We start from the raw sequence: 144,179 nt of genomic DNA on the forward strand, positions 1-144,179 counted from the left end.
TGTGTATGTTAATCCTAGCTCCTAATTTATCCCTTCTCCCCACATATCTCTCTCCTAATGTCCTGTAAGTTTTATAATCTTGGACATTGGTTGTCAGTCCTTTTTCTCCTCTGCCTGGTTGCTATTGCTCTGGTCTTGGTGTCCAAGACTCACACAGCAAAGAGGTTGATCTCAGCTCCCATGCATTCAGGGTGGGGAAGTACAGAAGTGGGTAGGGAAAGAATGAGAAGGTTGTTCTTCTCCAAGAAATGGATGGTTCTCTCCAGGAGTATCTAAATTCAAACACACCACATGACTGCAAAGTTTAATTTCCTTCCTGGATTCTCAAGTCTGGACAACATGAAAAAAAACCAAAACAAAACCCAAAAAACCAACCAAACAAAAAACCCACAACTGTTCCTCATATTAACTTTGACTTTCTTTCTTATGAACTAATAGCTTGGCCTTATAATTCCTAAGAAACCATTTACCACTTTTCCTGAGTTCTATTGAAAAGCATCCCAAATTACCATGACAATGAGACTTTCTAAACCCAAATCACAAATCCCTAAGCCCTGGAAGATGCTCAGTCAACACCACAGAACGTTAGTCATCTAGAGTTTCTTACTAAAGGAAGGAATTACATGCTTCAGATTATTTGGAAATTGTGAGATACTGAGACACAAACACATCAGACATAAACAGATAACATTGTCAGTTTGGCTTAAAAATGAAACCTCTATTCCAAAACAATAACTGAGGAACTCTGTGTATGTATGTCTGTGCATGTTAAACATTGATACTCAGAAGCTATTTGTATCAGCCATAAAACATTTAAAAAATATCAGTAATGGCCTATATCTTTCCTATCTACAATAGAGTTGGGATAAAATCTCAAAATGTAACTATTTTATTTTGAAATTTAGCAGTTCTTTTTAGGTTGGTAATATGATTTTGTCCATTAATCCAGGCTTTTGAGACTATATTTCAACTTCTAATTCTAATATTTTGACATAGAACCACACTCCCAGAGTAGGAGAGAAAGAATTTGGCTTCAATTCTTTTCCTAAAAACATGACTCCTGGTTTCCTATTTCTATAATGGGATTTGGAGGGGAAAGTTTGAAAGTTACCATTATTTTCTTCTAGTGATCATATTTTATGTCACAGATATTTGTCAAGCCTCCATTACACCATGGCTCCCTTTTTATTCTGTACATAATGAAAAAAAAATCAAGGGAGAATTGACACTTTCCATGAGTTTATCCTGAGGCTGGAATTCATGTACATCATATCAATATTTTAGTAGTACACTGGGTACAGTAAATTCCACAGCTGAGAGCAATGAAAATTGATAATGTTTCTGTTCAAAAGAAAGCTAAATGGGAAAAAATTGCTGTCTCTTTCTTTCTACAAGAAATCCTTTGATTTAATTTACATTCTTTGAGTATGACAATTTGTTTTAAAGGCACATAAGCATTTCCTGAATGACAACATAGATCCATTCAGCCACATTTTTGCTTCCTTCTTCTGGAAACAGGGGGCAAGAAATGTGGAGGCCAGCCTCCAATGAAATAGCACAGGAGTTGGTTCACCCTCCTCACTCCTGGCTGACTCCTTGCTTTCCTCTCCTTCCCTTTTCAGACTCAGTCTAATCCCCACCTTCTTCAAGGAGCCATCACCAGCTCTTCCTTCCCAGTTACTGTCTCTTCAGATAGACTGTAGTCTCCTGACGTTTAGGGACCTTGTTTCATAATTCTCATACTCTTACAGTGTGTTAGGTACATGGCAAATTCAGTTGACTTCTGTATTCATTGAATCAATAACTCATTCAACACATGTTTGTGGAGAGTCCTCTGAATGTGAGGCATTCCTCTAAGTACAGTGAAGGCAACAGGGGACAGCACACTCACTACACCTTATTTAGTAGAATGGTTGAAACTTCAGGAAGAAGTATCCCTTAGGGAGCTGTAGCAACCAGTAACAGAAGATGTACCATCTCCACTTCTGTCCTCTAAGAACTCTTTACACTCAAGCTTCACTGGGGGTATAAGTTCAGGCTCACAGAGCAGGAAGGTGTCAGGATGCTGAGACACAGACTGGCATGTAGGTGTGGTCCTATCAGATCACAGTGGGGCAAAACACCCTAGAAATGTTGAGATAATTCTCATAGATGGAACCTGACTTTTCATTCTTGTGTCCTTTACATTATGGGTCACGTCGAGGAGGAATCAATCATGCAGGCACCTTGATTTCTCTCCAGTTGTGGTGATCACTCCTCTCCTTTGGCCCCAGTATTCAAATGTCAGCTCTGGGTAATGACAGATAGAGGATGAGCACCTCTATGTCTTAGAGAAGGGCAACTTTATTAAAGGGGTTTCTAAGAGGCTGAGAGCAATTCTAGGGTTTATTTTTCTCAAAAACTATGACATTATTTACCATTTATCACTTGCAGTGTGCTAGGTATTTGTTTTCATTGTCTCCTCTTTATCACATTGTGGGGAGAAATTCCTACCTTGTAGGGATGGCCAAACAGAAGACATCCAACAATGGGCAGATCAGGTTGACATATATTTATTAGTCATATGTACTCACAGCCCAGGGAGGAGAACACTGCATGTGTGAAAAGTTAAATAGGGGCTGCGCTGAAGAACAGAGTAAACAGACAAGGGCTGTGGAGGCAGGCTTTGTAGTACCAGTGAGACCCGCTGGGACCTGGGACCTGGGCCCCTTGGCTGCAGTGCTTGCACCTGGGTAAACTTCTCCTCCAGCAAGAAAATACAAAGAAACTATGAGGGACTAAAAATAGATTCGTGCACGCACAGTTGGGGCAAATTATGGACAACAAGACACAAAAAGACCAAAAAGACCAACTGCCACTTCTGAAGAGCCGGAAGCAAAAGCAGGGCACTGTGCATGCCCCCTGCACACGACACCACCAAAGGGGGTGGGCAAACCACCTAAGCTACCCCTCCGACCTGACACCTGGACCCGCCCCTACTCTCACCCCATATAAGGAATCAGCTCACTCCCTTTGGGGAATGAGCAAGAGAACCTGTTACTTGTTCTCACTCCCTCCTGCTGAAGCAGGGACCCCAGTAAAGCCTGCCTGAATTTCTTGGCTGGCCTCCTCAATTTCTATTGATTAAGGAGTCCAAGAACCCTGGTCATTATCACCAAGAAGGTGGGGAACCCCTGCTTCCCACAGGAAGAAGTGATTGGCTTGTTGGAATAATTCTGTGGGTTGGCAGGAAACTGAAGCCTGCTATTCAGGGGTAAGCAAGGACCGTGACAGGCTCCATGATAAGGAGAGTTGTTTGGCCTGGGGAACTCATCCATGGGAGCAGAGTGGTGGGGAGGGGAATTAGTAGTTAAGCCATTCATGCCCCTCCCAATTTCACCAGGTGTCAAAGCAGCACATAATATTGAAACTTACTTATTCTTAGGTCTTATATCTCAGTATAATAGCTTATGAGATATTATAGTAATATCTCATTTAACCTATATAGTAACTCCTGTAGTTACTCTTATTTCTTACTTTACAGTAAAGAACTGAAGTTCATAGAATTTAAGTCACCTCAGGTGACTTCTCAGGAAATGGAAAATCCAAGATTCAAAGCTGGATATTAAACTATGGCTCTGATATATGCAGTGATACAGCTTTGAGGGATTCTTTGCTAATAAAGAATACCAGGCCATACTTCCAGCCAAGAACACATTTTGACACCATGATGTGAATGAGAAAGTGAAGGGGAGATTCTTGATGCTTCTGCCATGTACATAATGTCTTCTCATTGAGCTGAAACCCCAATGATGGGAAGCCTTTGGATACAGTGAATACCTTGGTCCTTAGCAAAGTGCTAATTATCTTATAAAACCTCCATTCCATTCCCCATGGGTTCAGTGTCCTCTGAGTTTTATGAAGTTTTCAGGCCAATCTCAGGGAGACACTTTAAAATGTAGACATGTGACTTGGAATGATTCTAATCAACTTTATCTGTGGTGAATTTTGGAAATGAGCTAAACATTTACTGATATTCATACCTACAGTTATTTGTTTTTTATATGAGAATCAGATTGAACACAGTAGAGTGGCATTTTGATATTGATGAAAGGTTTACCCAAAGAATTTTACAAAGTAAGGGCATGGCTTTTTTCTATGCACAACACATGCATAGTTTATTTCCCCTTGAAATAAAATGTGTCCTCCAGTCTTAGAATACAGTAGAACTGACCTATTTCTCCCCACTGATCTTGGGGACCATTCACTTATAGCAGTAGGCAGATTCCTTGAAGGCACCATTTTACTCATCCCTATTGGTGTACTTTTAGGGTTATTTCTTAGGGTTTGTAGTAGTCAGCTATAGTGACATAATACCACATAACAAACAACCAAAAAATCTGTGCCTTAAAGGAGAGTTATGGACTGAATTGTGTCCCCTTAAAATCCATATGTAGAAAACCTAACCCCCAATGTGATGGTATCAAGAGGTAGGGCCTTTGGGACATAGGATCAGATGAGATCACGAGGGCCAAGCCCTCATGAATGGGGTTAGTGCCGTTATAAGAATCCTGAAAGATCCTGGTTCTCTCTGCTTTCTGCTATGTGAGGATACCATGAGAGGATGGCCATCTGTGAACCATGAAGTGGGTTCCCACCCAACACCGACTCTGTCAGCACCTTGATCTTGGACTTCCTGGAGTCCAGAACTGTGAGGAATAACGAACTGTGTTTGTTTTTTAAGGCAACCTGTCCATGGTGCTCTGTTACAGCAGCCTGAACAGATTAAGACAAGGAGGAAACATTTATTTCTCTTGCTTTTAGTTCTGACCGTCAGCAGGGGTGACTCTGCTTTAAGCTACTGGATGATCTGCTTCAGGAAGTTGAGGGAGTCTGCTTCACGGGTCTTTCATCTTCTTTGGGCCAGTGGCTACCTGATGCATGTTTTTCTCATGATGAGTAGCCAGAGCACAGGAGGGTGAGTGCAAGTATTTGATGTCTTTTAAGGCCTAGACTCTAAATCAGCACACTGTTCATTCTTTCCAGAAAGAGGTAGTGCTGGGCACATGGTCGCAGATAAGATATGACGGTAGCATGGTCCGATGTACCACAGGAGTATTTGTTTTCTTCCTGTTGCTTTTTTAAATTATGCCTTCCGAATAATATATTATGTATATGAAAGGCCACTTCAAAGTGTCATTTAGTTGAGGCGGAGCTAAAACTCCAGGAAAAGGAAGACTAAAATCATACAGGGACTGCTTCATCCCCAAACTGCTTATTTTTCTTACTTTTGATTTTTTTTAGATGGATCACTAAGTTGTGTTTTGACGATATCTCTCCTGTTTAGGAAAAATGAGAAACTAAATTTACTGCATACTTTCCCAAGGAAAAGAGTGTGTGTTATGGCTAACAGCACCCAATCTGTCATGGAGAAGAGCAATTGGAACGTTAATAAATTGGGATTCAGCTGTACCCACAATGTAATACACTGTAATTGATTATCTTAAAACCTTTTACCTTAACTCCAGCTGTCAACTCTCAAAATGGTTGGCACTTTCTCAGTACTGACAAGTACTGTAATATAGGTGAAAATAAAATATTCCTGTAGTTATTAAATTGTATAGTCTGTTCCTTATGATGGACAAGAGTTATGAAATCCCGGCAGCTTGGTTAAGACATACAAATTGTTAACTTGGATAAAGTCCAATGTCGCTTAATTCACAAAATGTCCAGATAGGCCTCCCCATGACAGGCGGTAGCTAATTTCAAGAGTGACAACACAGGCTTGGAATGACGTCTACTGATACAAGAAGAGGCAGCCTAGCCTCTTCTAGTATGAGAAGACTGTGGTTATGGTCCCTATTCTGCCTAAATCGTGGGACCTGGTGAGTCTCTAAAGGGTGTTGGGTATAAATCCTTATGTAGAGAATGAGGATAATAATTATGTATAAGGTTCTCAGGCTTAAATGAATTAACCCACGTGTTAATTATCATGAGGATGACAAACATGGAGACACGTGTTCGCCTGGCATGGAGCAGTACTGTGAGGCTACCGCTGGAGTCCGATCGTGGTAGTGAAATCCCTGCTGTACCTTGGAGAAGTCGTGGCCTCAGTGTGTTAATTGCTCTCTCCATTGTGCTGTTGTGAACTATTATATGAACCATAATAGTTTCTACTTCAGGGACTTCCCTTGTGGCACAGTGGTTAAGAATCCACCTGCCAATGCAGGGGACATGGGTTTGAGCCCTGGTCCTGGAATATCCCACATGCCTTGGAACAACTAAGCCCCTGTGTCACAACTACTGAGCCCATGTGACACAACTACTGAGGCTGCATCTACAGCCCCTGCTCTGAAACAAGGGAAGCCACTGCAATGAGAAACCCATGCACCTCAAAGGTGCCCCCACTCACCGCAACTAAAGAAAGCCCACGCGCAACAACACAACAATGAAGACCCAATGCAGCCATAAATAAATAAATAAATAAATAAATAAATAAATAAATATTTTAAAAAAAAAATAGTATTTACTTCAGAAGGTTGCTCTGAAGAGTAACCAAGGAAGGCCAGGAAGTGTTCAGCATGATACCTAGCACATAGTAATTGTTTAATAAATGTTATTAGCTGACAGTGATAAATTTTCATTACTTTATGGTAGATGTTAAATTTCTGCAACACAAAAGGGTCCCAGGGAGAATTTTCGTATATTGAGTCTCAAAAACATTGCACTTAATCTTATTTTTTGGCAACTAGGATTACCTTTATAATAGAGCATTTTTTATTGGCCTTGTAGACTCCATGAGATGCCATTTGAGTGGCATGGGTGAGGTGAAGGTATAGGCATCTCATCCTCTACTCTCCTGAATGAAATATAGAGGGTGCCCAGGTCTCCCAAGAAGCAGGTCCCCACGTGTGTGGGAGGAGCTAAAAGGACAGAGATTCCAACTGGTGGCAGCTCTCAGGTCAAGGGTTTGTTAGACAAGGAATTTAATAAACTGCATTAGTCAGAGCTCAGTCAGCTCCCTGCAAGGTGGCAAGCAGTTACAGCTCTTGATTTAAAGCCTTCATTAAGAGAGGTCTTCAAAGGAAATGAACTTCATCCTTTTATGACAACCAGAAGGAAAAATGTGAGACCATTTACTCTGCGATGCAGTTGAAATCAAACCTATTTTTGGCTACATCAGGTTGAACATGACAGTGAAATCATGTGGCCCGGCTAGGATCATTAGGCTGGTTTTCTGAGGCCTCTTCATTGATTCCATTATTTTCATGTATAATCATTTGACTTTAGGGTTGGAGCAGGACCCCAGCAGTAACAACTATGATGACGATAGTGACCATGATGACGGTGACCACGATCATCTCCCTAACGTTTCTCCAAGTCACTGAAACTCCACCTCCACTGCCACATCTCTGCCCAATTCATCAGTGTGTTCTACCTGGATCTGGTGCAATAGATACCTGGGCTTCTCATCCGCAATCATCCCACCCACCACTCCTGACCATTCATTCTGACCACTTCTGCCAGGTATCTTCCAGAAATGCAAAAATTGACTACCCTCTCATCTGGCCTTGAATTCTCCAAAGGATCCTACGAGACGCAGTGGGAGTTTCCAGGACCTTCAAGATGGGAAAAGCAGAAGCCTAGTGGGTTTGGGGGATAGAGGCGAGAGATCATTCTGGAAAACCGGACAGAGGCGGCCAGGAAGCGCCATGTTAGCATTAAGGGGCCTGGTCTTGCCATTGTTGAGGGGAAACAGGAAGCCATTACACGCATCTGCACAGCAAGCATAGTCTGTCCCTTTTCTGCATATGTGTACAGACAGAGAGGTCCAGAGCGAAGCTGAAAATATCAACAGGAGTTCTGAGTGGTGGGATTTGGACTACTTTATACTTTTTGCTTCATGTTCTTCAATATTGCTCTCATTTTCTACATGATTGTCTTCTCAGATATTTAAACACAAGTTATTTTTATTTTGTAAGTGAAATAAACCCTGTGCCCTTTTGGCCATACCACAAGGCAAATTAAAACACTGGCTTAATTGGGCCTCTCTGCTCTTTATGCCTTCACAGCATCTGAATCTGGGGCACAATTCACTGTTTTCTAATGGGCTTCCTGGTGTCTAAGTTTCTTGCCTGTAGAAAAGTCTTTTGAGTCTCTAGCTAACTGGTGCCAGCTGTGTGCACCACTCACCAAAGGTAAGCCAACTCCTGTGACAGTGTCTGTATTGCTCTGTGAAAGGTAAGGGTCTTCATGTACGATACTGGTTGGAGTTTTCAAAGCCCCTCATCAAGATGTGATCATTGAAGTTGTAAACTGAGCCAGTTTACCCTGAAAATGGCTGGAAAGGAATTGATAAAAAAACTTTCCATTTTTTAATGTTTTTTTACTATAATCAATATTTTTAATTGAACTATAATTGATTTACAATGTTGTGTTAATTGTTGCTGCAAAGTGATTCAGTTACACACACACACACACACACATTCTTTTTTTTATAGTCTTTTCCATTATGGTTTATCATAGGATATTGAATATAGTTCTCTGTGCTATACACTAGGACCTTGTGGTTTATCCAAAAGATTTTCCACTTTTCAGCCCCTGCTCTTAAGGACAACTAGTTTAATGGAGTGGCTGGGATTTTTAACTCTGGGGAAATTTTCTAATGAAGCTTGGACAGGAGGTGGAATTCAGATGTGATTAAACAGGGGACACACAGATGATTATATCATTCTTCCAATTAAGTTGTTTTATCACCTATGGCCATTTTCCCCTTTAAAACTAGTCTTTGTTTTCTGGAAGTGAAGCCAGCACAACCTGGTCACATATTCACTCTGTCTCTTGTTCCTGTACATCCACACGAAAGTCCTCATTTCTTAGAGCTGTTATACTTACTTTCCAGCCCTGCGGCATGTCCAAAGGACAGAGGTAGATCCATTTCAAAAACCAAATTCTCCCTGAAAACTAAGGACAACACAGGAAGATCCAGACAGGCAATGGCATACATTGATTGATTGCATTTCTTCAAATTTCTCATAGTGCCTCTCAAGAAAACCTTCAAATTCTCCCTGGGAATCAAGAGTTAATGTGATGTCTTAGCTTGTTAGGGCTGCCATAACCAAGTACCGCAGACTGGGTGGCTTAAACAACAGAAGTGTATTTTCTCACAGTGCTGCAAGTCCAAGATCAAGGTGCCAGCATGTTGGTTTCTCCTGAGACTTGTCTCCTTGACTTCAGACGGCACCTTCTCTCTGCATCTTCATGTGGTCTTTCTCTGCACATGCATCCCTGCTCTCTGTGTGTCCTGATCTCCTCTTCTTACAAGGACAACAGTCAGATTGATGAGGGCCCATCCTAAAGACCTCATTTTAACTTAATTATCTATCTCTTTAAAGGCCTCTCTCCAAATGCAGTCGCATTCAGGAAATTCCCTGGTGGTCCAGTGGTTAGGACTCGGTGCTTTCACTGCTGGGCCCGGGTTCAGTCCCTGGTCAGGGAACTAAGATCCTGCAAAGCGCATGGCATTGGCAAAAAAAAAAAAAAAAAAAAAAAAAAAAAAACCAGTCTCGTTCTGAGATACTGGGGGTTAGGACTTCAACATATAACTTTGGAGGGGACACCACTCAGCTGATAACATATGGCATCAGTTGGAAAGCACAAAGGGAGGAAAAAAACAGTAAAAAAACAATAAAGCACTAAAATATTACTTATTGTCTTAAAATAACAGTAACAATGACAATATGATCTACCAACTTTGAGTAGAGATGAATATGGACTTTTTTCAAAACCCCCCAAAAGTCAAGTGTTCTCTTGAACCAGATCATTACTCCTCTCCTTGCAAAGGTGCTCATAGTTCATAAATGAGAAGTAGATAGAGCTTCCTGCAAGTCCCAGCTCTCACCTCTTACCTGGAGACACCTTGGCAGGTCACTTAGCATCTCGAGGTCTCAGTTTCCTCATTCGGAAAGTGATGCTCTCATACCCTGTACCTCCTTCTTTCCAAGGAGGGTGAGGGAATTATATGAACAAAATACATCTGGGGGCTGTGAGTTTGTGAGGCTTGAACTTATGTTTGATTCTGAATCTTGTTGATTCGGGCAGATGTAGTTTCACAGCAAAGGATGATTGGATATCACACATTTGGGGGACATGAAAGCAAAGGGAAAGAAATGATAAAAAAAATTAGAATTTAAGCAATACACAATAAGAAATGAGTCTAATAGAGAATAGACCGCTGGTTGCCAAGGGGGAGGGGATTGGGGGAGGGATGGAGGGGGAGGTTGAGGTTAGCAGATGTCAGCTTTTATACATAGAATGGATAGACAAGGTCCTACTGTAGAGCACAGGGAACTATATTCAATATCATATAATAGAGCAAAATGGAAAAGAATATTAAAAAAGAATATATATATATGTACAACTGAATCGATTTGCTGTACAGCAGTAACTAACACAACATTATAAATCAACTATACTTCAATTAAAAAAGAGAAAGAAATGAGTCTAAAACAATCTACACATTTGAGAGAAATGTAAAAGGTGGGAACTAAACATAAATGTTTTCCCTGTTTAATTACATCAAGGGTTTGAGGGGTCTTAAGGAGATACTTAAAATAAAAACATGCAAATAATAAATTAAAACCACTCAGAATAACTGACAACTTACATGTAACAGCAGGTCAAAATAAAGGAAATTAAACTGCAGCTAGATGGATGATGAGATCCTCTATAGTTACTAAATTAGCACGGATTTTCTTTTTTTTTTTCTCTTAATTTCCTGGCACGTGAGGCAGAAAGGAGAACTTTATTATGGGCTCATATGACACTCACTCTGCATGAGAGGAGAGAAGTTGACTTTTTGTGGCAACAACGTTTTGAGAAGCACAAACTCTGATGACCCAGAGTGGGTCGCATGTTCTGGTGAGGGAGGGGCTGGGTGTTTACCCACCAAGTCCCCAGGAGTTGTTGCTTGTGGGCCACTCCTAGAAAGTGGCAGCTCACTGGTGCCTCCAACCTTCTGTGTAGTGCAAAGTGTCCTGTGGAAGCCAAAGAAAACCCTCTGGTGAATGCCTGCCAGAGCTTCCAGGGCAATTTGCCTGGTGCAGATGAATATGGTAGGACCAAGGGAGACGTGGCTCCACAAAGCAGGGCCTTGAGCACCACCCTGAACACCGTCCCAGCAGCAACCCGGTAACTGAGGGTCATCGTTCCCAGGACTGAGAGCTACACATGCATCTGTCCCACCAAGAATGTGGTTTCCTTTACGCGTCCCTGCGATTTCAGGGCTGGGCGCAGAAGGATGGGTGTGAAGAGGGAATGAACCGATGCGGTTCCTAAGCACAGGCTCTGCTAGCCAGCTGAATGAAAAAGCTTGTTCCTTTCTTTTGAACCTCTTTTCTCCCTTGTGCCAATTAAGAAAAATCTCTTGCTGTATTCTCCTCCATTTATCCTCATGAAATTTGAAGTGAGACTTCATAAAGTGAAAGGATGCAGCATAACTAAACACTGTGGCTAGATGACTAGACCTGGGCTCTGCTATTGCACATCAGCTGAGTGATCCTGGGTCACTCTAAGCCTCAGTCTCCTCATCTGTGTCATGGGAGCAATGATAGTATCTACTTGGCAGGGCTGTCGTGAGGGAAGGTACAAACAGAACTTAGTACTATGCCAAGTAAATGATACCTGTAGTGAGGGAAAGGTAAAACTATTTGATGAAGGGTTCTCCTATTTTATAGAAGGTTCTTTATCTGTAACTTACATACAGGGATTCCTCAGCCCATGTTTTAATATGAAGATGAAATGTCTTGTCAATGTCAGTTAAGGTCCATCTTGTTTGTCCCCCCAGAGCCTTGCTTCCAGGTAGCACTTTCCTGAGTTTTCTTCACTTCTCATTCTCCTCTTGTCACTGCAGCTTGTTTCTCAGAGAGCTAGGGAATCAGCATGATTGTCGGTGAGAATGAAAGACTTTGAGAGCAGACCAGCCTCTTTCCTAGATCTTTCTTCCAGAAGAAATGTGGACAACCCTAAAGAAGCTGGATTTGTGTAAATTAGCACCATCCTACTCCCTATGAGCCACTTTATCTTATTTTTTAAATTTTATGGAGTATAGTTGATGTACAAAGTTGTGTTATTTTCAGGTGTACAGATACAGATATATGTATATAAATGTATACATATACATATATCCATTCTTTTTCAGATTCTTTTCTCATGTAGGTTATCACAGGATATTAAGTAGAGTTCCCTGTGCTATATAGTAGAACCTTGTTGGTTATCTATGAGCCACTTCATTTTAAAATCTATTCAAGAAGCAATGCCATTAGCTCAACAGCTGGCTTGTTCATCTTTAGCCCAACAGCCAGATTTTAGATCACCTTCCATTTTGCAAATGCTCCTCTGAGGAAAAAACATAAATAAAATATAAAAGAAAAAGAGAGGATTTTGGTCCCAACCCCAGAGAAACCCACAATGTATTCATTTCAGGCTTAGCTTTCAAGGTCAGATCCAGAAAACTTTTTTCAGTTGGAAGCTCATACGGCCAGCGGCAAAGAAAGTAAATGCATCGATTCTTTTTTGAAAATAGTGAGCAAAATGCAGGGGATCCATCAGCTAAAGAAAGAGTACGGTTCACAAACTTGATCGACTCAGTTGCCATTAGTGGCAAGTGTAAATGTATTCACTGAACTTGGGGACAGTCTTGAAAATACATCTAATAATTTCCCCGGAAAACCCAAACCTGGGCTATCTCTAGATCAAATGACTGACAGATAGATTTTGTTTTCATTGCTCCCACTGTCTCTTTTCCTGATGCTTTTGGGACCCAGTTCCCCATATTACCCCAATGTGCAAGTGGACACACGGACGCATGCACGCACATGTGAGAGCACAGACTTCTTAAGGGATTTACACCAGCTTCTGGTTCTTTTAATGTTGAGGATGTTAGAACCATAAAGAGAAATGGATTTCCTTTTACTGTCACTCACCCATGAAACATAGGGCTCTATGTGGCCCTATGAGGGCTCTATGTGGTCTTGTGGCCTCAAGATCATAAATTCCCTGGGTTGGACGGAAAAGGAGTGCCTCCTGCTGTGTCTATGTGACCCACTAATTCATTTGGTGTATTTGGGACCATCCATATAATGAGTTTGGGCAAATGTGGGGTGAGGAATTCAGGTCTTCCTTTTCCCTAAATCCTACTTCACCTATCTGGATTTGGAAAGGGTTGAGGAGGGCATTTGCAAATGTGTGGTAAATGAATTAGCCTCGGGTTCACTTTGTCTGGGTCAGACCCAGCCAACTTGATGAATCTGTGGTACCACTTTGGGAAGCCAGGCTGACAATAGCTCTGGAAACAGAGTAGAACGTCACATAGGGGCAATCACTCCCCTTTTGCCGGCAGGGCTGTACTTGACCACCCTGGGTTTATGCTGTTATTCAAAGAAGCAAATGTTAATCATCTCTCCCTACCCAAGAAGGTGCATCAAGATCATCTTCTCCATCTCTCCATGGGGAAGAAAGATCATGCACAGCACAGAGCACATTATCCAGGGCCTATTTGTGAAAGGGAAAGTAATCCTCTCATCATATCTTAACATTCATAGATATTCTTTATTATAACTCTGTGGCAATGTAGGAAACTTAAGTGCCTTCCAAATCCTCAGAGAAACTTGCTGATAGCCAATGATGTTTTCACAGTGTGTAATATTATGTTGTTCTGTCTCTTTGAAGACTGGGGAGCAGTTTATCAGGAGAGGCAGCCAGTGTCCTATTAGGGACACTGCACAGGTGTTTGGCGATGTGAGCGCTAATCCCCAAGCCTGTAGGGATTTCAATGTCAACACCTGAGAAATCAGTGGATGAGATCATCTCTAGGACTCTTCCATTCCTGACATTCTAGGAGTTCACCTATCTCTAGTAACGTGAACATTTAATTAAGCAGAATTTTCTACCCTCCAACTGTGCCAGACAAATGAGAGAACTCACTGTATAAGCCAATAAGAAAAACCTACCCACACCCCAGGCTGCCTTATGCTGGTGGATGTCAGAACAAGAATTATTGTGGGTAGTCAAAGAAGGACATGAAAAAGAACAACACATACATGGCAGACTTTATATATCAGTGCCTTACAATTTGCCAATGCGTTCCTGAAAGTTAAAGCTTCCATTACATAACTTTTTATCACTTTCTGAAAAATGTTTGAGTCAGGTTGGCACATTTTATGATTTGCCTTGCTTCAGAGATAAGCACTTTGTCAACAATTAGGTTACAATTCCCAGGTATTTTTTTCATTTAAAAGGTTGAGGTTAGGACTTCCGGGTAAGATGGCGGAAGAGTAAGACGCGGAGATCACCTTCCTCCCCACGGATACACCAGAAATACAGCTACACGTGGAACAACTCCTACAGAACACCTACTGAACGCTGGCAGAAGACCCCAGACCTCCCAAAAGGCAAGAAACTCCCCACATACCTGGGTAGGGCAAAGTGGAGAGATTCCCTTACAGAGGATCGGTGCCGAGCGGCACTCACCAGCCCGAGAGGCTTGTCTGCTCGCCCGCCGGGGCGCGCAGCGCTGGAAGCTGAGGCTCGAGCTTCGGTCAGAGCGCAGAGAGAGGACTGGGGCTGGCAGCGAGAACTCAGCGTGAAGGGGGCTAATGTGCCACAGCTAGCCGGCAGGGAGTCCGGGAAAACTCTGGAGCTGCCGAAGAGGCAAGAGACTTTTTCTTCCCTCTTGGTTTCCTGGTGCGCGAGGAGAGGGGATTAAGAGCGCTGCTTAAAGGGGCTCCACAGACGGGCGCGAGTCGCGACTGAAAGCGCGGAGCCCAGTGACGGGCGTGGGACGCTGGGGCTGCTGCTGCCGCCGCCAAGAAGCCTGTGTGCGAGCGCAGGTCACTGTCCACACCGCCCTTCCGGGAGCCTGTGCAGCCCGCCACTGCTGGCGTCCCGGGATCCAGGGGCGGCTTCCCTGGGAGAACGCACGGCGCGCCTCGGGCTGGTGCAACGTCACGCTGACCTCTGCCGCTGCAGGCTCGCCCCGCACTCTGTGCCCCTCCCTCCCGCCCGGCCTGAGTGAGCCAGAGGCCCCGAAGCGGCTGCTCCTTTAACCCTGTCCTGTCTGAGCGAAGAACAGACGCCCTCCGGCGACCTACATGCAGAGGCGGGGCCAAATCCAAAGCTGAGACCCAGGAGCTGTGAGAACAAAGAAGAGAAAGGGAAACCTCTCCCAGCAGCCTCAGAAGCAGCGGATTAAAGCTCCACAATCAACTTGATGTACCCTGCATCTGTGGAATACATGAATAGACAACACATCATCCCAAATTGAGGAGCCCGGAGTCAGTGCTGTGCCTCTGAGGTGGGAGAGCCAACTTCAGGACACTGGTCCACAAGAGACCTCCCAGCTCCACATAATATCAAACGACAAAAATCTTCCAGAGACCTCCATCTCAACACCAGCACCCAGCTTCACTCAACGACCAGCAAGCTACAGTGCTGGACACCCTATGCCAAACAACTAGCAAGACAGGAACACAACGCCACCCATTAGCAGAGAGGTGGCCTAAAATCATAAAAAGTCCGCAGACACCCCAAAACACACCACCAGACGTGGACCTGCCCACCAGAAAGACAAGATCCAGCCTCATCCACCAGAACACAGGCACTAGTCCCCTCCACCAGGAAGCCTACACAACCCACTAAACCAACCTTAGCCACTGGGGACAGACACCAAAAACAACGGGAACTACGAACCGGCAGCCTGCAAAGAGGAAACCCCAAACACAGTAACATAAGCAAAATGAGAAGACAGAAAAACACACAGCAGGAGAAGGAGCAAGATAAAAACCCACCAGATCTAACAAATGAAGAGGTAATAGGCAGTCTACCTGAAAAAGAATTCAGAATAATGATGGTAAAGATGATCCAAGATTCTGTTTCCCAGATCCAAAATCTTGGAAATAGAATAGACAAAATGCAAGAAACAGTTAACAAGGACCTAGAAGAACTAAAGATGAATCAAGCATCGATTAAAAACACAATAAATGAAATGAAAGATACTCTAGATGGGATCAATAGCAGAATAACTGAGGCAGAAGAACGGATAAGTGAGGTGGAAGATAAAATAGTGGAAATAACTGCTGCAGAGCAAAATAAAGAAAAAAGAATGAAAAGAACAGAGGACAGTCTCAGAGACCTCTGGGACAACATTAAACGCACCAACATTCGAATTATAGGGGTTCCAGAAGAAGAAGAGAAAAAGAAAGGGACTGAGAAAATATTTGAAGAGATTATAGTTGAAAACTTCCCTAATATGGGAAAGGAAATAGTTAATCAAGTCCAGGAGGCACAGAGAGTCCCATACAGAATAAATCCAAGGAGAAATACGCCAAGACACATATTAATCAAACTGTCAAAAATTAAACACAAAGAAATCATATTAAAAGCAGCAAGGGAAAAACAACAAATAACACACAAGGGAATCCCCATCAGGATAACAGCTGATCTCTCAGCAGAAACTCTACAAGCCAGAAGGGAGTGGCAGGACATAATTAAAGTGATGAAGGAGAAAAACCTGCAACCAAGATTACTCTACCCAGCAAGGATCTCATTCAGATTTGATGGAGAAATTAAAACGTTTATAGACAAGCAAAAGCTGAGAGAGTTCAGCACCACCAAACCAGCTTTACAACAAATGCTAAAGGAACTTCTCTAGGCAAGAAACACAACAGAAGTAAAAGACCTACAATAACGAACCCAAAACAATTAAGAAAATGGGAATAGGAACATACATATCAATAATTACCTTAAATGTAAATGGACTAAATGCTCCCACCAAAAGATACAGATTGGCTGAATGGATACAAAAACAAGACCCATATATATGCTGTCTACAAGAGACCCACTTCAGACCTAGAGACACATACAGACTGAAAGTAAGGGGATGGAAAAAGATATTCCATGCAAATGGAAACCAAAAGAAAGCTGGAGTAGCAATTCTCATATCAGACAAAATAGACTTTAAAATAAAGACTACTAGAAGAGACAAAGAAGGACACTACCTAATGATCAAGGGATCGATCCAAGAAGAAGATATAACAATTGTAAATATTTATGCACCAAACATAGGAGCACCTCAATACATAAGGCAAATACTAACAGCCATAAAAGGAGAAATCGACAGTAACACAATCATAGTAGGGGACTTTAACACCCCACTTTCACCAATGGACAGATCATCCAAAATGAAAATAAATAAGGAAACACAAGCTTTAAATGATACATTAAACAAGATGGACTTAATTGATATTTATAGGACATTCCATCCAAAAACAACAGAATACACATTTTTCTCAAGTGCTCATGGAACATTCTCCAGGATAGATCATATCTTGGGTCACCAATCAAGCCTTGGTAAATTTAAGAAAATTGAAATAGTATCAAGTATCTTTTCCGACCACAATGCTATGAGACTAGATATCAATTACAGGAAAAGAGCTGTAAAAAATACAAACACATGGAGGCTAAACAATACACTACTTAATAACGAAGTGATCACTGAAGAAATCAAAGAGGAAATTAAAAAATACCTAGAAACAAATGACAATGGAGACACGACGACCCAAAACCTATGGGATGCAGCAAAAGCAGTTCTAAGAGGGAAGTTTATAGCAATACAATCCCACCTTAAGAAACAGGAAACATCTCGAATAAACAACCTAACCTTGCACCTAAAGCAATTAGAGAAAGAAGAACAAAAACATCCCAAAGTTAGCAGAAGGAAAGAAATCATAAAAATCAGATCAGAAATAAATGAAAAAGAAACGAAGAAAACGATAGCAAAGATCAATAAAACTAAAAGCTGGTTCTTTGAGAAGATAAACAAAATTGATAAACCATTAGCCAGACTCATCAAGAAAAAAAGGGAGAAGACTCAAATCAATAGAATTAGAAATGAAAAAGGAGAAGTAACAACTGACACTACAGAAATACAAAAGATCATGAGAGATTACTATAAGCAACTCTATGCCAATAAAATGGACAACCTGGAAGAAATGGACAAATTCTTAGAAATGCACAACCTGCCAAGACTGAATCAGGAAGAAATAGAAAATATGAACAGACCAATCACAAGCACTGAAATTGAAACTGTGATAAAAAATCTTCCAACAAACAAAAGCCCAGGACCAGATGGCTTCACAGGCGAATTCTATCAAGCATTTAGAGAAGAGCTAACACCTATCCTTCTGAAACTCTTCCAAAATATAGCAGAGGGAGGAACACTCCCAAACTCATTCTACGAGGCCACCATCACCTTGATACCAAAACCAGGCAAGGATGTCACAAAGAAAGAAAACTACAGGCCAATATCACTGATGAACATAGATGCAAAAATCCTCAACAAAATACTAGCAAACAGAATCCAACAGCACATTAAAATGATCATACACCATGATCAAGTGGGGTTTATTCCAGGAATGCAAGGATTCTTCAATATATGCAAATCAATCAACGTGATACACCATATTAACAAATTGAAGGAGAAAAACCATATGATCATCTCAATAGATGCAGAGAAAGCTTTCGACAAAATTCAACACCCATTTATGATAAAAACCCTGCAGAAAGTAGGCATAGAGGGAACTTTCCTCAACATAATAAAGGCCATATATGACAAACCCACAGCCAGCATCGTCCTCAATGGTGAAAAACTGAAACCATTTCCACTAAGATCAGGAACAAGACAAGGTTGCCCACTCTCACCACTCTTATTCAACCTAGTTTTGGAAGTTTTAGCCACAGAAATCAGAGAAGAAAAGGAAATAAAAGGAATCCAAATCGGAAAAGAAGAAGTAAAGCTGTCACTGTTTGCAGATGACATGATCCTATACATAGAGAATCCTAAAGATGCTACCAGAAAACTACTAGAGCTAATCAATGAATTTGGTAAAGTAGCAGGATACAAAATTAATGCACAGAAATCTCTGGCATTCCTATATACTAATGATGAAAAATCTGAAAGTGAAATCAAGGAAACACTCCCATTTACCATTGCAACAAAAAGAATAAAATATCTAGGAATAAACCTACCTAAGGAGACAAAAGACCTGTATGCAGAAAATTATAAGACACTGATGAAAGAAATTAAAGATGATACAAATAGATGGAGAGATGTACCATGTTCTTGGTTTGGAAGAATCAACATTGTGAAAATGACTCTACTACCCAAAGCAATCTACAGATTCAATGCAATCCCTTTCAAACTACCACTGGCATTTTTCACAGAACTAGAACAAAAAATTTCACAATTTGTATGGAAACACAAAAGACCCCGAATAGCCAAAGCAATCTTGAGAACGAAAAATGGAGCTGGAGGAATCAGGCTCCCTGACTTCAGACTATACTACAAAGCTACAGTAATCAAGACAGTATGGTACTGGCACAAAAACAGAAAGATAGATCAATGGAGCAGGATAGAAAGCCCAGACATAAACCGACACACATATGGTCACCCTATGTTTGATAAAGGAGGCAGGAATGTACAGTGGAGAAAGGACAGTCTCTTCAATAAGTGGTGCTGGGAAAACTGGATAGGGACATGTAAAAGTATGAGATTAGATCACTCCCTAACACCATACACAAAAATAAGCTCAAAATGGATTAAAGACCTAAATGTAAGGCCAGACACTATCAAACTCTTAGAGGAAAACATAGGCAGAACACTCTATGACATAAATCACAGCAAGGTCCTTTTGGACCCACCTCCTAGAGAAATGGAAATAAAGACAAAAATAAACACATGGGACCTAATGAAACTTAAAAGCTTTTGCACAGCAAAGGAAACCATAAACAAGACCAAAAGACAACCCTCAGAATGGGAGAAAATATTTGCAGATGAAGCAACTGACAAAGGATTAATCTCCAAAATTTATAAGCAGCTCATGCAGCTCAATAAGGAAGAAATAAACAACCCAATCCAAAAATGGGCAGAAGACCTAAATAGACATTTCTCCACAGAAGATATACAGACTGCCAACAAACACATGAAAGGATGCTCAACATCTTTACTCATTAGAGAAATGCAAATCAAAACTACAATGAGATATCATCTCACACCAGTCAGAATGGTGTGAAAAAAATCAAAAAATTTAGAAACAATAAATGCTGGAGAGGGTGTGAAAAAAAGGGAACACTCTTGCACTGCTGGTGGGAATGTGAATCGGTACAGCCGCTATGGAGAACGGTATGGAGGTTCCTTAAAAAACTACAAATAGAACTACCATATGACCCAGCAATCCCACTACTGGGCATATACCCTGAGAAAACCATAATTCAAAAAGAGACGTACCAAAATGTTCATAGCAGCCCTATTTACAATAGCCCGGAGATGGAAACAACCTAAGTGTCCATCATCGGATGAATGGATAAAGAAGATGTGGCACATATATACAATGGAATATTACTCAGCCATAAAAAGAAATGAAATTGAGCTATTTGTAATGAGGTGGATAGACCTAGAGTCTGTCATACAGAGTGAAGTAAGTCAGAAAGAGAAAGACAAATACTGTATGCTAACACATATATATGGAATTTAAGAAAAAAAATGTCATGAAGAACATAGGGGTAAGACAGGAATAAAGACACAGACCTACTAGAGAATGGACTTGAGGATATGGGGAGGGGGAAGGGTAAGCTGTGACAAAGTGAAAGAGAGGCATGGACATATATACACTACCAAGCGTAAGGTAGATAGCTAGTGGGAAGCAGCCGCATAGCACAGGGAGATCAGCTCGGTGCTTTGTGACTGCCTGGAGGGGTGGGATAGGGAGGGTGGGAGGGAGACGCAAAAGGGAGGGGATATGGAAACGTATGTATATGTATAACTGATTAAATTTGTTATAAAGCAAAACAAAAACAAAAACAAAAACAAAAACAGCCCCGAAATGTAGCAGCTTGAAACAACCAAAAAACAAACAAACAAACAAAAAAAACTGTTATTAATACTCTCATAATATCTTGAAAGGTAAAGAAAACATATTCTGCTGATGTATTTCTTTCTGATACTTTTCCTCTGATTCAATGTAATCATGTTGATAATAAAAAATAAAAAATAAAAAAAAAAAGGTTGAGGTTAGGGAGGGGTAAATTGGGGGTCTGAGATTGGCAGATACACACGACTATATATAAAACACATAACCAACAAGGACCTACTATATGCACAGGGAACTCTATTCAATATTCTGTAATAACCCAAAAGGGAAAAGAATCTGAAAAAGAATAGATACATGTATATGTATAACTGAACCACTTTGCTGTACAACTGAAACTAACACAGCATTGTAAATAAACTATATTCCAATAAAAATTAAAAAAAAATACATGAGGGTAACTTTCTCAAGTTTCCCACTGGACATTGAGAACTATTGAGTTATTTATCTCTGTGTTATATATTGATACTTTGTGACAACAACTGCTGAGATAACCATTATTATTCAACAGCTGCAGAGGTTTCAACCCATGTTAAATCCTGAGAGGAGGTTCCGAGACCACTGGGCTCCAGTCTAGGACTGTCTGAGACTGGGACTGAGTCCCTGCCCTGTCGCCTCTGCTGGCTGCATTGATGCTGTGATACCCTTTAAGTGGCCACCTCTGACTGACCAAGATCATACAGAAGGGAGTCTCTAAGCCTGGGTAAGATGAGCTTTGACAGATCTATGAAGGCCTGTGAATAGTCAATCCATTCCTCTGGCAGATGCAAGAGAGAAATAAAAGTATTTCCTGCATATATATGTGGAACCTAGAAAAATGGTACAGATAAACCTGTTTGCAGGGTAGAAATTGAGACATAGATGTAGAGAACAAACGTATGGACACCAAGGGGGGAAAGCAGTGAAGGGTGGTGGTGGTGTTGTGATGAATTGGGAGATTGGGATTGACATATATACACTAACGTGTATAAAATAGATAACTAATAAGAACCTGCTGTATAAAAAAAAAAAAAGTATTTCCTGCATACCAAACAAGCTTCCAAGACACTAAGCAAGCTCCTCAGGAAAAGCTTCACATTGTAATTCCCTTAGCTTAAGTTGAATTCTGGGAAGAAATTTGGTTTGGAAAGAGTGTTTGTTCATTCAACAAACTCCAGATATTTAATGATAGAAAGTAAATTTTCTGACTTGATCTGAGTTACTCCCAACCCTGTACATTGTAAAACTGTGTAACTCAAACCTCTCCTTTTTTTCCTCAATGCATTTTGTTGAGTATAAAGAATAGATACTTATATATGTATAACTGGATCACTTTGCTGTACACCTGAAACTAACACAACATTGTTAATCAACTACACTCCAATATAAAATAAAAATTAAAAAATAAATAAATAAAGGTTGAAGTTAAAAGAGTGATGCCAAAGGAGAGAGCTGAGCAAAGAAGCTGTTATGTGGAATATTTAGAAGGGAAGATGCCATGTGCCTCAGATAATAGTTCGTTTCAAAAACCTTACAGCTCTAAAATAAGTTGCGCTCCATGTAACAATGTAAACATGTGCAAGGGCTTGGAAATTAAAGAGCATGTTGGAATCAAAACCAGAGTGTGCACATTGGGCCTTTGTCTATATAGCCAGCCATGAGCTTGAGGAAGCTCTTTCCACTCCCTGGCATCATTCCTATAGGCTGATGGGAAGAGTATTTCCTTTCAGTTTTGGCCCTGAAGTGGTCCTGTAGCCTGTTATTTGTTTTTTTAAAAAAAATAATTAATTTTCTCTTCCAATGGTTTATATATTCCAATTCATGGCAATTTAAAACACTAGGTTTTTTAAAATACTTGCACTTATGGCACTGTTAACTGGAACTATACAGGCAGGGAAAGGGATTAACCTAGGATGTGCTTTTAACTCTATGTACGTGGAGAATTACAAACTAAAATGTGGGAATTGAACTTGGCCACATCTGGACAAGACCAGCACTATATGTCAACACATTTCAGAGGTTTTTTCCCTTGACAGGTACTTTCACTCGACTAATGTAATTGAGCAATAGGAAAATAAGCTCTTATTCCTAAGAATATACAGATTATTTTGGAAGAAGCAACCTGAAATGGATTTTGTGATTTATGAAAGATTTTCTAAAATGAATGTGATTCACACACTCAGATAAACACAATTAATTTATTGACTATTTTAAAAGGTTATCTTAGCAAAGCCTTGATTTTTCTACTCTTTAGGGAGGAAAAAAAAGCATATTCTGTTAGTCATCTTTCTATGGTAATACTCACAGAGATATATTATAAGGTTGTCCTCCAGGGGGTGTTAAATCTTCAGCAAAGCTCCAGTGTTGCTGAAAGGCGTTCAAATCCAGTTAGCACAGGCAGACAATGTGGCTTCCTTCTCACAGGGATGCAGGAGTTCTAGGGCCCACATCCTGAATTTCACATCTCAGGCTTCTACACGAGACCTCATACTTTTTAGTAAGGCTAACGCAGGCATGAAAAGCTGGTGGCCGTGAGGTGCGTGCCGTGAGCCCAGCCATACTGCTCTGAATGTCAGGTGGCAAATCTTGGGCTGGCTGATCCTCAGGATTCACACTGCTAAACTTTTCAAGACACTATTGTTATGGATAGAAACCATGGTGCTTTCCAAGGGCAGAAATGTGATTCCTGAAGGCCCAAAGATAACCTCATATGAGCTGGAGAAGGCTATGTCCGTCAAAATGGCAAAGGATCCTTCCTTCCTACTTAATCCCCTCAAAGGGCTACTTTTGCTGTTATTTCTTAATGAAACCATCACTTGGGAGTCTGCAAACCTCTAGGTCTGGCGAACCAGCAACTTGAAGTAGTAAAAGTCTACGACTGCAAAGCATACAGTATAGCAGCTAAGAGGTCCGTTGGTTCTGCAGTTGACTGACTGGGTTTCAATATCTGCAATACTTCTTACAAGCTTATAATACTTCTCTATAACAATTCTCATCCTGAATTAACTACTTAAACTCCTGCGTCTCTGACTCATCATTCACAGAAGACTATCTCATAAGGTAATGGTAGGATTAACCAAGACAACCCAAAGAAAGTGCTTGGTGTATAGTAAGTGTTCCATAAACAGTATTAGTTACTTTTATTCCTGAGTCTGGGGTCGAGTCCCCATGATGTGACTCCAGCCCTGTCTCTCGCTCCCTGTTACATAGACCCCTACGTCCCCCACACCTCCCTACTTTTATCCCTGTGCTCTGCTTCCTTTACCTTCCTCACCTACAGCATCTGATGAGATGCCACCCAAGTCTCAAGAATGACCTTTAACTGCAGCTTAAACCTGAAGAAACACAATTCCCTCCTCCAAGCACCAAATGAGCTTTATCCTATCTCTGAACAATATCAGGGACAGACTATCTTGATACACAGGTGTTGGCATTTGTCAAATATATGGAACTGTACACTTAACATGGGTGCATTTTTTAATATGTAAGTTATACCTCAATCAGCCAACCCAGTCAGAACATAATGAGAAGACCTCAGTCTTTGGAGTCAGGGAGATTTGGTTCAAGTTCGAGTTCTGATACTTTCTACTTGGCAGGTCACTGGAATTCTTTCGTGCACTGCTTCCTCCTCTGCAGATGAGGTGGTTGTCACTTTCTCCTCTGGGAGTCAGGGTTTGGAGTCATAGTATACAAATGCCTTGCACCATGCTTGCACACAGTTGATGCTACATGATTATTAAGACCTTCCTTTTTGGCATGGCTATTTCTATGTTGGTCACACACCTCTGTCCACCAGAAGGTAATCTTGAGGACAGAATACGTGCTCCTTTTTTTTCCCCATGTGTCTAGCATAGAGTAGACATAGTGTGTTTTGCTAAACACACCAACTTTTAGGTAGCAAACACCTAGAGACATCCCAACTTATGCCTCTGCAGGTTGCCACGCTATGTATTATCACTTAAGTTTGCTAAGGCTTAGTATTTTGAAGTCTGACAGATATTTTATTTGGCTGATAACTCAGCTATGGTGCCCCAGTGTACAATAGAACTTAATAACATCTCTCATTGTGATCATTCTTTAGGTTCACAAGAGTTGTTTGTTTCTCTTTAAAGCAATGGAATGACTGTACTGTTTTCTGGACCAATAAGTCACTCTGTTTTTCATGGTTCAAAGTTAGGCTTTTATTTGGTTTCAAATTAAAAAAATAAATTTCATTATTAAATACTGAGATGGATAGAACTAAGGTTCAGAGAAGTAGCTGACTCAGGAATATACCACCAGGAGTACAACTGAGGGGTGGATCACCTAAACAAAAATGATTTATGCTGTTATGTTTGTTAAAAGTTCAACAGTGGCATGATTCAAAAGAAACTGAGATACAAAGTTTCAAATGTTTACAACGGATGAGAGAAGTAAACCACTTATTCTACTGCAATCCCAAACGGATTTCTTTTTCCATGCCAGTCAGTTCGGACACTACACCACTGTACTAATGTCGTCGGGTTCGTCGGCTTTCTTTTGCCTGCTCGGCAGGGATTTCAAGTATTCAAGGTGTCTTCGCGCATCTTCCTGGTTTTGCCTCACATAATACACCACGTACGAGATCACCATGGTGAACCAGCCAAACATGGTGACCAGCATGGCATAATCAGTCGTTTTTTTAGGGAGGTTACAAAGGTCAGCGTCATTGGCAGCGTTGAGGAACGGTCTCCCGGCGTGTTCATCCAGCACGGAGGTCTTGCAGATCACATTGTGCGCTGTCTCGTGATTAGACACCATGCCCCTCAGAACTTGCTGGAGTGTACAGTCGCAGTGCCAAGGGTTGTTGGCAATCCTGGCCCTGGCCTTCAAGTTATTGAAAGCGTTTTTGTGCACGCTCTGAATCCGGTTGTCAGACAAGTCCAGAGTCTGCAGAGTTTCAGCGACTCCTTTGAAGGCATGCTCATCGATAAACTCAATGCCATTTTTGGACAGGTTGAGAACTCTTAGTTGATGGAGGTCCTTAAAAATCTCATTGGGGATGGATGTGATCTGATTGGAGTCCAGATACAGTAAGACTGTTTCAGGAGGAAGATCTCTAGGTATTTCCTTGAGATTTGCATTGCTACAGGTGACATTTAAACCCCCAGAGGAAGAACAAAGACAGCCCTTGGGACACATACTGGCAGAATGAAAGCACAGTATCATAAGAACAAAACTTTGTAGGAGGAGACACATGGAGAGGGAACGAGTTAACCACAGGTCCACCAGATTCATGCTGGGATGTCAGCATAATCACAAGCCCATTCTTCATTTATTCCAACAAGCAACTGTGGTAACGTTTCCAGCCCTGTCCACACTGTTGATTTCCTTCTTGTGTGGTTCAAAGGGCTGCAGCTAATACATGTATCTCTTCATTATTCCGGTCCATGCTTGGGTACCTAAAGGAAAGGAAAGCAGATGCAATTAGCTCTTTTGCAAAGGGAGGTACATTGCAATTAAAAGTGCTCTCAGGCATCTGGCATTTTATGTGGGCAGGAGAGTTGGTTATGCAGGTAATTTCCATCAACACCACTGGGAGTTATCTGTGTAATGGGAGTCTCCTGCTCAAATCCCAGGTCCTGGGGGAGAGGACTGTCAATAAATTACATTTCCAAAGGATGTTGACTTGTTGTTCGTTGTGCAGAATTAGAGCAAACAGTCCAGATTTCTCTCATTTCTACTGGCCTTCACCACATCCTGAACCCTTTGTAAATTTTACAGCAATAAGATTTAATTACCCCTTTGCTTCTTCCTACAATCAAGAGGCAATCAAGAGGCATCAAGGCAACTGAGCTCTTCACTTGGGCAGCAGTGAGAAATCATACTGATATTTTACAGTTAATGACCATAGATAACAATATTTTTCATGGCTTTTGAATGGATGCCCAATTTGGAATATTTTCTGTAAAGAAATCTCTTACTTAAACTACGGAACGTATGAGTGCATTCCATCCTTCACAACAAAATGTTGCTAAGGACCTACAGCATGGAATCTCCAAAAGGGTTGCCTCCTTTGTGACCTCTTAAGATTACATTATACCTGGAAGGATGTCTTTAACTGGATTTCCAAAGGATTCTCTCTTTGTTTTCTAAACAATGTATCCCCTCTCCAATAGATCTTTAAATATGACACACACCTCCAAGCCTTTTTTTTTTAGTATAAAAAGAGAATCAAGAAATACTAGCCTCTTATATGTAAGTCAAATCATTATGCTGTGCACCATAAACTTATACAGTGCTGTATGCAAACTATATGTCAATGAAACTGGAAAAAAATGATGTAATTAGTAGCCAAAGAAATGCAACTATAAAATGAGATATGAATGTTTTTCTTCTATCGATATAATTTTTTAAAATGCCATCCATATGCTTATAAAAATAGTATAATATAGCATCCTCATTAACACATCTTTTGAGAATATGTTTTGGAAAGAAATTTGGCAATATCTATTGAGAACATTAAATTTTATGTACATGTAATCTCTCTCTCTATATATATATCTTTTGACACTGTAATTTTCTTTCAAGTAATCTATTCTAGGGAAATGTTCTAAAATTAAACAAAAATTTAAACCCCCCCCAAAAAGAACTACTAGGCTCTAAGATTTCCTCAATAGCCTATTTTTCCTTCTAATCATATATACACACACACACACACACACACACACACACACACACACACACGTATTAGTGTTGGAAAAAGGCCAAAAGTAATTGCAAAACTTTAGTGATATGAGCAAGGTTATGAACTTACCCCAAAATGGAGATAAGAACATAAATGAACATTCAAAACTACTCTCTCATGTAAGTAGGACAGGCATCCTCACAGGTTAGGCAAGTGGATCTTGGACAGATTATGTGACTTGTCCAAGGTCAAATAGCTTGCAGGTGGTAGAGACAGGAATCAAACCAAAGACTTTGTTCTGACTCATTAATCTCACAATTCTTTCCACTACCCCTCTTTCCCAATTCCATCTGCTCCATGAGGGCAAACAGAATCCAGGGATTGCTGTAACTTCTGATGCTGTTACGTTGCTGCTCCATCCCACATTGAGGACCCCATTGGATCCCAGGAAGAGGGCCCTCTGCCTTGTGGAGGGGATCCATGTCTGACTTCTGAGGATTGTCTCTCAGGATCTGAGAAACAAGGAGAACATTCATTCCTCTTACAGCAGTGAGCAACAAATGACTCTCTGCAAACTTGTCTTTTCTAAAGATCCCAGATGGATAAATACAGAGAGAAATGACTCCAAATGTTACCAAACTCACAGAAAGGAAGATTAATGTGAGCTGAAAACATAATGAACTGGGTTGTTCATCATGGAAAAAATAAGATTAGCAACAGCAGAATGCAATGAATGTGCTTTTGGAATCCTGAGTCCCTCCAATGCCAGAGATGCTAGAGATGAACCCCTAGGCATACTAAACCGTGTGTCAACAGCTCATTTCATCTGAAGTGAAAGTTTACCTCCCTTCCATGTTTTCCTTCATTCAAAACTTCATCACATGGCATTTAGGGACTGTAGTAATTGTCTAGATGGGTGAGAAAAAGCATGAACAGGTGTGGAGGGGAGGACACTCAGAGAAGAAAGAGTGTGGCAGTAGGACAAGGCAAATGTGGCTGTGAGGAGGACATGAGAAGGACACAGGAGATGGGAGAAATGGGTGTGATTAGAGAAAACAAAGGGAGTCCCTGTCATCAAGCGACTTCCATCACCTGAGTAGGTGCGACCTGAGTATGTGCTGAAAGAAGGAAAGCCTTCTCTGGAGGACACTCCACATCTCTCCAGAGACTGATTCCAAGTCTATCTGGAGGAAAGTGTTCTCTAATTTAGACTCTAAGTTCTGGGAGGGCAGGGACTTGTTTCTACCTTGTGTAGAGACAATAGTAAACAATTAAGAAGGAAAAAGTACACTGGGTTTGTATTTCAGCTCTAATCCTGATGAACATTATGCTATCTAAACCTCACTCCCCTTCTCTTCATAGAGAGATTATAAAACATCTAATAACAATGTTGACTTGAGCATTATATGAGATAATCCATGTAAAGCATTTAGCACAATGCCTGATAGGCAGTAAGTGCACAATACTTGTCAGCTAGAGTTATTATTATTATTCCAGATACATTCTGAACTCCTAGCATTGTGCCTGGCCTGTATGAAGGGCTAAATAAATATCTATTGTATGAATGAACCAATGAAGTATTGAGCAATCTAGCTGTGGTTTTTCTTCCCTATGGTAATTATTTTTATTACTTCAAACATAAGCACTGGGTCATCAAATGTCTGTTGGTTTTACATGTCAAAATGGTGGCCTCTGGAAAAATCACAAATGCACACTCTTATTTGAAGAATAGAACTTTTCCCCAGTACACATCTCTAGACTTAATCTATTGTTTCTCCAGAATGATCAGTCCAATGGTCATGGTCACAGACAAGAAATGGTGCAAAGTTTCTTGAGATGAAATCCTTCATGCCCCAAATGGTCCACCCGAACACCAGATGGAATGCCTATTGGGTGTACAAATACTGAATATTCCTTGCATTCAAAGAGGTTGGACTCAAAGTGTTTCATTTTCTCTCTCTGATTCATAAAAAGGGAATAAAATCTTCTGGGACTGGCTGGATCACTGGGTTGCCATGACAGCCTCTAGAGCCTCCACTCTCATCCAGTATAAAGTGACAAAAGTTGCAGGATGTACAGAGCTGAGCTCTTAGATGTCCAAATACATCGAATCAAGGTTATCTTCAGCAGGAAGGACAGAAGAGCTGCCTCTCTACTCTATTGTGCTGAATTACTATTTTCCAAAGGGATTATCAGCTTGGCATTGCCTTAAAGTACTGGAAAGGTAAACAGTGATTCCTAGGAAAGGAAGCCATGGGGAGATGTGCCTCAGAGTAAAACACTGGGCATTCTGCAGAAATCAGTGATCATCCAGCAGAGGACAGAGCTAAACAGAAGCCTGGAAACCTAAAGCTCCCTCCTGCTCTGTTCATCATCAGGTCTACCCGCAAACCCAGAGTAGCAAACAAGTCATACTGCTGGTGGAAAAACTGCCTCATTGCTAACTTCAGAATGAGTGGGGGGAACACAGTGAAGGCTTGGGGTCACACTGGTGATGCAACAGTGGTGGCAGCAATTCCCGCCTGCCCTCCTGAAAAGGAAGAAGACCCACCAAGAGGACAGCCCAAATTAAACAGCATCTTTTCTACCTCTTGACTCCCCCTTCAAATTTCTCCACTCATTATACTACCCTATCTTCACACCCTCATGCCTTTCAAATATGTCTGGGGCAACCAAGAAGCTACAGGATTTCTGAATGTGTTGTTCAGGTCTGAGCTGAGCCCCCAAAGAGGGCCATTTTACCCCTATATCCATTTCTTGCTCCCATTTCCCTGTCACACGAGTTTCAGAGCTACAGCATTAATGCTGGGATTGGGTGTCTGTCAACCATCAAATACTGTTTCCAGAAGAAAAAAAAATGCACTTGGCAGCCTGCCTGAGAAGACTGTTCTTTCAATGGCTGATTAAAAACTCTGTCTTGTTTCCTGTTTCTTTCTTCTCATCATTAGGGGATACCCAGGGACACTCAGGGCTTCATGAACTCTTTGGAGATAGCTATATGCCTTGATTCAGAGGGAAATACCAGACACACCAATTTCTTCCAATTACCTTCCATGCAACTCTGCTACCAAACAGAAGGATTTGATTAAAAGGCCAAAAATAGAAAAACAGGAAGGTATTTCAATTTAGGACATAAAATTCAAACCCATAAAAACCCATAAAAGTAAGTACTTAAAATTAAAACTTCAGTATGGCAAATATACAAAGTGAAATGACCAATGTTAAAATAAAAGGCTGATTTCTCTAATATACAAGAACATCTTCCCAGAGGAATAAGAAATGGATCCAATAGAAGAATGGACAGAAAAACAATATATACAAATGGACAATAAATTATATGAAAAGCTTCTTGATCTCACTGACAGTAAAATGAATTCAAGTCAAAGTACCTCTCATTTTGGTTAAAATTAGGAAGACTATCTAGCTTCAATGAAAGGGTGAAGAACAAAGCACTCTCAGACACTTGATGAGGGAATAAATGGGGCACTCTTTCTGTAGGAGCAATTTAGGAATATCTATTTCAAATTTAAGAACAAGTTAGATTGACTTGTACTGATGTAAATATCTCCAAAGATGACCTCCAAAAATAGCTTGAAAAAGGGTTAATAGAAAAGGGATTATAGTATAATTGCACTTGTGTAAAATTTTTATAAAGAGGAGGTAAATATGCAACCACAGGTATATAATTTATACATTTACATATGCATAAATCATTTCTGAAAGGATGTATAAGAAACTATTAATAGTGGTTAACTCTGAATAGTGGAACTCAGGGGCTGGTAGGGGAGAAGAGGAATTGTCTTTTTGTTTTATACCCTTCTGTATGGTTTTAACTTCTTAGGGTATAAAGGTGTTTTGTTTGCTTTTGGTTTTGTTTTACAATAAAGATTTAACTGATTTAATACAAAAGGACCAGGGGTTAGATGAAAAAAGCAATCCAAATGTAATGCCTCTGAAAGCAAGTTTTGAGCACATGAGTTAAAACAGTGGTGGCCCAGAGGGACAGGCAAATGAGAAGATGATAAATTTTGAAAAGCTGAACATTTTTCAACAAGAAAGACTGAATATACAAAGGGAAAGTGGTGAGATCCTATATAAAAAGAGAACCCTAACCCACAACCTGCAGCAACCAGCCGGGAAAGTTAAACTATGACCTGTAGTTTGTACCAAAATCATCAGGATTTGATCAATAATTCCAGCTTCCCTGAACTTTGTCCCTGCTTCCAGCATAGGACCAAACCAGGGAAAACCAAATCCACTCCCATAACCAATCACATAGGATGCTCTGGTTCTATTTTGCCCACCTCTAGCTTGCCCACACCAAGAGCCTCTAATCACGGCATATTTGAAGGTTTTCTTTTTTTCCACTATAAAGCTTTTACACACCCCTGCCTGCATTTGAAGCTCTGCCAAATGCAGAAGATGGTGGTTGACACCCTTGCTGTAGAAAGTGCTGAATAAATAGCCTTTGCTTGTTCTCAGTTGGTCAGTTTTCATTAGTTTCCAAAAGACTAACATTTGAGTACATGATATTTTCAATGCCACATTTCCAAAATTAGCTTTCCAACCTATTAGAGAAATTATATACCAATTTCTATATTCTCTATCAGCTAAGCATCTGTTGCATATGCCATTAATCTGCATAATTCCTGACCAAAAATTAGGGGAAGTGAGTTGGGACCTGAATAATTCAGGTGAATGAACTGCAGAGGTAGTTTTCGCCACTGCTCTTGGAGGCCACGTTTGTATGTACAACGCCTTATTCCACATCTTTAACACAGAGCCCTGCCTTGAACTTTAGTTCTACATTTCCATCCACAGCCACCTACTGTAACAGGGAAGAACAAAATCTGGCCCCATGTTGGATCTGTTTCTTTTACTTTGACCTTTGCTTTCCATTGTTTCCGTTCTGTCTATAGCTATAGGCGTACATAATGGCCTGCCTCAGGGAACCCTGCCCCTCTGCCTGTATGTTAAACCGAAGTGTCTTTGTTCAGCTCACAGGGAAACCTCCGGACCCCACTCACCTGTGGATGGCTGCAAAAAAGAAGAAATTAACACATCCCCTCCCTGAGGCTGGCCCAAACCAGGAGATATTTTGCAAGATTCATGGCCTTTTTACTTTACTTCCTCACCTCCTCCCGCTCTCTGTTCTATAAAAGAAACTGGCATCCAGACCCCGATAAGATGGTACTCTACGACGCTAGTCTGCCATCTTCTCGGATGCCCGGCTTTCCGAATACAGTCGCTATTCCCTGCCTCAACACCTCGTCTCCTGATTCATTGGCCTGTTGTGCGGCGAGCAGAGCGAGCTCAGACTCAGTAACATCTATCAGCAAAAGATTCCACCGGGGCTTCAAACTGGGCATCCCTAAAAGCAAAATCATGTTCACCCTTCCACCCCACCCAACGACCTCACTTCTACCACAAACCATATCCCATATGTAGAAAAGCACTAAAAATCCTTAACTTAAGATTTCTGGTTTTTGTTTGTTTGTTTGTTTGTGACTACAGTAATCTTTTGATTGACTACCTGGGGTTTTTTTGGTTTTTTTTTTTTTGTTCTTTTTCAGCAAAAACTCCTATGTATCTGGGCTCCTCCCTTACCTCTTCTGAGCAGTCCCTCAGAGCTACCTGAGAGGCTGTCTCTCCTGGGCTATAGTCCTCAATAAGGTCCCTGAATAAAACTTAACTGGAAACTTTTAGGTTGTGGGGTTTTTTTCCAGTTGACGCTAATAAATAAACAGCACCTTTTTTTTGAACCCAGCATCTATCCCTCTTTGGGTACTAACAAAGATTAAAGATAAGATTATATCTTGGCTAACATCTGTATTTATTATTCAACATGCTGCAAGTTTTGTTTTTTTTTTTTTTTTTCGCGGTACGTGGGCCTCTCACTGCTGTGGCCTCTCCCATTGTGGAGCACAGGCTCTGGACGCGCCGGCTCAGCAGCCATGGCTCACGGGCCCAGCCGCTCCGTGGCATGTGGGATCTTCCCGGACCGGGGCACGAACCCGCGTCCCCTGCATCGGCAGGCGGACTCGCAACCCCTGCGCCACCAGGGAAGCCCCATGCTGCAAGTTTATAGGAAGGCTGAGTGGGAACCCATCTGTCTCAGTTTCCTTCTGCTTCTCTGTTATTATTTCTCAGTAAGTGCCTAAGGCATTTACAACCATGAGAGCTTTGCAAACTCTTAACACATAATCTACATAAATGTAGGGTCCCAAAGATGCTCCAGGGTCCAGAGGCAACTTGAAAGCTGCTTTTAGATAGCACTAACTTATGCTGTATTCAGTTGTACTTCTGAGTGGGGTGAATGATTGTTACCATTTTTAAAAAACTTATCCTACTTAACCCTAGCCAATGACTTGGTGGCAAAAGTATAGGATTCAGATCCAAACCCAAGGTCCAGAAATTGGATTTAAAGTCCAGCTTCCTTGAATTCTAGGAATTTACTGACTCAGTTACACACCCATGCCTTAGTTGCCTTAGGACTATGACCAATAATATCCACCTCACTGGTCTCATAATTATAAGGATAAAATAAAATAAATATATGTGAAATGTGCTTCAGAAACTGTCAATGACTGTTCAAAGATTATGCTCTATTATGAGTTTTAGTATTTAGTTGTTTTTCTCAAATATCAATCATCAGTTTTTTCCTGAGCCTCACATTTATTTTTCTTAAGCATAATCAACTATGAAATAGTTCTCACATCACTTATACAGTTGTCAATGAAAAAATGTTGCTGCCATATCAGTAAACAAAGGATGCTGCAGCTATCACATTACAGCCACCAGATGAGCCCTGAGGAAACTCAGGATAGAAACTGGACGCCTTCCATCAGGCCACCAGCTGCTGCAGCCACCCTCTTCCCCCGACACACACACACTGTGCACCCTGACAAGACTCAGAACGTGAACACACAGGATACTGGTCCCAGAAAGCTGAGGTGCATATCAAAGGAATGATTTCAACAAGCCCAGAGTCTTGCATCTTCCCATACATAGAAAAGCACTAAATTCCTTAACTTGAGATGTCTGGTCTTCTTTAATGAACAGTAATCTTTTGGTGTTCCAACTACCTGGTGTTTGTTGCAAAAACTCCTATATATCCTGGCTTCCCCCTGACCTCTTCACAGCAGTCACTCAGAACGATCTGAAAGGCTGTTTCCCAGGCTTAAGACCTTGGTGTTGTCTGCAAATAAAACATAAATCTCAACTTTTAGGTTGTGCTTTTTTTTTTTCAGTAGATACAGTATGTCAAAATATATTTAACCTGAATCTAATCAAGAGGAAACGACCTGACCAATCCAGAACTTGAGACATTTTACAGGGTGACTGATCAGGATTCTTCAAAGAGTCACTGAAGGGAAAAAACAAAAAAACAAACAACAAACACAACCAAAATCATATAAGAACAGGCTGAGGAACTGTTCTAGATTAAAGAAAAAAGAGACGTGGCAACTAAAAATGTTACCGAATTAGTTGCATGAACCCACACTGAGACCCTTTGTCTCGGCCAGGGAGGTTCTTTTTCTGATCAGATTTGCACAGCCAATAACAAAACCAATGCTGAGACTGGAACAGTGCAAGCTTTATTCAATGGCCAAGAATGGAGGAGCAGGAACTTAGTTCGCAAGTCAACATCTCCTGTATATTTGGAGACAGCAAATATATAGGAGATTCACAGTAAAGGGAGAGGTTTGGAAAGAGTGGGAAGAATATTTGTGAGTTATCTGAGAACGGGAGTGTGGTTAGGACCTGAGGCAACACTCCTTTTCAGTCCTTATATGGGCTTTTCTGGCTGTTGTCATGGCAACTGTCAACTGTCATGGTGCTGGTGGGAGTGTCATTTAGCTAATATAATGAGCATATAATGAGGCTCAAGACCCACTGGAAGTCAAATTCTCTGCCATCTTGGGTCCAGTAGGTTCCAACCAGTTCTTGTTTTTTCCTCTTTGCAGCTTCCTCCTTAAACTTAAGTAAGAGTAATTGGTTTCCATTCGAGGGAGGGGCAGGGGTATGATTCTGGGGCAACAGCCTTGGTAACAAAGGTGTTGTGAGAGACTGACTTCTGGATTTAAAAAAAAATGCTAGAAAAGGCATTATTGGAACGACTGGGAGAAATTTTGCATAAAAACAATGTTAGCTATTATTGTATCAAATTTAAATTTATTTGGTTTTATCATGATATAAGTAGAAAGGAGAGAGTCCTTGTTCTTAGAAGGTACAAGATTTGGGGGTCAAGAGTCAAGACGACTGCAACTTTCACATAGTCCAGCAAAAACAAAACTATATTTATATGTAGAAAGAAAAAGACAAAAGTGGCAAAAGATTAACAATTGGTAAATGGAAAGTGATGGGATGAACCTGTTCATTGTACCAATTTTTCAATTTATCTGAAAGTTTTGAATTTTTTCAAATGAAAATTTGGAGGGGAGATTCTATGTTTTTAAAATAAACAACAACAAAAAGGAACTTCAAGAGGAGAAGAAACCCCTTCCTGGTAAGCAGGAGAATCTTAGGAATGCTAATCAGAGTTTGACTTATCTCCTCAGAGATACACAAAATGGAAACCCAAGGTGAAAGGAGCAGCGATTCTTTAAAACTGCATTTCATGAATATCAAGACTAGAAAAAGGAGGGTACACTGACATAAGACTCATGTGTCAGGTGGACCTAGTTTTAATTGGGCAGCATGAAGATCATGGCTTGGCTCCTTACTAATTATGTAACCTCTCTATCCCACAGTTTTCTCAAATGAACATGGGGGTAATAATAGTTCATACCACAAAGGGGTTTCATGAGGATTAATTTAGATAACATGTATTACTCAGCCATAAAAAGGAACAAAATATTGTCATTTGCAGAGACCTGGATGGACCTAGAGATTGTCATACAAAGTGACGTAAGTCAGAAAGAGAAAAACAAATACCATATGGTATCGCTTCTATGTGGAACCTAGAAAAATGGTGCAGATTAACTTACTTGCAAAGCAGAAATACAGACACAGTTGTAGAGAACAAACTTACAGATACCAAGGGGGGAAGGGTGTGTGGGATGAACTGGGAGATTGGGATTGACATATATACACTATTGATTCCATGTATAAAAGAGATAACTAATGAGAACCTACTGTATAGCACAGGGAACTCTATTCTAACCTAAATGGGAAGGAAATCCAAAAAGGAGGGGATGTATGTATATGTATAACTGATTCACTTTGCTGTACAGCAGGAACTAGAACAACATTGTAAAGCAGCTATACTCCAATAAAAATTAAAAACAAAAAACTTAAAGCTTCAGTTGCATGAAAAACTCTCAGCAAGAATTACTGTTACCACCACTTCTGCTACTACTACTGTTATTGTTATCATCATTTTATATCTTGTCTTCCCTCTGCTAGGGCAATGTGGAGGCTACAAGTGTTACCCGCCCCTTAATGCAATGAAGGGAATAATTCTGATGGTAGCTAACATTTCTACTACATGCAAGGCACTGAACCAAAGGCTTTACTTTAAAAATAAAGAGTAATTTTGCCCCAGGGTGGATCATACCTGGAGTCTCCCCATATCTACTTTGAATAATTTAGATGATGAGATTTGGGACTTTAAAGCTGATGCTATTTAGATGAGATTTTGGATTCTGAATTGATGCTATAATGGGTTGAGACTTTGGGGAAAGTTGGAGTAGAATAAATGTATTTTGCATGGGGTTGAATATAAATCTTTAGGGGCCATAAGGTAGGTTGTAGTTGGCTAAAAGATGCCCGCCCCCAAATATCTAGGTCCTAATTCCTAGAACCCATGAATGTTACTTTTAGGAAAAAGAGACTTTGCAGATGGGACTGAGTTAGGGATCTTGAGATGGAGAGATTATCCTGAATAATATTTGTGACCCTCTAAGTAGGAGGCAGAGGGACAGTTGACACAGAAGAGGAGAAGGCATGATGTCTACTGAGTTACAGCTTGGAGTGATGTAGCTACAAGTCAAGGAATGCTGGCCACCACCAGAAGCTAGAAGCATCAGGGAATGGATTCTTCCCTAGAGCCTTTGGAGGAGATATGGTCCTGCCAACAGACTGATTTAGGTCCAGAAAGACTGACTCAAAATTATGGCCTCCAGAATTATAATAGACACGTGCTTTTTTTAAACCACAGAGTTGTTGGTAATTTGTTCAGAAACCAATACAGTAGAGTAAGTGGAAAACAGAACTCGAAGTCCATTCTATCTGACTCCCCATTACACTGGGTTAAGGACTTTTGCTGCAGCTAAGCACCTGGCTTAGTTCTGAGTTTCCAGGTAGCCAGAGGAAGATAAATAATGTTGTTACAAAATGGTAATTATCTAATACAGTGAAGGATGACTGAATATTGGCAGAGATAAACTTTTTCAAATTCTAGGGTTTTTAGAAGGTCCTGTGAAAGGGTTACCATACAGCATAAGGGATAATATTTTTTAAATTTCACCTTATGCTTGAAGCTAAAGAGGCCCCAGTGAATGGGGTTATATGTTAAATCTAACAGCTAATTATAATTTTGTTAGATATTTTGGGGTTTTGTCCCCATTTTTGTTCTCATAAACAATGTGGAATTGGAAAGAATGTTTTGCATCAACGCATTTATCTCTTTTGGATAAATTCCTAGAGGTGAAATTAATAGGGTTAAAGGATTCTCAACTTGTCATCTGAATTCAGTTCATGGTCTACATAATTGAAAGGGCCATTGCATAACATAATGAGCAATGTCTTTAAAATGACAAAAAAAAGTTGGTTACAGCTGTCCAATGCGTGTTGCATCTGTGTCTACAGCATCAAAAACAAACCATGCAGAGCTGTCCAGTGGGGAAGGTAGCAGCTCCAGGAGGCTAAGTTGCCTTCTCCTCATTTAGCCATCATTGATCTTGGTCATAAAGGCACCTAATGGGACCAGTGGCACAGTCATTTTGCTCCCTGGTAAGAGCCCAGCCCACCACATAAACAGGATACTATTTCTTGGTCAAAAAATGTGTATTTAAAAAAAACCTGTTTATTTACAGCTCCTATAATATTTTCTTGGCAATAGTACACTATTTTTCTATGATATGGTACCCTGCATTGGTTTGTTTTCCATTAAACACATAACTGTGCAAAGATATATGTATAATATTGTTTCTTCATTGAGGCACTGTTTGTTACAGCAAAAATATATAAATATACATAAATAAATGAATAAATAAAAAACCTACAAGGAACCTAAAAATCCATCACACAAAGGCTGATTAAATAAATATGATACATCAATACAAAACAAAGAAACAATCTACAAATCCTGATAAAAATGATGCCAAATAAGGTACAAACTTCCAGTTATAAAAAATAAATCCTGGAGTGTATAACATGGTGATTATAGTTAATAACACTGCATTATACATTTAAAAGTTGCTAAGAGAATAGATCTTAAAAGTTCTCTTCCCAAGAAAAAATATTGTGTCACTATTTGCAGATGACATGATACTATATATAGAAAACCCTAAAGTCTCCACCAAAGAACTGTTGCAGGATACAAGGTTAACATAGAGAAATCTGTTGTATTTCTATACACTAAAAATGAACTAGCAGAAAGAGAAAGCAAGAAAACAAACCAGTTTAAAATCGCATCAAAAAGAATAAAACACCCAGGAATAAACTTAACCAAGGAGGTTATAGACCTTTACTCTGATGAAGGAAATTGAAGATGACACAAAGAAATGGAAAGATATCCTGTGTTAATGGATTTCAAGAATTAATATTGTTAAAATATCCATGTTAACCAAATCAATCTACATATTTAATGAAATCCCTATCAAAATACCCATGACACTTTTCACTGAACTAGAACAAATGGTCTTAAAATTCCTATAGAGCCACAAAAGACCCTGAATAGCCAAAGCAATCTTGAGAAAAAAGAACAAAGCTGGAGGTATCATGCTGCCTGACTTCAGCCTATACTATAAAGCTACAGCAATCAAAACACTATGGTACTGGCACAAAAATGGACACGTAGCTCAGTAGAACAGAGTAGAGAGCCCAGAAATAAACCCATGTGCCTATGGTCAACTAATCTACATCAAAGGAGGCAAGAAGATACAATGAAGAAAAGACAGTCTCTTCAATAAGTGGTGCTGGGAAACTGGACAGCTACATGTAAAAAATGAGATTAGAACATTTTCTCACAGGATAAACAAACAAACAAAAAACCCCAAATGGATTAAAGACCTAAATGTAAGACCAGAAACCATAAAAATCCTAGAAGAAAACATAGAAAGAACACTCTTTGACATAAACTGTAGCCATATCTATCTATCTATCTATCTATCTATCTATCTATCTATCTATATATATATATATATATAAATATTTTGGATCTGTCTCCTAAGGCAAAAGGAATAAAAACAAAAGTAAACAAATGAGACCTAATCAAACTTAAAAGCATTTGCACAGTGAAGGAAACCATTAACAAAATGAGAAGAAAACCTACTGAATTGGAGAAGATATTTGCAAATGATATAACCATTAAGGGGTAAATATTCAACACATAAAAACAGCTCATACAACTCAACATCAAAAAAACAAACAACTCAATTAAAACAGGGAAGACTTGAATAGACATTTTGCCAAAGAAGATACATAGATGGCCAACAGACACATGAAAAGATGCTCAACACCAGGGAAATGCAAATCAAAACCACAGTGAGATATCAAATCACACCTGTCAGAATAGCTGTTGTTAAAAAATAAATAATAAATGTTGGCAAGGATTTAGAGAAGAGAAATCTTAGTACATTGTTGGTGGGAATGTAAATTGGTGCAGTCACTATGGAAAACAGTATGGAGGTTCCTCATATAACTAAAAATAGAACTACCATATGGTAGTGGAATCTTCCAGCAATTCCACTCCTGGGCATATATCCGAAGAAAAGGAAAACACTAATTTGAAAGGCTACATGCACCCCAGTGTTCACAGCAGCATTATTTAAATAGCCAAGATATGGAAACAACCTACGTGTCCATCAAAACTTGCATAAAGGATGGATAAATAAAATGTGGTATATATATAGACAGTGGAATATTATTCAGCCACAAAAAAAGAATGAAATCTTGCCCTTTCCAACAACATAGATGGACCTGGAGGGTATTATGCATAGTGAAGCAAGTCAGAGAGAGACAAATACTGTGTGTTCTCACTTGTATGTGAAATCTAAAAACTTAAAACAAACAAATGAGTATAATAAAACAGAAACAGTGTCACAGATACAGAAAACAAACTGTTAACAGTGGGGAGAGGGGTGGGGGAAGAGGCAAAATAGGGAAAGGGGATTAAGAGGTAACAAACTACTAGGTATTAAACAAAATAAGATACAATGATGTAATGGACAGCACAGGGAATATAGCCAATATTTTATAATAACTTTGCATGGAGTATAATCTATTAAAATATAGAATCACTACATTATATACCTGAAACTAGTATAATGCTGTAAATCAACTACTTGTAACTATATGTGATGATGGATGTTAACTAGACTTGTAACAATTTTTTGCAATATATACAACTATCAAATCAATGTTGTATACCTGAAATAATGTTACACATCACTTACATATTTTTTTTAATTAATTAATTTAATTTATTTATTTTTGGCTGCGTTGGGTCTTCGTTGCTGTGTGCAGGCTTTCTCTAGTTGCAGTGAGCCGGGGCTACTCTTCTTTGTGGTGCATGGGCTTCTCATTGTGGTGGCTTCTCTTGTTGAGGAGCTCGGGCTCTAGGCACGCAGGCTTCAGCAGTTGTAGCACTTGGGCTCAGTAGTTGTGGCTCACAGGCTCTAGAGCGCAGGCTCAGTAGTCGTGGTGCAGGGGCTTTTAGTTGCTCCGCGGCATGTGGGATCTCCCTGAACCAGGGATCAAACCTGTGTCCCCTCCATTGGCAGGTGGATTCTTAACCACTGTGCCACCAGGGAAGCCCCCATCAATTATATTTTAATAAAAGTTTTCAAAGATATATTAAGTGAAAAATGTACATATATGATCTCATCTGTGTAAAACAAAACAGAAGGATACACACACACACACACACACACACTTGTATAGTTAAAATGTTATGGAAGAACATATACAAAATGGATAATATTCTTATCTTTAGAGTATGGTTCTGGAGCAGATGGTATGGAGAATTTTTACTTTTTATCTTATTCTCTTCTCTACTATTGCAATTTTTGCCATGAGCATGAGGATAATAATAACTAGGTAATAAAAAAAGGGATTGGCCTGTAGGTACTGACTGATAAGCTATTTTCTCTTAGGAGCTACAGGGACTACAAAAGTATGTAAGACATGGTGTCTCTTCTGACCAGCTGAGTCATCCTAAAAAGTCACTTAAACTTTCTGAATCTCAGCAAAGGCTACAGGACACACCGTAGGCCTGAAGTTAGATAAAACCAGGGTCAACTTTCAGTTTTGGTACCAGCTGGGGGATCTTGAGCAAACAGAGTAACTGCTCGGAGTCTCAGTTTCCCCAACTATCAATAAGAATAATACCTATTTCACGGGTTTCTGATGTGGTTCTAATAGTGCCTCTCTCACAGCAGATGCTTGACAAAATACTATTGACTCCAAACATACCTTCAAAGGGATCAGAATCAAGGTCAGATTTCCCAAGGGTTCTATGGAATACTAGGCATCTGTGAGTGGCACCAAATAAATGAATATTCTGCAGTTATGGAAGTCTGAGAAATGGACTCATTGAGAATTACAATGGTCATCAGCCTACGTAAGATTCTGAGAAATTACAGCAAAGTAACCTGTTAACTCAGAATTTCCCAAACATACCTGGTCACCCTACCAAAGGTCTCCCATGTCCCGTAGTTTTTATAGTATAACCACCCACAGAATATGATAATTGGTAAATTCAGGTCTAATTAAAGAACATTTAACACTACCTCTACTGCTGCTATTACTCTTACTTTCCCCAAATATTCTGAAGGAATATAGGTGACAAGTTTTGCAAATGAGAATTCTATTTGCATTTGATCCTTCTCAAGCCAAATAATATTACCATACAGAAACACCCACCACCACCAAATACTTATTGCAGGAAGAGATGAAAAAATTAATAATCCATAGCAATCACAAAGGATCATTTTGTTTAATGAACGAAATGCCCCTTGATTAAAACATTCATGCCTAGAAATAGACTGCAACAAATGGGCTATTATTATGTTTGAATTTTCTCCTCTCCTATTTCCTCATCCTCAGGCACCACTTTCATTTTTGAAAAAATCACTAATAACATGACCCTTAAAGGCCTTGAAAACCTTACAGAGTGGTAATTCAAAGAAAGGGCTTTGGAGTTAGACATACCTAAGCTTGTCAAACTTTGACATTCAACAACTTATTAGATACTAATTAATGCTAGTAACTTACTACTTATTAGTTTTACGATTTTTAGGGTATGTTACTTAGCTCTGAACCTCAGCTTCTCCATCTATAAAGTGGGCATAATACTACTCATTTTTCATGGAAAATGTTCTTTAATTAATCTGAATTTAGCAAATATCATATTCTGTGGGTGGTTATGCTATAAAAACTACAGGGCAAGGGAGACCTTTGGCAGGGGGACCAGGTATGTTTGGGAAATTCTGAGTTAACGGGTTACTTTGCTGTGGATTGTTTTCAAAAATGGCTCCCACGATCCCCTGCCTTGTATTGTTCCTGCTTTTTCGCCGGGTAACCTGCAAACTCCTCCCACCAAGAGGTGGGGTCTGTTTCCCCACCCCTCGGATCTAGGCTGGCCTTGGGCTTTGCTTTGACCATAGATGAGGGAGAAGTTACGTTATGCCAGTTCTAAGCCTAGGCCTTTTCAGGAGTCAGTACACGCTCTGGCCTTTGCTCGTGGGCTCTCCCCAGCCACCGTAGGGGCAGTCCCTGGCTAGCCTACTGGCTAATGAGTGATCCTGTGAAGGAGAGGCCCGCTGTCCCAGCCTAGAGCCAAGACACACTCCCAGCATGTGAGAAAGCCCAGCCAGACCGTCAGAGCCACCTCCCTGACCTGCGGCTGACCACAGACCCATGGGCAAACCCAGCTAAGACCAGAGGGCCACCCAGGTGCTCATGAACTTGTAAGCAATAAATGCCATCGAGTCCGGGGACACCGTTATGTCGCAAAAGCTAGCTGATACACATGACCATTTTAACCGTTTAAAAAGCTAACCTATTTATGTTAATCATCACAAGGCCTGATTGATGTTTAACAGATTTATACCAACAACTGTTAGAAGAGTAAACTTCTTAAAGTCTCATAGAAACCTCATTCAAGAATGCTGTGATGGCTCAGTGCTGAAGGACATTAGTGGTTACATTATCAGTAGAAACCAAATTATTTAATTCTATGTGCTGACCGTGATCATCAATAACGTTCCAAATTGTTATGGGATCCTCCCAGTAGCCCAGGAGAACCGATACCTAGATGAAAGATATCCATCCAATGCCAGGGTCAGATCTGAATAACACATCTAAATACTGTTTGCTCCCATATCCCTGGTGCCTATGGCTCAGTGGCCAGCATGAAGTCAGTGCTCTGTGTGCAGCCCGACGGAGACAAGCAGGGGATCAGGAGTCAGACTGTCTGAGACGGAACCCCAGCTCTGACCAGGACGTCGCCTGACTCAGTCTCCTCATTTGTAAATGAGGATAAAAGCAATAGTTACTTCTATTTGTAGAGAGGATCGAGATTATTTAGGCAAAGCAATTAAAATAGTACCTGGCACAAAGTCAGTGCACAATAGATGTTCGTTATTTCTCTTTGTTGAGTGATTTCTGCTTGAAACCTACTCTTGGAGAAGGAGCCTGTGTGGTAGTTCTGGGCATTTGTGTTATAGCCATCCCAGCGCTTGCCGGTTCTGCCAGGCTTCAGAAACTAGCATGCAGACACAGAGACAGATATCAAAGAGATAGCTACAGGGAAACCCAAGTTTCTAGAGATTCAGTGAAGAATTTAAATATCATGTTTTAACAGTCGTGATGAAACAGAACTGAAATAAATAATGTTTTATTAATTCAGGAGCTACTGCCAGCGTATAGTTACTCTGAGATTCTCATCTATTGTTTGTCTGTAAAAGGTTCCCATCAAATGAAACCTGCTCTCCATCACAGACACCTGAAGGGAGAACCCCGAGGGACTGTTTCTTCAATTTCAGGTTGGCCATTCACCCATCAGCAAGCCTGCCCAGACCTGTGACTTCACATAAATTGTCACCGAATAATCCAGGCTGATAAACTGGGTCTGACACCTGAACCCTGATTTCAATTTAAGGTGAACAGAGAACTCGTTTGTATTCAGATTATCCTTCCTTCTAGAACCTCATAATTTTTCCTTTCCAGAATGACTGTCTGTCAAACCAAGTAGAATTGCTACCCCTCCTATCTGTTAGCAAAAACCAAGTGTATAAATCATCCTCAATCTTCATGTGATTTGCCTTTGATTTCAGACTTAGAGTCTTCATTCTGTTAAGTACCCTACTTTCAAATTTCATCTTCTCAGTGATCACATGGGGGATCATGCAATATGTAACTTTTCCTCATTAGTTTTATCCTGTGATACATGTTTTTCAAAAAACTTAAGTCCTCTGCTGTGTAGCACAGGGAACTCTACTCAGTACTCTGTAATAACCTACGTGGGAAAAGAACCTGAAAAAGAATAAATATATGAATATGTATAATTAAATTACTTTGCTGTACACCTGAAACTAACACAACATTGTGAATCAACTATACTCCAATATAAAATTAAAATTTTTTTAAATAAATAAATATGCTAATCTGCATTAAAAAAAAACTTAAGTCTTCCTTAAAGAAGAAGATAGAATGGAAAAAACAACCAATATCAGTAAAGTCATACAAAGAACTTGCTTGGATATTACTGATGACAATTTAATTCTAACAGAAAGATCATCAGACAGGCCGCCTCCTGCTTATGAAATTACACCAATGGATTAATGAAGCAGTGCTTTTTAGATCAGTGGGTTGGATCTAGTCTAGAATTGTTCTTACCTCTTCCTGTTCTCCACCTGAGTCCTTTATCTTCTCAGTTAAACATAGGTTTCTTCCCCAAAACTTCCTTTTACGTAAGGAAACTCAACAAAACAAAAAATGGAAATCAGAACTGAGATCTCCATACTACGTAGTTCACCAAAGTTCCATAGGGAAATGTAGGGCCCTGTGTTTGCTTGGTTTTCCTCTGGGAATCACCCAGAAAAATTAACAGCCATCCAGGGACTTAGTTTTTGTCAACAACAAACCAAATGAAAACTTTCCAAACTCATTTAATTGTCTGCAGGATGCAGTAAGACTTCCCCATCTCCTCGCTCAGACATAAGATGCCAATGTAAATGAAATGGAATTTGTGTTCTCCATCCTAGCATTCACTCTATCTTGGGGAGCCAACCAGCCAGGTAACGTAAGTAAAAAAGGTAAGAATCAGTCCAGGCGAAGATAAGAAAGTCAAGCAGAGAAGAGAAAGGCACTCCCAGAAAAAGATAACAAATTACCATTTTGTCTCCTCTAAATGCTTTCACAATTAAAAAAATGTAAACTGTCACAATATTAAGCTGCAGTCACAAACTTCATTGCCTATAGGACGGTTTCAGGAATTGTGACCAAACCGCTATTGCATTAAACCAAGTTTTATACATATTCAGCTGAAATAATGATTGGTCAGGTGACAGTGTGTTCTTTTTACCCCACCTGAGGCTTTTTGCTTTGCATAGGGTCTCCGGATGTGAGAATGGGAGGGACGTGAGTCTGGGCTGGTCTCCCAACTCCCTGACGTAGAAACAGTTGATCTAAGCATGAGGGGGACACCTCTCCCCCACCTCCACATACCAAGCACTTCTTTCCTTTTTACCCTTTCCACCTCAGCAATTCCTAAAGTAACAGGTGGGAGGGTGGACAAGGTAGAGCAAATGCCCAGGAGAGAGTGGGTGTGTGCATCCCCAGGGCTGTCTTGGGGCCAATGACACAGCAGGTGCTCAGGACCTCTTTGCTCAGTGAAGGGCTGAATGGCTGAAAACAAAGCGGAAGTTTCTCCAGAACCTAAGAGCCTGATGGAGTGCAGACCTCCCCTGCTTTCATCTAGATGGCAACCCATGTGGAAACGCAGGAAGAGAGAGAGCACCATTAAGTGTGAGCTGCTTCTCTTGCAGTCGGGCTCAAAAGGAAAACAGGTAGCTTTTCACACTGAGGAAAGGGAGAAGACAGCAACCAATTCAAGAAAACCAGCCTCTAACACATATATATGGAATCTAAAAAAAAAAAAAAAAAAGGTGCTGAGGAACTTAGAGGCAGGACAGGAATAAAGACGCAGACATAGAGAAGGAGCTTGAGGACATGGGGAGGGGGAAGGGCAAGCTGGGACCAAGTGAGAGAGCGGCATGGACATATATACACTACCAAATGTAAAATAGGTAGCTAGTGGGAAGCAGCCGCATAGCACAGGGAGATCAGCTCAGTGCTTTGTGACCACCTAGAGGGGTGGGATAGGGAGGGTGGGAGGGAGGGAGATGCAAGAGGGAAGAGATATTGGGATATATGTATATGTATAACTGATTCACTTTGTTATAAAGCAGAAACTAACACACCATTGTAAAGCAATTATACTCCAATAAAGATGTTAAAAAAAAAAAAGAAAATCAGCATCTAGCAAGATCAGGAGGATGACAACCAGGCATGGCCACAGTCGCAGGAGGTCGGGTCCTGGGAGGGCTCACTGTGTTTAACACATCGAGGTGGGGCCCAGTCTCCCAGACACACTGTCATCAAGCCTGTGACATTGGCCTGGCCTATGAGTTTCAGAAACACAGAGTCAAAACACAAAGGTAAAATATTTATGGAGAAGCAGTGGCAGACAGAGACTGAATCTGTACCAACAGTACTTTTCACTTTAAATTTGCAGCATTTCCCTCTTTGCCTGTGCTGTGTCTCATCTAATCAGTGACCCTGAGGGAGATGAAGGGTCTATGAGTCTACGAGGCCTCCTTGTGCTCAGCAGCAGGGAATTCCCCAGAATCAAGGCAACCTTGGCAGGACTGAGACACCGAGTTCTCTCCAGCTGCAGAAACAGATGGCACTCATCCCGTGATGGGGAGACCGAGGCTGTGACCACAGGAAGAGCTGACTCTTCTAGTATCCACGTAGTAGATTCTTATCTCTTTGGGGATCCAGGTAGGTCTGTTCCAGCAGATCAGCAATTATATATGGCAGGGGCTGTGCTTGCCTTTCTGTAGGCAGAGTAGGAGAGAGTGATTGAAAAGTCTACTCTAAGCAGTGATGATTGGGGTGGTTTGGAAAAGGTCATTATTCTCTTCTGATGCTGGCAGATATTCCCTGATGAGACTTGACTTTTTCCCCAGCACAATAAAGCAGCAAGCACCCTTCCTTCTGTGATCCTTTACTTAAAATGTATGTCTGTGGAAACAACCTAAATGTCCATCAACAGATGAATGGATAAAGAAGATGTGGTGCATATATACAATGGAATATTACTCAGCCATAAAAAAGAATGAAATAATGCCATTTGCAGCAACATGGATGGACCTAGAGATGATCATACTAACTGAAGTAAGTCAGACCAAGACAAATACCATATGATATCACTTATATGTGGAATCTAAAATATGACACAAATGAACCTATCTACAAAACAGAAATAGAATAATGGACATAGAGAACAGACTGGTGGTTGCCAAGGGGAAGGGGGGTGGGGGAGGGATGGAGTGGGAGGTTGGGATTAGCAGATGCAAACTATTATATACAGAATGGATAAACAACAATGTCCTACTGTATAGCACAGAGAACTATATTCAATACCCTGTGATGAATTGTAACGGAAAACAATATATATATAAAAGAATGTATATATGTGTATATATATATATATATATATATATATATATATATATGTATAACTGGATCACTTTGCTATACATCAGTAATTAACACAACATTGTAAATCAACGATACTTCAATAAAAAATAAAATAAAATAAATAAAACATATGTCTGTTATCCTCTGCAGGGGAGAATTACTCTTATCTGCTGACTTGAGAAGAGCAGATGCCTGGGTGTCTGTATGTGGACATATTTTTAAAGACCTCTTTCCTCTTAATCTATCACAAAACTTCCATGTTATGTCTTCCCAGGTGACCTGGGGTACCTGAGCCTCTTTCTGCGATGACCAGGATGGAGGCTTCAATGAGGTGTCTCTATAGTGTTAACACCCTGACAGGCATCCTTCCCGAGGCGGCTTTGGGAATGTCTCGTTGTTTGGAGGCTCTGCTCCGTGGCCACAAGGTGATACCCCTGCGGGAGGGTATAGGAGCCAAGGGCTAATGTTTGATTAGTCAGACTCTGGATTCTCTCAACCCCCGTTCTCTCTTTCATCTACCTCCTGGGTCCCAGGTCATTTTTCACCCCTTATTATCACCAGCACCAGAAGGAAGGCAGAGGAAATGAAAGAAGATGAAATTCAAATGAATCAATTCCACTGCTTGTTAGCAGCTCAGCTCACAAGTATACAAGGGGGAGGAGGCTGCAGCTCTTCTGTGGGTTCCCATCCCATTCTCGTGCTATTCCCGTCCCCCTTGCTGCCAGGCAATATTGAGTGGGAAGGATGGTGATGATCTGTGGGATGACAGAAGAAAGGCAGGGGGAACGCCCACTCCAAAAGCAACTTCTTCAAAGAAAAGGGAAAGGGTGTCACACAGAGTAGGCCGAATTTTATTAAACAAGCTCATGTTTGGACTCATCTTATCCCCTCAGAGCTAGAGGAAAAGGGATGCTGAGACCATATTGAGAGTAATTATAATACAGAAGATGCATGGATTGTCATAGCGACAAAAAGAAAGTATACTGAAAAGATTATGGCAAGGACCGCAAAAGCAGAAACAAGTAAGGACTGTATGAAAACCTTAAAGGATAATGAAAGGAAAGCAAAACACAGTAAGACCTTTAATCCTGCTATCACCCACACAGTTAGGATGGTCGGAGAGGGCTGGGAACGTCCTCTTCTCTCTGAGCTTATGTAAGAGGAAGGGATTGGACTCTGGTTCCCAATGTCCTGTCCTGCTCTGCTGTGGACCCTGTGATGTGCCACCCACATAGCCCTGCAATGGAAGGCTTGTCTCAGCTACTGGGATGCCAATGGACAGGTTCCCCTTTGGGAACTCTATCCATGGCAGAGTGACTTTGCCTTCCAGAAAGAGCCTACATCCAATGACTGACCAATGTAGGAGAGAAAGTCCTGGCCGCGGTGGCCCAATCTGGGACAGCTCTGAGCAGCTACGGGGCTGGCTGAGGCTGCTGCAGGGCCTGCATCACAGTTAAACTTCTTCCTCCCTCCAGCCCATCCCATCTCACCCACAAATGTTGAGCCCAAAGGTACTTCTTAATAAACCTCTTGGGTTTAGAGGCCCATTTCCAGAGTCTTCTCCCCTGAAAGCTCAACAAGTGATCATCCTGCCTGGGATGTACAGCTGATCATTTTTTTCTGAGCTAAAAGATTTACTTTTGGTTATGATATTGGTGTATACAGGAGAAGCTATAAAGCACATAAAACAAGAAATATAAGTTGGGGAGATGGGGGATGCAGGAGAGAAAAAGGCTATACATGAGTGAAATGGAAACAGGATAATGAGATTGGCCTTCAAATTGAAAATTAAAAGAAGCATGTGAAGTGACCCTAAGGAACAGGAAGCAGTAAGAAGTCACAGCTATGTCATTCAGCAAATGTTATGGCACCCAGATCAGGTCCAAGCTTTGCAGGGAACAGCGAAGGGGTCAAGCGCGGCGTTCACCTGGTGAGGGCAAGGGGTAGAGTCTGTGTGGCTCCTACACCACAGCTGAGTCCATTAATGGGAAAGTGACCATTTGGGGCCAAACCTAAGAACATGGTACTTTCTATTTGGGGGAAGTTTTGGCAATACAACCATAAGAGAATGTTTGCCACCAGATAAAGATGTCATAATAGAGAGACTGGACTAAATTATCAGTAAATCTGGACACACTTCCCCACCAAATGGCATTAGACACAGTCTTTAGACCCTACATCTGAGGGGGGGTAAGGCAGGAAACAGGTCAATGAATGGAGACACATGAAACCATGGTCTTCTTGAATTGCACTACAGGAAGTTTTAATCAATTGAACAGCAATTAAGATATGGCCAAAAACCAGAATAGTATGTAGCTATTTTTAAAGACAAGATGAATACACACACATATATGCACAAACATACACACAGAAATATATATATGTATATATATATATAAAGTCTACCACATCTTAATATTAAAAGAAAAAAGCCAGTTGTATTCCATTTAATAAGTAAATACATATATGGCATCAGGTACTCCATCTGATAATTTCACAATCACTAACATTTAACATGCATAATCACCTCTGGAGGAATTTACAATTGCTGTCCCCATTTTCCAGGTGAAGAAATTGACACCCAGAGATGTTAATTTGCCCAAGATCACAGAGTTAGTAACTGGTTAAGGTAGTATTTGGACTGGTGTAGAATTCACGCTAGCTACTTCTTTGTCTCTTTGTGTGTGTGTGTGTATGTGTGTGTGTGTGTGTGTGCTCTGTCTCTCTCTTATCTCCAGATTGACACTGGCCCTTGCAAAGAGGAAGTATAGTGACTCCGCCTGACAGCTGTATGATATTCTAGGCTTTACCATGTGCCTTGATGGAGGTGTGTTGTCATCACAGTGCTTCAGAAAATCGTCAGCACTCCTTGAGGGAGGGCGAGGGCTACACGTCCCCACCCTCTTTGCAGTTAGTTGTGGCCCTGTGATCACTTTGGTGAATGAATTCTGAGCAGAACTTCGGTGAGAATTAAGGACGCTTTTAATCCCCTCCTCTATCTTCCTGGGTCAATAAGTAACTGAGAAAAGCAGGTCCTGTCACTGATACATACTGGACACATAGCATGAATGAGAAATAAACTTTTGTCCTTCTTATTTATTTATTTATTTTTTTGCTGCACCACGTGGCTTGTGGGATCTTAGTTCCCTGACCAGGGATTGAACCTGCGCCCCCGGCAGTGAAAGCTCAGAGTTCTAACCACTGGACTGCCAGGGAATTCCCCAACTTTTGTCCTTTTAAGCCTCTGAGATCTGGGGATTATTTATTAATACAGCGTTACCAAGCCCATCCTCACCATTGTAAATTGCTTAGCCTCCTTCTACAGATAAAGAAACTAAGGTTCAGAGAAGCTTAATGATTTGTCCATGGACACAGGCTAGTAAGTTGAGAAGCCCTTTGACAAGCAGAGACTCAGGAGAGGAATCATTTTAGGAAGCGCGCGCACACACACACACACACACTCCAGCAAAGTCAAGAAGGCAAAAGAGTACATTTGAGCCACTGTAAATATTCAAGTGTGGGGAATGGAGAGGTACTGACAGGGAAAATCAGAGTTCTGAATTCCACATGAATATCAAGTTCATTCTGAACTAAATATGTTTATAGTAAGTCAGTAAGAAAGCTGTAGCAAAGGACTGGAAATTGTCAGAAAAGAGATAGAAAACTGTCAACACGGATGCAGCATACATCATGCTCAAGGCCAGGACACCATCAAGATTTTCCTACCAACTCACACAATTCCTGACACTGCCTGGTCTTTTTTTTTTAATTTATTTATTATTTATTTTTGGCTGTGTTGGGTCTTCATTTCTGTGCGAGGGTTTTCTCTAGTTGTGGTGAATGGGGGCCTCTCACTATCGCGGCCTCTCCTGTTGTGGAGCACAGGCTCCGGACGCGCAGGCTCAGCGGCCATGGCTCATGGGCCTAGTTGCTCTGCGGCATGTGGGATCCTCCCAGTCCAGGGCTCGAACCCGTGTCCCCTGCATTGGCAGGTGGATTCTCAACCACTGTGCCACCAGGGAAGCCCACTGCCTGGTCTTTTAAAAGGCACGTAGAATGATTCTCTGACTTGATGCCATGGGAACCAGCTCCACTGACCAGTTCCAAGCAATCTGCTTTCACCTTTGGTTCCTTGGCCACTATCAGAAAATGCAAAGCCTTCACAGAGAGGGCTGGAACTTTCCCAACTTTATTTTTTAAAAGGTTGGCGGGAGCTCCCAAGGAAATTGTTCATCCAGCCATGATCTCTCCGAATAACTTAGGCAAACTGTCTATATTGGCTGATTCACCAGCAGAAATGGGACAAGGCCTCGGCAGGAGCTTCAGCTAGAAGGATCCTGAGAAAATACTGAGAGGAAAAAGCCATGTGGGCAGAGGATCAGCCTCTGTCAGACTTCACCATGCCTGACACTCAGAAAACAGCCCAAAGAGCTGGCACCAAGATTCGTAGGGCAAAGTGTCATAAGGTAAGAACAGAGGTTTATTCCTCAGAAATTCTGTTGCAGGTATTTTAGGAAAAGTGAGCATCCCAACTCTGTAAAATAAGCAGTAGGATACAAAATGGAAGCCTGAGTGCCTTCTCTCTTGGCCCAGAAGAACTGATGACCACTGGGCTGGACAGGGTGATAGAAGCAACCGGCTTGGAGTAGGCAGGATTTTATGAATGTAGTCTGGGATGCATTCACTGCTTCAACAGGCAGAAACCTCTGGCACCGATGAGTCCACATAGCCACAGCCCGTCCACTTTGGACCAGACCTTTGAAAATGGCTGTGCTTTCATTCCTGATCTGCATTCTACAAACCCTGGGGGGAGCCCCACCAGGAACCTCCCTGCTCCTTGGGGATCCAACCCCCGGAATACTCTTTGTCACTCCCCTTCTTCATGTTTCTAGATCTTGCTAGAGCTTCTGCTGGGTCCCCAGGAACTGAGGTGTTGCAAGTGCTCAAATCTGGCTTTGCCAGTGGTTAGAGAGTCCAGCTGCTGCCTATGCTGCAACTTACCCAACAGACGAGATGGCTATGATGCTAATGTCACCCTGTGTCAAGCCAGTGTCTGCCATGCCGCTATTATAGGTGTGGCCTGAACTGCTGTCCCCTTCCTGGATGGGCCAAGAGAAGCCTCAGAGCCTCCTGAGTTTCCCTTTCCCAGATCTTGATCTTTCCGAACCTCCCCCCATTTTCCAAAGGTGCAGCTGACCCCTCAGCATGCCTAGGAACTAAACATGACGAGAATATAAAAGATCTCCCGAACTGAGTTGCCCAGGTTGAACTGGTATAAACAAAAAATGCAGCCAGAATTGTTGTAGTGTGCTGCTCTTCGTACATGCTGCAGAAAGCCTGTGTAGAGAAACACAGGGTGTCAATTAGGAAGTCTCAGATTTTGCACTGTTTGGGGTAAACACAATGGAAAAGGGAAATAGGAAATAATTGATGTAGAAGGAGGAAAAACAGCAAGCTTTTGATGCTGACATGCTGTGGGTGGATACCACGTGCAACTGCAATGGAAGGGGAGACCCACCCCACTGGGGTAACGATGCCCCCGGTGTGAGTGTCCTGAGTGGGGGCAGTGCACGGGCCCAGGGGTGCTTTAGAGTGAACGATGCCACCACCAAAGGGGGTGTCTGCTTTTTCTCCAGGCTGGGGACTCTCTTTCCAGAGGTACTTGGCCAGGAAGCGTATTTTCCCATCTCAAGGACAGGACTTCCTGGGGGAAAATAAATAGCTCTTCCTCACCCCCAGGAAAAAAAGCAAAAGGACATTTAGTCATGCAGAAAACCAGGTGACGAGAGAGCAACCAAAGAAGTTCTCTTCTGCAGGTGACATGTGGGTAGGCACTGCGAGGGGAGCAAAGGAGAAAGAGAATGTATTTAGAGTCCGTAAGGGAAAGGTGGTGATACCCGGATACAGGGAACGTCCAGAGGGATCTAAATTCTAGGTAGCATGTGAGAAAAACAAAATGAACACAAAATAAATGGCTTGAACAAAGAGGGAGGAGTGGTTACAAAACTTTTGCCAAGTCCCGAGTGAGAAGGGATTCGGTATTAACTGTATAACTTGGCTATGCTGTAAAATGGGTGTGGTTAACTGCTAAATCTGGTAAACACACTGCACAGACTGGTTTATTAAATGAATCATTTTGTTTACATTTTCAAGAGCCTTTGCCCATTTCAGAAATACTTTTGTTTATACCAGGTTGGTCAGCCATCTGGTTTCTACTCTAGTATCAGACAGTGATTGACATTAATGATAATATAGTGATGACAATGATGATTATAATTGTGGTGGCTGACAGTTATTTAGCCGTTACTTTGGGCCAGATGCTCTATACACATTGCATCATCCTATCCCACCCTCAGAGCTACCCAGAGAGGTGGGAACCACTGTCTTCCCTTTCATAGATGAAGGAATGAAAGCTCAGAAAAGCTTGCTTGAGTCAGTGGCACAGCCTCGATTTTGACCCATATCTGCCAATTCATAAACTTGGGTTCATCAACATTATGGAATATCATCTCTTGCTGAGTGGAATTGATGCAGTTTACATCTATTCTTGCCTATTAGATTGTGAGGAAGAGAGATTTCACGTGCTACCATATTCTCATAAGTGCATTTAATTCAGCCTTCGTTTTCAAATTTCTTTCCCTGTTATAACTACATATTCAATATTACATGTTTTTAACCATAAAATCAACACCTATAATTATGTTTGTTAACAAAATTTACTGTGATCTCAGATTACCTGTCGAAAAGAACTTCCATAAACACAAAAGAACAATAAAAAGAACAAGTAAATGCCAATGAGAACAGAAACTATATATTAATATCTCACCTTCCAATCTTTCCCTGCTTCTTTCTCACTCCCTTAAAAGCTGTTTTTTTAAAAGCCTGATCTAGACCACAGTATTTAAATTGTCTTGTGTAGCACGTAAGTGACAAAAACACATTTTTGAGAGAACAAAAGAACAGATTTTCTCTTATCTGGCCAATGTTACCTCTGGGTTTTAGCTTCCAAAAGAAAACTCGATGATTAATAATGAAGTAGGAAAGGTAAAGTCATCTTTCTAGATTAGGGTACTTGTCTGAAATTGTTGGAAATCTGTGTTTTGAGATATGCAAAAATAGGTTATCTCTCTGGGCTGGAACATACTTTGATTCTTTTGATCACAGTGAAATAAAAGTTCTTGGAGACCAAGAGGGAGAAGCCGGCTATAGTTTCCTCTACCAAATGCAAAGCCCAAAGAATATTTGCATATTACCCATAGGCTTTTGGCAGGCATTCGCTTTGAAGGTGTAAAAGGTCAATTGTTTGAACAGCTCTGAGCTGTGGAGTAGAAACTGCACTTTTGAGTTGGGGTGAGAGAGGCTTAAGGAAACTACAGAAGTACCTTATGTGAGTGTGACATTTCTGGGATAACTTTCCAGCAAACGGATAAAATGCAAAATCCTACGTCCCAGACCCATTGGGAAATTTACAATCTCTGCCCATGGCATTAGACCTCGTCCAGGAGAAATTCCCATCAGAATTTCTTTTTATTTATTTGAGAAATAAAGACATAGTCAATCCCTATACTAAGAAGACATACATTTCAAAATGCAACTTAGCAGGATTCCTAAACATAGAAACTTCAAAAAGAGCATTTATGCATGTCATTTTTTTCTCCATGAATATTTTTACCGGGAAAGTTCTTGAAACTTTAGGACAGTAGCCACAATTTATTGATACCTTTGGACTCATATAAGAAGAAAAAAAAATTGAAATAGCAAGAACCAGGAGATTCAGATTCCTATGGAAACAACCTAAGGCTCCCCCATCAATTTCAGTTAATACTAAAGCTCTGTGCATCCCCTTCTCAATTTAAAAAAATGGACAATTTAAGTATATTTGACATTTCTTCCATAAAATAATAAAGCAGAATAAAAGGAATGTTCTGGGGTGCTATTTCAGATAGAAGAGTTGGTCGAAGCCTCTCCAAGGAGGTAACTTTTGGGCAGAGAAATGATTTATGAAGCTGGTGGGGGGAACAGTGTTCCAGGCAGAAGGAACAGCATGTGCTAAGACCCTGAGACACCCTCAGCTTCTTTGAGAAGAGTGAGAAGCCCAGTGTGGCTGAAGCCAGGTGGGCAGGGGCAGGGTAGTAGTGAGAGGTTTAGGGAGGTCAGGAGGGGCCAGACCACGGATGTCCTCACAGAACATGGAGGGGGCTGGGGTTTATCTTAAGCATGATAAAAAGCCATTGGAGGATTTTACACAGAGAAGCAAGATGGTCTGATTTATTCATTAGAAAAGTCACGCTGGCTGTTGTGATTGCACAAAGGCCACCACCTGCCATCATCTCTCCTACAAAAACCTACAATACCACAGAATGTCCATCCTCGAGGACTTTGTGCCTTCCTGTTCAGATGTTTGATGACTGAATGCATATGCCAATGAATGGTTCTAGTGGTCCAGATTCTGGCTACCCAAGGCCAAGAATCCAATGTTATCCCATATTCATTAAAATCTTTTCTCATCAAATCTATTTGGACTTATAGGCCAGCAGACATGTTGTCAACAGAAAGTCCACCCAAATATTTATGGAAGAGGAATTCTAGTTTTCACTTTGTTTCTAATGGGGAGATAAGAAAAATATACATTTTTCTCATGACCAATCAGTGATGGAGTGAGAATGAGAATCCATGCTCCCTGACCCCTAGACTAGTGTCATTCCTAGTCTACTCTGACACCTTACCCAGCTCCTACTTTATACCGTGATTCTGAGTGGCAAACATTTCTGTTCTACACGTGAATCCAGGGCAGCGCCTACAATGAAGCCTAGACCGCCACCTTCCAAAACCACGCTTCTAGCCCACTGTTCACAGCAGTGTACAATTTGGAAATGAAGCAGACCAAGGACTGACATAGGGTTGCTACATTTTGCCTAGCCAGTCACCACCATTATTTCCTAAAAGTGACATGTTCACCATGAAAATGAGAAGGGGAACACTTAAGAGTAAGAGCTTAGCCTTTCCTAAGAAACAACCATGAAAGCATTTTATATCACTCTATTTTTTAAAATATAAATTATATTTTTGAATTTAAATGCAGAAAAATTAAAATAACTTTCCTGTATGCTTTGTATATAATTATTAATTGTCAATCTCAGTACCTGTAGATATGTACATATAATATATATACATATATATTCAACAAGGTAAGGAAAAATATTCCATTTAACTTTATTTTTATCCTTACCATTATCAAACCTCCAGTTTCATTTCTGTTTGGCAAAAATGGAAACAACCCTCACTGGGGCTTCTTCACACAGCTTGGACTATTCTGGGCAAACAAAGAAGTTGAGGATTAACTGTCTCCATGCCACTAGCTGCTTTTCTGACCATCTCTCTCTCTGGAGCGCCAGGAAGGCAGTGGGTAGTTGGCAGATTGTGTATCTGGCTGAAGATGGCAAATGCTGAAAGAAGCATTTGCAAATGCTGAAATGTGGTACCCAGAGCCACTGCAAAGACCCAAGGCTGAGGGCCCCAAACAGACTCACAGCCCCACCAGTCTGTCAGCTGCAAGTTATTGATCATGGTATCACATTGCAGACCTGACTGTGAGAATCTCTGGCTTTGTTTCCAGGTTATACCTGAAAGTCTCCATTTATTTTAAGAAAATGACACAAGTTTCTACCTGAATGGTATCTACCAACCTATTACTTATATGCAATAGAAATCAGGGAAGAGCTCTGTACATAAGACATTCTCCTACAGTACACAAAAAACATACACAAAACACCATTAAAGAGAAGGATTCTTGTCTTTTCTGCTTGTGGTACCTCAGGGTGTTTCCAGTTATTTCAAGTCAAGTCATGAAACATCAACACAGTAGCCAACATAAAACTACTCTGAACCCATTTAAATTCTATTTAAGCACATGCTATTTGAGATATATTCAGGAGGGCCAATGAATAGGAATCAGTCCATGTTGACACTCAGGTCAAACCTGGTGACTCTTCACTGAGAAAGAAAATATGGAAGGAGCAGATAAGAAAGGAGCAAATTTGAGTTCATTTTTTAAAATTGCTCAGTTAGAAGTACTTGTGGGACTTCCAGGTTGTGAGGTCTGGTACGCATTTATAAATCCACCTAGTTATCTAAAAATGTTTATTATATATATTTACTGAATGTCAAACTCTGTGCAAAGTATTTGGGTAAGAAAGAACATGGGCGCTGCTTCCACAATGAACCTGGATTTTAACAGCAATAATTTCTGAGGTAACTGATAGCATGTTTTTATTCTTTGAGAAAACTTGTTTTCAAATATACCATTCATTTGGAAATTTTAAAGAGCATCCTTCTTTCTTTTTTTATGAGAAAACAGAAATAGAAGCCAAGTGCTGTAATTTGCATAATCCCATATTTTACTTTTCTTCTTTTGATCTAGCTACATTAGTCAAGAGCTTACATTTTATTTTGGTCCATTTAATTCCATCTTAATATTTTTCATTCATCAGTACGTGTGTTTGCTTTTGTCCTATGACAGCATGACAACATATATTGACTAAATGTGCATAATTAACCTATTGAATTGGAGATATTTAAAATCCCACAGACTTCAGAAAAATCTCCATCAATTAACTTTGGGATATGGTAAACGTCCTAGCCACATTTCTGATGGTGCTGCACCATTAATTCAAAAACTAACTCAACGTAACCTCTCCTGTAAAATGCAGAGTATGCTTGCTCTAAAAATTCAAGTGGTTTATGTGACTTCTCTCAAATCATGGAGTTGACTTAGTTCAGAACCCCCTCATCAGCAGATCTATTTGTTTCTTTGTTATTTATTATTACTTGTTATGTACCATCTACAGAAGGCCAGGGGATGAGACTGGGTCTCCTGCAGTCTGTTTAGCTTTCTGATGTGGTGCACAACCCAGGAACAAGGAATTCAGAAGAGTAAAGTGGAGAAGGGTGAGTGTCACTCACCAAGTCAGGTGGCTGTGTTTAGAAAACGCCTTTGGCACTAGCAGAGTTCATCCACCTTTATATCTGAAATCAGGTGGGAAACACTCCATAGGGAAGGCATTGTACTACAGGACACAGAAAACATACATCCAAGCTAGAAAATGATGAGAGGAGGATTCTTGTCCTTTCTGCTTGGGAAATCCCAGGATGTTTCCAATTATTTCAAGTCAAGTCATGGGACATCAACACAAGAGCCTATATAAACTACTCTGAATCCATTTTAAATTGTATTTGAGCACATGGTCTCCTATAAATAGTCAGGAGGGACGATGGGTAGAACTTGGTCTAGACTGACACCCAGGTGTCAGACCTGGTGACTCTTCACTAAGAAGGTTGAGAAGTATGCTATCCAAGGACTGAAACAGGGATGGGAACGTTCTCAGGGAGATGGTGGCCAAGACCTCACAGGGCCTATGACACCATAGAAGGAAAAGCAGCCAGAGAGATGAAAACCAGGAAGAAAGACTGAGGGCGCTGCTCCCACCCACCCCACACTGGAGGACCAGGACCACTGGGTTCTTCTCTCTGCTGTGTTACGGCCTGGAATCAGGTATGGAACAGGCAAGCACCCATTAGTAGGTCTGAGTATCCACCCCACGCCATGGAGCTGCCCCATTTCCTAAGACTGCCCCCTTTTTTTTTTTTTTTTGGAAATAGGAACACACTGTCCTTTATTTGTGTTTCTCAGAATACTGTACAAAGGGAGTAAAAATCCTATTCACACTTTGCTTAGAAAGATTTTGAGGTCAAAGTTCCTTATGATACGTGGGGCAGGGTTTGGGGGGACCAGGACGCAGAAAACAGGGCCAGTGACGCCACCACCGCTGCTGCCACCGCTCCCTCAGTGCCCTGGCACCCACACCTTCTCAGAAGTAACACGGACACCAGTCAGGCTGGGGAGGGGAGAAGGCAGCTCCTTCCCGCCCCTGCAGGTCACTCCCTGCGCCTGCCGCTGTTCCGCTTGAGAGGGACCATGCGGGAATCTGCAGCCCACCAAACCCATTTGGAAGTGGCCTGATGGCCCCAAAGGTGCATGCCACACAAGAGGCCCCGCCCCGGCGCAGTCTGCACAAGGAGCTTACCAGGTGGTTACCGGGTGGTTTTAGGTGGTTTCCTAAAACCACCCCAGGTAGCTGAGAAAAACCTTAACAGAAGGAGACTTTCATTGTACTTTGGCTGAAATCTGGTGTCAAGTTTTCCTCCCCATCTACAAATTCCACAAGTCCCCTTCCATGTAGATGGGCTTTCATCTCACACAGGTACATCTAAAGACACAGCACTGCTGTTACTGCTTGAAATGGAAACCTTAGCCTAAGAGAAATAAAAGACAGTGTAAGCTCAGTTTTAGACAATTCACATTCTTTTTTTGTTTTTTTTTAAAGTTATGACTTCTAGGAAAAAAATGAAAGCAACCTATGAACACTGATTTTTTTTTTTTTTGATTTGATATATGTGCAGAAATGATGGCTCACCACCACAACACACCTTTGTTTGGACAATTCAGGAGTGATCGCTAAGGTTTTTTTCACATGGCAACATTAACAGATGCTGAGGCTAGAATTGGAATCTCAAGTGCTATGAGGCTGGGTGAGTGGACCTTTTGGACAGTGAGTAACTAGCCCACCTCCCACCCAGCATCCTTACCTCACCTCACCTCAAGTGCAGCTAGCTATTCTCCCAATACCACACTGAATGCTTTATGTGGATTGTTGCTTTCCACTCTCCTAACCTAATGAGGTAGTTACTATGATTATCTCTATTTTATGCTCAGGGAAACTGAGACACAAAGAGGTCAAATAACTTGCCCAAGGTCATATAGTTAGCTACTATGGCTGGGAATCCATACCCGGACTTATGATCTCCTTCTACAATGAAGAAACTAATTTAAAAAAACCTAAAAATAGAGCTACTGTATAATCCAGAAATCCGACTCTTGGGCATATATCTGGAGAAAACCATGGTTTGAAAGAATACATGCACCCCAATGTTCATTGCAGCACTATTCACAATAGCCAAGACATGTAAACAACCTCAGTGTCCAACAACAGAGGAGTGGGTAAATAAAGCATGGTATGTATATACAATGGAATATTACTTAGCCATAAAAAAGGACAAAATAATGCCACTTCAGCAACATGGATGGACCTAGAGATTATCACACTAAGTGAAGTGAGTCAGAGAAAGACAAATACCATATGATATCTCTTATATGTAGAAACTAAAGGAAAAAAAAAGATACAAATGATCTTATTTACAAAACAGAAACAGACTCACTTATGGTTACCAGGGGGAAAGGGGGAGGGGGAGAGATAAATTGGGAGTTTGGAATTAACAAATACACACTACTACATATAAAATAGATAAACAACAAGGACATACTGTATAGCACAAGGAACACTGCTCAATATTCTGTAATAAACTAAATGGGAAAAGAATTTGAAAAAGAATAGATATATGTATATGTATAACAGAATCACTTCACTGTACACCTGTGGCTAGCACAACATTGTAAATCAACTACAGTCCAATATAAAATAAAAATTAAAAAAAAAACACTCAGTAGGGCTTCCCTGGTGGCACAGTGGTTGAGGGTCCGCCTGCCGATGCAGGGGATGCGGGTTCGTGCCCCGGTCCAGGAGGATCCCGCATGCCACGGAGCGGCTGGGCCCGTGGGCAATGGCCACTGGGCCTGCGCGTCCAGAGCCTGTGCTCCGTGACGGGAGAGTCCACAACAGTGAGAGGCCCGTGTACCGCAAAAAAAAAAAAAAACACTCAATAAAATAAAATAAATGGCTTTTGCCTTTAGCTTTCTCAAAAAATCTTTGATGCAGTAATAATTCCTGATATTTTTATAGCACATGTGATATTTCATGACCCAAACAACCTGGGAATAATATTAGCTCCATTTTATAGGTTAAAAAGCTCAAAGCTCAGGAACTTCCCTGGCGGTCCAGTGGCTAAGACTCCATATTTCCTATGCAGGGGGCATCCCAGGTTTGATCCCTGGTCAAGGAACTAAGATCCCACATATACCACGGGGCCAAAAAAAAAAAAAAAAAGCTCAGAAAGAAGAAACAAAACTTCAAGACTTCAGAATAATAACAGAATGAAAATTCCCTGTATCATCCACTGTGCCCTTCTAGCAAGTAGGAAGGAGGGGATGGGCCTCAAAAGCAAATCCCTTGAGTTATTTTGAGTAACACACTGTGTCTCCACATTCTAGGAGACTGCTTCCCATCTCTAAATGCTGAAAGTAAAAGGGATGAAATGATTTCTCCTTGGAGCTGAGCATACTCCAGGAAATGTCCATCATTCTCTAAACCACCCTCACTTCTCCTGTGATGAAAGCAATGAACAGCACATGCAGGATAAAAATGAATGGGACAAAGGAGAGAAATGATACGGATGAGGCTCTAAACTGATAGAAAACTCAGGCACAGAGAGGATCAGGGACATTAACTCAAGTAATTTACAAAGAGAAAGCTAAGCAGGGTGTAGAGGGGGTAAAGAGCATTTTATAAGCTTTAAAAAATGTGCTTAGGGATGTTCAAGATGGTAGAGGAGTAAGACGTGGAGATCACCTTCCTCCCCACAAATATATCAGAAATACATCTACACGTGGAACAACTCCTACAGAACACCTACTGAACGCTGGCAGAAGACCTCAGGCTTCCCAAAAGGCAAGAAACTCCCCACGTATCTGGCCATGTGGCTGACAGGGTCTTGGTGCTCTGACCAGGGGTCAGGCCTCAGCTCTCCAGTTCAGGACATTGGACCACCCAAGGCCTCCCAGCCATACATAATATCAATCAGCAAGAGCTCTCGCAGAGATCTCCATCTCAATGCTAAGATCCAGCTCCACACAATGACCAGTAAGCTACAGTGCTGGACACCCCATGCCAAACAATTAGCAAGACAGGAACACAACCCCACCCATTAGCAGAGAGGCTGCCTAAAATCACACTAAGTTCACAGACACACCAAAACACACCACCGGACATGGTCCTGCCCACCAGAAAGACAACATCCAGCCTCATCCACCAGAACACAGGCACCAGTCCCCTCCACCTGGAAGCCTACACAACCCACTGAACCAAGCTTACCCACTGGGGGCAGACACCAAAAACAATGGGAACTACAAACCTGCAGCCTGCAAAAAGGACATCCCATACACAGTAAGTTAAGCAAAACGAAAAGACAGAGAAATATGCAACAGATGAAGGAGCCAGGTAAAAACCCACCAGACCAAACAGAAGAAGAGGAAATAGGCAGTCTACTTGAAAAAGAATTCAGAGTAATGATAGTAAACATGGTTCAAAATCTTGGAAATAAAATGGAGAAAACACAAGAAACGTTTAACAAGGAGCTAGGAGAACTAAAGAGAAAACAAACAATGATGAACAACAGAATAAGTGAAATTTAAAATTCTCTAGAAGGAATCAATAGCAGAATAACAGGGGCAGAAGAACGGATAAGTGACCTAGAAGATAAAATAGTGGAAACAACTACCACAGAGCAGAATAAAGAAAAAAGAATGAAAAGAATTAAGGACAGTCTCAGTGAACTCTGGGACAACATTAAACACACCAACAGTCAAATTATAGGGGTCCCATAAGAAGAAGAGAAAAACAAAGAGACTGAGAAAATATTTGAAGAGATTATAGTTGAAAACTTCCCTAATATGGGAAAAGAAATAGTCAATCAAGTCCAGGAAGCACAAAGAGTCTCATACAGGATAAATCCAAGGAGAAACATACCAAGACACATATTAATTAAACTATTCAAAAATTAAATATGAAGAAAAAATGTTAAAAGCAGCAAGGGGAAAGCAACAAATGACATACAAGGGAATCCCCATAGGGTTAACAGCTATTCTTTCAGCAGAAACTCTGCAAGCCAGAAGGGAGTGGCAGGATATATTTAAAGTGATGAAAGGGAAGAACCTACAACCAAGATTATTCTACCCAGCAAGGATCTCACTCAGATTCGATGGAGATATTAAAACCTTTTTAGACAGGCAAAAGCTAAGAGAATTCAGCACCAACAAACCAGCTTTACAACAAATGCTAAAGGAACTTCTCTAGGTAGGAAACACAAGAGAAGGGAAAGACCTACAATAACAAACCTAAGACAATTAAGAAAATGGTAATAGGAACATATATATCAATAATTACCTTAAATGTAAATGGATTAAATGCTGCAAACGAAAAGACATAGACTGGCTGAATGGATACAAAAATAAGACCTGTATATAGCCTGTTTGCAAGAGACCCACTTCAGACCTAGGGACACATAGAGACCGAAAGTGAGGGGATAGAAAAAGATATTCCATGTAAATGGAAATCAAAAGAAAGCTGGAGTAGCAATTCTCATATGAGACAAAATAGATTTGAAAATAAAGACTATTACAAGAGACAAACAATGACACTACATAATGATTAAGGGATCAATCCAAGAAGAAGATATAACAATTGTAAATATTTATGCACCCAACATAGGAGCACCTCAATACAAAAGGCAAATGCTAACAGCCATAAAAGGGGAAATCAACAGTAACCCAATAACAGTAGGGGACTTTAACACCCCACTTCCACCAATGGACACATCAACCAAAATGAAAATAAATAAGGAAACACAAGCTTTAAATGGTACATTAAACAATGTGGACTTAAGTGATATTTATATGACATTCCATCCAAAAACAACAGAATACACTTTCTTCTCAAGTGCTCATGGAACATTCTCCAGGATAGATCATATCTTGGGTCACAAATTAAGCATTGTTAAATTTAAGAAAATTGAAATCATATCAAGTATCTTTTCTGACCACAATGCTATGAGACTAGATATCAATTACAGGAAAAAATGTAAAAAATACGAGTACATGAGGGCTAAACAACAAACTACTAAATAACCAAGAGCTCACTGAAGAAATCAAACAGGAAATCAAAAATACATAGAAACAAATGACAATGAAAAGAGGATGACCCAAAACCTGTGGGATGCACTTTAAGAGGGAAGTTTAAAGCAATATGATCCTACCTCAAGAAACAAGAAACAGCTCAAATATACAACTTAACCTTACACCTAAAACAATCAGAGAAAGAAGAACAAAAAATCTCCAAAGTTAGGGCTTCTCTGGTGGCACAGTGGTTGAGAGTCCACCTGCTGATGCAGGCGACATGGGTTCCTGCCACAGTCCGGGAAGATCCCACATGCTGTGGAGCGGCTGGGCCTGTGAGCCATGGCCACTGAGCCTGCACGTCCAGAGCCTGTGCTCCACAACGGGAGAGACCACAGCAGTGAGAAGCCCGCGTACAGAAAAAAAAAAAAATCTCCAAAGTTAACAGAAGGAAAGAAATCATAAAGATCAGTTCAGAAATAAATGAAAAAGAAATGAAGGAAATGATAGCAAAGATCAATAAAACTAAAAGCTCATTCTTTGAAAAGATAAAATTGATAAACCATTAGCCAGACTCATCAAGAAAAAAAGGGTGAAGACTCAAATCAACAGAATTAGAAATGAAAAAAAAAGTAACAACTGACACTGCAGAAATACAAAGAATCATGAGAGATTACTACAAACAACTCTATGCCAATAAAATGGACAACCTGGAAGAAATTGACAAATTCTTAGAAAAGCCCAACCTTCTGAGACTGAACCAGGAAGAAGCAGAAAATATAAACAGGCGAATCACAAGCACTGAAATTGAAACTGTGATTTAAAATCTTCCAACAAACAAAAGCCCAGGACCAGATGGCTTCACAGGTGAATTCTATCAAACATTTAGAGAAGAGCTAACACCTTTCCTTCTCAAACTCTTCCAAAATATAGCAGAGGGAGGAACACTCCCCAACTCATTCTATGAGGCCACCATCAACCTGATACGAAAACCAGACAAAGATGTCACGAAAAAAGAAAACTACAGGCCAATATCACTGATGAATATGGATGCAAAAATCCTCAACAAAATACTAGCAAACGGCTTCCCTGGTGGCGCAGTGGTTGAGAGTCCGCCTGCCGATGCAGGGGACACGGGTTCATGCCCCGGTCTGGGAAGATCCCACATGCCGCGGAGCGGCTGGGCCCGTGAGCCATGGCCGCTGAGCCTGCGCATCTGGAGCCTGTGCTCTGCATCGGGAGAGGCCACAACAGTGAGAGGCCCGCGTACCACACACACACACACACAAAAAAAAATACTAGCAAACAGAAGCCAAAAGCACATTAAAAGGATCATACACTATGATCAAGTGGGGTTTATCCCAGGAATGCAAGGATTCTTCAATATATGCAAAACGATCAATGTGATACACAATATTAACAAATTGAAGGAGAAAAATCATATGATAATCTCAATAGATGCAGATAAAGCTTTCAACAAAATTCAACACGAATTTATGATAAAAACTCTCCAGAAAGTGGGCACAGAGGGAACTTACCTCAATATAATAAAGGCCATATATGACAAACCCACAGCCAACATCATTCGCAACGGTGAAAAACTGAAAGCATTTCCTCTAAGATCAGGAACAAGACAAGGTTGTCCACTCTCACCACTATTATTCGACATACTTTTGGAAGTTTTAGCAACAGAAATCAGTGAAGAAAAAGAAATAAAAGGATTCCAACTAGGAAAAGAAGTAAAACTGCCACTGTTTACAGATGACATGATATTCTACATAGAGAATCCTAAAAAAGATGCTACTAGAAAACTACCAGAGCTAATCCATGAATTTGGTAAAGTAGCAGGATGCAAAATTAATTCACAGAAATCTCTTGCATTCCTATACACTAATGATGAAAAATATGAAAGAGAAATTAAGGAAACACTCCCATTTATCACTGCAACAAAAAGAATAAAAATACGTAGGAATAAGCATAGCTAAGGAAACAAAAGAGCTGTATGGAGAAAAGTATAAGACACTGATGAAGGAAATTAAAGATGACAGAAAGAGATGGAGAGATATACCATGCTCTTGGATTGGCAGAATCAATATTGTGAAATTGACTATATTACCCAAAGCAATCTACAGATTCAATGCAAACTACCTATCAAACTACCAATGGCATTTTTCACAGAAGTGGAACAAAAAATTTCACAATTTGTATGGAAACACAAATGACCCCAAATAGTTAAAGCAATCTTGAGAAAGAAAAATGGAGCTGGAGGAATCAGACTCCCTGAACTCAGACTATACTACAAAGCTACAGTAATCAAGACAGTATGGTACTGGCACAAAAACAGAAATATAGATCAATGGAACAGGATAGAAATCCCAGAGATAAACCCACACACATGTGGTCACCTTATCTTTGATAAAGGAGGCAAAAATAGACAATGTAGAAAAGACTGCCTCTTCAATAAGTGGTGCTGGGAAAACTGAACAGCTACATGTAAAAGAATGAAATTAGAACACTCCCTAACACCTTACACAAAAATAAACTCAAAATGGATTAAAGACCTAAATGTAAGGCCAGACACTATAAAACTCTTAGAGGAAAAAAGAGGCAGAACACTCTATGACGTAAATCACAATAAGATCATTTTTGACCCACCTCCTAGAGAAATGGAAATAAAAACAAAAATAAATAAATGGGACCTAATGAAACTTATAAGCTTTTGCACACAAAGGAAACCATAAACAAGATGAACAGACAACCCTCAGAATGGGAGAAAATATTTGCAAACAAAACAACTGATAAGAGATTAATCTCCAAAATATACAAGCAGCTCATGCAGCTCAATATCAAAAAAACAAACAACCCAATCCAAAAATGGGCAGAATATCTAAATAGACATTTCTCCAAGCAAGATATACAGATTGCCAACCAACACATGAAAGGATGCTCAACATCACTAATCATTAGGGAAATATAAATCAAAACTACAATGAAACTAAAAATAGAACTACCATACGACCCAGCAATCCCACTACTGGGCATATACCCTGAGAAAACCATAATTCAAAAAGAGTCATGTACCACAATGTTCATTGCAGCACTATTTACAATAGCCAGGACATGGAAGCAACCTAGGTGTCTATCGACAGATGAATGGATAAAGAAGATGTGACACATATATACAATGGAATATTACTCAGCCATAAAAAGAAATGAAATTGAGTTATTTGTAGTGACATGGATGGACCTAGAGTCTGTCATACAGAGTGAAGTAAGTCAGAAAGAGAAAAACAAATACCATATGCTAACACATATATATGGAATCTTATAAAAAAAGAAAGGTTCTGAAGAACCTAGAAGAAGGACAGGAATAAAGACGCAGACGTAGAGAATGGACTTGAGGACATGGGGAGAGGGAAGGGCAAGCTGGGACGAAGTAGGAGCGTGGCATGGACATATATACACTACCAAATGAAAAACAGATAGCTGGTGGGAAGCAGCCGCATAGCACAGGGAGATCAGCTCGGTGCTTTGTGACCACCTAGAGGGGTGGGATGTGGAGGGTGGGAGTGAGACGCAAGAGGGAAGAGATATGGAGATCTATGTATATGTATAGCTGATTCACTTTGTTGTACAGCAGAAACTAACACACCCTTGTAAAGCAATTATACTCCAATAAAGATGTTTTTAAAAAACGTGCTTAAAGTTGGAATTTACTGGAGTGGATGAGGAGAGCTTTATCTTTCACCTGGGGGCCAGTTTCCACTCCTAAGTAACAGAACTGAACCAAACCAAACTAAAATGAACTAAACTAAAATAATTGGCTGGGAAGGGGTATCTTTTAACACAGCCTGCTTATGAAAAATTCAGTAAATCATCTTTCACCATCAACTGTATGATTTAAAGTAAGAGTCAACTTTGGAGAAAGAAAAGTAATGAAGTGTGAGATAGTTTTTTCTTTAGAATGGCAAATAGGAAACCCCTTTCATTTTCCAAGTTATTGGTTTGCTCTCTTCAAATAGGACAGATTGTACTAAGAGAGTAAATCTTGAGACTACATTTCAAGTAAGTAGCAAAGGTTGAGGTTCAGCCATAGTATCCTTGGGGTCACCGTGGGGCAAAAAGGTAAAAATCATCATCTCCGTATTTTAAAAGTAATGGTATATTTATATGACATTTTTGCTTTGATAATCAAATCTTTCATTTTCTGGATTTAGCTAAGCCAGTTAAAGTTAATCCAACTGTGGAAGAAGGATCACCCAACAATGTGAGCAATTTGCTCCCTCTTAATGAAAGGATCTAAATGGGAAAATCAAAGGCAAACGAGGTGTCCTGGGCACATGTGACCAGCGTGGGCTGAAGTATGACATGGTGGAAAGAGCAATGACTCTGCACTCCTTCCCTCATCGCATTTTTGTTTTCACCTTTATAAGCACAAGAACCCCTTTGGAACATCAGCACATCTGTGGCCCATAAAACCGTTGAAGTTATTTAATATTCATTGACTGAAAGAAATAACTAATGGCAACAAGCTACTCTAAATTCAGTGGGGCTTGTGAATGCATTTGCATGTATTAATCTCAATGAATAGCATATTTGTATGTTTACCCAATGGTTGAACATGTGTGCAACATACTAAGTTGTTCAATCTACAGACAATGTTTGATAAGCATGTGGATTTGAAGACCCTTATAAAATAATCAATGGCTCCCCAGGATTTTCAGCTGCCAGACGAGAACTACTGAAACCTTCTCTGCTACTAAAGACTCCATGGTCTAAAAATAGACTTTGGAAGGTATTCCAGCATGTTATCCTGCAAAAATTTGCAGCCTATATGCATTAATAAAGAACCGGAATATCACACGCCGAAATGAACAACATTCACTGCTGACTAGAATAGTTTAGGGAGGTTTATTTGCTTTGCTGTGTTTTCCAAATTCTCAGGAATAATTATTCATCCCTTTTGTAGTAAAAACAAACAACAAAAAAGCAAAACAAAGAAACAACAAAAGGGCTCCATGCCACTTGATCAGAAAGGCCCCAGCAGTAGTCTGTAAACTTAACAAAAGAGAGATAAGAGTCACAGATGTAGGAAAGAAACTTATGGTTACTGGGGGCGGGGGAGAGATAAACTTGGAGGTTGTGATTAACATATACATACTACTATATATAAAATATCAATAGATAACTAATAAGGACCTACTCTATAGCACAGGGAACTCTGCTCAATATTATGTAACAACCTAAATGGGAAAAGAATTTGAAAAAGAATAGATACATGTATATGCATAACTGAATCACTTTGCTGTACACCTGAAACTAACACATGTTTTAATCAACTATACTCCAATACAAATTTTAAAAAAAACAAAAACTCAGATTCTTGGAAAATGTCCCTAATATCTGCTCCCAGTCGTCCAGGGGACCCATTTCTACAAAGTGACATAGGAAATTATGGAAACTGTAATGTTCCTTCTACCATCACGACATATTCCACAAAAACTAAGTTTCTGGAAAGCACAACTACCTTGTCGTTGCACAAGTAATCCTGTCACGCTTCTGCTTAAGTCCTTCACCCCATTAACTTTTAAGGTAACACCATGGTCCCCCAAACTGCCTGATTCTGTCCTACTAACCGCTCTAGCCTCATACCTAACCACTCTGTTGAGTAACCAACCCTGGATCTATCAGAACCGCCTAACTTGCTACTTCTTGGAAGAGGATGTGCTCTGGAGCAAGGCTCCCCAGTTCTCCTACCAGAGCTCCTTTTTGCAGGGCGAAAGAAAGCCATCTCGCATTCTGAGGACACACTACAAAGACAGCAAATACATTTTCTTTAGGATTTAACTGCAACCCAGATATGTTCCCATCATCTAGTTATTGGAAAACTACAGGTCCAAAACACTGTTTATGCAAAAATTGAGAGGTCCAAAACAATGTGGAGTCCAAAGACCCAACATGGATGGCGCACTGAGAACTGTTAGTAAACCAATCATCTGCGTCTATATGTGCATGAGGGGTTGAACAGCGTTGCCAAGTGTGGTAGCGACAATTTATCTCCCAGTTTCCAGTCTCATCTTCATCTTTGGTGACAGATATTCCTTTTTGCCAGGCACAAGACCCCCACCATGAAAATCATACACCCCAGCCTCCTTTGTGCTGGGGAGTGCCCATGTTACTAGGTTTTGGTTAAGGGGCTACAAAGAGGCAGCAACATGCTGTACTTCCAGAAAGTCTTCTTATAAGACAGAAGACCCGCCCTCTTCTTGCTCCAAAACCTATTACATGGAATGTGGAGGTGATGACCAGAGTTTTATCTGCCCCTCTGGATCCTGAGGATGTGGCCACACTCTGAGGATGAAAGAACAGTGAGCCAGAAGGAGCTGAAGTCCCTAAATAAGTAATTTCTGTAGCTTCTATTCCAGGTCTGGATTGCCTACTATGCATTGTTCCTAGGTGAGAAAAGAATAAACATTTTCCTTCTTCAAGTCTCTGTATTTGCAGGCCAATTTTTTTCAGGTCTTTTTACTTGCAGCCAAACCTAATCGTATAGAATATATGGAGCTTTGCTTGACACCAGGCATTTTAGCAGAATATAGAATTAAAACCCTTAATTAACTTAATAATGCACTACATTAAGTTAGTGGATACAAGTGTTAGTGATCCTTAAGAAATCACTTAGAAGGTTAGCATCCTCAGCAAATCTCCCAGGGGCTGAAAGGCCATGGGACTGGGTATACCTGTCTAAACCAAGGCTTTTTTCTTTTTGTTGGAAGGGAGCCTTTAGTAGCAGTGAAAAAAATCACAGAGGGAGAATTCCCAGAATTCAAGGAGCCCAGGCATTGTTACAAAACAGTTCATTCTTAGTTTTAAATGTTGTTGCTGGCAAAAGTTATTAGTGATACCTCTTTTCTTTTCCATTTTTACAATTTTTTAATTGAAGTGTAATTAACATATAACATTATATTAGCTTCAGGGATAAAACATAATGACTCAATATTTGTATATTGCTGCACTATTTTTTATTTTATTTATTTAACTATCTATCTATCTATCTATCTATCTATCTATTTATTTAGTGGCCACACCATGCAGCATCTTAGTTTCCCTGACCAGGAATCAAACCTGCACCTCCTGCTGGAAGCACAGGGTCTTAACCATTGGACCACCAGGGAAGTCCCAGCTGCATGCACTGTTTTTAAAGGTCAGATGTAGACTATTATATCCATAGCAAAGTTCTGTAAGGTTATATGAGAAAAAGTTAGTGGATGTTAACTCTGGTTAACTCCTCTGTTTGGGACTAGGGACTTTCAATTTCCTTTCTACGGTAGTGAAACCTCTTTTCAGCTGAAATTCCTATCTTTGATGAAAACGTTGCAGTCGATATATTTCTATTAGTATAGCAATTTCCACCCTATGAAATAGCTCATCAGTGATCCTCAAAGCTGTCAAGGTCATGAAACACAAGGGAGGCCTGAGATATCATCACAGACCAGAAGAGAGGGTGGCAGGGAAGCGGAAGATAATCTGGATCCTGGATTGGACTCTGGAAAAGAAAAGCACATCAGTGGAAAATAGGCGGCCTCCGAAAAATGTCTGGAGTGTGGTTGAGAGCAATGCACCAATATCTGTTACTGGGACAAACAAACCAAACTAACATAAGATGTGAACAACAGGGGAAACGGGTGATGGCACACAGAACTCTCTGTTCTATCTTTATAACTTTGTGTATGTCTAAAATCATTCTAATTTTTACATTTTTATTTTAAAAATTAGCAATATTTACTGCTAAATAGTCAGGAGGATTGGTTGAGATAATAGTTATAAGGGCTTGTAGAAGGAATACAATAAGTGTTCATGTACTTCCTCTCAAGTAAACCCTTAAAATCACACCAACCCTTCTGTTATTAGATAAATTCTTTTTTTGTTGTTTTTTTTTTTTAAATTGGGTCTGTTTTAGTAGAAGAGCATATGATCCCAAGACAGAGTCTCACGCTCCCTCAAAGCGAACTCTTTGCCCTAAAATAGTTTTGAGATGATATTTTCATAAACTAAATATTTATCATTATCCTGTATCATTCAAAAATATGGTTTACTATGAACTATGGGGTTCAGTCCATATCTGTCCAGTAGTACGTGAAATTATGCATACATGCATACCTACTTGAACATTTTTCTTAGCTCAATTCCTGTCTCATGGTAAGACTCAGAATTGGTTAACTTCCTCTCAGACTCAGCAGACAATCACCCAATAACTACTCTGATAGAATGCCAGTTGGTACTCACTCCCCCCTCCCTCCTACCTGATATAAGGAACTTCATTTGTTTTCGCCCATGGATAAAATATTGGATCAGTTGTAAGATCATCTAATTGGGACAAGATAAACCACTTATTTCATCATTTAACTGAACTTATCAGATACATTCTTTGACATGTACTTCTGTCTTGGCTGAACAACTTACCCTCTTGTCATAAACTTTCACGAATTTGAAGATGGATTGTATGTTTTCCAGCCCTTTCCTTCTCCACCATGACTAAGCTATTTGTTCTCAGCTTTTCCTCATACACTTCCCTGAGGGCTTCTCTCTGTAGTCTTTCAAATTTCCACACAGAGACTAGATTTAGGATCCACATCATGTGTCTTTTTTTTTTAATCGTTTGTTTATTTATTTATTTATTTTTGGCTGCGTTAGGTCTTCGTTGCTGTGCGCAGGCTTTCTCTAGTTGCAGCAAGCGGGGGCTACTCTTCATTGCGGTGCATGGGCTTCTCATTGTGGTGGCTTCTCTTGTTGCAGAGCACAGGCTCTAGGCATGCAGGCTCAGTAGTTGTGGCTCACAGGCTCTAGAGCACAGGATCAGCAGTTGTGGAGCATGGGCTTAGTTGCTCTGTGGCATGTGGGATCTTCCCAGACGAGGGCTCAAACCTGTGGTCCCCTGAATTGGCAGGCAGATTCTTAACCACTGCACCACCAAGGAAGTCCCATAAGAAGTGTCCTAAGGACAAAGTTCCTTTTTTCCATGGGTATCCCCTCTCCCTTCCCTCCCTTCTGGTCCATGAAGATGTGGCCACACTCTAGGCATGACAGAATAAGCTTTACACTGAGTAGGTTCTCAGTATGTGTCTGTGAACTTGATTTAAATTACTGAACACCAAGCATAATGAAAGGACCATTTCATGATTTTTGAATGATTTATTATCTTTGCAAGCATTCCAGCATGATGTCAGATTTAATTATGACACGAAACACTTAGCTCTTTCATATTTATATCAAAGCACCAAGTTAAACAGGTTTTCCAGTACATGAGCTCCTCTTATGAACATTAGGTGACTCTGGGAGCTCCATGAACTCTTTCAATCAACCAGGAGGAAAAGGCAATGGAAACTCTCTTAGTAAAATAAAAACATACCTTAAGGTTTGACCATAATTCCCACAACTGCCAAAAAATTCCTCCCTATTTCCAAAGAATGTCTGGCAAATCAACAACTTTCTTTTACTCTAGGTTCTTTCTTGCTCATTTAGCAATTTTGGTATCTGGTTATTTATTTCTTTCACTGTACATATTTTTATGATTTATTGTCTCAACTCTCTTTTCTGTACTTATCAGGACTGAACTCTACCTTTCTCTAATAACAACATTTTGAAATTTTGGTCAATTATAATAAAAGAACACACAAAGTTTCAGCTGGGAAGAAAAACATGTCAATAAGACAAAGCAAAGGTGCCTCCAGGAAATATTTTTAGCAGAACTGAATGAGGAAGGATAAAAGATGACCAAAGGTGGTAAAAAGAAATAGTTTAGTAAGTGTGATTTTTAATCATGGCAAAGTGAAGTTTGGTTTGAACTTGGATACTCAGCTGAGTCAGTCCTGCAAATTGGGACCTGAGTTACTTGGATTATAAATGGGGGCAGCATCTCTCTGCTCTCGAGAGCTCAAATCCTCTTGGACATTAGTCAGACCCCACCCCCAGAAGCAGGTGCTGGTGATGCTCTACCCTTGTCTCTGTGGATCCCTTGATGACCGCTTCTGGTGTGTTTCACTCCCAAGAGCCAGAACGCATACACTTATTGTAGGATGACCCTTGGGTTGCTGTAAACTTAAATTAGTGCTCCTCAAAGTGTGATCCACAGACAAGCAGTAGCGACATCACAGGGGAACTCGTTAGAAATGCAAACGTGGATCCCACCCAAACCTGCTGAATCAGAAACACTAGGAGTGGGGTTGCTAAATGTAAGGCCAGACACTATAAAACTCTTGGAGGAAAACATAGGCAGAACACTCTCTGACATAAATTGCAGCAATATCTTTTTGGACACACCTCCTAGATTACTGAAAATAAAAACAAAAATAAACAAATGGGACTTAATGAAATTTAAAACCTTTTACACAGCAAAGGAAACCATAAACAAGACAAAAAGACAACATTCAGAATGAGAGAAAATATTTGCAAATGAAGCAACTGACAAGGGATTAATCTCCAAAATACACAAACAGCTCATGCAGCTCAATATTAAAAAGAACAAACAACCCGGGCTTCCCTGGTGGCGCAGTGGTTGAGAGTCCGCCTAATGATGCAGGGGACACGGGTTTGTGCCCCGGTCCGGGAAGATCCCACATGCCGCAGAGTGGCTGGGCCCGTGAGCCATGGCCGCTGAGCCTGCGCATCCGTAGCCTGTGCTCCGCAACAGGAGAGGCCACAACAGTGAGAGGCCCACGTACCACAAAAAAAAAAAAGAACAAACAACCCAATCACAAAATGGGCAGAAGACCTAAATAGATATTTCTCCAAAGAAGACATACAGGTGGCCAAGAATCACATGAAAAGCTGCTCAACATCACTAATTATTAGAGAAATGCAAATCAAAACTACAATGAGGTATCACCTCACACTGGTTAGAATGGGCATCATCAGAAAATCTACAAACGACAAATGCTGGAGAGGGTGTGGAGAAAAGGGAACTCTCTTGCACTGTTGGTGGGAATGTACATTGATACAGCCACTATGTAGAACAGTATGGAGGTTCCTTAAAAACCTAAATATAGAATTATCATATGACCCAGCAATCCCACTACTGGGCATATAGCCAGAGAAAACCATAATTTTAAAAGACACATGCACCCCAGTGTTCATTGCAGCACTATTTACAATAGCCAGGTCATGGAAGCAACCTAAATGTCCATCAACAGACAAATGAATAAAGATGTGGTACATATATACAATGGAATATTACTCAGCCATAAAAAGGAACAAAATTGGGTCATTTGTAGAGACGTGGATGCATCTAGAGACTGTCATACGGAGTGAAGTAAGTCAGGAAGAGAAAAACAAATATCGTATATTAATGCATGTATGTGGAATCTAGAAAAATGGTACAGATGGACCGGTTTACAGGGCAGAAATTGAGACACAGATGTAGAGAACAAATGTATGGACACCAAGGGGGGAAAGTGGTGGTGGGGGGGGTGGGATGAACTGGGAGATTGGGATTGACATGTATACACTAATATGTATAAAATAGAGAACTAACAAGAATATGCTGTATAAAAAATAAATAAATAAAATTAAATTTTAAAAAAAGTATTCATTAGGAAGTGACCATTGGGCTGGAAAACAAGGACCAGGCACGCAAAAAAAAAAAAAAAAAAAAAGAAGAAGAGATATTGACTGGAGGATGGAGTGGAGGTGGGAGATGGTAGAGGTGAAGATCATCAGCAAGCAGTAGGAGACAGAGGGGAAGCTGCAATTTCACTCACACCTGATGTTGATGGCACAGGTTCTGGGCTTGAAATAAAGAGACTGTACTACTGTACTCTTTACAGCACTGTACAGTAAAGTACACAAAAGCACAACCACTTGTAGAGGATGCACACATGTGACAGTGTACACCAGACATGTGAACTAACTTACGTGATTGGACATGCGAACTCACGTTCACATCTTTGAAAGTTCACAACTTGAAGGTTCGTATTAGGGGATCTACTGTATAGCATCACTGAGGAGCTGGATGGCAGAGAAATTTCAGAGGGGGGCTGGCCTTGCCAGGGCATAGTGGGAGTGGGAGGAAGTTCAGGGGTGAATGGGGGTCCTTTAAGGGGACATAGTGGCAGAAACTATTAATCTGTACTAATGCATTTCAATATTTCAGCAATTGGTATGTTGGTACCATGTCTATCAGATGACAATCAGTCTTAGCAAACAAGAAGGTTTTCCTTGTATTAAACTCCATAAGTCCCAGAATGTGGGGCATGATTAGGGCATGGTAGAGAGTCTAAGAACAGTAATGAATTAAATTGACTACAGTGACGTATAAAAAAAAGATAGGACAGGCTAACTTTAATAGCTAGAAGAAAGGACTTAATTATCTAATTCAAGAGATGGATAAAGGAAGACTTTCAAGAAAAGACCTGAAATGTTTATTTCTTTCAAGGTGAGGGGAGTATGACTGTTTGCTGCGACAGACAAGGGATTGCTGGGGAGATATGTTAAGGACAATAGCATTTCTCAGAAGAGCCACAGGATCCTCAGATAATTACTAGAAGTTTCTGAGGGGGTCACAAAGACAGCACCTGTAACCCCATGAACATAGCGATCAGCACAATTTATCTGAGCAGGACAATTACCCTCTCACCATTCTGAACCTTTCTGCACTTTCCTGACCTTCCAGGCTTTCAAAAGAACTGAAATGTCTGAGACCCACTGTGGACTTTGATCTTGAGGCTGAGGAATCTAAGAATATCAAGAAATGAAGTGTAAGAAATTGATGGTGGCTGCATCAACCAGGTGAAACCGAGTAGGACCCTGTGGGGCTCCTGGGCACAAAAGCCTTTCTGTGTCCCTCATTTCTTGTTTGCAGGAAATAGGCTTCATTCAGCCTCCATGACCTTCCCTGAGTTCCAAAGGGCAGGTTCAAACAGTTGCTGATCAGGGAAGGCAGAGGATGCAGAGACAAGGGAGGAGCAGTCAAGACACACAATAGTGCAGACTTGGGGCAGGGTCCTGGTTCCCCCTCAAGGGATACACATAACAATATCTTTGAGCTGTTTTGCAGATACTGAAACACTCATCAGGTGGGAAAAGTTAAAGGTATGCTGCACACAGGCATGTAGACCCCAGACCTGTTGGAACAAGGTTGATGATGCCGACTCCTGATGACCTCCCCACCAACCAATCAGAAGAGTGTCCACTAGCTGATTACACCCTTTTTGAACCATTACTATAAAACTCCTCACTACCCCCTCCAAGTTGGGACACACAGTTTTGAGGGCACTCTCAAAGGGGGCACACCTGTGGCCCCCTTTTCCTGGCAAAGCAATAAAGCTCTTCTTTTCTACTTCACCCAAACCTCTGTCTCTGAGATTCAATTCATCAGGGTATAAGGGCCAGATTTGGCTTCACAAGTTCCAACTCTAATGACTGTCACAGGTTTGGCACATGCAGGGCTCGGGTGACCACTGCCATAAATGCCACAGCATCAGTATTTACAGAGACATTCATGGCAGCAGTGTGTATGACAGCAATCACCAGGGGAAGCATAAATGTTTACAAAGTTGGCTAGATAATCAACAACACATCGTTCAGGGTGATGTTACACAACCATTAAAATTGTTATAAAAACTTTGCAATAATGTATTTATATATATAAATAAAAGGAAAGATATAAAATTGCCTGTACAGTATGATCACAAATAAAAACAAAAAACCACCTGAAGTCATAAAAATCACCAAAATATTAACAGTATTTAGGGGTGAGGATTGAGATTTTGAGTGTCATTTCTTCATCCTCCTATTTATTAGTATTTTCCCAATTTACTTTAAATAACCATGTAATAACAAAATGAATTCAAAACAGTAGTGTGCTTTGGATGAAGTGTAGGCATTTATACTAGTTCTGTGGGTAGTAAGTGTAGTCTTCAGAAAGGAATTACCCTTTTGGCTCCATAGTAGAAGCTATAACATTTCACATGCTGTTCGCACAAGACCGTCCCCTAAACAAGGGCCAATATATAGGTGGGTATGTGTGTGTGTGTGTGTGTGTGTGTGTGTGTATAGTGAGGGGATTTCAATGAAAGATGCACATAGCTCTGGGGTCAGCATTTCTATGGGTTTGTTTGAAAGACACTCATAATCCATTCAGGTTGTTTTTGAAATTGTTCAAAGGTCTAAGAAGATTTATTGGAGCTGTTAGGATCCCACATGCATTAATGGTAGGTCAAAGCTAAATTAATATCAAAATTAACTTTTTTGTTTGGAGAGAAGAATAAGCTCCCAGGAGTAAGAAGCATTTTAAAATTTTTCTTGGAGTATAGTTGGTTTACAATGTTGTGTTAGTTTCAGGTGTACAGCAAAGTGACTCAGTTATACACAGTTATACACATACATATATTCACTCATTCATTCATTCATTCATTCTTTTTCAGATTCTTTTCCAAAATTAACCCATCTTAACAATTTTGTTTTTTAAGAAATATATGATATGTCACACACCACAAAGCCCTGAGGTCAGTACTACTATCATTGCCCTTGTATGGATGAGGAAACAGACACTTAGGCAAGATAAGTGACTCACTCAGGGTCACACAGCTAAGAAATGGAGCTGCATACTCTCTGACCTCAAGGTCTGCCTCTTTGACCACACTCTATATTGTCTGCATATTTTGATACCAGAAATACACACCTAGATATCCTGGAAGTCACTGGTCCTCACAGACCATCCTTCTCTATCAATGTTTGCTCTAGAACAATACTGGAGAAGACAAGCAACGCTCTGGAAGACACACACATATTAACTACTGGAGTTGCTTATACCAGCCACTCCAGAAACCTAAATGAACCCTATCTTAGGAGCCACAGTTAAAAGAAAATGATGATGCAACTGTCTGACATTTCTCCTTTTATTAAATCAGCTTTAAAATGTTACCTATTTGCATGCATAAAACTCACTGCATCTTTGTTCTGGTTTGAATTTGCTAATTTATTTAAGAGAGCTAATTGTATCCAGCTCTAATATTTACTCTGAAAGACTTATCATGATCTGTTGCCTAAAAGGAAACAGATTCTGACTGGCTAAAATGAATGAAATAGAATCAAGTTCTGGTTTAAACTTTACTTGCTTTCGTGGGGGAAAGATAAATTGGAAGTTTGGGATTGACATATACATACTACTATATTTAAAACAGATAACCAACAAGGACCTACTGTATAGCACAGGGAACTCTACTCAATATTCTGTAAGAACCTAAATGGGAAAAATTTTGAAAAAGAATAGATATATGTATATGTATAACTGAATCACTTTGCTGTACACCTGAAACTAACACAACAATGTTAATCAACTATACTCCAACATAAAATAAAAATTTTAAAAATAAAATAAAATAATTTACTCCCATGGATTTCTGACAAAAAGAAAAGGAAATTCATCTCTAATTATAATTTTCATAATTTAATAATTAGGAGGCACTTCCATGACCTGCATCCAGGAGCCAGAGACATAGAAATCCTGGCCCCAGCAACACAAGCAAATCCCCATCATCCTTCCTTCTCACAGTTCCATATTTTCATAAGTCCCCTGAATTCTTGGGCTGAGGAGGATGTAATAATACAATGATGAGGGAAACCCTATATTAATTTCTAATAATATTCAGAGGGAGAAAAATGTGTGCATCTGGAACATTAAAACTACAAGAAAAGTGAGGGTTTTTGAAGAATGATAACTATGCTGGGATGAGACAAGGTAACCAAAAAATCATGATCCACATCCAAGTGCAAAGTTCTAGGGTGAAATTGATTTCATCACAAAACACCTTTCCAAATAAAGAAGTAAATGCAAGAGGCGTTGGAAAATCATTTCAATCCAGATGGGTTAACACTTCGGAGAAGTACCTCCAGGGAATAATATGACAAAATAGGAATGAATGAAATCAGCTGATAGGCCATCAACTGGTTTTAAGCCTCTACAGAATAGTCTATTTTCAGAAAACCTAAGAAAACAAATCCAAAATATTTTTGTTGTTGTTGTTTTTCGTTTAAGGGTCCCGGCAAAATTAGTTCTTCCAAGGAAGCAGCAGAAATATAAAAATAGAGACTAAAGAAACATAAGTTGGCTATTTACACAATACTATTCAAAATATAACAATAGTAATCAAATGCATCCATCTAATCTTTGAATCTGTCTGTACAGTTGTTTATAATTTATAACATTTCATGTGCATTGTCTTATTTCAACTTCCCAACAGTCCTGAGAGGTTCCCAGGGCATCATGAGGACAGAGAGACTAGAGAGCTTATTCAAGGGCAAGTACAAATGGCAGAGTCTGAACTTGAACTCACATGTCCTCACGGTATGTGAGTCCAGGAAAAGCATGATAAGAGTCAGCCTACCCAGATTCAAAACCTGAACACTGGTGATTTGGAGAATGTACTTAACCTTTCTGTGGCTCAACTTCTTTATCTATAGAGTCAATAACAGAACCTACTTCATAAGGTTGCTGTCAGAATGAAATGAGTTGATATTTGCAAAGTGCTCGGCACCCAGGAAGCACCATACATGTGGCTGTTATTAATAAAGTACAGGTATCTGGTTCCACCTCCTCTTTTAAACATACAAATATATTTGTAAAGTCATGTTCCCAACATTTATTTTTGGATATCCCCAAACTCCCAATGTCTGTGCAAAATCATTAGCAAGTTAGCATCTGAGCCCAACCCAGATCCTCAATTTCCTGTGATCCTGATACATCCCTGCTTTTATAGTTAAGGATATCTTCTGCCGGGTAATTAGTAGTAGTGACGCCCATACCATCACTCAGATGGAATGGGATGTTACCTTCCTGTTCACTGTCAGTGTAAATGCAATCTTAGAATTGGAGCTGCCTAACTTATGCAAATTCACAATGACCCAGAGGAGGAACTCTGTAAAATATTGTAGATTGAAAAGACATAAAAGATCCCACTTTCCTCCTGATTGCAATTTCTTATCTGTTTCTACAAGTGCAGCCTGGATATTACTCCTTATTACAGAAACTACATCATCTGAAAATATGTATGAAGAACGAGGCCTTGGTACGAATGGGCCCTTCCTCAACAACTCTTCCGCCTCCTCAGAGTGTGGTAGCTGGACCAGCAGCATCCCTGGGGAGCTTGTTGGAAAAGCCAAACCCCTGGTCCCACTTCAGGTCGAATGTATCAGGATCTTCATGGTAAGAAAATCCCAGGTGATTCCTGTGCACATGAAAGTTTGAGAAGCACAGAGTTCCCTCTCTGCAAGTGCTTTATTTGCAATTTCTCTTTTCTTGGAGGGGTCATTTACAGAATGACATGCTGCTAGTTGTTCCGTGGGTGGATAAAGTCAAGATTAGCCTAAGTTGGATCATCAGTGCTACACTTCGGCAACCATTCTAGAACTAAAGGCAGCCAGTCCCTTCCCGATTTTCTCTACTGTCTCTTGTTACTTATTAAAGCTTGAAAAAAGCAGATGCAGCCTCACCTGCAACAACCCAGAAAAATGGAAGAGTGAATCATCCCACGCTACGATTAGCAGAGCAAGCTCTGCCTGTCGGTTCATAGCTGACTGAGCCCAGAAGTGAATGAGAAGGCAGGCCAGACGATCATCTCTCTGCACGACTCGGCTCAGAAGGCAACCTGGAAGGAAATCAGCGCCTTGGCTGGAATTAAGAAGTTTCAAGAGACTCCAACAAGAGAAATAAAAGAGGGAAAGGAAGAAAACAATGAATCACTCTAATTCTGGAACCACTCAATGCAGAAAGAAAGTATGAGTCTGTTTAAGTGACTATTATCATATTCAGAGAAGTGACTTAGCAGATAAGAAAGTTGGAATGTGATCAGTCAGGATAAACCCTCCCTTCAAAGACAGAATGGCAGCAGGGAGAGCTTCACATTACTGCCAGTGCCACTAACTATTACTGTGCTGGCCCCTTGGTCACTTTGTCTTTGGCCAGATAGTCTATTTGAAACTTCAGGGGCTTCCCTGGTGGCACAATGGTTAAGAATATGCCTGCCAATGCAGGGGACACGGGTTCGAGCCCTGGTCCGGGAAGAGCCCACATGCCACGGAGCAACTAAGCCTGCATGCCACAACTACTAAGCCTGTGTTCTAGATCCCGTGAGCCACAACTACTGAGCCTGCATGCCACAACTACTGAAGCCCACGCACCTAGAGCCCATGCTCCACAACAAGAGAAGCCACCGTAATGAGAACACTGTGCGCCGCAATGAAGAGTAGCCCCCGCTCGCTGCAACTAAAGTCCACACACAGCAATGAAGACCCAACACAGCCATAAATAAATAAATAAATAAATAAATAAGAAACTTGAATGTATCAGTCCCAAACTCCCAATTTATCCCCCTACACACCACATTCCCCCTTTGGTAACCATAAGTTTGTTTTCTAAGTCTGTGAGTCTGTTTCTGTTTTATAAATAAGTTCATTTGTATCATTTTTTAATTTTTTAACTTAGATTCCCACTACTATATTCAAAATAGATAACCAACAAGGATCTACTGTACAGCACAGGGAACTCTACTCAATATTCTGTAATCACCTAAATGGGAAAAGAATTTGAAAAAGAATAGATACATGTATATGTAAAACTGAATCTCTTTGCTGTACACCTGAAACTAACACAACATTGTTAATCAACTGTACTCCAATATATAAAAAAAAACAAAAAAGACACACTATTTACTTTTGACTTGTTTATAAAAAGAAAAAAAGAAAGAAACTTGGATGTAATTCAGTGAGTATCAATTGGGCAGGGACTATACACACCTTGCATGATGGTAATTTCAAACATGGAGGTGATTCAGGCTGTTCCCTCAGAAGTTTATTGTCACTCATGGTGTGTGCTGAGACATCTATTTCGATTTTTTGAAAAAAATATTATTTTGTGCATAAATATCCTACTTCATTCAGTCAGGAGGAGAGGATAAAGCAGGGAGTTTGGGTTCAGAAAGCACTCTCCAAGTAAAATAGTCCCCAGTGATATCAAAAACAAAAATTTGACATTTAATGACTTTCAAACACTTTTGCACAGGCTGCTGATTTGTATATGCTCTGGATCCCTATAAAGAAGGTAAGGTGAGTGCTTTTCCTTCTAACTTAACAGAAAAGGCTTCCCAGCTCAGAGACCTCAAATGAGTGAGTCATGCTTGCATGGCCACGGAGTAGTGGAAAAAGGAATATCAACTTGGATTCCATGTCCCAGTCTAGAACTCTGTCTACTCTCCCATGCTAAGTCTTAAGTTGCTTATAAAGCATGCCCACATATCTTATTTAATTCTAATTTCGATCTTAAATTATCCTATGGAGTAGAAAGCAGCAGGGGACGGTGATTCTGATTTTTAGATGAAAAACTTATCAAGTGGCTCTACAATGGGTCATCAGGACTGAAACCTCAATCTTTGGATTCCTGACTGGGGAGATTTCTTCTTCTTCCCTGGTATGAACACTCTCTAAAATCTATTTCCTCTTCTTCTTGCATACCTGGCTTGACTATATTTCACAGCCTTCTTTGCAATTAGCGATAGCCATGCAACTGAATTCTAGCCAGTGAAATGGGAGTGCAAGGCATGTATGCCTCTTCCAAAGCTTGGTCGGTAGAAGTCTCCCAGGTACACACCTCTAAGCCTGCTCTGTTCCTGGCTGAGTGCATTGGAGACAACAGTGACAAACTTGGAAGCTATGTATTGATGATAACAGTGCCATAGTCCCTCTCGGTCCCTGAATGCGTGGAGCAAAGTCCCCTTCCCAGCTCACCACCAGCCTCAAATTGCCCTCAAATTGGACAGTCACGTGATTAAGAAATAAACTTTCACTGTGTTGAGTCATGACATGTTTTGGTGGATCAGTTATGGATTTTCTTGGCTGTGATACACAAGCTGTAGTGAATGCCAGCTCAGTGGGGCGGCAGCTCCATGCCTTCTGCTCTACTTCAGAGACTATCAAATCCATCCCTGCTGTGATTCTTCAGGGCATTCAGGGATCCGAGCAAGCAGGCAGAGCCATTTGGAGGCAGTGTAGAGAAGCAGAAGAGACCAGGCTTTGTGAACACACCTCAGTTTGAAGTCCTGCTCTATCATTTATGAGCGACACAAATCCTGGCTGCTCCCGTAGCCTCTCTGAGTCTTGGTTTCCTCATCTGTCACAGAGCGATACTAAACAGCAATAATGTTATGGTGAATTTTAAGCTATGTCATGACTTAAGTGACATGCTCGGCACAGACCCTGGTACATAAAGGATATTTGGTCACCAGTAGGCATTATTCATCTTCAGCTTGTGCACTGCTGAGCTTTTCTGTCCCCACAACACCAGTAGAATTGTAGCTGAGGGTAATATACGTGGTTAATAGTGGAGAAGTAGAGACTGCAGCTCTTCATTTGTTATTCTAAAGAGGACGCAGCTACCAAAGACAGTTAAGACTATTAAAAAGGTAAAAGTGGGCTTCCCTGGTGGCGCAGTGGTTGAGAGTCCACCTGCCGATGCAGGGGACACGGGTTCGTGCCCCGGTCCGGGAAGATCCCACATGCCGCAGAGCGGCTGGGCCCGTGAGCCATCGCCGCTGGGCCTGCGCGTCCGGAGCCTGTGCTCCGCAACGGGAGAGGCCACAACAGTGAGAGGCCCGCGTACCACAAAAAAAAAAAAAAAAAAAAAGGTAAAAGTGGGCTTCCCTGGTGGCGCAGTGGTTGAGAGTCCGCCTGCCGATTCAGGGGACACGGGTTCGTGCCCCGGTCCAGGAAGATCCCACATGCCGCGGAGCGGCTGGGCCCGGGAGCCATGGCCGCTGAGCCTGCGCGTCCGGAGCCTGTGCTCCGCAACGGGAGAGGACACAACAGTGAGAGGCCTGCGTACCGCAAAAAAAAAAAAAAAAAAAAATGTAAAGGTAAGTGCTGTTGATGCCACTGGGACAGATGAGTTAGTGAAACGAGCAGAAGCGTATTTGTCTCCAGTACTACCGGCTTCCACTAATAATTCTAGGTCACCCTGCCAAGTAAGATGTACAATCAGCAAAATGGCTTAGTCACGTCATCGTGGTGGGCTGTGGATTGGATTTTACTAATAGTCTACGTAATCAAAGCAGCATGTAAGCCAAATACAGACATGATTACACCTCTCAGAGTCCTTAAGAGAACTCCAGAGGGTTAGAGAGAATTACATCTCCTTATCTCTTGGCCACTGACTTTAAAGATAGGGTCATAATATTTGTTCTATGACTGCAGGCTTATTTCTTTCATTACTTTCTTTGGCTAGTCATTTCAAAACTTTACTCTGGAAAATTCCCATTTACCCCAGTGCTTCGTGACCATCTCTCACGCACATACGGGCACAACAATCTTCCCATTGCTTCAAACCTAATCCAACCATCACCAAAATAAAATGTGCCCATATAAAACAAGAGCCATGCAGTACACGGTTTTCAAATTCCATGACATTTCAAATTCTTATGTTACTCCATATTGCATTTTAAAAATGACACTCTCTAAATCCAAGTATGTTGCGTTAAATTACATGTTACCAGTTCAGTTCATTCACAGTGAGAACAAGTACATTCTTCCTGGGATTATCCAACCATTGGGAGCTGCCCTTTCTGCAGGCAGAATAAAAGGGGATGATTAGATCTGAAAGCACTTTCAGAGATTTGCTGTTGTGATTTTTACCATGTTTCTCAGCCAACCCCTTGTAGGTATCTCAGCATTCAAGCTGACACACTGCAGACTCTGCATGCTCTGGGGCAACACTGACGATATGCCCATCGCCCCGGGCAGAGTCAACAAGGGTCACTGGCCAAATCCTGGGTGTGTCTGTCCCTGAGCTGTCTCGCTCCCAGCCCCTCCCCTCCATCCTCACTGTCACCACCCCACTCCATTCTATTCCATCTTTAAGACCACTTGCAAATCTCCTCTTGCGAAGAGTTAAAGGTGTTAAAGACAGAATCATTGGCAAGTGATGGTATCTAACATGAAACAACTTAATTTTTATGGTACTGGTTCCTAAGGTTAAACTTCTATGTATGAATAGTGATACCAGTTTTCCACTAAGATGGTATCAGCCTGGCATCCAAGCCCCTTTCCAGCATATTCTGATGCTCCCTGACATTCTCCCCTGCTCTTCCTTGACACTTCCATGCTCTAGCCAACAGGAACTTCACACCGGCCCACTACCTGCTTTCTTATTTCTGTTTTTGCCCAGGTTGTAACTTCCACCTAGCATCTCCTCCTTACTCCCTGCCAAAGAAGCCTTTGCTATTTCTCTTTGAAGTACTCCTTGAGCTATCTGAATTTCTCATAAGCATTATTACACCTTACCTTATTTTAGAGCCATGTATCAGAACCGCCTGGGAGATATTTTAAACTACTGGTGCCTTAGCTCCAGCCTTAGAAATCCTGGTTTCTTGAGTAGAGCTCAGGCCTTGGAGGACTGTAGAACCTCCGCAGGAGACTCCAGTCTGCAGCAAAGTTTGAGAACCATTGCTATAGACACTGGTGACCTTCTCCAGGCCCCTGCAACCAGATGGTCAGTCTCATATTTGCTCACCTTGGCATGGATGGAATGGCCGAGAAAGGCTTGAGCATTCATTTCAGTGTCCTGAACCCATCTGGGCCTGGGCTTGCTAAGTCCACCCTGGTCTTGTTCCAGGACACCCAAATCTCTGATGGCTTTTCAATCATGACTCTATTACATTATTGTACACGTTATTAAAAACAGACCACCAGGAACAGGAAGGCAGCACAATTCAGCCAAGAATTGGACTGCTTCCACATCTAGGAAAAGTATCATGCAGGCTATTTTAGGTTGTTAATTAAACATGGAAAAAACAATAGCCATCTGGTGCCACCAAGTATGGACACTAAAATTTTTTTTCTCTGATTTCCACATGATATAATTCACCTCTATAAACTAAAAGCTACCGATTAGAGAAAGCATTGTTTTTAATATTGTGTCTCTCAGTATGGCTGTGCCTAACTCCCTCATGGCATACAGGTGGGGATAGTCTGTTCTCCAGAAGAAACAGTTCAGAATGAGTTTAAATGGGTGCCATTATAAGTCATGGTAAAATCTAACACCTGGCCATGAGTTGTAACCAGAGAAATGATTTAAGAGCCTAAAATACCCAACATGATCAAGAGCTCTCACAATCTCTGCCAGACTTCAGGTTATCTTACTGTTGTTTAAAAGACACTGTCAGCATTTTTTCTGTGAGTTCTTCTGACAGTTTACAGGGTTTGTTTTATACTCCATCTCCCTCAGCCCCCCAGGTTCTGAAATCAGTGAGAAATGGCATGTCTGTTTCTCCTAAAACATTATTAATGACAGACCAAGGTCTGCAACATCTGAACTCATATGTATATCCAAGTGCATCTTTGAGAATATGTTAAATCATTCTTTGCCATTTTCGTTACTCTGCCTGTAGAAAAATGACAGACATTCCAGATTTCAAGGAGAAACTGTCCAGATAGAGATTGTGGCTAGTACAAGTCAGCCGAGCTAAATGTCAGGGAGATGCAAGTCATTTTCCTTTCATTAATTCCCACGAATATCTTCTCCTCCCCTCATTCTTCTCTGTCCCCACCTACGTTCCATGTTTTGTATTCAGTCTTTTAGGCCCTTTTGTTCTCTCTTCCTTAGAATCTTCTCTGATACCTCCTTCATTCTTTAATCTCACAAGCTCAGCCTCTGGTTTGGGGGAGACCTCTCCCTAAGTGTGAATCTACCAGGGACACTCTTACCCCTTCAGTTCATCCTTGGCCCTGGTGATGCCTTGCTTGTACTGGTAGCCGTGGAAACAACTCCGTCTGGAAACAGATCCTAGCACATTAAAGATAGAAGCATATGCCATAATAAAAGCAGGAGTGCATATGGACAATGACTGGAAAGGAAAAGACCCAGAAAAAATGGAAAATCTTTTGTAGTGCTGTGTGTAGATGCTTTGTTTACTTTCCCAGATGTTGTTATCACTTTGTTAGTAGAATTTTCAACTCTGGAATTAAAAACAGCATGCACTTTTTAAAAAAGTGACTTCTCTTTAAAACATTTATGGAGTGTTAAAAAAAAATAGCAGGGCTCTAGGGTGAGGAATTCAAAGAGTGAGACAGAAAATAATGAGAACTTTTGCAGAGGCAGACTTCACTTAGTACATGGATGTTTGAAAATGGCCCGTCTTCCTTGCGCACAATGACTCTCTGGAATAAAGGCTTCCTTACACATCCTTCCCCAGAGGACCGTCTTCTGTATTCTTGCAGGATTGGAGCCGACACCGCTCTCCCACCTCTCTGAAGCCTTGCATTACGCTCCCCGGCTCTGCTGTGCTCTTCCTTTTGCTTCTCTCTTCTGCCCCACTTCCCAGCTGTGCGGTGATGCGGTGACACCTAACACTTCGCGGTAGCATATGCTAGCGGGAGCCGGTGCCAGAGCAGCAGAGGCTGAGAGATGGAGAGGATCCCGCGAACGGCCGGGCTCTGCTTCGCGGGCCCCAGCTGCTCTTCCTTCCCGGTCCCTGGTTCTGGGGACGTGGGGACGGGGCAGGCCCAGATGACCACGTTGGTGGTGTCATTTTCTCATCTATACAATGGCTTTTTGAGAATTCATTGAGATAAGACATTTTAAAGGGCCTAATTATAGTGCACTGTCAATATGTGGTCATTTGTACTATACCGCCACCTTCCGAGTTAAACCTAACAGGTTAAACAGATGCGGAGGGAAGCTGAGGCAATTTTCCACCTACCTCAAGAACACCACTTCTTTAAGATTGGCAAAAGGTACTTCTGGAACCCGTCTGAAGGTCTGTTCATTCTCCCCACTTCAGATGGGCTCCGGAGAGAAGAAACTCAATGAAAGGCCTCTGTGGGTTTATTCTGACACTTGGCTCATTCGTTCATTTATTCATTCACTCAGCAAATATGGATTGCGCATCGACCACACGCCAGACCATCTGACAGGCGCCTGGGATACTGCATCGATAAAACAAATTTCCTGACCCTATGGAACCTGAGACTAGCAGAGGAGACAATACTAACAAGCGAACACACACACACACACACACACACTCATGTATAATATATCAGGAGGTGATAAGTGCTATGGAGAAAAACTCACTGGGGTAAGAATGCTAGAGATCGGGCAGGAGAGGGTCGAGGAGTGAGCACATCTTGCAGATGCTGGATAGAAAAAGCCTCTCTGACATTTGTGTAGAGCCTCATTTGTGGAGACCTCTTTGGAAACTGTTCTCAGTAAAAGGAGCACAACTGATACACAGAAATTCTTACTCTATAGTACTCTCAGAGTAATCCGTTTTTAACATACCCCTCCTCTAACTGAAAAAGTGATTTTCAGTGATAATCATGAAATGTGCCCTCACCAAACGAAATCACATACATGAAGTATCCAAACGATCAACACAAATAAAAATGAAAAATAGCCTCAGAGAATGACAGAATGCATGTAACTCAAGGTTTATTCATTTTTATAATCATTGTGTTCTTGTGGTTTATTCCAAAGCTACTATTTAAATGCAAGAATATCAAAGGTTCTGGAGACCTGAGCTGTGCCTGAAGCAGGAGAAAGGTCCCAGAATGGGTGTGTCCTGGGACACACGGGATGATTGCGAGCGGTCTGCATAGCCGGGACTTCTCCCCTGGAATTAACTTCCATGTAGACTACAGCGTTTATTAAATAATAATAACAATGTGCTAATGTGGAGCTTATGTATATTATTAAAATTTAACAGTAACCACACAACACATATTTTGGGGAAGAAAGAGTATTTTATCACTGACGTTATTTAGATACGCTAGTGTTTGGTGATGATAAGAAACAAAACAACTGAGTCCATTTCACATTAGTTTTAAATTCTCTATGTGCCTGCTATTATTACCTGCCCCCAGGATGTGCCACTCCCACTGCCCCCCTAGAGATGCCACCGATGGGCTGAGATGGGTGACCCCTCTCTCCTCGTTTCCAGATCGAGCAGGATCCCTTCTTCCAAATATGATTCACACTTTCCTTCATGGACCTTTCAGAACCTGGAATACAGCAGCCGGCATCCTGCAAGTAAAGTGATCTGACATGGCTGCTGAAGCTCAACAGAAAAGCTCATTGGACTCCTTCAAAATGGAAGCCACCCAGCCTTCCTGTTTATTAGAAAGAGCATTACCTCACTTTTGAGAACAAATAACAGATATTACTGAATACTTATAATGTGTAAGTTGGTGAGATAGGCAGTGAACGGGGGTACCTAAAGTTATGAGACGTGGTCTGGGACCCTAAGACATATAGTCTTGGACACAGCTTATGAAAGGCAAAAAACATAGAGCAAATAAAGTCAAGAGATAGAAGTTTATTTAAAAGGAAGGATGACTTTAATCAGGGGTGGGGAAGGAAAACTTCTGCATTAGTGTTTGACCCAGGTCTCAAAAGGATGCAATGGCTTTGGATAAGTAAAGAGGAAGAGGAGAGAGAAGATGCAGAGTGTGTTACGGAGTTAAACGACAGTTTGGATGACGGTCCAACGTGAGATGCACCATGAATATATCAGGAGGGTAAAATAGGGCCACGGGGGCCTCGCATGCCGGGTTTAGGGATCTGACGTTATAGACAACTGAGTCACCAAATGCTTTAAGCAAAGAGGTAACCCACTCAAAGTGGTATTTAAAAAAAAAAATGAATCTGGTGGAAATATAAAGTAAGAACTGAGCTGAGGAAGGGGGTAAAGAAGGAGCAAATTTGGATACATAAAGGCAAAAAGTGACAAAGCCCCAAACTGAGGAAATTCTCCTTCAAATAGAATGGAAACATATGACATTAGACAAGGGATCAAACACCACAAATTCAAACTCGGAGTCTGAAGTTATTTTTAATTTGGAGACCATGAAGATAAGGGTATGGGGAAAATGGTCCCACAACTGGCATCTAGGAAAGTTCCTTTCGACTTGTTGGTGCAGTATTCTGAATTAAAGATGAAATGTTCTGACCTAAAGGTTCCCGAAGAAGCAATACAGAGAAGTCTGAGGAACAAAGAATTTTCTTTGAGCGTTAGAGCTCAAATGTTAGTTTCTCCACAAAAGCCAGTAAAAAGCTTTCCATCCTCCAAAACAAGCAAACAAGCAAAAGAATCACTTGCATAGTGTTCAGGAACATTCTGTCTGGTGGTTGGCCTCCCCCAATCAACTTGGCCTTGAGTCAGATGATGTGAAACCCTTAGTCCCTTAGGAATTTAGGATCTACCTCTGTTTCTAATTCTTTCCTTGAAAACATACGTAACTTCAGTTGAAAAAAGAGGTGTGTTTTAATTCTCTGAATGAGCCGTATTTCAGAGCTGTTTTAATTTGTGATGGCTTCTGTGCTAATTAATTCAACTCTTCCCTTTAAAGCTCCATATAAGAACCCTTAAGTTCTCTATAAGAGAAAAGTGCCCCATTCTTACTTATGAGTTGACTTAAGGGAGGAATGTAAATTTAAGAGTTGATAAAGTCACCAGATTTATCTTTATTACAGATAATTTGCTGATTTTAAGGCATAGTCCGTGTTAGAAATTTGGTGTTGCCATGGCCATGACCTTCAATGCCCCTGGATTCTCTTAGCTTCTCATGAACACTAGCAGTCTACCTGCCTAATGGTATAATGTTTGTAAGACAAAATCTGTAAACTGTAATAGTCTTAGCCTCTGCTTAGTAGGAGATGAAATTGTGGTTCTTGTCAAGCAAGTTTAAAGGTTCAAGTATTTATTTCTAGATACTGATAAAAAATTTAGTCACTTCTCCTATGCTCAGTTATTTATTACAGATAAGTTAGGCTCAGGATGTTGTTAAAACGAAGTTCAATTCTAAGAACAGATATTGTCCATTCTTCAAGTTTACTCATTGTATAGGGAAAATCGATGAAAGTGTTCAAAGGGTACAAACTTCCAGTTATAAGATGAAAACATTCTGGGGATGTAACGTACAGCTGCTGACTATAGTTAACAATACTGTACTGTATATTTAAAAGTTGCTAAGACAGTAGATCTTAAAAGTTCTCAAAAAAAATGTTTATAACTATATGAAGTGATGAATGTGTTAAAGAAACTTGCTGTGGTAATCGTTTCACAATGTGTACATATATTGAATCATTATAATGTACACCTTAAACTTACACAATGTTATATGTCAGTTATATCTCAATAAAGCTAGGGAAATTTTTGCTTAAAAAAGAAATTTCGTGTTGCATTGTTCATTCTAATTAAAAATTAAAAAGAAAATAATTAAAATATTTTTGCATCAAGCCTCAATATCCTTGTGCTATATACTTTTTTTTTTTCCCAGTAGATATGGACATTTATGTGAGGAGCTTGACAAAGCTGGGGGTTTGACAAAGAAACTGCATGTCCCAGGAGGTGGACAAGATCTGGTCCTCTGGGGAGGGGAGAGGAACAGAGTGGATGTGCAATTTCCTTTTCTGACCCAGTTTACCAAAATCTTTACACTTCAATAAAGAGGGAGACTATCCATCTTGAGAGCCACAGATAAAGTAAATTTTTTCCCAAATTCAAGGTTTGTTTTCATTTTCTTAAACTAGGGATTCCAATTTCCACTGAAACTTGAATCCCTTTTCATTTCCTGGAAAACCTGAGAGGGAGTGGAGAGAGGAAAAGGCACAGGACCCTTGCATACTGTGTCTACAACGAGGTGGCCAAGAGGGCTTTGGCCATCCAAAATCAGTGCTGTCCACTGCCTGACCCAGTCTCTCTCAGGATGATTGTCACACTTCCAGAAAAACACATCTTTCTAAACATGAATCATGGATTGAGATTTCTGAAACCCCCTTCTTTTCGTTCCACAATTTAAATGAAGCTCTTTCAAAGCCAAAATACTACATCTTTTTTTTTTAAACATCTTTATTGGGGTATAATTGCTTTACAGTGGTGCGTTAGCTTCTGCTGTATAAAAAAGTGAATCAGCTATTCGTATACATATATCCCCATATCTCCTCTCTCTTGCGTCTCCCTGACACCCTCCCTATCCCACCCCTCCAGGTGGTCACAAAGCACTGAGCTGATCTCCCTGTGTTACGAGGCTGCTTTGCACTAGCTTTCTATTTTACATTTGGTAGTGTATAGATGTCCATGCCACTCTCTCACTTTGTCTCAAGGTGGATGGACCTAGAGTCTGTCATACAGAGTGAAGTAAGTCAGAAAGAGAAAAACAAATACCGTATGCTAACACATATATATGGAATCTAAATACTACATCTTGATTGAAGCCTGAAAAGGTTATAAATGGTAAAGGTTGAAAATTTTCCACAAAGGTAGGTAGATGGGGAAAAAAAGTCCTTACACTGCACCCAGGCAGGATGTGCTTAGAGGCTCATGATCAGCGCTGCCCTCCTGGATCACAGCACTGCTGTCTTGAAGGAACACAAGGAAAAAGGGCTGTGCTCACCTCTGAGCTGAAATCTGTGCATTTGTCTCCTCCTCCCCAAACCAGGCACAGGATGCCGTGATCTTGAAGCCAAACTTGGCACAGGGAAGCTGTGTGGAGCTTGAATGCTGGGCATCACTGCAATGCTGCAGGCTCTGCGTGCTCTCCGGCACCGAAGCTGCACCTGGGAATGGTTTGCTGATGACCAATTTCCAAGCCGGAGAATTTTTCCTCTTGCTTCAAATTCCTCCGAGTTTCATTTGAAACTCCTGCTAATGAGATGTATCAGGAGTTAAGGCATGTGTCAGAAATGCCAGATCTTTACAGAAAATGCTGCAAGAATATGAAGAGTATGCCTTAGTTTGGGGCAATGGGAAAGGGGTGCTTCCATGGGAGGGAAGATTGAACGATGTGTTATTTGCACAGAGTTTTATAACTTCTAAAGTCCTCTCAGAAACCTCGTACCATCTGACCTTCAGACCGGCTCCACAAGGCTCCTCCACCTCGCAAGGATTCCCCCGTAACTCCCTTGCAACTAATATTTAGTGAGCAACTTGTATATGCCAGGGGCTGGTGCGCCCACAGTAGTCAAGGCCACTGCTCCCACAGAGCTCGGGGTGGAAAGATCATCAAAACCAGCAAAGGAAGCCTCAAGATAACTTAGGAGAGGGAGAGAAGCCATAAAGAAAACCCATCAGGGTAATGTGTCGGTGCGATCGAGGATGGGAGCTGCTCTGGTGACGTCTGAGCTGAGAGCCAAGTATGAGAAGCAGCCACGGGTGAGCTGAAGGGGGGACCCAGGGAGCAGCATCAAGTGACAACTCAGCAGGTTTGGAGCAGGAACATGCTCAGCATCTCCTACAAACAGAACGAAGACCAGCAGACTGGCCAGGGCTGAGCGGGTGGATGGTGAAAGGTGGGTGGGAGTGTGAGCCACCAGGCATAAAGAAACAAGACGGGAGGAAGGAGGCAAGCAGGTTCATGTCTGCTGAGTGTTTACTCTGGGCCAGGCCTCGAGCCAAGCTCACAGTTGTAAGTGGAGGGGCTGGACCTCGGATGAGGCTCTCGGACTCTAGATCCTTTATGTGTTGTGCTATGGCCCACACCCTGCCATCCGGAAGGCCAGCTCTGGTTCACCTAGGTGGAAACCGGAACTAAAGGAACACAGATATCTTGAATCCTACGTAGGATCTTTTTTACCTGCCAGCCTATCTCCTGAGTGATTTTATATGAGGGACATAATTTTGGCCTGAATTTTGAAAATTGGAATTGATCTAATGCTTAGGAATACTGTCTTCACTTCCTGTCCTTGGCGGCCTCCGGGCTAGAGAATCAGCTGACTGGTTCTATGCTCCGGGATAAATTCAAGCACTGCAGATAGAATATAATTATCAGATGAAACTGAAACGGTGGCTGAAAAGGAAAAAATCAAACATATTTAATGCTTCCAGGAAATGAATCTCAATGGATCTTGCTTGGTGCTACGAGGAGAATGTCATAGAGCTCTTTCCTCCACCCTCCCTTAAGCAAGTTTGAATAATCTCTCTGTCACTGCTTTTACATGAACTTGAATTGCTTTAGAAACCTGTCATAGTGAATTAGCAAAAGCAGGTAGTAATTCAGAGGGGTGCCAGTGCGGCGTTCCTGAAAACTGCTGGTTGGAAGACTTCCTGCAGCATTATTCGGGGACAATAACTCACTTTCATCACCACGTGTCAGTGTGAGCAAATGATGGGCTTTCTGTGGTTTTTAGATTTAACTTTCTTAAAAGTCCATCATAAAGATGAAAAGTGCACGGAGAACATCCGCCTTCATCAAACAAGAGAACGAGGAAACGAGCACACCCTGCAGTCACTTGGCATGGATAAACCAGACGCACAGACCCCATGGCAGCCCTGCAGGCACTCAGGTTTCAGAAGATCCTTGACTTTGACATCAAGGGCAAACTTGAAGGCTGGCGGAATGAGGAGTCAATAACAGAGACATGTAAAGTAAAACATTCTTCCTCGTGAGCTTGATGATGGGTCACCTCCTCGGAGAAGCCTTCACGTCATGACTATGCTGTCGCACCTGCCTCATCACTCTCTGTCCTGTTACCTTCATGATTTTCTTTTTCTTTACAAGACTTAGCAATTTTTGAAATCACCCAGTCCATCTCATTCCTTGCTTAGCTACTTCTATCCCTCCCACCCAGAGAACAATTTCCATGAGAAGCAGGATCTCAAAGGTCTTCCATGAGTCCCGAGGAACAATGCCTGGAGCATGGAAGTCCTTGATGAGTATTTAGTGAAGGACTTCTGAATTCACAAAATTCTTATTATACCAGAGGCTATTCTGTACATAATAGTGTTGTTTGATCAGCGGTCATAGTAAAGGCTGTGCAAACTAGAATCTAGGCAGTCACCATGAACCACCCTTGGCTCTGCTGATCAGAGACCGACTATGTCTAACGGTTACCTGGAGGAGGGAATCTTAGCTGTGGAGCAGCTGTAGGTCTATGCACTGTGGAAGCACGTTCCTTAGTGAAACCGTGCACAAGCCCCTGTTTCCTTGTCTTTTGAAGTAAAAGGCTGAATCGAGAGTTAATGATGGGAAACGTGGAGATGGAGAAACAAAGAATAGCTGTTGGGCTGGGGAACTGGTAACGCTTTAGACTATAAATCCGCCACATAACAGAGTCACCCAACTCCCAGTTCCCTGAAAGCTACAGATAAAGGCCTGACACACCTTCCTAAGTTGTTTGTACAGGAAGCAGAACCCACCAGATGAAAACTGCTGACTGCAAGAACAGAGACCCCAGACTGGTTGAAACCAGAAGGTCAATGATTCTTGAAACTTCACCTTGATGCAAACCAGTCTGAGAACTGGGCACAAGCTAATCATGCACCTACAGCCCCCTCCCTCCCACTGCCTTTAAAACCCCTTCCGTGAAAGCCACTGGGGAGCTCAGGTCTTTTGAACAAGAGCTGCCTGTTCTCCTTGCTTGGTGCCTGCAATAAATGCTGTACTTTCTTCACCACAGCCTGGTGTCAGTAGGTTGGATTTACTGTGTGCGGGTGAGTGGACCCAAGTTTGGCTTGGTAACAGTAGTAAGCTCGAGAAACTGTTATCCACATTCTCAACACTTACGTCTTGATCTACTTGATGAAAGTCTTTGATTATTGCTGAGATTTCTCTACTTCACAAAGTCTAATAGTTTCTGCAGCTTTTTATTTTGAAAAAAATTTAAGTCTGAATCTATGAAAAGGGTACAAGAATTGCACAATGGGCACTTTGGATGAACCAACTGTTAATTTTCTGTCACACTTGCTTTCCCTCTCCTTGCACATATGTGAGTGTGTATGTGTGAAGGTATGCATGCATGTGTGTCTATGTATATGGGCAGGTATGTCTATGTTTATGTTTGTGCATAAGTGTGGCTTTGTGTGTTTGTATCTGTGTGTATTTGGGCATGCATGTCTACATGTCTATGTCTACGTATGTGCATAAGTGTGTCTTTGTGTGTATGTATCTGTGTGTATATGGGCATGTATGTCTGCATGTCTATGTCTGTACGTACACATGTGTGTTTTTTGTGTGTATGTATCTGTGTGTGTATATGGGCATTATGTATGCATGTGGGTATATGTGAATGTATGTATATTTTGGCTTGAACTACTTGAGAGTTAGTTGTAGACATTAGTGTACTTCATCCCTCAGTACTTCACCATGAGTCCCCTAAGACCAAGAATAGTCCCCTATATGACAATGATCACACTTGGGAAATTTAAAATCGATAACTCTATTCTTGTCTAATAAGCAGTTGATTTTCAAATTTCCCTAAGCATCCCAACATGTCCTTTATAACTTCTTATTTTTTGATCCAGGGTCCAATAAAGGATCACACATTATATTTAGTTGTCAAACCTCTAGTTTCCTTTAGTCTAGAATGGTCCCCAAGCCATGGCTTTCTTTTTGTTTGTTTTGGAGAGGGGTGGTGTTTCTGACATTGCCATTTTTGTAGAGTACAGGGTCAGTCGTTTTACAGAATTTCCCTTCATTTTAATTTTCCTGATTCTTTCCCTTAGTTAAATCCAGGTTAAAATCTAACATTTTAAGTACCTAACATGACCAATATAAAGTAGATATTAAAAGCTCAGGTCCCCAGAAGGAATTTTTAGGCTGAAATACCAAACCCATGAAAAATAAAAACACTTCTGACACAGGTATCAGGATCAGGGATTACCTGATAAGACCGTCTCCTTTTCTGAATTTGTTAAAAGCCTCATTAATATGATTAAGTTAATGTTACTCACATGTTAGTCACTCACATCTTACCTTCAAGAATTTTGCTACAGGGTTTCCCTGGTGGCACAGTGGTTAAGAATCCGCCTGTCAATGCAGGGGACACAGGTTCGAGCCCTGGTCTGGGAAGATCCCACATGCTGTGGAGCAACTAAGCCCATGCACCACAACTACTGAGCCTGCACTCTAGAGCCTGTGAGCCACAACTACTGAGCCCGCGTGCCACAACTACTGAAGCCTGGGTGCCTAGAGCCTGTGCTCTGCAACAAGAGAAGCCACTGCAATGAGAAGCCCACATACCGCAACGAAGAGCAGCCCCTGCTCACCACAACTAGAGGAGGCCCGTGCGCAGCAACGAAGACCCAACGCAGCCAAAAATAAATAAATAAATTAATTAAAAATTTTTAAAAAAAGAATTTTGTTACATCCAAGTTTTTCCTGCATTAGCATTTATGCAATCTTTTTAAAATTCAATTTACTTATTTAAGCTCTTTCTTAGCCTATGAAATAATACCAATATAAATGGTTTTGCTATACTTGCTCAATTTTTCTATACTATCAAAGTATACATAAATACCATCTGTGCACATCTAAACCCACCTCCCATTGCACACTTGGGGAATCACTGAGCAGAGTAGGATCAAACTGCTCTGTGTGCACATGCGTGTGGACAGAATTAGCCCAAAAGGCTTTCTCAAGGACTAAGGAAACAAGAGGGGGCCAGGTTGCCAGGCCAAGCCAGGGACCACATTCAAACCAATGACAAGACCTGCAGCTCCTGAGAGACACAGCTGCTGTCCCTTGACACCAAATGGATTGCTTCTCTGTTCATTTCCCAACCCCTCAGCAGGTGAGATTGAAAACGGGGCCAGGAAAACATTACGTGAGCAAATGCTGACACTGATGGAATCGCTGTGTCCTCCAGAATATTACTCTTTGTGGCCTGTAAAATACCTGGATTGCATCACATGATTCCTACGTTTCACACCCTCTACGTTTCCCAGACAAGGAGCTCAAGACCCTGAGATGACTAGTGGGTTGTCCAGGGTCACACTGGGAGTTGGTGGTAAACCAGGACCTTCATCCACAGCTTCAGATGCCCAGGCCAGTTCATTCCATCCCCCGGAATTCCCCATGCAGCTCCCTGAGCCTATATAGCTATTTATATATAAAACCATACACGCCATATACATATATAAAACCGTATTTATACACATATATATAGAACACACATATACACATACACATGCGCACACACACTTACACTGTGTAAAACCACATTCTGGCTTCCTGAGTGCCTGGTGAACGCTCTTTCACCACAACTGCGTCCAGTCCCAAAGAGAAGGGCGTTCCCCAAACCTCAATCCTTGTCATCTTTGCTACTCACCAAAGAGCCTTCTCTCCCTGTGTCCCTGCATACATGAACCACGTGGCCTGGAAGGCTTTCGGGAACTCTGCCTATCCTAAAAGATACATTCCTGCCAATGTATAATCATACCATAGAAGGCAGCTTTAGACCTGCAGACAATTACTCTAGGGCTGGACCTGACACCTCCCTTCCCCCTCAGCTGTGATCCTGAGGAACAGAGGCCTGGCCAGCTCAGGGCTGGATACCAGCAGCTGGTGGATCTCCACTGACCCAGGACATCCTCAGGGCCTCTCCCCTCTTTCATCCCCACATCCACTTGGTTGGTTCTGTGGCATCTGCCTCCTTAGCATCTCTCCCTCACCCTCCCTTCTCATCCCCGCTGATACACCTTGATGCAGGCCCTCCCTCACCTCCCCCCGACACTGTTACGAGGTCTCCTCCCTGTATCCTGGTCACATTGCCTGCTCACCAAGACACCCTCCTCGCCAATGGCTCTCAAAACATGGTCCAGGGACTCCTGGGGGGTTCCTGAGGCCCTTCCCAGGGATCGATGAGGATAAGACTCTTTCCATAATTCTGTAGATATGACTTGACTCCAGTTATGATATAGATTGTTTCCATAATACCACAGACACGACACTAAAGACATGGCTTGTCTTTTCTACTCCACCTATCACAAGTGGACTGGGGTTTTGCCAAGGCTTTCTGCCATGGGCTATCACAACAGAAGGAACACAGAAGCAGGTGTGGGAATTAGGTATAAATGTGATGTGCAGAAACGTACCATGATGCCACTCTCCTCACTGAATGTTTGTTTTGGAAAATAAATTATTTTTCACAAAAAATTGCTTTTATGTTAACACAAAATGTGCTTACTATTGTTATTTTAAATAAATTAGTAAACTTTTTTTAAATTTCTCAGTATTAACTTCTAATTTAGCATATTTGGTAAATATGGATAATATAATCCATGTAAACAAAAACTCTTTGGGATCCTCCATCATGGTTGAGACTCTAAAATGTTTCTAATGCCAGAAATTTGAGAACCACTGCCTGAGTTATTCTCATAAAGAAAATTCATTTATCAGGTCACACCTCCAATGTATAAGCCATTGCTATCAAGAGGTAAAGTCCTTATGGATTTAGCAGGGCCCTCAAGGCTGGACATCCCACCCATCACCCCACTCCCTCTTGCATGGAGCCAGCACAGGTGTCCCAAGGAGCTGCAGTGGCTTTGTATTGGGTTGACTTTGCTTTGTTTGGCCTTGTTCTCCAGAGTTCCTTTGCCTGTGGGTTTCAAGTGAAGGTCAACCACAGCAGAAATCTGTGTGAACCATGGCAGCAGAAGTGAAGCCACAGCATCAGACTGGACAGCTCTGTGGCATGTGCAGTTGGGGCATATTATGGACAACAAGATACAAAAAGACCAAAAAAAACCCCCCAAAAAGCCAACTGCCACTTCTGAAGAGCTGGAAGAAAAGCAGGGCACTGTGCATGCCCCCTGCACATGACACCACCAAAGGGGTGGGCAGACCACCTAAGGTACCCCTCCGACCTGACCCCTGGCCAAACCCCTACCCTCACCCCCATGTAATGAACAAGCTCACCGCCCCCACCCCCATCCCGGGTAAGCGAGCAAGGGAACACGTTGCTTGTTCTTACTCCTTCTGGCAGCCACAGGGGCCCCAATAAAGCCTTGCCTGGATTTCTTGTCTGGCCTCTGATCAATTTCTACTGATTAAGGAGGCCAAGAACCCTGGTTGGTAGCAGGTCTCTGAAGCCCTTTTGAAGCCATTCTCATCAACTCCCGACCCAGGTGCATATATGACTCTTGTCTTCTTCGTGTCCCCAAGGTGCCCAGCACATATATGTGGCGCTCCACCTGTAGTGCTTTATGACCTCAGTTTTCCATAAATCTGCCTCTCCCTCCTATGTCTACAAGTTCTCTGCAGTCAGAGACAGGATCTCACGATCTATATTTTTCTTTCCCCAGTCCCTGGAACAAATGCATATTCGTTAAATAACCCTAACACAGGGGAGGTAGAATAAATATGGCCAGTGGGTTTCTAAAGGTCAGACATCGGGGAAGGGTGAATGAGAAAGGATGGAATTGAAGAATTCCAAATTTCTAAGCGGGAAGGTCTGCATAAGGTTTGTTTGTTTGTTCGTTTACATCTTTATCAGAGTATAATTGCTTTACACTGTTGTGTTAGTTGCTGCTGTATAACAAAGTGAATCAGCTTTGTGTATACATATATCCCCATATCCCCTCCCTCTTGTATCTCCCTCCCACCCTCCCTATCCCACCCCTCTAGGTGGTCATAATGCATAAGGTTTAAAGTCTTTAAATGTTAGTAGGCATAAGAATGACTTGGGGAGCTTGTTTAAAATGTCAATTCCTAGTGTCACACCTTCAGATATTCTGATTTAGCTGGTTTGGGGCAGGGCCTACAACTCTTCAGTTTAAGGAGACACAGGGTCTTCTGCTGAAGAGGGTCCTCAGAACACACCTTATGAACCACTAGCAAAAAGAATACGTGGGAGGAGGGATGCTTAGGTCAGCAGTTCTTAAATTAAGCTGTTCTGAGTCACTTGGTGGGGGAAGGTAGGGAGAGCAAGGAAGACTTGATAAAAATGCAGTTTCCTGGGCTCCACCCCAATTTTTCAGAATCAGAATCAGAGGTACTGGACATCCGGTGGGGTTCAGAGTTAGAAAACTGTACTCTCAGTCTTGAGAACCTGGGGCAGAGGCATGAGCTTCCTGTCTCCAGCTAATCGCCTACCCTGATCCCTGAACCTTCCTTCTAGGAGGCAGAAGCCATAGGATGCCCCTGGATGGAGGGATCAATAGCCCTAAGAAAAGGCCCTTTGGGGAGGGGATCATATGAAAGATTCTAAAGAAAAGATCAGGAGCTTCTGGAAAAATACTGGATTAACAAAAAGACTAATAGGACTGATTCACAGAAAGGACAGACAACTGCAAAGACAAGCCTCTCTCCATAATTTTGCCAATGAGTTTTGACTGTCGGCTTGGTGCCTATGGATTTCTCTCCAGTGGTATCCCATACAGTTGTTTTTTTTTTTATTTTTATTGGAGTATAGTTAATTTACAATGTTGTATTAGTTTCCAGTGTACAGCAAAGTGACTCAGTTATACATGTACATATATCCACTTTTTTTAGATTCTTTTCCCATATAGGCCATTACAGAGTATTGAGTAGAGTTCCCTGTGCTCTACAGTAGGTCCTACTGTATATATAGCCCCATACAGTCTTGACCTGCACCATCCAGTACGGTAACCAGCAGTCACGTGTGGCCACTCAGCTCTGGAAATGGGGCCTGCAAGACTGAGAAGCTAAAGGTTGAATTTTAATGATTTATTTAAAGTTTAAAAACTAATTATCGGGGCTTCCCTGGTGGTGCAGTGGTTGAGAATCTGCCTGCCAATGCAGGGGACACGGGTTCGAGCCCTGGTCTGGGAAGATCCCACATGCCACGGAACAACGGGGCCCATGAGCCACAATTACTGAGCCTGCACATCTGGAGCCTGTGCTCCGCAATAAGAGAGGCCGCGATAGTGAGAGGCCTGCACACCGCGATGAAGAGTGGCCCCCACTTGCTACAAGTGAAAGAGAAAGCCCTCGCACAGAAACAAAGATCCAGCACAGCCATAAATAAATAAATAAATAAATAGAATAAAAACTAATACTCATTCAGTTATTGGAAAACGTTTAAGTATATTTGCTACAAGTTGGATACATAAATCTGATTTTTCAACAGTACATTTTATGAAATCTAAACATAGGTCAAGTGTTTCTGATGAAAATTCAGTGTCCAAAGTGCAATGTGCTGTGGGTATAAAATACACACGAGATTTCAAAGACTCGGTGTGGAAAACATTTAATAAATTTTAATTTTGTTTTAAGTTTAAATGATACTTTTGGAGATACTGGGTTAAGTAAAATATATTATTCAAACTAATTTCACCTTTTTCTTTTTATATGTGTAGTGTAGCTACTTGAAAGCTGAAATTGCATAGGTAGCTAGCATTATGCTTCTGCTGGACAGTGAAGTTCTAGTCACAACTGTATAAACTGTGACACTGAATATTGTCACTAAATATTTTGAAACCGTCTTGGAACGTTACTCTATAGAGTGAAGTGCGTGTATAAAGTTGTCACCCCAGAGGACCAAAGGCTGACTCCAAAGATGTTATTATTTTAGAAACACAGCCTTTTCTGGATCTCATCCTTACCCCACCTCCATCTGTGATGGAGCAGCCTTCAGGGTAGCTGGCGAGTCCCCTCTGAAAAGAAGCCTTGGGATTTTCAAGTCCCAATCTGGTGTCTACACATCTTGATCACCCTCTGCATTCAACAGCCTTACTTCAAACAACTTTGGCTTATTTCAAACCACCCCAAAACGGTTTAAGAATTAACACTGATGAAAATATTCAAAATATTATACTCCCCGCTCTCAAAGAAGACCCAACACTATTTTAGATCAAATCAATGGCCTGTCTCTCTGAAGGGACCAGTTATGAGGCCAGCCACGCTCCTTAGCCATGTTTGTTAAATAAACTACCAAACAGAAAATGACACTCTTTTATAATCCCTTCTAATGGGTCTCATCCATCTGAAAACTGCTTTGTTTGTTATCAGGTGTTTACTCACACCTTGAGACAGAGGTTTTTAACTCAGGTCCATGCCCTACCCCTCCCTATATTGTGGCCCTACCTAGAATACAAGGAATCCACAACCATGGAAGGTCTTTTCTGATTTTTTTTCTCCACTGATCTCCAACTGGAATTTAGCACTTCCTTCAAATTTCAAGGCAAGCAACAAACTACATTAGTATTATCGGTACCTGTGACATGAGCAGTAAAAAAATCACACCTTTCTTCCACATGACAACACAGTTGTTCCAGAAATCCTGAAACATCGTTTATGTGCATGATAACTTCATGGTAGTTAATTCTTCCTGACTATAGCCCCTCATACTATACAGAGGTAACTCTTAGTCAATTTCTAATCTGGTCATCGTTCAGCTACAAAACAGGGAAGGTGCATTCTCCACCTAGCGACCAGACAACTAGGATGCTTTATAGTCTTACGTATCTACACTTGCTTGTCCTTCATGAATACGTGGGAAGAAATCAGCCATTTAAATTATTTGTTAGAGTTTCGCAAAACGGGACCGTTCAAATGAGAATTTTTAATCCTTCATAAGTTAACACTGTCTTTTGAAATGTGAGAGGCATGTGGGCTGCAAGTCTATAACAGGCAAGTTCAGACACATCTGATGGTTAAGCTAACTATTAAAGTGTGTTATTTAAAGTAATTTTTAAAATATTGTTGACAGATTGGGCAGTGATATAGGTCATGCATACATTTGTAAGCTCTGTGAAAATCAGTGTGTTTGTGTATTTTTTTTTTTGTTCTTTGGAATCCTACATACTTTTTACATTTAAAAATGTTTTTTACATTTTATTTAAACAAATTAAAAATATTAATTTTATTATTAATATTTATTAATATTTTACATTTTATTTAAACAAATATTAATTTGTTAAATAAAATTTTTTAAAAATAAGAAGAGATACATAGGTTTCACTAGACTGCCAAAAGGATACATAGCAGGAAAAATGGTTAAAACCCCCGGACCTAAGCATTACATTATTAATCCAGGACTCTGAATATCCATGTGTTTTTTAACTAGAGGCACCTGTATCTAGTAGAATCCACAAAGTTACCTAGCACCCGTCAGGTAACACTCACACTGCCTACTCCACCCACAAGTGAGTAGCAGAGAGTCTCTCTGTATTTCTGTCTCTATTCTTGTCAGCACACAGATAAGGTGGAGAAAGGAACATTGCTTCTTAAAGAAGTAATGGTGCACAGCTTCACCTGAGAAAGGCCTGGAAGCTGATGATGATTTAGAGTTTTTGGAGCTTGGGAGGCAAACAGTAACTACCTAGTAACTCAATAAAATGCCATAAATTTTCCTGAGAAACCAGTTGGCTCTTCCACCTTCAATATGAAAAGTGAATTAAAATTTTACCTGTTATTTCCAAAGCTATTTCCCTCCATCCATCGAGTACAACACAAATGTATATTTAGAAACGGCACAGCCCTTGCCAATTAAAAAGAAAGTTCTGCAGGGTAGTAGTAAAACCAGGCTAGGCAGAAGACAGTGACACGTATGGGAGACCCACGTGTCTCAGCACTGTTGTCCCAACATTTAGAAAACACCCCTGGCATGAAAACAACGCTGTCGCTTTTAGAAATTTTATTCTGTTTTTTTTTTTTTTTAAACACCAAAACCAAAATTCAGCCACAATTTAACACTGTCAATACTTATTCTTCATTATACAACTGGCACACCAACTGTTACCTAAGCACGTCAGACTCTTCAAATCCCACACCCACACATTCTTAACTCATCTGCACCCAGATATGAAGAAAGATGAATCGCATCTTGAGGAAACAGTATCTCCATTCTCAAATTGCAAAACCCATGGAGCAAAGTCCTCCTCGTGTCTGAAGGATCTCTCAGAGGAACAAGAAAGACCCCGAAAGCCATGATTTTGTCAGAAAAAAATCACTTCCTTCTATGGCAACCTGCCCATTGGGTATTTAAAATGAAAAAGGACGTCACAAGTCCTTTCCAATGTTGAGGATGTTGAATCATAATTCATTTATAAAGAAATGACTTTTGTTATTTTACTAAAATTAAGTTAATTATGGTTTTTTGGTAGGCCAGCAGCTCAACTCAGCATCTCTTTATGGAGAATTGCTCCAGGACACCCTATGTGGGGTGAACTAGTAAAAAGTTCAGGGTGTTAACAGCTTCTTCTCTAGAAGAATTTATGTTTCCTTCATCTCCAAACCACAGTTGCAGGAAATTTCCAACACTCAAATTAACTGTTTTCTAAATGTTTGTTTATAAATTGGACATTTCCCACTCCATTCATTAGTGTTCACTCATTCTTTCATTCAACAAGAAGTTACTGAGTGCCTACTAAGTGCCAGGCTGATGGTAAGCATCAGATACCATGGTATGAAAAAGGCACATCTTTGCCCAGATATGTTTCACAAGGTGGCTAGGTGCCAGGCTAAATTATAGTAACCTCCTATATTAGTCATCTCAGGCTGCCTGTTAATTTTGTTATAAATTCCATAGACCGGGGGCAACAGGAATTTATTTCTCTCAGTTCTAGTGACTGGAGTCCAAGATCAAGGTGCCAGCATGGTCGGGGTCTGATGAGGGCCCTCTCCTTGGGTTACAGAAGGCCATGCTCTTGCTGTGTCCTGATGTGGCCTTTCCTGGGTGTGTGTGCCTGGAAAAGAGGAAGCAAGCTCTCCAGTGGTGTCTGGCCTTACCCTCCTGACCTCACCCAAACCTAATCACCTCCCAAAGGCCCCATCTCTAAACACCATCACATTAGGGGTTAGGCCTTCAACACCTCCTTCACAGCAAATGTGCTATTTGACCCATAATGTTAACTCAATAAACTTAAGTGTTTCAAATCCACCTCAGAAGAGTAGGACCTTGGTTTCTCTGGGGTTTGGTTCCTGAAGTGGTTGGTATGGCACAGGACCCCAGACACCAGCAGGGGGTGAGAGCTACAGCAGCACCAGACACCTCAGTCCTGAGGGCCCAGGGGGCTTAGGGCTTGGAAGCAAGTGAGACAGACTGCGAGGCTCAGATCAGCTCCTGGAGCAGAAGTGGTAGGAGCTCTACAGTGAGGCCAGAATCCAGATCTGATGTGCTTTTTTTTTTTTTTTTTTGCAGTACGCGGGCCTCTCACTGCTGTGGCCTCTCCTGTTGCGGAGCACAGGCTCCAGATGCGCAGGCTCAGCGGCCATGGCTCACGGGCCCAGCCGCTCTGCGGCACGTGGGATCTTCCCGGACCGGGGCACGAACCCACGTCCCCTGCATCGGCAGGCGGACTCTCAACCACTGCGCCACCAGGGAAGCCCTCTGATGTGCTTTTGTAAGTCAGGTGTCCTTACTCCAAAGCCTGCCTGCAACTCCAAAGCTTCTCATGATCAAGTTCAATCAGGCAATACAAGGAAACAAATACAGATAACCCCAAATCAGAATAACACCAGGATTCAATGTATTATAATCACAAAGCTGCAATTACAGAGTGCTTTTCATCAGGCCTGATGAAGCAGGCTGCTGGCCTAGCCACCTCTCTACTTCACGGAAGCCGGCATCCACCAAGCTCCCTCAACTAGAAATAATTCCACTCTTCTAAGGTTTGACCATTTTCTTAAAACCTGCTCGATCAAAGCCAGCCTGGAATGGAAAGCACTCAAAAGAGGGGAAATTTCGGGCTTCCCTGGTGGCGCAGTGGTTAAGAATCTGCCTGCCAATGCAGGGAACACGGGTTTGAGCCCTGGTCTGGGAAGATCCCACGTGCCGCGGAGCAGCTAGGCCCATGCGCCACAACTACTGAGCCTGCGCATCTGGAGCTTGTGCTCCACAACAAGGGAGGCCGCGACAGTGAGAGGCCCGCGCACCGCGGTGAAGAGTGGCCCCCGCTCGCCGCAACAAGAGAAAGCCCACGCACAGAAATGAAGACTGAACACAGCCAAATAAATAAATAAATAATTTTTTTTTTTTAAAGAAAAGAGGAGAAATTTCACAAATGTAAGTGCAGATCTTGACAGGACCCCGACTAACACCTAGCATGGCTGACTGCTTCTCAGAGAATCTCCCCCGCCTCGAAGGAACAATCAACACACCCCACATAGAAGTTGAGTGCACCTTTTCCCCAGGATCTTAAATCCAAGCAGAAGCAATCAATCGCTCTCAGCTGGATCTGTGACATCCAGCCTTCCAAAATGGAATGTCAAGCTCCTTGTGATGTTTTTAACAGAACGAAGGGGGAAAAAAAATACTCCTACATTTCTCTTCCCCCATCTATTGTTAAAATTAAAAAGGCAGGTAAGGCTATCCGGGTATCTTTGGGTGACTGAGATCAGGCTTGGGCTCTACTGAGTGGACATCTTTGCCACAGTCCATGGGGTCTGGGAAAAATTCTAACACGTGTCGGGTTCTTTGCAAGGGCTTTTATCTCCATAAGCCAAAAGGTTCTTTGTGGCAAGGCCTTTTGGCAGAAAACCAGGGCTCTGAGACCTTGAGGCACTCTCACCTGTGGGCCACACAGCGCCCATTCGAAGTCAGGTATTCAACTGCAGACCTTATCCTGGCACAGCTTGAGGACCTAGAATCCCATTCTCCCACAGGAGACTGGATATAGCCTCTGGATAGGCTTCGTTTTGTTAATTTTGTTTATTTTTTGATTGAATGCGTTCTGCCATTAACCATCACCATTACGAGCTTTCACATACAAATCTGGATGTCTGACATTTTTTGGCAAATCGGAAGCTCAGACCCGCACCGCTGCAGGCAACAGAAAGGCAGAGCTAAGAGGAGACCGCAGCTGACTTCCCGGTGGGTGTTACCATAACCCAGATATGATCAGAGCCCCTCTCCCTCCACGCTCTCACGCTCAGCTACACAGAGACTTAACAGACCACGCGGTTCCCTCGGGTGTGCAGGTGCTCACGTGACTCTGTTCCTCCTGAGATGCCTCCGTCCGTCTGGCCAGTTTGGTGGGTTTTTGCCATCTGTCTCTCAGGATTCAGTTTAAATGCCACTGGCTCCATGAAGTCCATTCTGATATGCCTGGAAGAACTAACCAGGCTTTGCTCAAGGCTCTTAAACCTTGTCTTGTGCTTGTTTTGTTGAACCTCTCTTCCTACGTGCAATATTCAGTGCCGGGTACAGAGCAAGCGATCTATGATGTTGTGATCAATACTAGAAACAAAGACTTTTTTTTTTTTGTGGTACGCAGGCCTCTCACTGTTGTGGCCTCTCCCATTGCGGAGCACAGGCTCCGGACGCGCAGGCTCAGCGGCCATGGCTCACGGGCCCAGCTGCTCCGCGGCATGTGGGATCTTTCCGGACCGGGGCACGAACCCGTGTCCCCTGCATCGGCAGGCGGACTCTCAACCACTGCACCACCAGGGAAGCCCGAAACAAAGACTTTTAAATAGTACTTATCATGTACTATTCACAGTACCTTAGACATATTAACTCATTTAAGCCTCACAACGACCAATGATTATACCCATTTTACGTAAAGAAAACTGAGGCATGTTAAAAGTTAGGAAGTTCTGCCAGATTCACTCACTCAACTATGAAGGGGCAGAATAGGGATGAGAACGGAGTCTGGCAACCTCTGGATGAGAAGGTGGAGGGACACTTAGAAGGAAGGGAGGGAGGGAAAGAAGAAGGGAAAGCGAGAGAGAAGGAAAGAAAGACAGATGAGCCATCGGCAGTCCGGAAGAGCAGATGGAGAGATGGGAAAGAGAAGCTTTTGTGGCAGGAAGTGCAAGTCTTTGGGCGAGGCAGGGGCAGTGGTGTGTGCCAGTCAAGTTTTAACAAGAGACTCTCTGGGAACACAGCACTGCTTTATAATGCTTGTCAGTTTCTGTGGTGTAGATGCCCCTGCCGTAGCTGATTTCAGGCTGCCAGGTGGCATCACCAAGGGCAGAGTTTCAGAGAAGAAGTGAGAAGCCTTGTCACTGCTAACTAGTACGAACACACCAGCTCGAACACACCAGGGCGTAGGTGTGCCCAGGAAAATGACAGATGGAGAGACAGGCAGGACCAGGTGACGAAGGACCTATTCAACCATCATAAGGATGTAATCCTCCTGGAGACGACCAGGAGTAATTGAAAAGTGTTTAGCAGGGAGTGACATGATTACATGGTTATAAAGAGTTAGACACAGATGAACACAGTCAAAATTTTAGGAACTCATCTTCCCTCCATCTTTCCTGAGCAATTATTATTGTTGCAAAAGGAAACTTATCAGTTGGTCCACTCCTTTCCTACTCTACCCCTTTGCCTCCTGGTACTCTTCCCACCCCCATCCCCTCACTCTAGTCACAGACCCTAAGGATGGCGGAGTGTCTCCATCTGTCATCGTTGGATCTGTGGTATGTAAGGTCTGGAAGCCCTAAGCAAGAAAGTGAGCCTGGACCTGCTTAAAGAGGAAGGCCAGCGAATGGAGTATAAATAAAACAATGCCCTTGCAGACCACTGCACTGGAAGGGGCTTTAGAAACCATCTAGCTTCCAAGCGTCCTCTGTCTGAGGAAGGGGCACAGAGGGCAGTCATCCTAACCAGCCCATCACCACCAAGCTGGTTAGGGCCAAAGCTGGTTGCCTGGCTCCTGATCAAATACTCTACATGCACATAAAGACAAGGCTCCTGAGATGCTGCATCCCCCCTGCAGAGTCAAAGGCTTTCTTAGAAGAGACTTTTTTTCTACTAAGCAGGTTCCACTTCACCAGTCGGTACAGACAGGCGCAGGGCGATCCCCAGGCTCAGGGACCTGCTGTCATCTTCCCCCAGCACAGGACAATATGAGCCACGTGCTTAGGGAACACTCCGTGACCTCAGTCCGTCTCCGTCACTCGAGGCCTTATGATCCAGTTTAAGAATTCTCCAGATCCTGGCCTCTTCCCAGGGGTCTCCATCCACCTGCCCGCACCGAGGCCACTTCCTGATAAGTAAGAAGTGGGTAGGGACAGGAAGAGAACCTTGAAAAGCCATTGTGGCAGCTCTGCTTTGAAAAAAAAAAACTGTTGGGAGAAGTTGAAACTGTGGGCTGAAATGCACTGTAGTCTAATAATTCAACCTCACTTCAGGAGAAATTGGCCGAGGCTTCAGGACATGAAGCCAAGGCAGCCAGTGGGAAATGAAATGCAGGCCAGTGTTCACCCAGCCAGGAGCCAGAAGCTGCGGCTGCTCCAAGGAAGCCCATTTTCCAGTTCTCACAAAGGCGTCCCATCGTCCAGCTGTGGCCCTGACATGTGGCTTCTTTCACCTAGAGTTGTTCTCCACTTCCCAATGCCCATCAGTATCTACAAGGATGACCCCTAGGAATAGGGCAGATGATGCCAATTCCTTGGGCCAGAGAAGTGAAAACTGATCTGGGAAGAGAGACCCCAAGGAGGTCTCCACAGCTGAGGGACCCTGTGCTACAATTTGCCCAGGCCCATCCCAATTCACACCCACTTCTTAGAGGAACAACTATACTCCCTTTCATTCTCAGAAGTATCCCGGTCATGAATGATATGGTCACCCCAGTCGCAGACCTCCAAGGCATCTATCAACAGGATTCAAGCAATCCAGGAACCCGAATGGGACAAAAGTCATGAATTTGTTTACTAATGTTGAACTACAATTTAGCGTTTCACTCTATTATAAATGCAGGCCACAAACCTTAAGCACAGTACCGGGACCGGTGATGTTGCCACCCAAACATACAGATGGGATGTTTTCCTATCACGGTGCAGGTCTACAGTCACCCACAGCAGCATTCTGCTCATCCCACTGGTCCACCATCAGATCTTGTTGTGCGCACGCTAGTAGGGTCACAATGGTTTATACAGCTTGTGTTATAATCTTATGTATTGCCATTTATATATCTAAACTCATCATTCTAGGATCCCTAAATGACCCTAGACTGCCAAAGGGCACCATGGCATAAATAAGATTAAGAGCCCTTGGCCTGGTGATGGAGAAGCCACATTAACCAAGGACAGGGAGTGTGGGAAAGACAGCCTGCCCTCTGGCTGAGGTCTCAGCTTGCCTTTGGGTTGATCTAGACCTTGAGGAATTATTTAGGTGCATTATTAGTAACCTGTACACCTCTTCTTCAGGCCTTTATCACACCCATTAGCTTTCTTCATCTTCTCTTATTTTTATGCCTTTTTTCTTATCCTTTAGATTTGGCTTTTACCAAGTATCTCTCAGTCTTCCTGTATTAACCGCTGGGCCCCCTTCCTTTGGGTGGCCCATTTCCCCTGATGCTTGCCCCTCCTACCCCCTTTCTCTCCTACCCACCCACCCCCCTCCACTTCTTCTCTGTGGCCTCTCTCCTGGGCCTCCTGACCTGGCTGGCTCTCACCCATCCCTCTCTCATTAGTTTTGTAGCAGATACTTTGAGCACCAAGAGTCTACATTATACCTTTCGTTAGGGAAGGGTATTAATTTTGTTGGTAGGAAGTGTTTTTGAGAAGCAACTAAAAAACAGACCGACCACCCAAATAAATGACTACAAAACACTCCATGGCAGGAGATGACGTGACTTTGCCAACCCAAGCTTAAATATAATCTGTAGAAAGGATGGAAAACATTCCTGCTTGGTAATTGCTCATGACCAGATGTCTAGGGAAGGTCAGCAAGCTGGACCAGGATCCTTCTTAGAGCATAAATTCCCAGTGTAGCCAAGGAAGGGATACTGCTTAGTCACTGCTAACAGGGTGAGCCCTCTGTATGCAGGCCTATGCAAGGACTGCTTTTCTAGACCAGAACTGAGGTTAAAAAACTAGAGGGGAAGCCAGGACCTTTGCGCTTTAGTTCTGGACAAATATACAAGTGCCCTGTGCCTTCTTCCTGCTACTACCAGGGGAAATATTTGTCCAGCTGTCTCTGCCAGCAAGGTACTGATTATTTACATGCAGAATGAAAATTCTATCAGTGACCTAAAAAGAAAAAAAAAAGAAGAAAGAAAGAAGAGAAGGAAACCAATCTAAATTTGTATTATTCCATGCTTGAGAATGACTCACAATATTTTATTTTTTATATTTGTTTTCCATTTTACTTCTAATAAAAGGCACAGGGCTTCCCTGGTGGCGCAGTGGTTAAGAATCTGCCTGCCAATGCAGGGGACACGGGTTCCATCCCTGGTCCGGGAAGATCCCACAAAATGCAGAGCAGCTAAGTCCGTGCTCCACAACTACTGAGCCCATGTGCCTAGAGCCCATGCTCCGCAACAAGAGAAGCCACCACAATGAGAAGCCCGTGCATCGCAATGAAGAGTAGCCCCCGCTCGCCGCAACTAGAGAAGGCCCGCGTGCAGAAACGAAGACCCAGCACAGCCAAAAATAAATAAATAAAATAAATTTTTTAAAAAGGCATAAATCCTTTTTCAAAAAGTGTCTTAAATCCTTTTTCAAAAACTGTCACTGGACAAGTATCAACATAAAAAGCAGCTCAGAGAGCTTAGGAGAAATTGAAACTATAAATTTTATAAACTTATATATCTGTTAATTTATCCTCTGAAGGAGAAAAATCTTGTTTTTATCCAGGTGGTTCTTTTTCAATATGTATTCTTTTCTTTTTTTTTTTTTTTTTTAAATGAATTATACCGCCCTTACTCTTAGCTTATTCACTTTGGGAAAATATGTTCCAGGACCGTCAGCTCTTGAGAAGGTTGCAGACTTCATTCTTATATCAAATGGTCATTTCATATGTCCTGTTGTGATGTATTAATTCACCAGGTTTTTACAAAGCACGGGTAGGTAGATACTAGTATGGCAGGTACAAGGGCTGTCATCATGATTCCCAATCACTTGTAGAATAAAGCTCATGGAAGCCACAATCTGAAGATAAAATACTAACTCTATTAATCCTATGGGTTATTCAAATCTAAACATAGATTAAGATATTATGTTTTAATTTAAAATAAAATCCATGAGGGAATAGCTTCTCAGGTTCTACTTGCTTATGTTTTCTTTTTCTTTTCTTCCCCCTGCTGTCCTCTTCAAATTCCACAGATCCTTGTTATTTGGCTTCTCTTGTTATTAAAAATTGGTCAAGTTCAGATGCTCTGGTTCTTGATTCTCTTTTATTTTTAAGTATCTCACCAAAACCAAAAATTTTATCAATACTTCTGTGTATTGCATACAAATATTTATTCATTGTGTTCTGAATTAAAAGGTTTCTTTTTTTTAAATAACCTTTTCCCAGAGCCTGTTGCTTAATAATAATTGTTATTCTGTCAGCAAACTTGTGTTTATATGATTTAAGATAAATGCACCCCTAACCAATTGCCCCATTAGAAGTGTTATGTGGGCCACACAGGAATGCGTAAGTAAGTAAGTAGAGGGGGTATGGACCACACACGTGGGATAAGGATACAGCTAACTCCCTGATACCCCTGAAAAGCTAGGAATTGGAAACCAGGATGTCTGCTCAGGTGCAGAAGAATTCTTTTTCCTGAGGTTCCCAAAAAAGAAACCATTTCTCTGGGATGTTGTCACACCTGATTTCAATGCCACATCTTTTATTCTCTAACACTGCAGTAATCCAACTAAAGCGGTATCCCCACCTTCAGAAGATCACCCTTCTGGGATGATCTGAGGTTCAGGGCTCTCCCTGAGGACTGGGGCATCTGTGCATATTTTCCCCTCCTTACATAAAAACAATATGCGTTTCTAATGAATTCTCTAGAAAGTGAATGCTTCCTCTGAGATAACTGAGGACGCTGGAATTCAGATCAGTCAACCCAACACGGATGGCGGACTGAGGAGGTGGGTAGGAGGGGAAGTGGGGGAAGGACAGCATCTCTCAGTGCAGGCTCTCTGGGGTCATGTCTGCCACCCCAAGGCCCTTCATCAGCCAAGCCTCCTTTCCATCCTGAGGGCCTCTGCCCTGGTTTAGCACAGCATCAGGGATGGGAATCTTGTTCCAGGTGACATAAAAGGCACCAAATTTCCACCCTGCGCCTGTAACTCTTAGCTACCGCCCACCTCCCAAACACACACACACAATGTGACTCTGAGAAACAGGCTTTCCCAATCCCCCTCTCTGTTTACTGACTTTTTGTTGGTTCAGCTCCAGGGGAAGAACATCCTAGTATTGTAGCTACAGAGAAAAGACATGGGATGCTCTTAGAAATCAGAATTCTGTCCTACAAGAATGCCTAGGGGCATATAGAATCCCTAAACTGCTAGAGAAAGTCCCCTTTGTTAAAGGGACTCAGGGAGTGAGAAAAGGACAAAGCATTATTTTCCCCTTTCTGAGCCTCAAGTATGTCCACTAGAAAGACGTGATTTTGCCTCAAATTGACATCGGCCTAAAGTTTAACCCAATGGTCAGAAATCCCGAAGAAATAACACCAAATCACCTCATTGCATGCAAAAGGATTTTTCCCTCTGAGGTCCAACATTTTCTTATTTTCACAAATAATTGGGTTTAGGGCAGGACAGAGCCACTGAACTTGACAGAAGGTCGTGGCTAAAATGGTTGAGAATCCATTAAATTTTATTTAGAATCATCCAAAGGGTTGCATGGTTAGTTAATTTTTTTATTGGAAGGCTTAGCAACAGCATACTGCAATGTTTGGCAAAAGACACACATTTGTGGTGGTTTACCTACTATATGATAGCAGCTTTTTCTGGTTATGTAGATGGAGGCATTTATGAGAAATTAGCAAAACGGTCTACTTTTTAAATAAACAAGCGTTTCCGTAATTAAATTTTCATGAATGAATTTTAAGATGCTGAAAAACAGCCACAGTGAACCTAATCTATACATGCATAAACAGAGCTTATTTTGACCATGGGTCAGAAGACAGTGGTTCCTAGTACCAGTGGTACCGGAAACACATGGTGTGGCCTTGACCACATCAAGAAGGCCCCTCCTGGCTTCTGGATTGGGAAGGGTGATATCTGAGCCGACTCTAATATTCTGTGATTCAATCACCAGGAAGGGACTCATTTGCAGAATACTGTGTCTACAGTGTGTGGCCCTAGAGCAGAGCCCTGCTCACATTCGGATTCCCCTTCCATTTCTCCTCACGTTTACAAAGGCAATGTCCTCCAAAAGATTCAGAAAAGAAATCCAGTGCCAGCAGCCAATTCCCTAAATCTGCTTCCGGTGCCAGGATCCCATCCTCTGGAGGTGCGCCCCATGGGGCTCTGAGGGGGGATATGCACCACCCGTCTCCCCAGGGTCACAGCTACAGAGGCCTCCGGTGCAAGGATGGCACTGCCAGCATGGCCTGGGGTTTGAGTAGAAAACGGGGGGCCTCACCCATGCTTCCCTGGGACAAAGGTTCTTTGGTACCAAATGGGGTTCAAAGAAGGGGACACACCAGTGTTCTCTACCCACAAGCCTAACCAGTCCCACCACTAACTGGCTGGGTGACAATGAGCAAAGAAATTCATTTCTCCATGGCTTAGTTTCCCCACCAATAAAATGGGAGTAATAACTACCTTCCAGGGTTGTTGTGAGGATCAGTGCCCGTGAATGAAATCTTTAGAGCCTGGCACAGAGCAAATGTGAGTGCTGATGGTTATTATTACTACCTGTCGCCCCAGAATAGCTCAGCAACCTAAAAACAAACAAACAAACAAACAAAAAAACACCTTGGTGTGGATTTTAAGTCTTCCTTCAAGAGTTGCCAAGGGACACCTTCCAATCTGTTTCTACAGGCAAAGCAAGTGACCCGAGCACAAAACCAGGCGACAAGCACCCAGAAAGAAACAGGTCCTGGGGTGTCCAAAGCTCAGTGGTGCCGAGTGAGGGACTTAATTCTGGGATCCTACCTCAGTTATCCAGGGAATTCGGAGGAGGCCAACGCTCTATCCCCCTCGACGCCTGGCCTGGGAGGGTGTGGAGTTTGCGCTCAGCAGGTGCACCCCAGCCTGTTCCGAGGGCATCCCCTGTCCGCTGCCTGGGACTCTGGAGCTTGCTGTGGGGAGACAGGGAGCTCGCGGCTGCAGAGAGGGCCGGATGGGAGTGACCGAACTCAGGATTCCTCCGGAGCCCTGGCCAGTCGACGTCTCTTCCGGAAGGGTCTGGCCAGGGCGTAGGGCCCAGAAAAGGGGACTGTGCTGAGCTCTGCTTTCTCCCAGCTCGGGTCCGGAGAGCAGAAGATGTCCGCAGGGCAACCGCAGAGCCTGTGGTGCCCCTCAAAGCCTGCACGTGGGAGAGCTGCACAGGCAGGACCGGAGGGATTTACGGGGCTCCTGACCTACGCAACCTCCAAATTCGCCTCCTACGGAGCCGGGAGGAACCAACCGGGAATTGATTTCTCAGCCCAAGGCGCCACTTTGAGAGAGGCGTGCACCTCCTCAGAGAGAGAAGGGTTAAATGAGGTGCTTCCAGGCCTTTGACAGCCCGGGGTGTTCCCCGCCAGCATCAGTGGATCCCAGGGACTGCCCTTGCCTCGCCACAGCAGTCTAGGCCCCCTTCCAGATTGCTAGGGTGCAAAGGAGGAAAGCGCCTCGCCTTTCCGCATCCGCCAAAGCGTCTGCAACAACCAGAGGATCTACCTGGGGGGCTGAGAGGTGGGCAGACGCACCTCTGCCTGGGGCCCCGGGTCTGGGAACCAGGCCTCCCCTCACCCAATGCCCACACTCCTTAGCCCAGCGCCATGCGTTTCGCCGCACGCCCTCCCGTGCCGCGCTCCCGAGCCTCCCGGGCGTCTGGGGCTCCCCGGGTCCCTCTCACCGCCCAGGTGCGAGGTGGGGAGGGGCGGGAGAGGGGGGCGGGGGCTCCCACTGCAGCCTCCGCCCCCTGCGCTGTCCTCCAACCAGTTGGGACCGAGGTCTACTCGCCAGGCGCTGGGACTCTCCCCAACCCACCACCCAAGCCTGCCGCCGGAGTTCCGGAATCCCCTTCCCACCCTGCGGCCGTGGAAACATCCCTAACTCCCCGGCGCGGGGCAGGGAGGGTGGGCGTGGGAAGTGGAAGGGTGTGGAAGCCGGTGTCGGTGAAAGGAGGGGACACGGGGGTCCTCTTCGAGCAGGGAAAAGCTCCCCTGGTCCCTGATCTGACCACTCAGTCACCGCCCAAGACGCCAACGTACACAAAATCGGGAGGTCTGTTTCTCCCGGGGAGAAAGGTCGCCCCATCCCAGGCACCCAGAAGCCTGCCTTCCCAAGGCCGCCGGGGCCCGGCATTCCAGGGCTCGGGTCTGCCCCTCTGCGTTTCTCAGGTATCAACCCCTCCGCTATCTGTCTGTACGCACCCGCCCCCCACCCCCACCCCAGCTCAAATTCCTTTTCCTCCACGTCTGAAGGCGGCCCGGGGCCGGCCCCTCGCCCCCTTTAGCAGAGCCTTTTGGTCCCACCCTCAACCAGATCCGTCCCCATCCTCAGCTTCCTCCCCCGCCTCACCAGCACCCTGTCCCTCCCCTAACCACTTACTTCACCCACCCGCAGCTGCACTTGCCTTCCCACGGCGCACAGCCTCGAGCCACTCCAGGGGGTTCATTCCCGAGCTGGAGGTGGCAAATGGAAGAGCGGGCCGACCCCCGCCGCGCCGGACGGAGCCCCAGGGGCGGGGGCAGCCTTCCCCCACGTCCCACCTATACTACCTCTCCATCTCCGCTCCCACTCAACCCCTACAGGCAGGATCAGCCCCGCTGGGTCCCAAACCCTCGCCTCTCTAGCGGGAGCTGCAGGGAGCGAAAAGTCGACGGGCAAGAACGCACGGAGAAACAGGCAGATGCCTGGGGCGAGGGGAGGCTCGGGGTGGGGTGTGGGGAGGAGTGGGGGAAGGGCGCAAGCGAGAACTGGACGCGCAACTTGCACCGCACTGGCTGAGCAGCACGCAGGGAGGGGGCACAAAAGTTTGCAGACTGTTGCACTGCAGCCAGCGGCACGCGAGCAAAGAGGGTAGACCACCTACCCCCGCCCCCAACTCGCCAGGAGGGGATCTCTCCAAGGATCTGCGCCAGGGAACCGGGATGGGGGGGTGGCTGGACAAGGCTCAGAAATGGGGTGATAGTTGTCCTCTACCGGTGCCGGGAGGGATGGCCTAGGCGCCCGGGCCGAGGGGACGATGCCGCGCTTCGCGAAAAGCAACAGGCGGCTGCACCTTACCTTGCGCCGGTCCGCGGCCGGGGTGGCTGCTCCATCCTCGCACCGCAGGGAGCACTGCCAGACCCGTAGCAGCCGCCGTCCCCACCCGACTGCCAGCGGGGCTGCCGGCCTCGGACCCGGCCGGCCGGGTGGGCTGGTTCTCCCGCGGCGACTGCGGCGTTGGTGCGCGGGACGCGGGCGGTGCGTGGCTGGGCCGCTGTCCTCCGGCGCCTCCGCCGAGAGAGGGTGCGGCCCCGGGCGGCCGCGCCGGGAGGCACCGCTGGGCTCCCGCCGCTGCGGCGGCCGCTGCAGACCCTGCTCCGGGCCCGGAGCCTCGCCGGAGGAGGAGACAAAGCCGGGAGGAGGCGAAGCGCCGCTCGCCCAGAAACGCTCGGCTCAGTCGCTAGAGGGGAATCGCCTCCAGACCCGGGCCGGGGAGGAGGGAGGAGGGGACTGCAAAAGCTGCAGGGGACGAACGTGACCGCCGGAGCCAGCCTCGGCGGAGCGGGCGCCGCTCTCCCGCCTCCCGGGCGGTGGTCCGGGATGGAGAGAGAGGGCGGGGGCTGGGCAATTGCTGCGGGGGGAGGGAGCTGAGGTGGGAGTGTTCGCTCGGCCCGCCGCCTTCGCTGCTCTCCCTCCCCCCGCCCGGCCCCCCCGCCCCCCGGCAGAGCTCCACTCTCTGGGTACTCCGGGCCGATGCTTTCTCCTGCTTTTCTTACTCTGGAGATCGGAGATGCACCGAGCTGGCAGAGGATGCATAACGTGCTGATAGGGGGATGGTCCTCTAACGGGGAAAAAGGCTGATGCATGAAATCCTTTGGACAAACCATTGCTTACCGGGTGCTAAGTATTGCACTAGGCGATTTTGCGGTAGGGTGAATAAAGTGGGATACCCCCGCCCCGAAGACTACAAGATCAGACCCCGGAATGGTCCCCTGCAGCTCCTGAAGCCCAAAGTTTTGGGACTGAGTCCTGGACCCTGAGCCCTACCCCCAATCAATCCAGTTTCCCAAAGCAGAGGAGGTGTGAGAAATTTCAATTTTTCCTTCCTCTTCCAGGATGAGTTTGAACGTGCAGCCGAAATGGAGTCTATATGTCCCCGAAGAAAGTGTGTGTAAGATTAAAGCAAATTATTGGTTTTCATAATGTTATTGTTTCATGATTTCAATTCTTTATCAGATCTACACCAAAAGAAGGAAAAAAAAAAAAAAAAGTCCAGAGGACCCGGCCTTGCCACGGTCTACAGATACAACCTTCTTTTCCACCCCTATCCTCATCCCCTCACCAAGTAGAATTAATCTTTCCCTCCTCTTTACTGTCACAGTTGTATTTGCCAATCATTTGCAGAATTTACATATTTATAGATTTTTTATAGATTTCTATTGCTTCACTGACCTGTATTATTATTTTTTTTTCCACTGCAACATCCAGCAACGTTTTATATCTAATGGGTAACGTACTCAAGGAAAGTTTAACCAGCGGAAGGTCACTTTCTCCTTCAAACACAGCTAAATCCCAATGTCTCTAAAATTAAAGGGACTCAGTGATGAAATTTTTCAGAGTTTGGGTGGAAGAGAAGACACAGAAAGTTAAACTCACAGCCCCTATGACCTAGAAATGTAACACTATTTAATTCATTTTTGTTTCTAAACAATCTTCTTCTCCCACTGACCACCCTACCTCTGTTTGTGGAATTTCCAAAGGCAAAGAAAACCAAGCTGTTGCACAACTGCACACGGCAAGTGGTATGTACTCAGTTGCCAAAACCTAGAGCAAACCCATTCCAGGTGGAGAAGGACCAGAAAATCTTTAGCATTTTGTGACCTGTGTCAAGTATGTTGGAATCCTGCCGAGATTTCCTCATTTCCCCATGAGTCTCTCTTATTCTGGATGCATTTTTGAACTGTTAGAGCAGTATTTCATTGCTGACTGTTTGTGCTTTGTGGTTTAGGGATATTTTAAATCATTCTTTTCTGTCTCCACTTTCTATGAATTATAGGACAGATACCCCAGACCAGGTACGCACTGTGAAAAAGGTCCATAATGTGTAGGAGATTAGAAAAAAAAAAAAAAAAAGACTCCTAAGATATTTTCTATTTCTAAGATGATACTGAGACTGGAAAGGTTGTAGTTTTGTTTATTTGTGTTTTTTTGTTTTGTTTTAAATGAATTCACAGATAAATAAATGGCAGGTGTGTAATTTGGTATAGTTTTTCTGAAGGGAAATTTTACTATTGAAAGCATAAAATGATTGTATGTCATTGTCCTGATGACTCTATTTCTAGAAATTCATCCTCAGGAAGTAATTAAGGATGAACAACAAGATTTATCTACAAGGGTATTTATTACTGTTGTTTATATTGATACTAGTAGAAAATTAAAAACAAACAAAACCAAACTCAAATGTCTTAACAAGAGAAATGGTGAAATATTTTGAAGAACTATAAATGGAGTATTAGTCAGACATTCAACTGTTGTTGTAGTGGATAGGCGAATATTGTCAGCAATGATGGTTACAATACAATTTTAATTGAAAAAATCAGATGCAGGGATGAGAGAATAGTGACAATTAAAATCTGGAATGGACAGATCTCAGTTTAGAGTCAGACATTTCTACATGCCAGCTGTGACCGTGACCTCCAATAATTGGGTTGATGTTATTTATCTCATAGTGTTGTGCTTTAAATGAAATAGTATTTATGAAGAACTTAGTGCAGTGCCTAGGGCATAGTAAAATCTCCATATGTTTTTCTTTGGCAATTGTTAAATGTTTAAAAATGAGTTTAAAGTATACTACATTTTTTATTACATCTATATGTATTTAGACCCCTGTCTAGAGTAATATGCACTCCAGTATTAAGAGGAATAAACTGTGTTTATCCCTGTTAATACTGGGATTATGGGCTTCTTTGTAAGAATGTATGTAGTAATCAGAAGCAGTGGAATTAGCTTTCTCTTAATTAAAACAAACAATTTCTAACTATTGACACAGGAAATCTCTATACTAGGATGCTTTCTGCTCTAGATGATTCATGTAATCAACAAGACTTGCTGACTCTTGGTATCGCCTATGCTATAAAAAGAATAAATGACAAGGCATGGAGTTTGTCACCTTCCATAGAAACTTAGATTTGTTTTGTAGCAACTAGGAGTCAAGTCCCAGCTCAGCAAAATATGCTGCTTAATGTGAAGAGCTGACTGGTTGCTGCCCCTGCCTTATCTTGAGAGCCAATAAAAAAAGCAGAGGAGAGGGAAGGGATCAGGAGCTATATTCGTAACTTTTGATTAGTGAATCAGAGAAGAAAGCCTGGCACTGAAGGGCCATGAGAGTCTGTGACCTTCACATCTGCAATAGTGGGCCCTCTGGGTTGGAGGTGGAGCTTTCGTAAAACTTGCCTGTGTATATTACAAATGTTACAGAAATACAGAGGCAAACATCATTTACTGGTGTTTTCAGTTTAACTCGTTTAGAGATAATCTGACTGTCTCTCCCCCACTGACTGATGGGAGTTGATGGGTAGAGAGTCTACACAGCTCCTCTGCTGTTATGACTCTAAGGCACGTTCCACACTGTCTCCCAGAGGCCCTCAGCATCACTTTGCCCCAATTATCTGCAACGCTAACTTGCTCAAAAGTGAAGCCTTTATTGGCTTCCTTGTTTCACTTTCCTAGACCTCTAATAGAACTTTCCAAATAAACTGAACTCTCACTTTTATCTCAAGGGTCTGCTTCTGGGGTAACCTAAGTCATCTCTCTGGCCCCTACTGATCCCTAGAGGAGAAGGTCAAATTACCGACTTGATGAATTTGAAGAAAGAAACTGAGCATTATCCATTACATTCCCCCCTTTTGGTGATGGTAAATCCATAGGCCATGCGTGTTTGGACTGCCCTCTGCCATGTGTTTGAGGACTTGCCCTCAAGGAAAGGTCTTTAATTAGCATCTGGGTGGATAAGTGAATTTAATTCAAGAGTGATATATTAGGACACCCTCCAGGTCCTTATAGATCTAAAATCATGTTCTCCAATCAGCTTTGTTAGCAATACAGTAGACATTTTGATTCTACGTTTGATTCTAGATTAGGTCCACATGATTCATAAAAGCCAAAAGGTGGAAAACAACCCAAATATACATCAAGTGACAAATAGACAAAATATGTTATATCCATACAGTGGAATATTATTTAGTCATTAAAAGAAATAAAGTACTTGTACATGCTACTTCATGGATGGGCCTTGAAAACATTATGGTAAGTGAAAGAATCCAGTCACAGAAGACTACATATTGTATAATCATATTCATATGAAATGTCCAGGAGACCTACCGGGACATAAAACAGATCAGTGGTTGCTTAGGGTTGGGGGGGAGGATGTGGAAGGAAAGTGATAGCTAAAAAGTATGGGTTTGGGCTTCCCTGGTGGTGCAGTGGTTGAGAGTCTGCCTGCCGATGCAGGGGACACGAGTTCATGCCCCGGTCCGGGAAGATCCCACATGCCGCGGAGCGGCTAGGCCCATGAGCCACGGCCACTGAGCCTGCGTGTCCGGAGCCTGTGCTCCGCAACGGGAGAGGCCACAACAGTGAGACGCCCACGTACCGCCAAAAAAAAAAAAAAAAAAAGTATGGGGTTTCTTTTTGAGGTCATGAAAATGTTCTAAAATTGACTCTAGTGGTGGTTACCCATATCTGTTAATGTACTAAAAAAAACATTGAACAGTACACTTTAAACGGCTGAATTATATGGTATGTGAGTTACATCTCAATAAACCTGTCAAAGTTAGGTCCACCTGGTGATGCTAAATGTTAAGATTAGGGGAAGCTGGGTAAAAGGTCTATGAGAATGCTCTGGATTAAACTTGCAACTCTTCTGTAAATATGAAATGATTGCAGAATAATTTTTTTAAGTGGGTCTAAACTTGAGAAGGTCCAAACTTGGGGAGGTTCAAAACCTTTCTGACTCAGTTTTTCTGCTTATAAGGGACAACATTTTCTAATAATCCTCTCATATGGCGGTTTTAAGAATTAATTGAGATAGTGTATATGACATCAAGAGATAGTGTATATGACATCAATGTATTTGGCAAATAGCCTCTCTCTCTTTAACTAAAATAATAGGGACCTAGGTGCATAGGACAGAATCATCACTGTGTCTCAGGTATCCCATTTGCTCCTAAGATCTCCCTTATCTTCCATGTCCCCCTGTTACTTTTCTGCTCTAAGATTTGGCCTGACAAGGTGTGGTCAGAGTTCCAGCAGTGAGGTTAATCATTTTATGACTACAGTTTAATAGACTGCAATGAGCCAGCTCAGTTTGCAATGCCAGAGATTTGGGGGGGGGGGGCGGGAAGCAGGATCACCTTAACAATAGATGCCCACGTGGCCCTCCTTAGCAATTAGTTGTCGCTATTTTTGTTATTAGCTGGATTTTATGAAAGAAAATGGGATCATTCCAGCAGACCCACATGTGAGGCTCTAGTGGCTGATGCAGGCTTTCTTTTCTCCTTCTGGAGCTCTCATGGAAGCCAGCACAATATTTCTGCTAGTTGGTCTGGAGTCGGTGCTGTATCTAATTATGGGGTTGATTTCCTTCTTTTGTATTAAAGTTTTCTCCACCCACTGGGGGTGTTAGGGATTTGACAGGGAAGCTTTTCCTATTGTCCCTGTTTCTTTGCAAGAAGCCAGGGGTGTAGGGGAAATGCCCTTGTTGGGTTGGAGGCTGAGGTTTCAGTCCTCTCTCTAAAACTCAAGGGACAAAGGGAGTCACAGTCAAGTCAATTAATCCCCTAGGCTTCAGTGATTTCCTCTGGAAAATGAGAGGATTGGCCTAAGTCATCTGCAAAGTTCCTCTCAGGCCTGACGTTCTCCAAAAAAACAAGTATTTTCCTGAAGTTCATTGACAAGTAGTTGCCATACACCAGAGGAGTGCTGAGATGTTGTTAGCTAATATTATCTCTCATCTGTTTGCAGCATCTCGATGGGAACTCATCCCTGGGAGCAACTTGGTGTTCCGGTGTCTGCTCTGAGAAAAGGCTTAGAGAACACAGGAAGAGGGAATCGTGGAGACAGTCGGTCCCTCCGACGTGGCCAGGGATGGTGCTGTTGTGATGCTGAAACAGACACACAGAGACCAGCGGCAGGCTGGTCTCGGTACCTGGAAGATGAGCATTACATAAGTGCAATTTTACTTTCTGTGTTCATCTTTGCTGAGGTAATTGCCTTCATTCTATTTTCGGTGTGTTTTTGGCAATGCTGCATGGTCTACTGACAGTGGTTCAATAAAAATAGAGATCATACCCAAGAGGAAAAGTGCAATATTCACACATGGCCAATGTTCTGCTTCTGTGAGCAGTGGTATTCAATTCCTTAAGAGTTAAGTGGGGAGAGGCGTTTGCTAGAGAGTTTGACCAGGAATCAAGCCTGAGTTACAGTTGCAGGCTCCTGGATATGTCTGGCACACAACTTTGTACCCAAGAAGTCATGCAGCAATTCCAGCAAGGGGGGATCTCTTCAGAATGAAGGGACCTCGAAGGCATATTCTTCTCTTGCATAGGCATCACCTCACAGAGCCGAGGGTACCTCCCACATAGCCCTCTAATGTTCCACACCACGCTATCAGGCGCCCTCTGCTGCTGTCTTGATTCGGAACATGGTCACTTCTCACTTGAACTCTGAACTCCCTCCTGAAAGGCTCTCTCCCCCTCCCTCCCTTCTCAGCACAGCAACTGGAGTGACCCTCTAGCCTGCAGATGTGACTGTGACATGCCATGCTCAAAATTCTTCAGTGGTTCATGATAAAAGTCTTCACTTCCCAGACAGCCTCCAAATTCATTATCTGCTGCTTCTTTCATTAGCCTCACCTTCTACCACTCCCCCTTCTTCTAGGTCCAGCCAAGCTTAGCGGCTCACAGTTCTGTCAAATGCCCCACACCCATGTGCCTCTCACTGGGATCCTGCCTGGCATCTCCTCTTCTTTTTTTTTTTTTTTTCCTAATATAATCTTTATTGGATTATAATTGCTTTACAATACTGTGTTAGTTTTCTGCTGTACAACAAAGTGAATCAGCTATACATATACATATATCCCTATATCTCCTCTCTCTTGTGTCTCCCTCCCACCCTCCACATCCCGCCCCTCTAGGGGGTCACAAAGCACCGAGCTGATCTCCCTGTGCTATGCGGCTGCTTCCCACTAACTATCTATTTTATACATGGTAGTGTATACATGTCCATGCCACTCTCTCAATTCATCCCACCCTCCCCTTCCCACCCTGTGTCCACAATACAAACAGCTCATGCAGCTCAATATCAAAAAAACAAACAACCCAATCCAAAAATGGGTAGAAGACCTAAATAAGCGTTTCTCCAAAGAAGACATACAGATGGCCAACAAACACATGAAAAGATGCTCTGTATCACTAATCATTCGGGAAATGGCATCTCCACTTCTGCAGCCAGGTTCTCCTTGCTTTTAGGTTTCTGTCACCAACACCCTCCCCAAATTCTCTTTCCTAACCCATCAGGAAGACCTAAGGACTATTTCCTCCCCATTGTCAGTGCTCCATGGACATGTTTTCAATATGGCAATCATCAAACTAACATGGCCATGGAGAACACATGTGATCACCTAAAGTCTGGAGTCATGTGTTGGATCTTTAAGCCCCTAGCACCAAACCTGATAAGAGGTGTTAAATAAGCTCCTAAGAAAGAAAATGGAAAGAGCATTTCCTAGGCACCTAAGATATGACAGGCTCCATGTTGGATTTGGTAGGGGAGAGAGGGGCTGTGAGGGACAGGAACGGAAAGGAAGGAGTCTATGACCCACATCTGGAAGAATAATAAAAGCAATGAGAGGCTGGGCAGAGACATCAATAAACAAAAACCATGCGTATTGAAAAGTCAGTAAGCTGGACAGTCCTCCAGTCTTGGGTAGAACTTAATCAATCATGGAAGGGAAGGCAAACTAGGAGTAATGTTAAGGAAATACGAACTTTGACTCCAAATGACTTTGAGCCCCTCAGCGAGTGGAAAGACCCTGGAGTCTTCACTGGAGCCTCCTGGCATATTTGAAGATGACCTTGATAATTAAGCACCTAGCATATGGAGTAGATCAGAAAATGTAGATGTTCCAAATCAGAGGAATTCAAATAATCACTTTTCATGATCTGCAGAGATATTGAAAGGAATTCTTAAGTAGATGACTTTATACCCAAAGAATTTAATCGTTGGTCCTAGCAACCGTTGGTCTCTAGCAATACTAAAGAGAATTAGTCTTTTCTTTAACATTGAAGATGTTGACTTTTTTTTTTTTTTTTTTTTTTTTGGCTATGCTGCGTGGCTTGCAGGATCTCAGTTCCCTGACCAGGGACTGAACCTGAGCCATGGCAGTGAAAGCTCAGAATCCTAACCACTAGGCCACCAGGGATTGCCCCCCCCCCAAAGACATTGACCTTTAATGGAGAGTGTTGGGAGAGCTGGCAGGACAAGCAGTAGAGAGGAAATTTCAATGAGACTTGAAGACTATACTATACTATGGAGTTAATATTTTAATATTAACATTTATCATGAAGGATATGAGGAACGATTAAAGAATTTTGAACAAGGTATATGACAGTCGCATTTGCATGCTAGAAGTCTCTGACTCTCTATGCAGGAGGGAGAGAGGTGTACATGGAGGGATGGGGTAGTGAGGTCATTTAGGACTCGATTACAGTCCTCTAGGTGAGAAAGGTTAGTGTTCTGAATGCAGACAACAGAAAGGGAGGGGAGGCGTGCACCTGTAGAGAGAGATGGCTCTGACATAATCTAAGTGACACGTGATAGGATGGATGGCAATCTTCCCTTCCCTGTGCCAGCTCAGTGGGGTATTCCTAGCCCTGCAAGATTTCCATGACCAAGAGAACGCCAGCCCCACTGATGAATGCAGTTGACTGCCCAACAGAATGACCATTCTCCTCCCCGCCATTCTGCCATCAGAGCCTGTATCTCACTGTAGCGGCTGAACACTTGCAGCCAGAGTCTGGCCTCTGAGCACCAGTACTGAATTAAATCTCAGAGACAGAGTTTTGGGTGAAGTAGGAAAGAAGAGCTTTATTGCTTTGCCGGGCAAAGGGGGACACAGCAGGCAAATACTCCCAAAACTGTGTGTTTCAACCTGGAGCAGTAGTGAGGAGTTTTATAGTAATGGTTCAAAGAAAATGATGTGATCAGCTGGTAGACATTCTTCTGATTGGTTAGTGGGGAGGTAAGTGGGAGTCGGCATCATCAACCTTCTGGCTACATCTCAGTCTGGGGTTTACATGCCTGTGGGCAGCATACCTTTAACTTCTCCCACCTAGTAGGGGTTTCAGTATCTGCAAAACAGCTCAAAGATATTGTTACATGTACCCCTTGAGGGGGAACCAGGGCCCTGCCCCAAGGCTGCACTATTGTGTCTTGTCTTCTCCTCCCTTGTCTCTGCATCCCCTCCCTTCCCTGAGTAGCAACTGTTTGAACTTTCCCTTTGGAACTCAGGGAAGGTCATGGAGGCTGAAGCCTATTCCCTACAAACAAGAAACAGGCGACACAGAAAGGCTTCCATGCCCAGGAACCCCACAGGGTCCTGCTCGGTTTCAGACTCACTTTCCCAGCAGCCTTTGCAGTGAAGGATGGGCATCAGACATGATTTCAGTCAATGGAAACTAAGGGGAAGCTTGGTGCCAAGAATTTTTTAGTAAAGGCCTTTCTTCCTATGAAAAGAATCACAAGAGGAGCACTATTCATCTTCTGCTACTCATGGACTTTGTCATGCCTGTGTGTGATGCCTAGAGCCCTGGCAGCCATCTCAAGACCTTGAGGGAAAAGCCTGAAGACAGAGCCATGATGCTGAGGATGGGGAGAAGAAGAATGGAAAGTGCCTGTGTCCTTATGAATGTTGTTTGAGCTTTTATTTTATTTTATTTTTTTTGCGGTACGTGGGCTTCTCACCGTTGTGGCCTCTTCCGTTGCGGAGCACAGGCTCCAGACATGCAGGCTCAGTGGCCATGGCTCACGGGCCCAGCCGCTCCACGGCATGTGGGATCCTTCTGGACCGGGGCACGAACCCGTATCCCCTGCATCGGCAGGCGGACTCCAACCACTGCGCCACCAGGGAAGCCCCTGTTTGAGCCTTTAAATCAGCCCTGTCATCACCTACCTACCTCCAAACTTTTGTTATGTGAGATAATACAAAATCTTGTTTTAAAAGTCCATGCTGCTCAAAGGGTGGCCACTGGACGAACTATATCAACATAACTCCAAACGTGTTAAAACTGCAGAATCCTGGGTAACACCCCAGAAATAATGAATCAGAATCTGCATGTTAACAAGACCCCCAGCACCAGTTTAAGCCACTTTTAATCATGTACAGTGTTCTGTTAATTGTGGTTGAAGCATCCAAATTAAGATACTCATTAACACATCTCCTTTCATAACTAGAATTAACTGTACTTTTTTCTGTTATTTTGCATACGTGACCTCTCCCCTATCACTGGATGAGTTTTATTTTATCATGTGTATGTAGTCCAGTTAGAACTATCCATGTCAGTCTGAACCATACGACTTCATGAACTCCTTAAGAGAAGGCCTATGTCCTATTGAATTTGTCTTCCCCTTTCTGCCTAGCATTAAGCTCTGTGAAAACAAATGTTCAAATATTTGTTGAAGGAAAGAATAAAGGAATAATCATTTCTTTGCAATTCCTCTGGCCAATGAAATTTTTAGAACTTCCAATAAGTAGACCTAATGACTTCTAAAGTATGCTGACGACCTGCCTTGGGTTATAAATGTATTCTGTTTTCTTATTCAACCACTTTTCCAGGTAGAACGCTGATTGACAGAGCTCTTCAGAGGCCAGATTCTCGATAAATGTTGGGCCTTCTTCATGGTGGACCACATCACTGCCATCTCCGTAGAGCTTAGTTGTCAGAATAATGAAAGTCATCTCAAGGTTTCTCCTCTCAGTCACCAGATACAGTCAGTCCTCTTGGGACCACTCTGTACATATGCTGCTTAATTTAATCAATGTCACAAATCAATCCACCATTTAGCATCAAGCACTGACAAATGAGTATGGCCAGGAAAAAAATCACTGGCCATCTAGAATTCAGGAAAAGCCAAAAAAAGGCTGGTACATTCAGCTGACTCTGCTTTCTTTAAAAATCTCTGGCAGTGGTCAAGCTTAGAGAAGCTAGAATGCAGACATTACATATAGAAAATTGATTTCTCTTTTTCATTTAGTCAAAAGCATCCATAGATTTCATAAAGTAGAAACCCTGCATATAGGTCATCCAAATAGAGAACACATACACACACACACAGAATAGCTTTCAGCCATCTTACAACACATACACAAATATATAACAATGTGGTTTGACTTTCTGTTGTATCCATGGTTTTGTAAATACACCTTCATAGCCCATGGTAAATCTGTGTGCTGACTTGCTTCCTCAACATCTGGCAAAAAAGCAGACCTTGCAGCTGTGCCCAGCAAAGCCCAGACCTCAGATGAAGAGGCCCAGGCTGTGGTTTCAACTCCACACTGCTTAGAGGAGAGACACAAGCCCATCTCAGCCTCAGTTTATTCAAATGAGTGCCATCCTTTTGATCATGAACACCTCTCAATTACAAATTTCAGGGTAGATAAGAGAAAATGTACCATTATTACCTACAGCTCTAATTGGGCAAAGAAGCAGATGTGATGTAACAGAATAATCCCTAGCAGTGTCTGCCATGATTCAATATTGTCAACAAATAGCTACACTTTATTGGACCAAACTGCCCAATAAGGACCACAGAAAACCACACATGGACAGCTGTGGTTATAAGTCCTCAATTATCCTGGAAATTGCAGATGCTTTTTCAGAATCTGGGAATGCCTATTAGCAAACATTCCCTGTTCAAATTTTGGCCAACATTGAGAAAATGAGCTGTATAATTTGTGGGGACATTTTTTCACTCCCAAAAGAAAAACTAATTTTGTGTTTTTATTAAGATATTTTTGAGACACTACTCATCTGAAATTCAGTGGAAGTTAATTCCTTACAAAGACAGAGTTGGTTAACTAATTTATACAGTTTCCAGCTTGGGTTAGCAGACATCTTACTCACACTTGTGATAAACACAAAGGAAAAAAATGAGCCCTGAGAGGCTCAATGACACGCCCAAGGTCACTCCAGTAGAGACAGCTCCAGTGCCACCTTTGCTGAGAGCAGTGATTCTCCACTGGTGGCAGTTTTGCTCCCTAGGAAAACTGCACAATGTCTGGAGACATTTTTGGTTGTCACGCTAGGAGGAATGTACTACATGCACATACTTCCCTCTTGCATTTAGTGTGTAAAGGTCAGGGATGTTGTTAAACATCCTGCAATTGACAGAACAGTTCTCCAACATAGTAGTGTCAAGACGAGGAAACCCAGGGATAGAAGTGACACTCAGATGTAAGGGCTTCCACACACGCTCACATGCGCACACACACACACACACACAAATGACACACAGAAGAGGATAAAATAGCCATCTGCATTATTTCTAACATGATAAGCAAAACAAGAACAGTCATGGCAACAGCAAACCTTAACGTTTTCCAGGCCACTTCCAACATCAGCATATCCTGCCAGCTCCACTTTCAGATTCTGCCTCGAAACTAGCTGCTTCTCACCTCCTCCACTGATACCTCGTAGTGTGGCCATTATTGTCTTTCACCTGGACCACTGTTGATCTTCTTCAACTCTCCACCCATTCGATCTGTTTTCTATGCAGCAGCCACAGTGACCTCAACTATGTGAAGCTGATCATGTTACTTCCTTGTTGGAAAGCTTAGTCCTTCACTGGGACTAATCCCACATCCCAATGTGCCATCGGAAATCAGTAGGGCATATTTTTGACTGTCATAATAAGTAAGGTGTCACTAGCCTTTAGTAACGGGGGCAGAGGAAGCCAGTTGTCCTGTAATAGGAGGGATTATGAAGAACTGACATGATGGACTGGGAGGTTAGGATTAGCAGATGCAAACTATTATATGCAGGATGGATACACAACAAGGTCCTACTGTACAGCACAGGGAACTATAGTCAATATCCTGTGATAAACCATAATGGAAAAGAATATGAAAAAAAGAATATATGTGTATGTATAACTGAATCACTTTGCTGTACAGCAGTAATTAACACAACATTGTAAATCAACTCTACTCCAATAAAAAATAATAAAAAATAAAAATAAAAATAATTAAAAAAAAAAAGAACTGACGTGCCCACGCTATTTGGCACCTCTGGTAAGACACAGCAGCCTCCTTGCCGACCCCATGTTTCATCCTGCCATCTGTGCTGCACTCAGCAACCCTGATGCTCCTTGAACCTGCCGATCATGTTGGCATCTCAGGGATTTAGCACTAACTGTTCCCTGACTCAAAGCTCTTCCCCCAAAACCCATCTGCCTGGCTCTCTCACTTCATCCAGGTCTGGGTGAAATTGTCATCTGATGAGAAACACTGTGTCACAATTTTATCTAAATTATCTTCTCCTTCATTAAGGTGAGGTGTTATTCTGCTAAATGTTTCTTCCTTTCATTTATCAACATCTGATATCACAATATACTGTATATTTACCAGTGTATTCTGTTTCTTATCTGTCTCCCCATTCGAAAGTGAGCTGCAAGAGGGCAGGGTTTTGTCTGTCTGTTGTCTATTCTCATCTTTGTATCTTCAGTACCTAGAACAGTGCCTGGTCCACAGGTGATATTAGACTAACAAGTGAGGAATGAATAAATAAATATGTGTGTTCACTTAGAAAAAACAGTCCATCTGGAAATGGGGTCAGAATAAAGAGAAAAAACATAAATTTCCCTTGAACTCGATGACTGTGTATTTTAAAAACCTGACATTAACAAAAACAAAACAAAACAAACAAACAAAAAATCCTGCATTCACCAAGGACTGTTCGCAGAATTATGATTAGGAAATAGCCCTAATTGTTATTTTAATTATTTGGTGACCATAATCTGTCTTTGTGAACCGAGGAGTATAAATAGATCAAGCTATTTCTCTAGAATTTCAGGGATCATGGAAGAAAAGAGTAACATTCAATTAGATCTATTCGCATAAGACATGATTAATAGTATGGTTAAGGGATGCAGTTTCACAGACTACTTTGTGTGGATAATCTTAAATGTGTAAATTGAATAAGAATGGTTAAGTAAGAAAAATTCCTCCCCATTAACCTGGATGGGAGCTGGGTGTCTGGCAAAGCTCCCATTGCCTTGGGGCCTGGTTTCAGGCCCAAGAGACAAATTGCTCTCTCAGGGAAAAGTTTGGGTTGGGAGAGGCAACCTCCCAGCAAACCTTTGCTCCTCAGGTAGAGCTTGGAATCCTCTCCGACCACACCTGCCTGAGTTCCAGTGGGTCCCCTGCACCTCCTTCGGGCCCCTGGCTCAGGGGCAGGAGGACTGTAGTGGAGGGAAGAGAGTGTGTCGTGAAGAAGGACCTGGAATACTCCTCATCGTTGGGATTTGCTGACCCCACGTGTTTGGGGGCCAGGTGCTGTAGACCCAGAGCCCCAGTGGGTACTTTTGTGAAAGTGATGTATTGGGGGCTGCTCTCGGGAGAAAGGGCGTGTAGGGTGTCAAATAGAACAGGGGAAGAAATCTAAGCAAAATCGTAGCTGGCGTCCAGCTGCAACCGGATCACATGGAGAGCTCTGGAGTATGAAGTGTGCCATGGAGATGGTCTTCCTTCAGGCAGGGGACCATCCTTTCACAGCCCTTTGTCAGTCTGCGACAGGCTGGGACCTGGGACCTGGGCCCCTTTGCTGCAGGACTTGCACCTGGACAAGCATCTCCTCCAGCTACAGAATACAAAGAAACCATGAGGGACTAAAAATAGCTGCGTGCATGCACAGTTGGGGCAAATTATGGACAAGAAGATACAAAAAGACCAAAAACCCAACTGCCACTTCTGAAGAGCCGGAAGCAAAAGCAGAGGGTCAGGAGCAAAAGCAGGGCACTGCGCATGCCCTGCACACAACACCACCAAAGTGGGTGGGCAGACCACTTAAGCTACCCCTCCGACCTGACACCTGGACCCGCCCCTACCCTCACCCCATATAAGGAATCAGCTCATTCCCCAGCGGGGAGCGATCAAGGGAACCTGTAACTTGTTCTCACTCCCCTCTGCTGCAGCAGGAGCCCCCCAAAAGCCTTGCCTGGATTTCAGGTCTGGCCTCTGATCGATTTCTATTGATTGGGGAAGGCCAGGAACCCTGGTCGGTAACAAGTCCATCTTGGGCATCTGCTCCATAGGATGGGGCGTGACCTCCCTGGAGGCAGCCATGGATCCTTAGCAGCCAAAAATCACAGTAGCTGGATGCCCTATCCTGTAAGCTGACCGGGATGAGGCACCAACAGCATTTGCTTCTTGTCTGCCAGAGTCCCAAAGGGATGTGAATCACAGCTTAAAAAAAAAAAACAAGCCAGAACTCTTCCTCTAAGTATCACTGCTTAGCACAGCATAATTCACAGTAGCCTTAAGAATCATGTCTGGCCCCTTGAGCGTCTTCTCAGGGAATTCTGCTAATGTAGGGCAATGTCCACGTGGTATTTGCAGTGTCGAATAGCATCTCCCTCTCTCCTTGACATGTTCCAAGCATTTTACAAAAAACCATATTAACAAGTCTCAGAGAGCAGTGTAAGAGGTTAAAAATAGATGTTAAATCATCCAATTTAAAGATTTTTCAAAAAGAGTCCCATTTCATCAGCAACACTGAATAATAATCGAATGAAACCATTTCAGCAAGTTCTTTAGAAATCTTACTGTTACCAGTCAGATTTCTTGGCCTTCCCCAATCAATAGAACTTGATAAGAGGAGACAAGAAATCCAGGCAAGGCTTTATTGGGGTCCCTGCTGCACAGGGGGGAGCGAGAACAAGCAACAGGTGCCCTTTCTCACTCCCCAAGGGGGTCGAGAGGGTTCCTTATATGGGGTGTGTCCAAGGGGTGGGGCCAGAGGTGTAGCTTAGGTGGTCTGCCCACCCCTCTGTGGTGCTGAGTGCAGGGGGCATGCGCAGTGCCCTGCTTTTGCTCCTGACACCCTGCTTTTGCCCCCGGCTCCTCAGAAGTGGCAGTTGGTCTTTTTGTATCTTGTTGTCCATAATTTGCCCCAGCTGTGCATCCACACAGTTATTCTTAGTCCCTTATAGTTTCTCTGTATTTTGTAGCTTGAGGAGACATTTGTCCAGGTGCAAGCCCTGCAGCAAACGGTCCCAAGTCCCAGGTCCCAGGTCCCAGCCTGTCTCATTATATGCATGTATTTTCTTTTCACTTATTTTCTTTAAACAAAACAAATAAAAACACCTCTGAAGCAGTGTGATCTCACCCAGGGTTCTCAACCTTGGTACCATTTACATTTGGGACAGGTAATTGGAGGCTGTTCTGGGCATTGTAGGATGTTTACCAGCATCCCTGCCCTCTACCTACTAGAGGTTAGTGCCACCCCTGCCCCACCTCCATCCCCTCATATGGCCAAATGCCCCCCAGAGGACAAAATTGCTCCTGGATGAGAACCATCAATAAAGCCAAAGAAACTATGTGTCTTGAGCAAGCTAACGAGCTATTCTAAACCTTGGTTGAATCACTCTTGAAGTGAGGATAATGCGACCCCTGCAGTACAGTTGTGATTTAAGTAGAGAACCTCTCATGTCCGTCCTTATGAGTCACCACTCTTCCTTTCCTTCTGGACTAAACTACTTTCAAAAGTGGTTTGCATTCTTATGGGTAAAAGAGTGATTGAAGGACCATTTTATACCAGTTAGGACAGGAAGAACGGTTTAACTTCAAAGATCTAAGGTTGATAGGGAAAAGACTAATTCCTTCTAATTGGAAAAGATGCCACTCCTACTTCTCCCCTTTCAGTTTTTACTAAATATTCTTGGGGGAAAGTATATTGGGAGTTTAAACAGGCATTTATAATAACATTTTCTGAACACCTAAATGTGCACCAGATACTGTTCTAAGAACTTTATAGGGATTATCGACTATCTATCCCCAATGTATAGATGAGAATTAAGAAGCAGAGAGCACTTAACTAATTTCCCCCAAATAACAGAAAACGATGGGGCTGGAATTTATACTGAAGTGGTCTATTGGAAAGTAGAAGAGCCAGGTCAGCTTCTAAAAAAGACAGTTGGTGGTTTGGGAAGAGAAATAGCCACAAAATGTTGACAGCCCTTTGTCAGCCTGCCTGTAAAATCCAGTCATGGAGACACAATTCTTCCTTGAATTAAGACCTTGTAGGCCCTAAGTATGGAAGAGTTGCCCCCCGGACCATGCCATATGCTGTTCAAAGTAAAACAACTAAAAATATAAATAAATTTAAGAAATCCCAAGAAAGTTCTAATTTTTCCCATGATATATATATATTTTTTGTTTGTTTGTTTGTTTGTTTTGTTTTGTTTTGTTTTGTTTTTGCAGTACGCGGGCCTCTCACTGTTGTGGCCTCTCCCGTTGTGGAGCACAGGCTCCGGACGCGCAGGCTCAGCGGCCATGGCTCACGGACCCAGCTGCTCCGCGGCATGTGGGATCTTCCCGGACCGGGGCACGAACCCGTGTCCCCTGCATCGGCAGGCGGACTCTCAACCACTGCGCCACCAGGAAAGCCTCATGATGTATATATTGATGATTTTTTGGCAACATCTAATACCATATTTTTTCAAAAATATTTTCCCAGTATTTATTATGTCTGTTGGGTATGCAGTACTGGTAACTGAGTTCTTTCATCCTCTCGCAGATGTGTTTATTTGTATCAGTTATCTTGACCTTGACTTTGGAATGAAGGGTTTATGAGCTTGGATTGGAGAACTTAGCCTCACTCTCTTAACTTTGGTTAGACACCCTCCTTTGGATCCTTCATGTTCCTTTTGATCTAGGTCAGGCATTAACAGACTTTTTCTGTAAAGGGCCAGAGAGTAGATACATTAGGCTTTATGGGCCACTGGGTCTCTGTCACAGATGCTCAAGTCTGTCACTGTAGTTCAAAAGCAGCCGTAGCCAATATATAAACAAAGTGGCATGGCTGTTTTCCAATAATATTCTATTCACAAAAATACGCAATCATCCAGATTTGGTCTGTGGACCATAGTTTGTCAACCTCTGATCAAGGACCCAGCTATGATGCAACATTATGCAAAATTACACAATAAAAACACTAGGGCTTATAGGGAAAAAATAGGGTTAGGGGAACAACAGTCCAGAATTCTATTCATGACACATTAAAAAAAAAAAAAAAAGATGAAACCTAATAAAATCAATGTTACAATTTACACATATTAACCAGTTAAGAAGTACACATTACTGCAATAAATACAGCACTTTACCTTGAAAAAGACCCGAAGTTTGCCTGTAGAAATGTGCTTTGGAATCACTGTACTTTGTGAGTTATTGTGAAGTGGTAGAAAGAGGGATATGTGAAATCATTCAGAAATATGTAGCACTACAAAACATTATCACTCATCGTGGTTTCACCCATACATAAATGACAGACTTGCTGGATATAATTTCCCCTGTGAACAATCAGAGAAACTAACTCTACCGTGTCAGATATCTATTGCATTCATGGGGCATGAAGCATAGTAATATGTTGTAATTTCCAGTTAACTAGATATAAATTGTAGATACAAAATATTAGCCCTAGTACTTTCTTCTATTTATGTTATATCAAACACTTCACTATATAATATGGTTGGATAAAATCATGTCCTGGTTGGTTTAATTTTATTTAATCATCTAGAATTTCATACATGCTATATGTATATGTATTCATTTTCAAAAGATTTAAAAACTGATAAATAACACTTACTAGTGAAATTTTAATAAATAATATCTAATCATTTTGTCACTGATAACTTAAGAAATACTTCTGAACTTGCAGTTACACAAAATTGTATGATTATTAGCAATAATTATCACTGCATTGGTGAAAATTCAAAGTACTGGGGACGGGACTTCCCTGGTGGTACAGTGGATAAGACTCCATGCTCCAATGCAGGGGGCTGGGGTTCGATCCCTGGTTGGGGAACTAGATCCCACATGCATGCCACAACTAGGAGTTTGCATGCCACAACTAAGGAGCCCTGGAGCCGCAACTAAGGAGCCTCCCTGCTGCAACTAAGACCTGGTGCAACCAAATAAATAAATATTTTTTAAAAAGTCCTGGGGAGTAGATTCCACATAGTCAAAGGCTTAACAGAAAAAAAAAAAAAGAAATGTGTAGTACTAGATGTGGGTAGGAGTGGCTCATAACACAGGTGACCTGAGGCAGCTGGTAGATGTGTGAAGTATGTATCTGTGTGTGCGTGAAGTACGTGAATTCTGATATTCCTCTGTGGCTTGGTCCAGCTCAGTTCTCTTTTCTGTATTCACCTAGTGATTTTTGTGGATGAAATCACACATGAACAGACACAAAATTTTGTTATTCTCAAACTGTTCCTTAACGTACTAATAACATTGGAACCAATTCAAGGTTTCAAAATAAGTGTTAGAGCAGAACTGATGCCTCACAGATGTCTCAGTGTCAACACATCACACCGTAGTATATCCAGCTATTTTTCTTTGCAAGTCTTGCTTTCTCCATAGAGTCTGGTGGTGCCAACAGCTACCCAACTGCCTCAACAGAAACCTTGACAGGGTCTTCAACTACCTCCCTCTTACTCCCTACATCCAACTCGTCATCAACTACTGTGTCTAGAATCCATCCTCTCTTCTCCATTGTGGGAACTGCACATGTTCAAACTTACTGTCTCTTGCCAGGAATCTCACAAGAGTCTCCCACCTGGTTTTCCTGTCTCTATTCCCATCTCCCTACACCTGATCTTCTGTACAAGCATCCTAGAGATCTTCCTTAGAGCAAGGCTTTCTTTTTTTTTTTTTTTTTTTTTTTTTAAACCTCTCTTCTTTTTTTTTTTTTTTTTTATTTTGTTGTTGCTTTATAACAAATTTGATCAGTTATACATATACATATGTTTCCATATCCCCTCCCTTTTGCGTCTCCCTCCCACCCTCCCTATCCCACCCCTCCAGGCGGTCACAAAGTACCGAGCTGATCTCCCTGTGCTATGCGGCTGCTTCCCACTAGCTATCTACCTCACGTTTGGTAGTGTATATATGTCCATGCCGCTCTTTCACTTTGTCACAGCTTACCCTTCCCCCTCCCCATATCCTCAAGTCCATTCTCTAGTAGGTCTGTGTCTTTATTCCTGTCTTACCCCTATGTTCTTCATGACATTTTTTTTTCTTAAATTCCATATATATGTGTTAGCATACAGTATTTGTCTTTCTCTTTCTGACTTACTTCACTCTGTATGACAGACTCTAGGTCTATCCACCTCATTACAAATAGCTCAATTTCATTTCTTTTTATGGCTGAGTAATATTCCATTGTATATATGTGCCACATCTTCTTTATCCATTCATCCGATGATGGACACTTAGGTTGTTTCCATCTCTGGGCTATTGTAAATAGGGCTGCTATGAACATTTTGGTACATGTCTCTTTTTGAATTATGGTTTTCTCAGGGTATATGCCCAGTAGTGGGATTGCTGGGTCATATGGTAGTTCTATTTGTAGTTTTTTAAGGAACCTCCATACCGTTCTCCATAGCGGCTGTACCAATTCACATTCCCACCAGCAGTGCAAGAGTGTTCCCTTTTTTCCACACCCTCTCCAGCATTTATTGTTTCTAGATTTTTTGATGATGGCCATTCTGACTGGTGTGAGATGATATCTCATTGTAGATTTGATTTGCATTTCTCTAATGAGTAAAGATGTTGAGCATCCTTTCATGTGTTTGTTGGCAGTCTGTATATCTTCTGTGGAGAAATGTCTATTTAGGTCTTCTGCCCATTTTTGGATTGGGTTGTTTGTTTTTTTGTTATTGAGCTGCATGAGCTGCTTATAAATTTTGGAGATTAATCCTTTGTCAGTTGCTTCATTTGCAAATATTTTCTCCCATTCTGAGGGTTGTCTTTTGGTCTTGTTTATGGTTTCCTTTGCTGTGCAAAAGCTTTTAAGTTTCATTAGGTCCCATGTGTTTATTTTTGTCTTTATTTCCATTTCTCTAGGAGGTGGGTCAAAAAGGATCTTGCTGTGATTTATGTCATAGAGTGTTCTGCCTATGTTTTCCTCTAAGAATTTGATAGTGTCTGGCCTTATATTTAGGTCTTTAATCCATTTTGAGCTTATTTTTGTGTATGGTGTTAGGGAATGATCTAATCTCATACTTTTACATGTCCCTATCCAGTTTTCCCAGCACCACTTATTGAAGAGACTGTCCTTTCTCCACTGTACATTCCTGCCTCCTTTATCAAAGATAAGGTGACCATATGTCCGTGGGTTTATCTCTGGGCTTTCTATCCTGTTCCATTGATCTATCTTTCTGTTTTTGTGCCAGTACCATACTGTCTTGATTACTGTAGCTTTGTAGTATAGTCTGAAGTCAGGGAGCCTGATTCCTCCAGCTCCATTTTTCGTTCTCAAGATTGCTTTGGCTATTCGGGGTCTTTTGTGTTTCCATACAAATTGTGAAATTTTTTGTTCTAGTTCTGTGAAAAATGCCAGTGGTAGTTTGATAGGGATTGCATTGAACCTGTAGATTGCTTTGGGTAGTAGAGTCATTTTCACAATGTTGATTCTTCCAATCCAAGAACATGGTACATCTCTCCATCTATTTGTATCATCTTTAATTTCTTTCATCAGTGTCTTATAATTTTCTGCATACAGGTCTTTTGTCTCCTTAGGTAGGTTTATTCCTAGATATTTTATTCTTTTTGTTGCAATGGTAAATGGGAGTGTTTCCTTGATTTCACTTTCAGATTTTTCATCATCAGTATATAGGAATGCCAGAGATTTCTGTGCATTAATTTTGTATCCTGCAACTTTACCAAATTCATTGATTAACTCTAGTAGTTTTCTGGTAGCATCTTTAGGATTCTCTATGTATAGTATCATGTCATCTGCAAACAGTGACAGCTTTACTTCTTCTTTTCCAATTTGGATTCCTTTTATTTCCTTTTCTTCTCTGATTGCTGTGGCTAAAACTTCCAAAACTAGGTTGAATAAGAGTGGTGAAAGTGGGCAACCTTGTCTAGTTCCTGATCTTAGTGGAAATGGTTTCAGTTTTTCACCATTGAGGACGATGCTGGCTGTGGGTTTGTCATATATGGCCTTTATTATGTTGAGGAAAGTTCCCTCTATGCCTACTTTCTGCAGGGTTTTTATCATAAATGGGTGTTGAATTTTGTCGAAAGCTTTCTCTGCATCTGTTGAGATGATCATATGGTTTTTCTCCTTCAATTTGTTAATATGGTGTATCACGTTGATTGATTTGCGTATATTGAAGAATCCTTGCATTCCTGGAATAAACCCCACTTGATCATGGTGTATGATCCTTTTAATGTGCTGTTGGATTCTGTTTGCTAGTATTTTGTTGAGGATTTTTGCATCTATGTTCATCAGTGATATTGGCCTGTAGTTTTCTTTCTTTGTGACATCCTTGCCTGGTTTTGGTATCAAGGTGATGGTGGCCTCGTAGAATGAGTTTGGGAGTGTTCCTCCCTCTGCTATATTTTGGAAGAGTTTCAGAAGGATAGGTGTTAGCTCTTCTCTAAATGCTTGATAGAATTCGCCTGTGAAGCCATCTGGTCCTGGGCTTTTGTTTGTTGGAAGATTTTTTATCACAGTTTCAATTTCAGTGCTTGTGATTGGTCTGTTCATATTTTCTATTTCTTCCTGATTCAGTCTTGGCAGGTTGTGCATTTCTAAGAATTTGTCCATTTCTTCCAGGTTGTCCATTTTATTGGCATAGAGTTGCTTATAGTAATCTCTCATGATCTTTTGTATTTCTGTAGTGTCAGTTGTTACTTCTCCTTTTTCATTTCTAATTCTATTGATTTGAGTCTTCTCCCTTTTTTTCTTGATGAGTCTGGCTAATGGTTTATCAATTTTGTTTATCTTCTCAAAGAACCAGCTTTTAGTTTTATTGATCTTTGCTATCGTTTCCTTCATTTCTTTTTCATTTATTTCTGATCTGATTTTTATGATTTCTTTCCTTCTGCTAACTTTGGGATGTTTTTGTTCTTCTTTCTCTAATTGCTTTAGGTGCAAGGTTAGGTTGTTTATTCGAGATGTTTCCTGTTTCTTAAGGTGGGATTGTATTGCTATAAACTTCCCTCTTAGAACTGCTTTTGCTGCATCCCATAGGTTTTGGTTCGTTGTGTCTCCATTGTCATTTGTTTCTAGGTATTTTTTAATTTCCTCTTTGATTTCTTCAGTGATCACTTCTTTATTAAGTAGTGTATTGTTTAGCCTCCATGTGTTTGTATTTTTTACAGTTCTTTTCCTGTAATTGATATCTAGTCTCATAGCATTGTGGTCGGAAAAGATGCTTGATACAATTTCAATTTTCTTAAATTTACCAAGGCTTGATTTGTGACCCAAGATATGATCTATCCTGGAGAATGTTCCATGAGCACTTGAGAAAAATGTGTATTCTGTTGTTTTTGGATGGAATGTCCTATAAATATCAATTAAGTCCATCTTGTTTAATGTATCATTTAAAGCTTGTGTTTCCTTATTTATTTTCATTTTGGATGATCTGTCCATTGGTGAAAGTGGGGTGTTAAAGTCCCCTACTATGAGTGTGTTACTGTCGATTTCTCCTTTTATGGCTGTTAGTATTTGCCTTATGTATTGAGGTGCTCCTATGTTGGGTGCATAAATATTTACAATTGTTATATCTTCTTCTTGGATCGATCCCTTGATCATTATGTAGTGTCCTTCTTTGTCTCTTCTAGTAGTCCTTATTTTAAAGTCTATTTTGTCTGATATGAGAATTGCTACTCCAGCTTTCTTTTGGTTTCCATTTGCATGGAATATCTTTTTCCATCCCCTTACTTTCAGTCTGTATGTGTCTCTAGGTCTGAAGTGGGTCTCTTGTAGACAGCATATAGATG

General features: G+C 42.1%; 1 protein-coding gene across 1 annotated transcript; it reads right to left on the reverse strand.

The window, feature by feature from the left end:
- Positions 1-25,270: 25,270 nt before the first annotated feature.
- LRRC3B (leucine rich repeat containing 3B) lies at positions 25,271-120,385 on the reverse strand. The gene is made up of 2 exons (XM_082625346.1): positions 120,194-120,385; positions 25,271-26,359 (listed from the first exon to the last, which is right to left on the reverse strand). Exon 2 carries the CDS (start codon positions 26,193-26,195, stop codon positions 25,416-25,418), a length of 780 nt encoding a protein of 259 aa, XP_082481472.1. The 5' UTR covers positions 26,196-26,359; positions 120,194-120,385; the 3' UTR covers positions 25,271-25,415.
- Between the last annotated feature and the right edge of the window lie 23,794 nt (positions 120,386-144,179).

Source organism: Mesoplodon mirus, assembly GCF_964341445.2.
Source record: "Mesoplodon mirus genome assembly, chromosome: 6".
NCBI classification, from domain to species: domain Eukaryota; kingdom Metazoa; phylum Chordata; class Mammalia; order Artiodactyla; family Ziphiidae; genus Mesoplodon; species Mesoplodon mirus.

What these genes read in the sequence shown, in the direction of transcription:
- LRRC3B (XM_082625346.1), bottom strand. Translation starts at nt 26,195, where the DNA reads ATGAATCTGGTGGACCTGTGGTTAACTCGTTCCCTCTCCATGTGTCTC.